This window comes from Schistosoma haematobium, chromosome 7 (genome assembly GCF_000699445.3).
Source record: "Schistosoma haematobium chromosome 7, whole genome shotgun sequence".
Taxonomy (NCBI): domain Eukaryota; kingdom Metazoa; phylum Platyhelminthes; class Trematoda; order Strigeidida; family Schistosomatidae; genus Schistosoma; species Schistosoma haematobium.
This window is the reverse complement of record NC_067202.1, coordinates 9,099,957-9,208,081: the sequence shown is the minus strand read 5'-3', so window position 1 is coordinate 9,208,081 and position 108,125 is coordinate 9,099,957. Positions and strand designations below refer to the sequence as shown.

Here is a 108,125-nt window from a genome sequence, read left to right as displayed (position 1 = left end):
ATTGGATTTAAAACAATGGCTACTGGATCTTTGCACTGAATTTAATACACTATGATGAATAGTTTGTATCTGATTGAAATCTAACCAAAACCTATCAATATTTAGTGAATAAGAGGTTAAAAAACCGATGTACATGCGAAGACTAAAAAACAGACAATCAAAGTTGTTCCATATAGTGAATTGATTGCATTTAAACAACTACATCAGTTGATCCAAGTCCAGTGATCTGAAGGTTAAGGATTCGGGTGCAAGATTAAAGGTGTCCTGTTTTATTCCCGGTTGCCTGGTTGTAGGCGAACGTTGCTGAGTAGTCTCGCTCTGAGACGAGACAACCATCTAGTGCTTCTGGGGTTTCAACGGTTGTCTAACCTAGATCAGTTGGTGATCGCGATGAAACTCAACAACCTCCTATGATGATAAAATAATGTCTGGTAATAATCATTTTAATAATGTCTATAAACATCTGAAAAATATAAATCGTAAATAAGATTGTATAATTCATTTTCAAAGATCCCTGCATCCTCGGATTGATCTTCCGGACTGAGATTGATCAACATCGTTTGACAACTATGAACCAATATTATCATTAGGTCTTATAATAAACGTAACAAAAAGTAATTAAGTCATAACATTCTGTATATTTTTCTGAATTTTAGCAGGTCAGGATTAATATTTGCGTTTACTTTTTTTAAGAAACAACTCAGAAGAATTCAGTGAGATTATAATTTATGGATGACTTTTGAGCGACGCCAAAGTGACTTTGAGAGTTTCTACCTATTCACTAGGGCTAAATGGGGGTTACAAAGCAGTTTGAAGAATAATAATTACGATTTTCAGTTGATGGTTAGGGTTAGGAATTAGATTTACGGTTTTTCATCACGAACTGTCATCAGCTAAAATGCCAAGATGCTATTTAACCGAATGGGTGAATGAATTTTGTACCAAAATCCAAGACCTGTTATCCTAAAACTGGTAGGTTCGTCCATAAATTATAGTCTCGCTGCAAATTCCATCTGTTAATATGATGTGTTTAGCAGTGCTGAGATTGAGACAAGCATTAATAAAGATATTTAATTAAGGTGACAATTTATCACAAACTCAGTCAAAAATGTAGATAAACTGATTGCATTTACTGATCGGAAAGCAACAGACTAATCATGAGATCACAAATTCCGGTGTTCGATCAATAATAAGCACCACTGAAGAAAACTGAAGCATTTTCTACTTCTAATACACCATCATTTAATGATTATTTATAATGAAATTCAACTTAAAATCAAACAATAAGGTAGTTGTAGGAAAGCAGTAATTGAAATTTCCAAATTAAAATTTATATTTATGAATAAATAAAACTAATACCTAATGAAAAAGAAGACTGAGGTATAGTGCAGTAATAATTTATGAATCAAGTGAAGGAATTATAATCAGTATTCCCATATATATATATATATATATATATATATATATATATATATATATATATAGAGAGAGAGAGAGAGAGAGAGAGAGAATTTAATGTGCCAACTTTACGCTGTGTTTCGTATAATTTATTTGTATATTATGACTGGAAAAAGTCATTTACAATAGACATATGTCCAATAAGTTTGAAAAATACAATGAAAACGGAGAATACATTAGAAACATTCTGATTCAGTAATCTAATATTTACTATGAATATATTTACCATGAATCTAATTATAAAAATTAAGTTGATATTGAGAAATTACAAAAAAAGTGTTGAACGGCGAGACTATAATTTACGGACGAACCAATCACATCGACCATAATAAGTCTTGGATTTTGGAGCGAAATTCACTCATCCATTTGGATAAGTAGAGGTTTGGCATTATAGCTGATGTCTGTTCGCGATAAAAATCCTAAATCTAATTCCTAACTTTAACCAACAACTGTTATTCGTAATTCTAAATCCTCACACAGGTTTATAACCCTCATTTGGTCCTGATTACTGTGTGAACACTCAATATCAATCGCGTCATCCAAAGGTCGTGCACAAATTATGGTCTCACCATAAGAATCAATATCGAAATGATACGTTTAAGGTAAAGACCTATTGTTCTTTTTTTAAACACAAATGGAACTTTTGAAATTTCATTATTGAAGCACTTTGCACAGGCTGCACATTATGACAATAAGGGATTAATCAATTATAGTTTTAAACATTAATGGGAAGATTTAAATAACTAATACAAAAATGAATTAAGCTGTTCATTAGTTAATTACGAGACCACTTAACTTATTCAAAATAAATGTGTATTAAAAAGAAGTGCATTGTGATGGAATTACAATTTACTTTCGATGTTAGATAACTCTGTATTCAACCATATTTTCTTATTATTTACATTGAGATGAATATATTTATATAGTTTCTGATTAAAAATATTGCGTTACAATAAAAAAGAAACCAACAGTCCACAAAAGAAAGTAATTCTTGTTTACCTCTACACAGATATATGAATTTGATAGTGTAATAAGAAGACGAAGATTATCAGAACTATGTGATATATTAGCGCACTACAATTCGAACAATCTGAACACAGTGATCGTATTTGTACAATTGACGCCACTGATGATGATGTTAGGCTGCTAAATAAAACATTAATGGAAATTGGCTATCCTCTTAAATTCATAAATAGATTGAAAGTTCATGGTACAGTGAGACCGATTAAAGCTTTGGTAAAGAAAAAGCCTGTCTATATCACCTTACCATTGTGAGGTGATTCAAATAGCCTTTTAATGAAAAAAGGCTTAAATCAGTCTAATTCAAAATCCGTCATCGGAATGTACATATAACCCAGTATTGATGCTTACAATACAACTTCAAGCCTATCTCCACTGGTTTGAATGCCAACACAGTATTCACTAAACTACTGAGTCCGAATGGTCAGCAATATATTTAAAAATCCACTTTGGAATATCTGCAATGGGATAATGCAAAACCGCATGAATAGAGATCATACAAGTTGGACAATATAGCTGCCATTCAAGCCAGACATTAGCAACGCGGAAACTGGTACATTGCTCAAGTTGTCATACCCCATCAGCACAGCGAGATAAAACTGTTAAGTCAAATACTGGAATAATAAAGGAAGTAAACGGTAAGAGAAAAAATTAGGCATCAATGATACGACTCAAGAAAGTGAAAATTAGCACAATAAGACTATTATGAGGGAGGAAAAAGAGTGAATGCACCTGTGGGATTGCGAACACTTCTAAACCACGTCATTCAAAGTCTCTAACCACTAGTTACGATAATCACTTACGCCCTACCAGGTAGTCTGTATCTATTAAAACGGTTCATTACAATTTTTAGACTGTATGAATTGATACCATGTGTTGTTTTGGACATCCTCAGCTTCTTACAGTCTAGTTATACTCCAGACGACGTTCCCTATTGAGATAGACAGTGGTCAGGCATAGATTACACATGTCTCAACCGCCTCAGTTGATACAGAGTCAATACCTCTTTAATCGATTTGTCATATTTACCTAGTACCTTATTCTTAACACAATCACCGTTTACTCGCTGGTTCAAAAGCATACGAGCAATGATTCAAAGACATTTATGATCGAATACTAGAGATTTGCGATTATCCTTTATTCTTAATGGATGTTTCACGCCCATAAAGTAGGATGGAAAGATCTGCTGTCCAGTAGGCTTTCCTTTTGTTTTGAAGACGGATATCTAACCTATGCCACGAGTGACGCAAGTTGTCGGGCGCCAATTGAGCCTTCTTAATCCCCGCTGAGATTTCGCCTGACTCCAAATCATCAGGACAAATGGGACTACCCTGATGAATGAAGTAGTTAATGCACTCAACTACTTCACTTCCTATCATTAGGCGCTGACATAGGTCAGTCCTGAAGGAAGGAGAGAACCGCATCCCAAATATACTTATATTGTCATTTAAAGTGATCAGCGTCTTCACTAAAAAGGACTAATATCATCTGCGTATTCTAAGTCAACAGGTGGATCTCCTGGTCAACCCCTGAAAAGTCAAACGATGAAAGTCTTAGGCCTAAAAGCATGTCTATAATAAACCCTGATGAACATCGCTTGATGCAATCGTTTCCGATGACAGTTAGCCATAAGCTCTGAATTGAGTAGTAGTGTTCGGGTAGGAAGCCCGAATATTTCGTTGGAACATCTATCAATGACAGCCAATTTCACAGTCTATGTTCTAGGACTTGCGAAAGGGTAAATATATTTTTATACAGCTATGTTTAGGCGTGAAACCAGCCTGGTCTTCTGGGTTTTGCTTTTCACGTGCTTTAGTTAGACGTTAAGGTATTACTGAGACTACTATTATCACAAGAGAATATTTCTCATTTCTTATAGACTATAGTGATCAGTGATCGGGACTAGTCAGGTCGGACCTCGATCATTTCCCAGATCTTACCTAAGATTTCAATTGACCTAACTGCCAAAACTGAACCATCATTCTGAAAAATCTCAGAGGTTATTCAATCACGCCCTGCTGCTCTCCCTCACTTTAGAATACTAATAGCCTTTTTAACCACACTAAGAGCTGGAGAACTAATATCAATTCGATATTCAGGTTGCTTAGAGGTGGTGTGCAACTGTTGTAACTAAATGCCAGTCGAACTACTCCCTGAAGTCTCCTGTTCACCAATCGAATCCCCTGGATTGAAGTCGAATTATTATCCCGTCGCCCCCCTGACATATTTTCACTAACCGCCGAATTTTTAACACCTGCTTTTTGATAAGTTTGAACAGTTGTCTACTGTTACCTATCGATGCTGACTTTTCCATTTCTTTAGCTTTCACTACATAGCACTACTCACAATCATTGTGTAGGCTGTTGACTAAACTACTACAAACCTGCCCCCGTTCCTCGTCGTGCTTGCAAACAGATGGGATGGGTTTCGGAGCGCCTATCAGTTCAGTAGATGACTCCCATTAGCTTAGGCGATAGTGTGTTGGCAGTTCGACTGATAGGCGCTAATTTTGAATCTTACTCTGAGCATCAATTCTGGAATCCATGTACTGTGAGCCACAATCGAAATAAACTTAATCATCTGTCCTATCAACTAGTTCCTAAAATATTTAGCACACTCTAAATAAGTAAACAGTTGTCATTTGTGCTGTTGACTTTCCAAACTCAACCTGTATGTATAATACACAAATATACTTCTTTTGCCGTTACACAAGAGGAATAACTTTACGTTCGAAATATTACAGTGGAATATTTGTATGTTGTAAAAGTACCCGGAACTCCGCATTCTAAAAATTCCTGCATACAATAGACCAGGAAAAACATAAGCATTATTTTCTTCTGAAAATCTTAAAAAACTGGCGTTTCTATAGAACACGTTATTTGAATATGGCTTTCAAAATTCAGTATCATAAATGAATGTTAGTCAGCCATAATTAACACAGATCCTGACACATATATACATAGGTTCATGTCGCCTCATAATATCAGCTTAGCAACATGAGATTATCAAGACGAATGCCATAATAATAGAACTACTAATAGTACTAATGGTAGTACAAAATATTATTCAAAGACAATATGATCCCGGAAGAAAGCATCCATCGGAAGACTGAAAATTATAGGAAAATTTTAAAACTAAAGATGTAAAGTTAGGCACCATTAAAACCAATTATGAGCCATATCGGCAACTATTGGTTACGATAATCGTGTAGACACCAAACAGGTGATTTGCACCTACAAAGAGGGCCTACGCCAAAATAAGATGATTTCGTAAACCGACACCTTATCTCGTTTTGACCGTGCCGAGCATTCTCACAACTAAATCAGTAAATATAGCGGGTTAAGATTGGCGGTGTTTTGGTAAACTTAATACACATCCCAACCACCTCAGTCTGTGCAGATTCAATATTTTTTAAAATGATTTACCATCTCTGCTTTGTACTCTGAGTTAAATTTCAGTATTGTCCCCTTGATGGTCCTAGCAAAAGTGAGCAATCTATTGAGGACATCTACAATCAAATGCTTGTAAACTACGGATATCCTCAATTTCTAAAAATCATGTTTCACAGACATAACGTAGAATGAAACGAACGACCGTGAAGTAGGCTTGTTCTTTAATTGACAGGAGGACATCTTCCCAACTCCACAAGTGACGAAAGTTGGTAAAAGCTAGCAGACCCTTAGGAACTCCTGCCGAGATTTAATAGAACACCGATACACAAAATCTGATGAGAGGTCAACAATAAGCAAGATGATTGACAAGTGCAAAGACCTCACTCCATGTGGCAAATCTAGACGTTGACTCAGACGTTTCCTGACATTTCCGTTTTACACTTAGGAAGAAAATAAAACTCATCTTAAACAGACTTGTATCGTTATTCAGTACGAACAGAATGTTGCATGCTATCGGAGTCTTCACCAAAAATAACTATATCACTTGCATATTCTAAGTCGATAAATGAGTCACTTGTTGATGAATCAATCTCTGGAAAGCCAAAGAATAAACGCTTCCTTTCCGAAAGAATATCTGTAATAAAATCAAATTGAAACGGAGAAAGTACACAATCCTGAAGAAAACCACTTGATTTTATAAATTTTGATGACAGTTGTTCGTACGCTCTGACTCAATCAGCAGTGTTCAAGTAGAGAGCACTTGACGAAAGCCTACTAAGATCTATTTTTTCTTCATCAACCATTTCAAACCTAAATGATTATTATAAATGGTTACTAGTGTAAATTTAACATAGTATCTAATGTAAAGACAATAATAATATTACACACACTTATTTTAGATGAGGTTATTATCCCGAACAGAAATTGTACCAGATAAGCTAAAACCCTGCATGTGATACATTATCGTAGTTATGACCTGATTATTTAAATTACCTGGATATAGAAATGAACTAAACTTCACCACAAATAGTCTACAAGTGTCGATTATTAGCATGTAGTAAGAATTCATTTTTACAGTGAATGAACATATAAAATAGTATGTATCAATCCCTGAAGATTAATTCCAATGATTGAAAAAAGGGCGTATTATATGGGTGATCAATTTATTGAACTATTAGTATTATTATCATAAAAAAATTAAATGGGTTGGGTTCGCATGTACAATATACCACGTCATTTGATTCTAAAACAAAATAATTACCAATATATTTGATTGTTGAGAAGGATAATACTTATTTTGTATTAGCCGGTTGTAATGATACCAAATCACTAAATTGTAATCTTAATAGCAACAATAATATCAATGGTAACAGTTCTTAAAAAGCAGCAAATTGTTCCCAGACTTTCTGAAACGATAATCTTCTGACTTTTTCATTGCGACTTCTAAATTGTAATAAAATAATGGAAATTGATGGCGGTCATTTTGTTTTTAGAACAACTGACTATATATATATATATATTCGATTGATATAGTCAGAACATTTTATAACATAGTCTTCTGTATACTTTGTGTAATAACGGAGTAAAGGTTGGGATGCATTTCTCTCGCTCTTAGACTGCGAGTTAGTACTTCAAGAATATTATGAGTGAATGCCCGATTCGACTACAAATATGTACTTATTTCGGCTCGTTGACCAGTTATGCATGAAGCTTTATATTTGGAGATATGCAAAAAACTCCCATAACTTTCCTCAAATAGTACAACCTTCGAGACGGATGAAATGTCATATACATGCAAAAAACTACATAATATATTATTTTGCTAAGTATTACGTCTTTTAAGTGTATCCTTTATATTAAAAGGCTAGTATTTGAACGAAGAATATTCTTTTCGATAAATTCTCTTCAGGTTCTACAATTATATATCTAAATTAATAATCCGAAAAATGGCCAAGGTAAAGGCAAAGTACATCGTTTAGAGCATGTGAATTTAGGATTGTAATAAACAAAATACAATAAAATTGTTAATGTTAATACGACTCATATAGAATGTTCACTTGAATCAGCTTATATGTTAAGTAAAATTTTAAGATCCATGATCAGAATAAATATGGGTCAAATAGGGTGAGAGAGAAATAATAGTGCAATTACAATTCGACCAAATAAGTAAGACGTAATACGGAGGGATGAATGCGAAGTGAATGAATTATGTATAGGGGAGATTAATGATGATGTTTAACCAATAATACGAATAATAATAATAATAATAATAATGATAATAATAATAATACAAAGATTTATGAATAAAGATAACAGGAACAATTGCAATTGACTACGAAAGGTCATAGTCAAATTAGATCATTCAATAGTTAAGATTACGATTGATTAATTGGCCTTGGTGTTGGCCAGGGAAGGAGGAGCGGTTGAATATATTTCTTCTGCACGCATAGCTCCGGTTTCTTCATCCGGATGGCTACTGTTTCAGCCGTTTGAAGGACTTTCAGTCTGACCAGTTTTGGCAAAAAATTACTTACTTTATAAGTAATTGAAAAAGATTGGTTTATACTGGCACTATGACCGGTTTGTACTAAATGGGCCAATATTGAGCTGTTCACTTTCTTCATCAAACCTTTGTTTAGCCACGCTGGAAGGTGTTCACGAGCACGAAAATGTAAATTCCTAGAACTTCGACCAATATAACTCGCTCCCTGGCCAACATCAAGGCCAATTAATCAATCGTAATCTTAACTATTGAATGATCTAATTTGACTATGACCTTTCGTAGTCAATTGCAATTGTTCCTGTTATCTTTATTCATAAATCTTTGTATTATTATTATTATCATTATTATTATTATTATTATTATTCGTATTATTGGTTAAACATCATCATTAATCTCCCCTATACATAATTCATTCACTTCGCATTCATCCCTCCGTATTACGTCTTACTTATTTGGTCGAATTGTAATTGCACTATTATTTCTCTCTCACCCTATTTGACCCATATTTATTCTGATCATGGATCTTAAAATTTTACTTAACATATAAGCTGATTCAAGTGAACATTCTATATGAGTCGTATTAACATTAACAATTTTATTGTATTTTGTTTATTACAATCCTAAATTCACATGCTCTAAACGATGTACTTTGCCTTTACCTTGGCCATTTTTCGGATTATTAATTTAGATATATAATTGTAGAACCTGAAGAGAATTTATCGAAAAGAATATTCTTCGTTCAAATACTAGTCTTTTAATATGACGGGGATCTTTAAACGGTATCCTTTATAGTTCGAACAGATGTTTTGATTATTTGCAATGATTTATAGATTCCTTTGAAGTATTTCTTTTTAATGACGATACAATCAAGTAGGTGGTGGTGTGACCAGACTTTTTTTATTTAGGTTAAGATGGTTAAGAGATTATTGTGACTGGACATCGTCAATCGAGATGTAACCTCGAAATCTGCCTCACCGATTTCGATTAGGGCCGAGTAAGTATGTTAAATGGAGATGATCGGACAGAAGTTTTAACATAATCACTGCTTTGTTGGATAATAAAATGATAGTTGAAAAACATCCATCAATAGATAAAGTGATTGAGCGTAAAACTATAACTTGCGAGCAGATTCTCATTATCTGTATCTAATCCACAAAGATAATAGTATCTTATAGCCGCAAATGTTGAATGCCGTCACCCAAAATTAGTCGTTACATAGAACCAGGAAACCCTGGACCTAAGTTTTGTGCTATTTGGCACTCGTCAGCAAGGCCGCGACTGACCTCCTGTAGATCCGGAAAGCTCAGTGGTAACGTCTCTGGGTGACACGGGATAGAACCCGTCGGGGAACATCAGTTCCCTTAAGATTATAGGTACACTTTGCAGAAATCTAGGTCCAGGGTTTCCTGTTGACTACCTCCAACCGCCATCTTATCTCAACATAGTGCACGCAATGTCGAGTTACCGAGACTTGTAGCCAAATTGTAACTTGGTCGTTAGGATCCGATCTGCACTAAGAAGGACCTTACATACACGACATTGATCATCGCCAAGTGATTAATCAATTGCAAAAAATCTTCTCATGACTTTTGAAATTACTGTTACTTCATGTTTTTCATACTTTGATTTCATAGATTCTTCTGAAAGTTATTCCTAAATGGTAAACTTTCACCATGATTTCTACTGCTACTACCATTTCTACTGCTTCGCTTTTCATCATGTCAATTTCTTTTAAATGTATGAATGTGCAGTGTATGACCTGAACCAATACATATCTCTCCCAGGTCCTAGACTACTTATTATTTGACTTTTCATTTCTTTGATGTTTCTTTAGTGCTTCATGATACTTTCTGTTTGATATCTTTAAAATGATATTCTTTATTTATATTCAATTGTCGTTTTACTGTTTAAATATTTTAAATGGAAAAATGTTGACTTCAAGTTTATTCACAAACTTGATTACAATATTTCTGCTTCCATTTCATTATTATCAATTAAGAAAAATTGGAAATTAACCTTTGAATTTTCTTCACATTAAATTACATCAAAATTTATCACTGTAATTCAACTACTAAATTACTATAATATCCACAAAACCACTCTCTGATTATAATCATCATATGTTCACTAGTGACGGTCTTGAAGAATTATTTCCTGGAGTTCTAGTGATAAGCCGTGACCAAGGGAGTACAACCAGGTCTGTTGTGAGATAATAACTCACTGAAGACAGTGGTGGATGGTGGCGCGATTTCGTGGACTGGATGAGGTTAGACATTAACACAGTTGGATGCCAGCCAGCTCAGTGGTCTAGAGGTTGAGCGTTCGCGAGATCGATAAGTCTTGAGTTCGAATCTCATGAGGCAGGATCGTGGGTGCACGCTGCTGAGGAGTCCCATACTAGGATGAAACGGCCGTCCAGTGTTTCCAGGTTCTGAATATTGGTCTAGCTTCAAATAACTCGTGAATTCAACTATTAAATTATTACTATTTTTATCCACGGAATCCCTTGCTGATTATAATGTATTTTATGTTTAAAAAATATTATTACATTAAGTTTACTGATAAAAATGATTATGTTGTTCATCTTATAAGCCTTTTGATTGTTATGTTCATTTTACCTTTTGATTAATAATTTATTTGAATAACTTTGAAGTGGTTCAGAATACATCTCATTATAATTCTCTTCATTATTCAATTCCAACGAATCAGTTCTAATTTCAAGTGGTTTAAATCTTTAGAAGGAAAATACAATAGAAATAAAGCAATTAGGTAACCATTCTTGAAATTAGAATTGAGTTAAACATTAAGCTATCCAATGAAATAACTAATTATTTATGATGAATGCCATTGAAAAGAGTATGGGTGAATATTCTAAATAAATCTTAAACTGATTCGGCTTTCAATAAGTACGTATAACAGCCGAATTTTAATTCGCATTAAACCCATATCTTACTTTCGTTAGTGTATTATTTTTGTATTAAATAGCTTGTGTGATTTTGCTAATAATAATAATTAAATAATTTGCTGACCATTTGTTCCGTACTATATGTTCATTGTGGGCTTTCCGTAGATACTTTGGTTTTGTAAACATTCATTCCAATCCAGATGTAATCTATCCTAAATTAGTAATAATAAAGGTTGCTTTAAAACGTAAAAATGTTAGTCTTATGTATCATGGCTAGGATATCACTCCTATTGAAAGGAAATTCCTTACATTTAACATTAGCAGGATAATCATTGTATTTTTGTTATAATGATTAGTTTAACCAACAATAACGCTGCACCTTACATTGGAATTATTGGTAAGGATTATAGGCGTAGCTGTATAGTGGCTAGTAGTGCAATCCACGATGCAAATTTTGCCCTATTTGGAACTCACCAGCCGAACATACCTCCATACCAGAGTTGACGTCTACTTCGGGACTCGAACCCATTTCCGTTCGCTTCAAACGCCATCGCGTTATCTACGTAGCCACTGAGTCGATATAGCCACTGGCTTATGAGACGGAGTAAACAACCCATACAAATGAATTTTTAGTGCTTTAATTTCCTCTTGTCGATATTTAGGACTGAATTCCTATCGTTCTTTACTGTTATATGGAAATCTTGGGTGGAATAATAAATTATAAGAACTTTCGTAGCACGTTTTTTACAATGGATAGATTGTGGTTGGAAAGTTAGTTCGGAACGTATGTTTAGTCTTATTTGAGAGCATTTACATTCATGTAGATGTTCATTATGGAACTCGGACCTAGTAACCTTAGTTTCACACAATAATGTGTTATTCATTGAGCATCTAATTCCAGACAATCACTTTCGATTTTAGCTGGTGTAAAATTTATGTTATTATTTGTGAGGGTTTTCAATAATCCCGTTATTCCTTGACACAATCCATCTATTGTAAGAAATACTAAAATTTCATGAAGACTGCTGTAATCAGTCAAACTAAAGTCATAAACATAAAGCAACAGATTATCGTCATATATAAGAAGTTTTAAAAAATACAGTCGTGACGTTTACACATATATTAATTTTTTTAAATGGTTCACTCACGACATAAACTGTGTACGCATATACAATGAAGTTCTTTAAATCAAATACAAACCTACTACAAAGTTATTGATACTGATATCAACTGAAAACCATTTGAAATGCTATGGCAGCTCTTAATCTCTATCCTTACATAACAGGTTTTACTACTGGAAAAACTGGGATATTCAACTCAGTATTTACAGCAAATAATATCAAAAAGTAAATGTTTCGTATCAGCCACAGTTTATTAAATAAACCCTATCTAATTTTTAACAATTTAACTATGTGAATACTGGGGATGTCAAAGAATCTACTTTGTGATAAATTTTATTTAATAAAGAATACAGAAAATCAATTATAACTTCTAATAATAAATACAATTTTTGTAATATCCCAATCAGTAGAAAAATTGTATTTTTGACGTTTCGTGACTTAATATGTGCCGCCTCTTCAAAGTAAGCAATTAGCCGAATTAAATTAAGACAAGTTTAAATAGTAAAAATACTATATATATATATATATATATATATAAAACTCTTTAAACAATGCTCAGTTTATTTCAAACCATCAAGTTCAACCTTGGCATTGATACCTATAATTATATCTTCTGTTTTGTAAAAGTTAGAGTCAAATGCGAGACTATAATTTATGGACGAACCAATCAAATATAAGATAACGAGTCACGAATTTTGGCTCGAAATTTATCCATACATTTGGCTAAATAGAGTTTTGGCAGTACAGCTGATGTTATTTCGTGATGAAAACTGAAAATGTAAATTTTAACCCTAACCATTAACTGTAAATGAGAATTCTAACTGCTTTATAACTCGCATTTTGTCCTAATCGGTAGGTGTCCACTTTCAAGGTCACTTCAGCGTCGCTCAAAGGTCGTCCATAAATTATAATTTCACCGAGTCAAAGCTTTAATCATTCACAGAGCATTATTGCTTACATTCTTTCCTATTTTAGATTAGTATTTTTTCAATGTTGATAGAAATGCTTTTGATTTATATTTTTACCAAAGCATTTTATATTACTAAGAATTATGTTGACTACAATGTATTATACTGACAAACGTCCTGCGTATCCGAATGAAAAATGATATTTTCTCGTAATTATTTATCCCTGTCTATCAAAAGAGGTGACTAGATACTGCGACGTCCTGAAGATGAACGTCAAAAAACACTTGAAGATAAAATGAATTAAATTCATAATCGCACATAAACGTGTCAGGTTGAATTACATATTACTAAGCTGTTCAATTATATAAAAGAGTAAGTATCATAGTTCAAGGATTTTCTACTTATATTTGAACACCTTACTAACATAAGGGATAACCAAAGATCCAATCGCCCATAGATAAGTCATATGCCTTAGTATTTATCATACCTTATGATATGAATAGCTAAATTACTTCAAAGTTTCACGTATCTACACTCTGATACAAAAAACTTAAACGACATGAATATTTCTCAATTATAAAATTACTACCAAATTATAACTTTATTATTTTACCTAAATATTATTGGATGTTTAATCTACAAAAGAGCTCGCTATTACGCAATCAAATTAAGATAATTCACTAATGTAATTGACAAATTTTCATAAGTGTCTTTCCACTTGAAATTGCAAAGTACAAGAAGTTTCACAGCCACAAAGTATTTTTATTCGAAATACTAACTAAAGTGTAGTTGATATCACGAGTGTTACATGCTTAGCGATACTCAAAAATGTACGGAACAGGTTTAGTATAGAATGGGGTAAATTACGACACGCGAGCTGAATTTCATTATTCACTACATTTCACATAACACACAGTCATCGATAAATGATCAGAGAAAAGGTCAGATATGAAACAACCTAAAATGTTTTGGGGAACTTCATATTTAAATTTGCAAGCTGTACTAATAACACTGACAAAATGGCACTGTTAACACGTATGATTATGATGAAGTCCATTACTCTAAGCCGAGTGCAATGATTGTGAAGCTTTCACTGCCTTTCTAAATAACTTCTTAAGTGCAAACCTCAGATTCAGCAAACTATTAAAGCAGTAATAAAAACCTTAAGTCAAGAATCATGTCAGCGGAGCAGAAAATTTTACACGCAACGATTGGTCAATAACCATCAACTAGATTCAACGTTGATAAAAAAGCTATTAGTCATACACAGAGAAATCTGAATAGCTCACTTCTATCTAAAGTTTATGCTGATGTTGTTATCGAGGTAGGAAATCAGAGTTTTATCATTTAAACCACTAAGCTAAAAGAACAGAAATTCACTAATATTATCGTTCAGAGAAACAAATCGTTTTCCGCATCACAGATTATTTGACGAGTTAACAACAGTTTCATTGTTGAGTAAATGTACCTGAATTATAAGGACTTTAATACGTATCACGTATTATCTGTGTTTACGCGGATAAATTGTGGTTCATCAGATATGTATACTATTAAACAGTGTACTAAACCTATGAATCGTATTTCGATGATGAACAAAACTGAATATCTACCGATTCACTTTACAGACCATTATTTCCACTTCTGATTAGTCATTTATTTAGTATGGAGGATTTGTGGAGATTATAGTATTACTGGAAACCTGGAAGCCCTTGACAATCGTTTCGTCCTAGTATTGGAGTTCTCAGCAGTACGCATCCAATAAAACAATTATATCTTTACCATTGACTAACCTCGAGATGTAACTCCCGGAGTTTGAGTGCGAAGCCATGGCCAGTGGAGTTGAACCGTGTTGATTGTGAAATGTGATTAACCTCAGGCAATGGAGGCAATGAAGAGTTACACAAGATCATGGATTGACTGAAGTTAGACATTAACATCATTGGATACCGGCTCAGTGTTCCAGAAATGAAGCGTTTGAGTGCGAAACCAAAGATCCTAAGCTCGACTCCCACATGCGGGATCGTGGGTGCACACTGTTGTTGAGTGTTACATTAGGACCGAACGGTCGTTCAGCGCCTCTTATTTTCAATGGTGATCGAGCTTAGTCATTTATTTGTTAACTGATCAATAATTCATACTCGTTTGGTTGATAAGATAAAGAAGCATTGACCAATTAGTTTGTTTTAATTTTGATACCTATACCTGTTAGCCCTTAACCTATTTCGTTCCTCTATGCTTGAAAAGAAGACTGTCTGATGAATATATGTGTCAGGTTCTATAATGCTTATGGATAATTGACAAACCTTTCACTACACATATTACAAAGTCTAACTACTTCGAAGTGAATGTTTTTCTTTTGAAATTTCATTAGAAATGTGTTTTTGGAGATGGTTTTTGTCAAAACGGACATTTTCTGCATAAGCACATTTTCCTATAAAATTTAGTACTTGAGTGATTTACTGAAATATGCGAAATTCAATTTAACAAAGTCTTTTTTTATCACGTAAGATTTCTTAAATAAAGGGTAACTAAGTTAAAACTTGCGTTATTTATAAACAAACAATTTGATACAGTAAACCAAATATTCAGCTATTAGTTGGTTGTTTACTGGTTGATCTACGCATTAATAATGTTATATTTGCATGGATACTTAAAATAACTTTTAAATAAGTTTATTTTATGGTTGAATGTTATGCTTATAAGTATGTTATTTTACAATTACTTTAAAATAATTTACACCTAAAACTGAAATCATCTTCAAACATGTTGGAAAACACGGGAAACTGAACTTCTATTAAATCTCATTTCAGGACAACTCTCAAATAAGTATCCACAACCATATGGGATTAAACCTTAAACCTTCAGTAATTCAATGAGAAAAATTTTTTTTTGATCATTGAACTGGGATACAACAATTCATAATATCATCTTTCACCAGCAAGTGTTAATATAAAGTCTTCATAGAAGATAATTGGTTAGTTGATATTTAATCAACAGTTAATAAATCCAAAGTACCTTTGCTTGTAGAACTTTAACCCATTATGTTGACGTAAAGAGAAATATGTTTTTTAGTTATCAAAGCTTAATGGAGATTGGTTTAACCGGTAGGCTATATATGTCACATACAATGATCTCATTCGCGGTACCGCTGAAAACCTAAGAACACAGGACAGCTATTTCATCCTAATATGGGACTCTTCAGAAGCAAACACTTACAACCTTACCAAGAATTTACATCAGAAAATGCAGGTTTCTTGGTGAAAGCTTTGACTTCAGAACGACTGGGTTGGCGTCTAACGTCACACTTCGTTTTAAGTTTCCAGGAATTCCTGAATAAAGTCTCCAGAAGTCAGGTAAAGGTCGAAAACATTAAACTCAGTCAGCATCAAATAAAAACTTCACAGAAACATTCAGAAAAGCTGAGTATTATAAATCTTAATTCGACTAGATAAATGTTTATTTTGTCTTCGATTCGAGCGTATTTTCTTTACACAAACCCATCTCACAGTAACGCTTTTGCTCTTATCGCTCGTCTTTCTTCACTATTCGAGACTCAAGCATTCGAATATTTACGTAATTTGAGAAGCATTATCACGTTTTTGAGTAGTAAACACATCACAGTCTTAACTTCGATCATTTGGTGAAATAAAGTGGCAATCATTAGATGTCAGTGGTGGAAAGTATGTTACGCCTGACATATTTGAGCACTATCACTCATGAATTCACGAAAGAACTTCAGGAATATCCAGAAGTTTATCACTAGTTAGCTGACGACTATAGTTTAATTGGAAGGGTTTGTGGAGATTTGTCTAGTTTGTATATGGTTTATGTAAGAGATTAGTGTTAGTTGAGGTAACACTGAAAACCAGGGAACACAAAGCAAAAATATATAAGCAAAGATGGATAGTGGCTAGCAGTGAAATTCAGTACACACGTTTCGTCCTATGTCGGACTCGTCAGTTGGATATACCTGCACCTCAGAACTGATGTTCACCCCGGGACTCGAACTCAGTACTGTTCGCCCCAAACGTCATCGCGTTATCCACCTAGTCCTGATAGCCACTTGCTTGTGCAATGGGATGAAATTTAAATTCACTTGGTATTGTTTGTTTGAATCTTCTCATTGATGTTTAGGATTGCAAGTGATCAGTAAATATATTTTTATAACTTATGGAACTGTAATCGGGGGATTCTCATTAGATCAAACTGTTTAAATAATATATATTTAAGCATACATACTGAATAAAGACACTTTAATTAAGAAAACAACTTTTCAGGATAATATAGTATCATTATGACTTGTTTATTTATTGTGTAATCAGTGGGTTAATAAAATTCAGCTTACGAACAGAACAGTAGAAGACTTTCTTAATATCAACAATGAATAAGAAGTGAATAAGTAATTTCCAGTTCCAATTACCAACTTACAGATTTGACCACTAATTTCCACCAACTATGATTCAAGCAGATGAAGTAAAATCATTAGTTATAACACCAATAATATATGATTCCAAGTGAACTACATGAACCTGTTCATAGTAAATGAGTACATATAAACTCTTTCATTTACATTTCAGTAGATTCAGTAAATTTCAGTATCTTTCTCATACACTACAATAAATGATTCTATCAAAATGATGTAACACTAACAACCTTTAATATAGTTTACATATAAAATTAACATTTTTCCCATTTTTTTCAGTTTTTTCTTCAAAAAAAGAGGAAAGTAGGACAAATTCGGGAAAAATCGAAAATAAAAAAAGTTGTCAAACTACAGAAATCAATATTTACTACTACTATTACTACTACTACTACTAATAATAATAATAATAATAATGATAATAATAATAATAATAATATTATTATTATTATACTAGAAACATGATCTTTTTAAATATTTTCAGTCCGGAAATGTTCTTTAGTAATAAAAATAAATCCAAAAAAAGGTGATCAAAGGAGAATGTTTCATGACATGATCAAAGACTACGCTTTGACATGCTCTATTTTTATGCACAAGAATCGATGAAATTCAATAAGGTGTGCCCGTTTCTCTCTTTTTTTTTAAGCTTTTTGACCAAAAGACACTAGTCACTTTTCGCATTTACAAAACAAAAAAATTAAAAAAAATCTTAAAGCCATTCGGTATTTTGATAGAAATTTATTTAGTTGAGAAAATTTTAAGGAATTACAAACTGGCACACATACATCATAATGAGTATGTGGCTAAATGAATATAGATATTTTTCATAGGAATAAGTAAAGTTATACAGTGAAATAAAAGATGAAGAAAGCAAAAGAACATAAAAACAGCTATTAGTGATTATTGTCATAGTCAATAAACTCATTTTTATTCAGCCTCCTAAAAATCTATTTGGTTGAAAAATGAAAAGGGGATTTAATACAAGGTATTGGTTCATGAAATTATAGACTATTAGTTTGAGTTGTGTTGAGTAATGGAAATATTCTGCTAGGCGCTCACATAGTAGTTATAATCCATGGTTGGAAACCCTTTGGAATATAGTGTACAAACGATATCAATGGTACAATTGCATTAGTTTTATGTTTTCCTCCAAACTTTATGTTAAAAATCACTTTTAAACTTTCATTCGTCGATTTCTGATTTACAGGTCTTTACCACAGTTAAAAATATTCTCACTTCCTTCCTTCACATTTTGTTGAAATGACATTTAGCAAATTGTATTAATCCATATTCGTGTTAGATTTTATGTTGACAACTCACAAACACTTAAACTAAATGAGTTTATACAATTTGAACTGCCCAGTACAAATAGGGATAGAATCAAGAGTAAAATATGGGCTAATCAGGTGAATACAAAATGATTTAGAATTTTAATTATAAGGTATTGCTTTTAAACATCATCTATAATTTAGTCACTATTAATAAATATGATTGACTATAAGTCTTAACTCCACTTAGATTACCGACTAACAAGAAACCTAAATTGAGAATCTCTTGGTGATCCTCTTCAACAACCGACGACAGTACATAATGAACTATCATATGGCATCATTTAGACTAGTAGCTGCATAGCAACTTTAGTAATAAGAAATCGTTTACAATTTAAGAATAAACAACATAATACTAGTAGTTACTGAGTATATATATATATATATATATATATATATATATATATATATATATATATATATATATATATATCCGAAGTCTACTTACTCTAAGTCAACACGAAATAGTTTAGATTGGATCCTATCCTCGTTCTCCTGCTCAATTTTAGTTCCTTTATGGATAAAAGTTAAATAAAATATTGTTATAAAAAATATTGACAACAATAAAAGTTCAATCAAGTAAGTGAAATACTTCATTAAAGTTTGTACTGTACATCAAAAATATGACCCAATACTTTATAAACATAACTTTTTGAAAGTATACCTCATAATATCCTAACCTTAAGCTAGATAGCTACACCATTCCAGTTAAGTGTATGATTGAGTGTGAATAATTAGTGAGCAAGATAAATCATTTGGTTATGCCAATTTTGACCCAACTTTACCGTACTACCTATATGCTCAAACATATCTATGAAGACCAAGATTTTCACTTCTCAAGTAGTTGCTTTAAAATCAAGTGTATCAAATACTAAGCCTTAGCTTCATTCTCTATATAAAATAATAATATACACGATTCCTAGTTTAGATACTAACATATGCTTGCTTAATAGTACTAAGCTATCATCGTAAACCAAACTAAACACAGAAAACAAAACGAAATATTTTTTAAGCAAAGATGGATAACGGCTAGCTGTGGAAAAGTAGTTGCTGAAGTAAGTAAAAAGGTGTTTAGACATGTAATTCAATAGTCGAAAACCTATTATCTATATCACTAACTAACTCCACGTTTTCATCAGCAGATCTTTCAAATAAAATAATCCATTCTAGACTGTATTATAACCAGAGGTGGATAGTTACTAGCAGTGGAATCCACAACTCGCGTTTCGTTCTACTTGAACTTGTCAGTTCTTGTGAATTAGTGACAACATCAAAGCAATTCGCACAGGATGTACGTTTGCCAAAAAACTGGTCAATTACAGTCCTAAACATTAACCAGAAGATTCAAACAACTGATACAAAAGAACTATTCTAGACTGTGTTTATAATTACTAAAGCTTTAAAAGTAATGAATTTAGTGGGAGAAATAAGACCTAATCAAGCATTGAACCCCACGAAGTCAGTTATGTTAAAAAAAATAACAAAATCATTCTGAGATAACATTCATATATGTAAACATAATTGTACATAAGTAAATCGTAGAGATAAAGTCAGCCACTCAAACATTATTCAAAGGAATGTGTTGTGAAAGATGGTCTTGTTCAACTGATATTTATCAATACGATAAATAAATCTATTCTAGAAAGACTTTTATTATAAGCAGACTATAGATCGTATTAGAGAATTTTGTGATGGTGGAAAAGATTTGTACCTCAAATGAATTTCGTCCTGTGAGCCTGATGGTTTGAACATGGAGCTTTTACATAATTTTATTTAGTAAGTTATTTTATCAGTTTACGTTGGGCTATCTACCTTCAACCTCAACTGATTTCATATGACTAGTTTAATGTTTATTCAAAAAGCAATCTATTTAATAACTAAAATAACAATTCAAAGTTGTGAAATTTAAAATAACTAACAATAACTAATGTAATCTAATCTACCAGATAAATATGTAGAACCCACCCATTTCAACTTATCTGCAATTTTGTAAACAATGCCTCTTGAATACAAATATTCCTAGATAAGAATATATTTTCTTTTAAACTATTATGTTAAATGTTGGCTTGACTTTTAAAAGTTACCGGTCAGAAGGCAATTCAAGCCTGAAGAATTTCTTTTCACTCAAGTATCGTTTTGATTGGAAACTGACGTCATATGCCGATGTCACATAGTATGAAATAGTATTCCAGACAAATGTTAAAAAGTTCTTGATTTAGGTCGTTAACTGATTGATGTTAGACCACCATTGGAAACCTGGAAGCACTGAACGGCCGTCTCGTCCCATTGTGGGACTCCTCAGCAGTCCCCATCCACGATCCCGCTCACGGGATTCGAAATCAGGGCCTTCAGTCCCGCGCGCGAACGCTTAACCTCTAGACCACTGAGTCAGCATCCCAACGGTGTTGTTGTCTAACCTCAATCAATCCACAAAATTGAGCGACCATCTTCCATTGTACTGAGGTGTATACCTGTCTCTAACCGACACGGATTAGCTCCACTGGTCACGGCTTCTCACTAGAACTCCAAGGATTCCTTCACGAAGTTAGTCACTAGTGAGCACATGGTATAAAGGAGTATAAGAGTCTTGAGAGAGGAAAAAAAATTTTTCAATGACTTTCGACGATTCTTTAGTTGATAGAAATAACTTTGAAGCTGTTTCTTGATAATATAAGATCTCAATTGAATCACCCAAGATAGCTTTAACTTAGCCGGACTTAAAGCATATTTATATCCATATTTATATCCATCAAGACTGTAAATAAATACACCAACTGTTTATAACTCATATAAATTTTATCATAATTTAACCTCTTTTTAACTACCTCGTATCCAAAGTTGATAAATGCCTTGTCTTCTATTTAATTTTTCTTTTCTTTCTTCATGATTCACATGACTGTCATTTTCACCTTCCTGAGTAGTTGATTTTGTTGAACGAGAAGTCAAACATAGTTGATGGTAGAATTCAACGTTGTCTACCCATTGTTCATTGACTTCTGGGAATAAACTAACGGTTCCTGTGTTTAGGTTTATAACATATGGGTCAGGTAAACTAATTTGAATAGAACTTTGACAAAACTGATCTAGATCACGGTCAACCACTTGGTTTGACTGATGTATTTCGATATTATGTTTAGCCGACTGTTGGTGATGTAGGCAATTTTGTTGATGATCCAGGGGATAAATGAGCAAATTCTTCGATGAGACTAAACAGACAACAATCTAAATTTTTTTAGAAAAAAAATATCACTTAACAAAAAAGTAAACGCAATCTTACTAAATAATTGGAGACAGTTAACACAAATCCATGGACTTAGGTTTCACCTATGTTAACAGTTGCCAGTTATGGTATTTTTCCTCCCCAGAAGACTGATACTTCTATGCATCAAACTAAATATACTCTCATCTAGAGTCACATAAACCATTACTCTGACTTCATCTAGATTAACAGAATGTGATCAGTGCTTATGCAAAGATAAAGATAATATTGGTTACGGATGAAGAGTCAGTCAAAATGAACACAAAAAATGCGATAAATGTGATCCACAAAATAAGTTACAGGTAAAGTGAATTTCTCATTGCAAACAAATTCTTATCCTACTTGTATGTTATAGAAAAACAAAGATAATAAATGAATACAGTTTCCTATTTGATGCCAAAATTCATTATTGAGTTTATTAAAACTGAAACAAGTGTACTGAAGAAAGAGAGACATAACAAGTCAGTGTACTACTTACTTCTACTATCCAACAGAAAAAAGACAAAAAAAAGGGAAATTGATAAAAACAATATTTCAGGCGTATGATGAATTCTGTTTAGACGTAGCCTACTATTTTTTAGACAGAAATTTTTTCTAAGAAAAAAAATGGTAAATAATGTTTTGAAAAAGAGAGAAACAAACAGAAAAGTAAGATTTTTTTTCTTTTTGGAGTCACCTAAAACAGTTATCTGACAGTATTAATAATATGTTGTATAAAATGGAAAAAAGCATATCAAATGTGACGTGAATATTGTTGTTCAGAAATATTAAGGAAGTTGAATATGAACGATAAATTCAATAACCAAAAAACAACCATCGTTGAATCTTATTTTTTCCAATCATAGAGGGGTTTTTTGAGGTTGTAGTAATTTAATAATTGAATTCGTGCGTCAATTATATGCTCACTATTGACTGTCTCCAAGAAGTATTTCCTGGAGCTCTAATGAGAAGCCGTGACCAGTGGAGTTCAACTGAGTTGGTTGTGGGATAATAACTCACTGAAGGCAATGGTGGACGGTGGAGCCATTTCGTGAATCAGTTGAAGTTAGACATTAACACCGTTGGATCCCGACTGGCTCAGTGGTCTAGGGGTTAGGAGTTCACGTGCGAGATCGGCAAGTCGTGGGTTCGAATCCTGCGGGGCGGGATCGTGGATGCGCACTGTTGAGGAGTCCCACAATAGGACGAGATGGCTGTCCAATGCTTCCAGGTTTTCTATGGTAGTCTAACTTCAATCGACTCATGAATTCAATTATTAAATAAAATTCACGTTTTAAATTATTGCAAATTATCTTTTAACTTACATTGAACTTATCATCTACGGTTAAAATGGTAATAGCTTGACAATGAAAATTCTTCTTTCCCCTAAGAATAAAGAATATTTTAATAATAACAAAAAATCAATCAATCATTGGTAATTAAATCACATAATGATTGGTCTATAATTAAGTAGTACTGATTCATTTTTTTAAAACTTTTCCAATTGTATCGATAAAAGTACAATGCAATCAATTAGATGAAATGATTTCATTTCAAAAATAGAATCAAGAGTATAATTAAATAAACCAGTTATTTTTTGTGATTTATGATATGTTGACTATTATAATTATTATAGTCTGGTTTCTTATAATATACTATTGACTAATTAACTACGAGTTCACTAAACAAGTCATTATTTCAGAGAAATCTAGTCATGAATCAATGAATTTCAACTATAAATATTGTGAACGACACTATAATTATTCTGATTAGTGTTACGTTGATGGAGATTTGTTATCGTTATTATTTAAAAACATGTTTCAAAGCAGTTTGAGAATACCTTTATCAATGAACATAAGTTATTGTTTTTCAACAAAAGACATCTTACGTTATCTTAAATACATATTAAAATATTAATACCATAACGAGAACATATCAATTCTATATTCCACTCAATACTATTTAGCTTACGAACCAAATATTCTATTAGTTGAGTTCATGAGTTGAGCTAATCTATACCACCATGGAAAACCTGGAAGAACTAGATGGCTGTTTCATCGTAGTATAGGACTCCTCAGCAGTGCGCACCCACGATCCCGCATGCAGGACTCAGATCCCTGACTTTTGGCTTCGTTCGCGAACACCTTACCTCTAGACCACTGAGATGGCCGGCATCCAACTGTATTAATGTCCAACTTCAATCAATTCTATAAGCCTTGCATAGTTAACAGTTAATGACTCAGATCGTATCGACTATTCAATCTACATTTAAAATGTGAATTCAATCCATGAAGATTATTATCTTTTCTGGTTTAAGTAAGCAATTATATGTAATAAACGACCGGTATTTCGCCAAAGTTCTTAAGGTACACAAGAAATACAGTACATGTCAAAAGTTAAGATAACTGTATCTTTTTTAAAAATATTTCAGCTTACACAATATGGGTTTTTTTCCACGTCAATTGATTTTCATCTAAATTATAAATATCAAACGTGAATTTCTTGCGTAATATCAAATCACCCTTGGTTGAGTGTTTATTCCCATTTACATAACATGCAGTAAGTAGATTGATGTATTTGGTACTTATCAACAGACCAGCATCTACCAATGATCCTAATTCGGTATAAAATAGGGGCAAGTATCCCCCTAAAAATGAAGATATATAAGCAAGTTAGTTATATACTTAACTGTTTCATTTTATAATCAGCAAATCAAATATTATGTCAGTAATATTTTGCTTGAAAGAATTTACAGATATCCGCTCAGTTGGTAAGCTGTTTTTCCCTTGAATTAGCATAATCTCAGGTATCATTGAAAACAAAATATTCGGTATGGAGTTCAACTAAGGGCTTCCAGGTTTCATTACTAGAGCTTAATCACAAGACTACTTGTAGGATTTCAGTCCTCCACAATCTTAAGCTTCAATAAATTTTCGACTTAGCCCGATGACCAATTAATATCATTCATGACAAACGTCTCACTCAAGACTAAGCAAGGCCAAATCAAAATATAATCGCGTGCTCACAATTGATCTGATAAGAGATGGTCTCTAGGCTTACAGTGCAAAGTCGTTAATGGTGGAGTTCAACGGTATGTGTTTTGAAACAGAAGATATCTTTCATCGTGTTACATGGAGAATCGATTGAAGTTGAAAATTAGATGATATATTGAGTCTTCATTACTCCAAACTAAGACGGTACAGATGTTTAGTTGTCCCTGATTTTAAACAGAACTCCAAATGATATAAAACTTTGATTGAAATCACCTTCAATGTAACATCTTGTTATTTTCCTTAACTGTGATATACAAATGTTGCAGTTTGATAATGAGAGATAATACCAACTGATTTATTACAGTACACCCTCACATGTCGAAATCAGTTGATTAGCTTTTTGAAATTGCCGCCTTTTATAAGCACTACGACTAATTACATTTTTAGAAAAAATCATGTTTTACAGGCATATTACCTAAACAATAAAGAGTAGTTTACACACTCTCACTTCAATACCTACTTTTAAAAGCTGATATTCATCATTCTTTAAATGATAAAATAATCTGTCCACTAGAATAACTTTTGGACTAGAAAAAAAGCAACGCTAAAGGACTCTCTTATTATTAGTATTTCCTGAATAAATTGAAGCGTAAGTGTAGTAGTGATGTAGCCCATACTTTTATTAATCAATCGATTGATTACTTAATTAAAAGAATATGAGTAAACTAATCCATTTGTACAGAACATACACATATATTTAGTAGTATTTCCCTCTTTAATCCCGATGACTTAATTACTAAATTATTAATATTCGTAATTCAATTAATTATTATAATGTATTACAATGAATAGATCGGAGAAACGGTTAATAAATCTTTATAAATTGCTCTTTTTATATAAGTGCGCCCAAATACAAAGCAGTATAAAGAAATGGGGAAGTGATATGAATTTTTGAAGAGATTAGGATGAGACACAACAACAATCAACCGTTATTGAATAATGCAAAAAGAAAGTTTGCAGAAGGAAAAAGGAAATTAACATTAAAGTTGATTAATAATTGATTAGTTTCAGTCTACTGAAGTGTCTGTTTGGTTGGTTGGTTTCGATGAAAAATTATTTATTTTCTTTTTCCGCATCGTCACTTTTTGCATTAAATAGAAGGTGGAAACTAAGTACAGAGTGATTATTTTTTAATCGAGTAGTAAATTGTTTTTGTAAACAGATAGGTGTTTTGTGGATAATATAGTAATTTAATGGTTGAGTTCATGAGTCATTTGAAGATAGACCACCATGGAAAACCTGGAAGCACTGGACGGCCGTTTCGTCTTATTGTGAGGCTCCTCGGCAGTGCACACTCATGATCCCACCTCGCGGGATTCGAACCCAGGACGTATCAGTCTCGCACGCGAGCGCTTAACCACTAGAACACTGAGCTAACCGGCATACAACGATGTTAATAACTAACTTCTACTAATCCACGAAATTGCTCAACCATACACCATTGTCTTCGTTGAGTTATTATCTCACAACCGACCCAGTTGAACTCAAGTTTCACATTACTAATGATCATCAGATCTTCATAAAACTCTTAAGTACTGAATGTACAGATCTAAAATAACAAGATTGAGGTTTTCTTGTTTATTCGTTAGTTTTTTTGAAAATTCAATAACCTCATCTGGAAAAGAGAAACCTAAATACACAAACTGTCTGTAATATGCATTTTGTGAGGCGATCACCTCCCCCAAATGATTTATAAAATAAGTGATAACAAAGAGATAAATATCTTAGAAAGTTTATAATGAATGCCTTATCCATTTGAAAATCTCCCAATGTACTGTGTAACACATATCTCTTAGTAAAGTCTATCGGCTATCGTGTTCACTCAATGTTAACAATGATTCACGGTTGTTCTTGAAGTGCGCCTAGTAAATTGAAATAATCCTGTTAATCCATTAATAATCGACTGGAAAAATAATTTTTAATCTAAGTTTATAGCTGTTATAGCCTGGTGGATTACAGATTCGTCAACCCCTTTGTGCAGAACGAGCCAAATGTCAGATTTTCCCGACTCGTGATATATTAAAGATATTTCACCCTTTGTTTTCTGTCCACTCAAATTGTTTCATTTGTGTTTTCATAACAAACTCGTTTTGATTCTTTTATGTATTGTTCGCTTAAAGCTTCCCATTGACGTTTTGGACTGAAACTGATCAGTCTTCTATTGGCATGTGTACATCCTGTGAGGATTGCCTCGATATTGCCTTAATCCATAAGCATTATAAGTAAAGATGGATGGTGGCTAGCAGTGGAATCCTGAACGAGCGTTTCATTTCATTTGGGACACGTCTGCTGGATTTACCTGCATCCCCGGAGTTGATGTTCACTCCATCTTTGCTCATATAAAAGTGTTATTATAATTGGTACATTAGTAATCAAAATGCATGGTTTAATAAATCACACTATGAAATACATAAGATATTTATCATTTGGTTCATTTCAATAAAAACAATGCGCTTGGTTCACTTGACACACTAGTAGGTAACATTTTATTTCTAAATAATCAAAAATATGAATGGTTCATTCAGATCATATTTTCAAATGGCAATTCAATTTTATTTTATTCAAGCCGAATTAATCTGACAAAATGATGATCATTGAATGAATTCGGTTCAAAGAGCGAAGCGTATCCTACTTAATTAATAAAAGATGGTTGATTATATAGAAAAAAACTATCGACATTCAATACCCTAAGAGAGTTATCTCAGAATTAAGGTTATCAAACAAATTAACTAGTTTTGAATTTATAAGTTTAATGAACATACAATAACTTAATTGCATATAACATAATTCCATGCGTAGTTAACCGTAAAAGTGGACAATACTAAATCAATCAACAAGGAAATGTGGAACGCATTGTATTTTGACCGATTCTGGGTAATAAAAAGCTGGTAACTCAATATTCATCTCCTTTCTTATCTATTGTCCTCATTTGTTCAAAGAAAATAAGCTTTTTCTCAATTGTTTTAAAACCATCTTTAAATTATGTCTCAATGTGCAATGAATAAACATTCGTTATGCAAATCTTTGATTATGAATAATCACAGTAGAAACTATCAATGAAAATTAATTGCATATGCATCAGTTCTATGATTTCTTTTTATAAGTGTTGGGGACGATAGATCCCCAAACTCATATTTTTAAATTTTATCTTATCGATCATCGAATCGATTAAATGTTAGATATTTTTATTGGGGTCAATTCATGAACTATCGATTAAAGGCGCAAATAGGTCAATCGATGAACTATCGATTAAATGTACAAATAGGTCAATTGATGAACTATCGATTAAATGTTCAAATAGCAGTCAATTGTTGATTAATGTTCAAAAATCTTCCATGACAATATCGATTGTAAATATTTGTATAAATACGCTTGACTTGTATGCTTGATCTGATCTGCCTGCCTGACTTGTTATCTGCTGTTGTCTGTAGAATACACTTTCTACACCTTACCCAGACTTCTTGATCGAGTTAGCAGAGTTGGGGACAACGGACCAGAATAGGCTATCGAGTCGCTGAATCATTGATCCTTCGTTCGTTCGAGTAAGACGCATCAGTAATCGCATTCAAGCAATAACGAAGCATAACAAATTGGCGACGGTGGTTTTGAATTATGGACCCTGCCAAACTTGAACTGTTACTTGAACAGCAGCTAAAATTGATGCAAATGTTAATGGAGACCAAGGTTACGCCTCCCTTACAGCCAAGCACGTCTAGTTCAACCACGGCACCATCAGTAGATGGCATCGCAAATAGCATAGCTGAATTTCATTACGATCCTGATTCTAATGTTACTTTTGAGATGTGGTTCAGGCGATATGAAGATCTATTTAAATTTGATTTCGCCAATCAAGATGATGCTTGGAAAGTGCGGCTGCTACTTCGTAAACTGGGTGCAAATGAGCTGGACAAGTATTGCAATCTGATCCTGCCGTTGAACCCACGAGACCGATCATTTGCAGACACAATTCAAACATTAAGCCAACATTTTGGCGATAACTCGTCACTGTTTAATACTCGTTATCGTTGCTTGAAGCTAACTATGAACGAAGATGATGATTTTCTTACGCATGTGGGCGTCGTCAACCGCGAATGCGAACGCTTCCGGTTAAAGTCCTTGACTGAAGATCAGTTTAAAGCCCTGATCCTTATTTGCAGTCTACAGCACCAAAAGTTCAGTGACTTACGAACAAGGCTACTAAGTCGTTTGGATCAAGAGCCAAAACTCACCCTGAGTGATATAGCTAATGAATATCAACGTCTCATTAATCTTCAACGAGACACTTCTATGGTCCAGAATGGTGGGTCTAGCCGATTTGAAGTACGAGCGGTGCAACAGACACCTCACAAAAACAAACACGTCCCCGCTTCATCCAGTCCATCTCACTCCAGCTCTAGACGACAGACTAAAGCAACTCCTCCTGCTCCTCGCTGGCAATGTGGTGCATGGCACTACGTTCGAAACTGCCCATTCAATCAACATCGATGCAAGAAGTGTAAGGTTATTGGTCATAGGGATGGTTTTTGTCTGACGAAGAAGACTCCAAGTCAATCCAGAAATACCAAAAAGACCCTTCCTAGATCCCGCACCAATTCATTGAGCTTAGTATCTTCGTGTCAAAGCTCATCACCAAGTCAGAGAAAATTTATTACTGTTAACATTAATGGGCATTCATCTAAATTACAAATAGATACAGCATCAGATGTCACTATCCTTTCTCGTAAGACTTGGATCAAAATGGGCAGCCCAAACTTGCAGCATACAACGCAAAAGCCTCGTACTGCGTGTGGTAACTACCTTCACCTGCTAGGACAAATGGAATGTACAGTCACTTTCCGTGATTTGGCATTTGTTGGGGTATGCTACATAACGCCAGCTGACCTAAATTTGCTCGGGTTAGATTGGTTCGACCACTTAAATTTAGCTGATGTCCCGTTGAATACCATATGCAACCTGGTATCACAACCCCAACTACGACAACAACCACACGACTTGGAAGCTTATACGAGGAACCTAATGACGCAGTTTTCGACTATTTTCCAACCTGGATTGGGTCGCTGCTCTGCCATGAAAGCAACACTTCGATTGAAAACTGGGGCTAAGCCTGTTTTTCGCCCAAAGAGACCTGTCCCTTATGCAACATTACAAACAGTAGATGAAGAGTTGAACCGCCTTCAACAACAAGGAGTTATCACTCCCGTTTCCTACTCTGCATGGGCAGCACCTATTGTGGTTATTAAGAAGGCCAACGGCACGATACGTATATGTGCTGACTTTTCAACAGGTCTCAATGCAGCTCTAGAACAACATCATTATCCCCTGCCTGTTCCCGCAGACCTATTTACCATGCTGAATGGGGGAAGATTTTTCGCTAAGCTGGATCTAGCTGATGCTTATTTGCAAGTGGAAGTAGATGAAGCATCAAGAGAGCTGTTAACTATCAATACTCATCGTGGTTTGTTCCAGTATAACCGTCTACCTTTCGGAGTCAAAACTGCACCATCTATTTTCCAGCAACTAATGGATACCATCCTATCAGGTATCTCGGGAGTCGCGGCTTATTTGGATGACATTTTAATTGTAGCAACGACATTAGAACAGCTACGAGAACGCACGACATTGGTACTGCAACGCATCAGTGACAACGGTTTCCGGTTACGCCTAGAGAAATGCCAGTTTTATTTGCAGTCGGTAAAATACTTGGGGTTCATTTTCGATGCCGACGGCCGCAGGCCGGATCCTGAGAATATCCGAGCTATCAAACTGATGCCAACTCCTACTAATGTCTCGTCACTACGTTCCTTCCTGGGACTTGTCAGCTGTTACTCAGCGTTCGTTCCATCGATGCATGATATTCGCGCTCCACTGAATAGCTTACTGCAGAAGAACAGCTCTTGGAACTGAACTAAACAGTGTGACACTGCCTTTTGTAAACTGAAGTCCATTATTAGTTCGGAATTGCTGTTGACACACTACGATCCAGCCATGCCGATCATCGTAGCTGCAGACGCTTCCGCCTATGGCCTAGGCGCTGTTATCTCCCATCAGTTCCCGGATGCATCGGAAAAAGCCGTTATGCATGCTGCCCGCACACTAACCCCAGCAGAAAAAAAATACAGCCAGATAGAAAAAGAAGCGCTTGCACTTGTGTTTGCTGTGCGCCGTTTCCACAAGTTCCTGTACGGTCGGAGATTCACGCTTCTCACAGATCACAAGCCTTTACTCGCAATATTCGGGTCGAAATCTGGCATTCCAGCTCATTCAGTAAATCGCCTTCAGAGATGGGCTTTAGCACTCTTGGGGTATGATTTCGAGATCCAGTACCGACGCACTCAACAATTCGGTCAGGCGGATGCCTTATCACGACTCATTAGTGACCAGTTGGCGGCTGAGGAAAACACGGTAATCGCATCTCTGCTAGCGGAAGACCACGCCGAATGTTATCTGACGACCGCAATACGAACTTTGCCGGTATCTGCAACGGACATACAAAATGCTTCTAAGAGCGACCTCATCATCAAGAGAACTATGAGCTATGTCACCAACGGTTGGCCGACTAAGAAGTTTGATGGTGATATAAAACAGCTGTATCAGCGGCGGGATTCTCTATGCATTGTGAACGACTGCTTGATGTTCGGAGAGAGAGTGGTTGTGCCAGAATCCCTTCGTGCAAAAGTGCTGAAACAGTTCCACCTTGGTCATCCGGGGGTTAGACGAATGAAATCCATAGCCAGGAGTCATGCGTATTGGCCGCTAATGGATCAACATATAACAGAATTGGTTGGGAAATGTATGCGGTGTCAGCAAGCGGCAAAAATGAACGCCAAAGTTCCACCAGTTTCATGGCCACAACCTGATCATCCTTGGTCCAGAATACACGTCGACTTTGCAGGCCCGATTAACGGAACCATGTATCTAGTTGTAGTCGACGCCCTTTCGAAATGGCCTGAAATCAACCCTATCATACCGCCAACGACAACTAAAACAATACAGATCCTCACAGAAATTTTCTCCCGAAATGGTATACCAGATGCCATTGTATCTGATAACGGTTCACAGTTTACCTCAAGCCAATTCCAGTCATTCTGTCAACGACTAGCCATAAAGCACTTACGCTCGCCACCATACCACCCGCAGTCGAATGGGCAAGCAGAAAGGTTTGTGGATACGTTCAAAAGAGCCTTGGCTAAAACAAAAGGGGAGGGGACGCCAGCAGACGCGTTGCAAAATTTCTTATACGTGTATCGAACAACACCAAATGAGACGTTGCCTGAGCGAAAGTCACCAGCAGAGATCCTAATGGGAAGAAGACTGAAAACGATCCACAGTCTGATGCATCCAAGTAATGCACCGACACCAGTACGGACAAAGTTTGAAAAGCGATCCACGTACGAAGTGGGATGTCCGGTGTTTGCCCGTGATTACAGACCGACCCATAGTCCATGGACAGAAGCGCGAGTGGTCAGAAGAATTGGTCGAGTCATGTACGAAGTTGAGGTAGGCAGCGACAGGTGGCAACGCCATCGGAATCAGTTACGCAAACGGTTAGCACCAGACTGCCCATCAACAGAATCAAGTATTCCTCTTGACATCCTGCTAGACACATTCAACTTACCGGCAAACCCACCAAAAGAAAAACCTCAACAACAAGCTGAAACACGTCACAGACGGTGGCCTATCCGAGAACGGCGAGCAACAGTCAGGATGCAGGTTGACCCCAGGAAAGCCCGCTATTAAAGGGGAGGAGTGTTGGGGACGATAGGTCCCCAAACTCATATTTTTAAATTTTATCTTATCGATCATCGAATCGATTAAATGTTAGATATTTTTATTGGGGTCAATTCATGAACTATCGATTAAAGGCGCAAATAGGTCAATTGATGAACTATCGATTAAATGTACAAATAGGTCAATTGATGAACTATCGATTAAATGTTCAAATAGCAGTCAATTGTTGATTAATGTTCAAAAATCTTCCATGACAATATCGATTGTAAATATTTGTATAAATACGCTTGACTTGTATGCTTGATCTGATCTGCCTGCCTGACTTGTTATCTGCTGTTGTCTGTAGAATACACTTTCTACACCTTACCCAGACTTCTTGATCGAGTTAGCAGAGTTGGGGACAACGGACCAGAATAGGCTGTCGAGTCGCTGAATCATTGATCCTTCGTTCGTTCGAGTAAGACGCATCAGTAATCGCATTCAAGCAATAACGAAGCATAACAATAAGTTAAATATAATTCAGTAAGTACATTCTTTTCGAATTACTGTCAAGCAAAGTTCGTATACTTTATACATCAACTTCTTAATCCACATCACATTTATACTACTGAATTCAACCTAACGGAGAAATGATCGTGTAAATATCCTTATATATGATAACAGTTATCCAGAGAATATTTATCAGCTGAAAAGAAGCTATCATATTTCAAATATATGTAATGAATTAAAAATTGATCGATACCTAAGGAAACTAGATAAGACATAGGTGTATTTAGAAACTGAATTAATGTTGAAAAATAATGATCATTTTATTGCAACTAGCTAGTCGAAAGTTTATATGAAAACTGTAGTGGCTGTGCTTCGTCGACCAATCACCCTCGTAACCGTTACCATATAATCCTCAACGCTGTTTGAAATCAGAAGGCAAAGAGAAGCAGCTACTACAGTTTTATTAGCAGATAACTCAGACCACAAAGCAGAGGCAAATGAATGAGTCAGCTAACCGAGAGTGTAGAGTGTAAATGTACATGTATATATATAGGGAAATGAATGGACCATCGAATCATTTAAGCAGTTAATAATAAAGCTAGTAGAATGAATATACGAGTAGGCGGTAAGCAATGTTCAAGCATACATATTTCATACAAGCACAACAATAATAAAGGTACAATAAGTTGTTATAGTACGGATGACTTTGTCCGCTAAATAAGTTAACAAAAGGGCTTAACTGAGTTAAATGAGAACAAACTCAATTGCACGTGAGTTGCTATAACACTACGCTACGAAACCTAGATACAGCCCCAAAATGAAACTATAGGTCAAGTACAGGATAGCTCCAGTGTTATATAGTTCTTGATAAATCTGTTCATTATATGTACACTAACAACAAACTCCAAGAGGTTAAGAGCTCGCTATACAGCTTAGAAGTCTTGAGTCTATTCCCTAATGGGGTCGTACATGAGCCCTACTAATGCAAAGGCTTTTACTAAGGTAAAACAGCCGTCATCCTAGTTTCCAGTAGTTTCTAGCTACAGTCAGCTTTGATGTACAATAAAAGATTCCTCAGTTGAGAGCAATTTCTAATAAAAACTACGAATAGTATTCAGTGAAATATTTGCCCAATAAGGATTACTATTACGTTAGTCAGTAGGCAATGATCAATAGAAAATGTGAGTTAACAACCAATAAGATTAACTAACCTGACTGTAATTGTTTAATTATAACTAATCTAGATTGAAGACCGATCACCAGATAATTATTTCTCGAATTAATTAAATCTGGCTTCTTTGACAGATTTTCTTTATCATCAATGAACGTTTCATGTGTATTGACGGGATGACTAGAATAGATAACTGAAATATAAGTTATTTCTGAACCGAAATATCGTATTTCTTCTATTACGCCTTCTTCGGCTATGTAGAGAAATAAAGTAGAGAGGAATAGGATAAGTTTAAATAATAAAAGGTTGATATCCTTAAATGCAGATATTTCTCAATTATCGATAACATGGTATTTTTTCCAAATATAGTAAGTATGCATAAATTAATTCCCCGCATTTAAACTGTTCCAGTGTCTAGATTACTAAAAATAATAAATCTGTAGTGGAAATAACTTCGAGATAATTCGATAGGCTTCATATATTAGATAAATCTAAACTTTGCGTAAATTCAGAAGGTAACACAAAGCGCCGATTACGGTTTATTATCGAATAGCACAGATCAATAGACCACAAGCACACCAAGAAAATTCGAGCGGAAAAGCTAATGCGCGCGAACGAGTGAACATAGGTGATTTAATAGGATTCAAGCACATGTATATATGGAAATGAGAATGATTCATTGCGGGATCTAAACAACTAACATTTAAGCTAGAGAGAGGAGTACGTGTGTGGGCTGTCACATGTGATCCAGCATACATGTTCATACAGACATGATAACAATATCAAGATATACAAATTGTCACAGTTCTAGTAACACTGTTTATTAAATACGTTGGTTGAAGAGCTTGACGAAATTAAACGTAAACAAAATTAAGTGTAGTAGAGGTGCACCAAGTAGGTTTATCTTACTGATCTGACAAATTGAAAAGTTAAGTATAACAGTTTAAATGAATGATGAGTGGAATTAGTTCGAGGTTTTAAACTTAATGGAATGTTTATTGCATTTGTAGTCATCCTATGGATATGACTTAGTTCACTTGTTCGGTATTCAAAATCATGTGACCAATGATGATCTGTGGTCATCATGCGAATAAAAGATATCTGTTACTTTACATCAAACTTGAATAATTATTGATTGAGACTCATTTGAATGGATTGTTTTTGACCCCCATAATTCAGTTACGTTAACGGTAAATTATAAATTGACCAACTTACGAACGTTTGTTACAATTTATTACCGGCTTAATAAAAACATAACGTTTTCAACGACCCGTAAAATGATACTAATCAAGATTATAGAAAAGAACTCGATACCAAGATACATATTAATGAATTTTGAAAATATTGATTATACACCTACTCCATTAAAGTAATCTCTAAACTGATATCTCCTGACAAGTTAACAAAGCTGGGTAGAGTAAAAGATGACTGAACACCTGAGCTTTTACTACCCTAGCCTAAACACTCTGAAAATGTGTTTAAAGCCGTTTCGATTCACCAAACTAATCTGGATTGTTTTTTTTGTGGTTTCTTTATCCATACAATCTGAAAACATAAAGATACCAAAGGGAAAGCAAACAATAAATACTTTATTTATAAAAATCTTACTTTTAGAGAATTTATCTAAAGGATAAAAGAAAAGATAACATGATCTGGACCAATAAACACAAATCGATCCAGAGTAGGCTACAAAAGAAATTAAGAAACGATTATCAGTCATGAATAAAAGTCAGTTATTTATTTTGCAATGTCTGATTGTTTACAACGAATAATCTTAAATCATAAGAAAGTCATTGGCTATTTGTTTTTCAATCAAAATTTCATGAAAACTTAGGATTATTAACTGTCGAACAGTAATATATAGGTCCTTCTAGACATGTATGAAACAATTTAAAGCTTATTTGATGATAATGAAATCATAATCATCCTAACAAACATCATTTTCAATTACCAAACCACTCTATCATGAACATTTTGCATATACTGTCTTACTAAGACTTATGTTTTACAGTAATACATTTAGAGCATAAATAAATATCCGCACTTGAAATAGTTATTTAGACTGAGAATGTCAAAAAACCCTAGTGAACATTCTGACTAATAGTGATTCCGTTACTGGTTATGGACGAAAGTTTTCTATAATTCTTTTAAAACAGTACAAACTTCCCTACAAAATCAGAAACCATCACTTTCTAGTTTGATAGAACCCAAATGTAGCAATTCTTGATCATTCAACTATGGTGAAATGGTGAAAAAGACGTTGTTTTCTTACGTAAAAACAACATTCGTACAAAAATGTACACGACTGTATCATTGTTATTCAGACTAGAAAAGTTTACGTCATTATAAATGACTATGAAATGAAATTCAAGATAAAAGTGTTTCTGTAAGATTTGTAGAGTGATTAATCATTCATAATTTACTTAAAGTGAATATATAATAAAGATACAATTTGAATGAAGTGATATTAGTTTCAATTAGTTCCTCATCAGTGGCTAAGTACTGACATAAATAATGATTCCGACTAGCCAAAAGCATCAAACACCTGAACATATTTAATGTGATTTGAGTTACTTAGATTAGTGACCACATTAAATTTTGACTAGCACTAAAAGACTAAACAAAAGTGACAATGGTCGATACTCGTCGACTAATCAAATATAAATATCTCAGTCTTAAAAGAGGTCATTCATGGTTCAGTAGTACCGAGCTAGACTGTAAAACAGGATGATGAACTGACAATTCCTTCAAGACTTTTTTCGAACAAACAACATCTCAGTTAAACATTTGAATATAAAATCAATATCAGAGAAAAGTTGCTAGTAAATCGATAAAAGAACTAAAGAATGCAAATCAGTTGATCACTAAGAGTAATTACATATGAATGTAGATGCAAAAACCGTAAGCGTAAGTTTGAACTTTCGAATCATTTAATTATTCCCAATGGCTATGTAAAAAGAATAAAATAATAATTGTGAGCATAAAATTGGGCTCATAATCTGTTGGCTACTATGAATCGTTAAGCACCAGTTTAACAATAAAAATGTAAGCGTAAGTTTGAAATTACTTAAATGTGGGCAGTAGAAAGAGGCCATTCTACGGAGTAACAAAGCCATGAAATAGAAAGAAAGAAATAATCAGTACAATATACAGTCATGCTAAACCACTCATAAATTCGACTCCGATACATTTCACAGAAAAAATGAAGCGATAATAAATTAGCTGAGGAATTAGTGTAATGCGACAAATCAAGGAAACTATAATTTTTATTATTTGTTGATAGTATTTATTTCAGTATACAACCAATATTGACTGTAATTATGTTCGCATTCATCGATATCAATAATCTCAACATACACAAGGGAGAAAACAAGATCTTAAAATACAACATAATAAGCACCATCCAAGTCACACTTAATGGAGATGCTCTGGAAGAGATGGAAAGTTTTACACACCTAGGCAGTACCATTGATGAACAAGGGATATTCGATGACGGTGTAAAGGCAAAGATTAGCCAAGCAAGGACAGCATCCTTACAAATGAACAGCATCTGCAACTCAAAACAACTATCAGTCACCACCAAAGCCAGAATTTTCAATACAAACAACAAGACAGTTTTAGTGTACGGAGCTTAAACTTAAAAGGCTACTACAACCATCATCTAAAAAGTACAGGTATTTACAAACAGTAATATACTGCAGATCCGTTAGCCACATACCATCAGCAGCAACCTGATGTGGAAAAAAAACTAGGTGAAGAGGAAAGTAGGGAGAGACAGAACGTGGATAGGGTACACATAGCAGAAATCATCATCACGAAGCAAGCCTTGACTCGGTATTCCTCAAGGCAAGAAGAAGAAAAAGACCCAAAAACACATTGACCAGGAAATTAAATGTAGACACCAAAATAATGAATATCATTTAGTAACAATTGAAAAGGAGAGTAGGAGATTCCCAGTCGGTGGCCTATGCTCAATGTGGGGTTACAGTAAGTAACATCAATAACCGATGAATAAGCTGATGTCGGTTGAATAAAAATGAATAACCTATAGATTTATTAGTACAGTATTATACCAAAGGCGAATCGGGGAATTTTCGAGAAAAATTACTCTCTCTAATGACTAGGTCTATAGGGAATATATTAAGTTTGTAAACTTACACAAATTGGTCAAAGATGAAATTTCTGATTGTTTACTATTAGAGGTTAAACTAATTGGCAGGAATTCAAAATATGGATAGCTATAATAAAGTGAGAAAAAAAGGGAAATGCATTTTCTTTGTTGTACACTTTAAAAAACTGTAACCAGTTTTATATGATTTATACAAGTTTAACTTCCTTAAAATATAATATATAGCTACATACTGAGTGTCTTAAATCTATGATTTATAATTAATTAAATGGAAAACCAAATATCATGCTTTGTCGAGTAACCGGCATAAACATGAAATTACTACAATATCCACAAAACCCATCTGATATTAATCAACATATGCTCACTAGTGACTGGCTTCAAGAGGTATATCCTGGAGTTGTAGTGAGAAGTAGTGACCAGTGGAGTTCAATCAGGTCTGTTGTGAGATAGTAACTCGCTGAAGACAATAGTGAATGTGCCGCTCAGTTTGGTGGATTAGTTGAAGTTAGACATTAACACCGTTGGATGCCGGTTCAGTGGTCTAGTGGTTAAGTACTCGCGTGTGAAAATCAGTACGTGCTGGGTTCGGATCTCGCAGGGGGCGAGGTCGTGGATGTGCACTGCTGAGGAGTCCTACAGTAGGACGAAACGGCCGTCCAGTGCTTCCAGGTTTTCCTTGGTGGTCTAGCTTCAACTGACTTATGATCTTAACCATTGAAATAAAATACAGTTTGATCTGCTTTTCAAGAACCAAATACTAGATTTGATTCAAACAGAATCCGTAAACTAATACAAAGTAGATAGCTGGATAATTGGATCAGTTGTCTTTCCAACTATGTAAATGTTAAAACCAATCCTCTTGATCTAGATTATATTTATGGCCAAGTGTATGCGGTCACGAAAATTCTATAAAAAGCTTACAACTTGTTGGGATATTAAGCACTAGAAAATTATACACAGAAATAGAAGTACTTGTACCTCTTTGTTCATAACTTGAACAAACAAGAAATGACTACACTAAAATTCGTACATCCATTATATGACGATAAAGGACATAACACTTAAAATGATATAAAGTTTTCGCAACGGAATATAAGTGGCAAATACTGACCAATAAAAAACACCCAAAAGATCTTGAGAATAATTGCGATTTAGATGTATGGTAGTATATTGCGTATATATAATCCCTTTAATTTACTTGAAAAGAAGAACAAAGGTTTGAACAGAATAAAATGACGCAGTAGCTATTCCGATCAAAACATCGAAGCTTTGAGTCCAAAAAAATATGTTCAACTGCTTCTTTTATATTGACCAGCTTTTGATCCAATTCGTCAACAATCATTTTGGTGATATAGAGGTCTAGTTTGACAAATGTATGTACAGCTTTCATCTTTATATTTTCATAGCTTGAATATATCTGAATCACTTATCTTATATGCTTGTAAACATTTGAGGAATTTAATTGGCACCCACCCCTATTTACCATATCTTACTTAATCCATATTATTCTATTCATTATGCAATTGCAGATCAAATACTTATTTTGATTTGCAATTACATTATTATTTTTCTCACCTCATGTCATATTTTCCCGCCAATAATCCTGGATTTTACAAGTTGTTATTTTGAATGACATATTTACTTTGAACTTGGCTATTCCTTTTGAAACATTAATTTAGATTTATGACAATAGAACCTGACGGTAACTTATTGAAAAAGAAAAACATTCTCCATTCACATATATATGTGTTGTTAACATGAATTTTTGTAGCAATTAAACAAGATGCTATTGGTGCTCCTAATGGTTTGTTAGGATTGTTATACAGGCTGTTATATGCTACTCATTTGACAGAACTAGACTGATATGGCCTGATGCAAGGAAGAAAAATAACACTGTTGATAAGAGTTAATTTACACACTACACACTACAACTCATAGAACTAACATCTATTTTACTTCTTCCTAATAATTTTCTCAGGTTTTTATCAACTACTCACAACTTGTAATAATTAAAAATCATAATTATAAATATTAAGTGAAAATACTCACACAAATGACTTAAGTTAGAAAATGTTTTAAGCATACCGCAGTATATTTTAGTAGTTGAGATCATAAATCAATTGAAGCTAGAACACCATGGAAGCACTTGACGTCCGCTTCGTCCTACTGTGGGACTCTTCAGTGGCAGTGCGCATCCACGATTTCGCCTCGCGAGATTCCAACCCAGGTCATATCAGTTTCGCGCGTAAATGCTTAACCACTAGACCACTGAGCTTGTCAGCATCCAACGGTGTTAATGTTTAACTTCAACTAACTGAGCATTACATCCATCATTGTCTTCAATGAGTTACTATCTCACAGCAAACCCAGTTGAACTCCACTGGTCAACCAGTATAGTTTACAAAAGATGTAAATAAATTTAAGCCAATTAATAAAAAATTATTTCAAATACATTCCACAACATTGATAGCAACAAATGATCAAAGGACTACAATTAAGTGGTCACATATACTGATTTATACTGAAAATAATTTCCTATTTCAGTCATTTGTTTGATTAGAATGTTTGTCATTTATATCAGTTTTTTTTTTCAAATTCACTTAGTAATTTTTAATTTTCAATATACTATAAGATGTCAATAACTGATCAGAACTTAATCAAATGAAATGAGAATAGTGGTATTCTCCTCAATTCTTTGCTCTTAACTTTTTCAAGACAATATTGAACAATTGGTACTGATAACTCTTCCCTGTAATAAAATGTATGATACTAAATAAAGCAGTTATTATCAGTAAGGTGCCTAGTCATTACAAATTTTCGTCAAAAACCAGACCATATATACACTTAAATGTTTATCTGTATTGCTTAATCAATTATCCTGCAATTATCAGTTCTTCTGGACAACAAATTTTAATAAAGGGAGATCTATTTCAACTAATTCTTTCTATGTAACTATAGTCAAATAACTGTCGTTAAGGTTAAGCATGAAAATTAAACCAATAATCCTAGGTATGATCGTAGTTGCGCGCTACTAAGTAGTTTAAAACTAAGCCAAAACAGTTTCCCAGTGTTTCCTTCTTTTCAAAGGTTATCAGTTCATGATTAAAACTGTGAATATTAATAATCATTTGAACTGTCAAAAACGAACACTAAAATTTCACATCAACAGCAGTTTCTGATCTTATATCAAGAATAATTTCTGATAAATATCGAATGTTTATTTAAGACTGTTGGCACACAAACCAACTATAATGATAATTATTAGTGTTATTTTATCTGTTCTTGAACATTCGTCAAGTTTTATTAGTAAAGTTTGAAGAACAAATAGTAATTCCAAAATGGTTTATCACGGTTGAATAATTGACAGACTTCGATAATAATAGTTATGACTGATGTTAAGTGAAAAAGTACCCTGTTAGAGTTGAAATAATAGTTGACCTATAATTAGAGTTAATTTCTAATTCTCTGTAATCATTCTGATAATTCAAACATAATAATTTGTATAATAATAAATAACTCCGCCTGGAGCCCCTCTGGGGCTACTGCCAGTCTCAAGCCCAGATAAAGGCGGAGAGTTGGGCATGGGGTTAGCGACACCATCCCGTAGACAACTAACTCGCTAAAAAGACGCTAACCAGGAAAAATAATCCAAGCCATTTAAACTCTGCCCTAGGAGTCAGAAGGCCTTCACTTAGAAGAGTTATGACGTCTCATGATAAAATCCGAGTTTCTTCGGAAGTTAAATGGCTGATGCCCTTTCTGACACCCACAGCAACCATTAATTGAGGTACATGGAATATTCGTACAATGTGGGGAACCGGAAGTCATAAAATATTAACTATTGAAAGTTATTTCATTGTACAATTCACTTTAGAATTTCTTATAAGTAAAAATTTTACCATTTAGGTTGTGCTTCATATAAATTTTTTACTAACTGTCTTCTAATTTCTTCATTTTGTTGAGTTTTTTTCAATGAATCATCTACTCGTTCAGTTCCATCAATAACCGAATCTTTTACATTTGTTTCAATATCTAATTCAACTTCTTGTTTTTTATTATTAGTTTTATTCTTCCTTTTTGACTTTTCATCGTTGTCTTTATTTGATAATGCATCGGTAGTTTCAACATTAGAGTTCATCTTTTCAGCTTTTTTATTATTACGTCCATTTATTGTTTGTTCTTTGTGCTGTTGTTTACGTTTAGAAGATTTTGTATTTCTAGTTTGATGTTTTATTGAACTTGGTGAGTGTGGTTGACTTCTTTCTGTTGTGGGTTCAGATATCTCTATTTTTTTGTGTATGTAATATGAAAATATGCAACAACAAATTAAAATAACTTTAAGCAACACAAAACAAAGCGGATTTTTTTAGTAAGTCTAAAATCATGAACTGATTAGTGATAGACTATCAATGGAAACCTAAAAGCACTTGACAGCCGTTTCTTCCTACTATAGCGCTCTTCAGGAGTGGGCATCCGCAACTCTGCACGTTGGAATCGAACCCAGGACCTTCGATCGCGAGCACGAACGCTTAACCTCTAGACCATTGAGCCAGTATCTAATAGTGTTTACGTCTAACTTCAAGCAATCCACGATGTCGAGTGACTATCTTCGATTGTCTTTGGTGGGTAACTGTTTAACTCAACACGGTTCAACTTCACTGGTCTCGGCTTCTCACTAGGACTCCGTGACCTACCTCTCAAAGTTAGTCACTAGTGTGAGCATAATAATTATCAGTATACAGTTGTGGAGATTTTTGAGTTTCATTGAAATCATGAACCAACCAATGTAAGCTGGTTGCGCACTATAGTGGATTGATTGAAGTTAGACGTCAACACCGTTGGATACTGGCTCAATGGTCTAGAGTTGAAGCGTTTGCGCTCGAGACCGAAGGTCCTGGGTTTGACTTCAATGTGCGAAGCTGTTGATGCACACTACTGAGGAAGCTCACTCGGACCAAACGGAGATTCAGTGCCTCCAAGTTTTCAATGGTAGTCTAACATTGATAGGTTCATTATTTCAGTGAACTAAGCATTCTACACAACCCTATACTGAAAATGAATCTAAGCTACAAAGTATTAAATCTTAACCATCATAGAATTAACTTTTCTTGTGAAAATAATGGTATTAAACATTTTAGAAACTTTGTGTTACATTCATTTTTACGACACGAAGCAAATCAAAGTTAACTCTACCTCTGCATCATTTTCTCTTTCTTTTGAACCATTTACAGTTGATCTAATTGTCTAGATTTCTCAAAATAATAAATAACCACTTCCAGAAACAATCAAATCAACACTTCTTTCTATCTTTTATCTGCCCTAGTAAACTCACGTTTTGTAGATTCAGGGCTTTCTGTGAATCCTTGGACGAATACTGAATTCTTCTCATCAAGCTGTGGTTTAGGAAGAGCTGTTAAACAGGAAGGATAATTTCGATGTCCGATGAATGTCAACTGGTTTGTTTCAATAATTGCATCGGAATACAGATGAGTACCAAGATTTGAGTAACTTAAAAGATTAGCCTTATCATTAGCTTGCTTGAGTGCTGCCGTTACTGATTTACACGCAGGACCTTCAGAAATAAGTAAATGCAAACACAAAAATAGTAGGCAAAATATTTGCTAATAATCTTAGACTACTTCAATTTATTAAGTAGTAATATATTAGCGCAATACATTTCGAACAATCTGGTCACAAATATACTTGTTAAGAGCATTTATATATAAAAATAAAAGGTCAACTAGACAGGAAACGGGGTAAGAGGAGATAAGGATAATGATAAGAGTAATAATAATAATAATGTGAACACAAAGCGAAACCTAATCACTCTGGATAATAAGTCAATATTACCAGGGTAGGTTTTGACTTATTATCCAGAGTGATTAGGTTTCGCTTTGTGTTCACATTATTATTATTATTACTCTTATCATTATCCTTATCTCCTCTTACCCCGTTTCCTGTCTAGTTGACTTTTTATTTTTATATATAAATGCTCTTAACAAGTATATTTGTGACCAGATTGTTCGAAATGTATTGCGCTAATATATCACACATAGTTCTGATAATCTTCGTCTTCTAATATCATTATCGAAATTTATCAAAGGGACTAATTGTTTTAAGTAGTAATAAATGTAATTTAGATATATATGAACGTTTGTTAGATTTTAAACCAGTAGTTCGACAGAAATTGGGCACCGAGTATATAATGAAGACATAAAATGTAGAACTCATATTCTGGTGAACCAAGCAATTGAAATACAAATATTTGTAAAGTTTTCTAAACTTTTGATAACGTACAGATGTTCTATTAATTGTTAGGTTTTTTTTAAATAAGTGAATTTATCAATTTATTCCAAACAGTTGACCATTTATTGCAAATTGTAGATTGTCCTCTATCTAGCCTTCTCTCACTAGCTAAATCTCTACCTTCTGGCCAGAATAACAAAATGTAGGATATTCTATTAATTCCAATATATGCTGACTCCTACAATCCATCCTTCCTAATATATGAAGCATTCATGCTTGCCAAGTTCCACGTTGTAATTACAAACAGTTTTTGATTGGGATCGTGAATCAACCAACGTCAGACCATCATTGAAAGTCTGGAATCATCCTATAGTCGCTTTGTCCTAGTATGGAACTCGGCAGTGCGCATCCACGATTCCGCTCGCAGGATTCAAACCCGGGGTATTCGGTCTCATGTGTAAGCGACTAACCCCTATACCACCGACAGTGCTAATGTCTAATTTCAACTAATTCACCAATTCAATTGTGCGACCAGCTATTGTCTGAGGAAGATACCTGTCTCTACCTGACATGGATTAGCTCTACTGATCACGGCTTCTCAGTGGAACTCCGAGAACTCCTTCACGAAGCTAGTCACTAATGAGCACATGGTTTCCAACGATGGTCTAATATCAATCGATTCATGATCTCAATCAAAAACTTAATAATCTCCATAACCCCTAACTGATAGAAACAGTTTTTGTTAACTGATTGCAGTATTTGAAATAACACTAATGGATAATTAAAATTATTTTCGGATTATTTAAATTTATGAAATTGAAAATTGGAATCACCAGTAGATCTGCTAAATATTTATCAATTCATTTATAACAAAATTGTTTTGAATTAATAATGGAGGAATATATTGAAATCCCACCTAGTTACTGGACGCACGATTTCATAGTATATACCATTTAAACGATCGCGAATTTGTCGATTAACCGACAACTAGTCTTCTTTTGGGCGAACTCATTTACTAAGACATTCAGTTATAATTTTAAGCTAGTTTTGTTCACTCAACACAGATATCATTCAGGAAATCATTAAAAACCAAAGTGCATTGGATAACACTTATTCATTTATTGATTGTGTAACATTTTGTTTAGGATTAGTTTTATTGTAATATTTTGTTTGTTTTATTTTAATGATACATTTCTTTATTGAATAATTAATGCAAGTGAATCAGTGTACTATTAAGAAATGAAAAAAAGTCTTCGATTTTGAATAGACAAATATATTATCATCTACCAGTAATGTTTGTCGTTCTGTTTGAGTCGAGTTATATCAACCTCAACCTTAGTCATATCATAGTATTTTGTTGTCACATTTAGATCATAGATATCACAGTACTGTCTAACATCCAACCCAGACAACTCCTAGGTTAGGTTTAATGAAGCTCCTGATATACAAACGTTAAAACCATTTTGTTTGTTTAAAAACAATTTGTTCTTACACTAAATCTACTCCATTAATATTGTTTTATTATCTACAGTAGTGTTATTCATATTGTTTTTCATGTATTTTCCTTATTGTCTCTGTTATTCACTTATCTTCTTATTTGTCTAGTCGACCTTTGATTTTTCATATTTAAATGCCTTAGAAAGTTAATGTGTGATAAGACTCTCCGAAATATATTGCACTAATATATTATATAATTTTGGTGAATTATCTTCTCATTACATAATTTGAATTTATGGAAACGCTTAAAAGTTCAAATGAGTTTTATTCAGAGTTGAATAGAATATGTTAAAAACTTGTTTATAAGAAAAGCGAAGGTGGATAGTGACTAGCAGTAGGAACCTATTTGGGATGCGTCAGCTGGATGTACTTGCATCTCAGAGCTGATGTTCACTCCGGGACTCGAACCTAGCACCGTTCGTTTCAAACGCCATCGCGTTATCCACTTAGTTACTGAGTGCTGATAGCCACCTGTTTGTGTAATAGGGTGAAGTTTTAAATTTGCTTGGTATTGCTTACTTGTATTTTCCCATTAAATTAAAAAAATTGTTGTTTAAAATAATGATAATAAAACACGATGTGATTTCAAAAACTTTCTCACTTGGCGGCATTACTGGATATTTAATTCTCCCTAATAACATAGGTGAACTAAGCTGAAATTGATTTTCATAAAATGATTTTCGTTCGATCAGATTAATGGTTATCTCCTAGAATAAAATAAATATGAGTTGTTTTTTTTCTTCTAAATTATCTAATTTATTAATAGTCGATTAATAAATAGTCTTATTCTAATACATTTTTTGACAATAAACCCTAATATGCGCCAGAACATTGACAGTTACGAAATCTCTATTGATTATATGGATCTTGATGTTAGAATAAAAGATATCTAAATTTAGTCAGTCAATCAGCTACAACGTAGGACCGAGTACATATATGTATCGATTCAAGTTGCCATACCTCATCAGCACATCAGGATGAACACCGGATTCATAGAAGTAGTTATTTCAATGGTGATTATATATGAAAGAAAAATTGCATATAAAGATTTAGTACAGAAAGAAAGAATTAGATCGTAGGAAGAAAGATATGAAGCGACTTTAATCTCATAGTTTAAAGGAAGACAGAGAGTGTATGCACCTGCACCATTGTGATCGATTCTGATCCATGTCACCCAGAGTCTCCAACCATTGGTTACGATAGTCATGCGGACTCAAATCAAGAGCAGTGCATACATTTAGTTACCCTGATAAGTTTAAACACAATATAAACAATATGATTTACAAAGTTAAATTTAATTAATCATTATTAAACATACTTTTTGTCATATCTCAATGAGTAGAAAAATTGTATTTCTGATGTTTCGCAACTCAATGTAAGTTACTTCTTCATAGTAAATAAAAAACCGAATTTTGGGTATTTATTTACTCTGAAGAAGTGGCCTGAATTAAGTTACGAAACGTCAAAAATACAATATTTCTACTCATTGGAATATGACAAAAATATATTTATTACTAACTCTCTACATAATGCTCACTTTATTTGGAACTACCAAGTCCAAACATGGCATTGGTGCCTATGAATTAATCATTCTCCTTGTTAAGTCCAAATGATAATGAATATATTATACGTATATATATATACGAACCAATCACGTATAAGATAACAGGTTTCGGATTTTCGCGCCAAATTCATTCATCCATTTGGATAAATAGAGTTTTGGCATTATAGCTGATGTCAGTTCGTGATGAAAACCCGAAATCTAATTCGTAAACTTGACTGTCAACTGTAAATTATAATTATAGTTCCTCACACAGCTTTATAACCCTCATTTGATCGTAGTTATTAAGTGGACACTCTCAAGGTCAGTCTAGTGTCGCTCCAAGGTTGTCCATAAATTAAAGTCTCACCAAACAATCTACTACTACAAATCATACACTATTCGATCGTAAAATAAATAATCATAATTCTTAATTAACAAACAATTACTCACCTCAGTTGAAGTTTCCACACTTGATGTGAATGTTCTTACATTTTGAAATTCTTGAACGACTGGTAAAATTTCTTTCATCCATGCATCTACTGGTAAACGATAAACTTCTAACCAAATTTTCGAATTAATTGAATCTGTCAAAATTTGATATACATACATGTATATATAATATTAATTAAATCTAAGTTTTATTTAATGGGTATATAATAATAATTCTTAAATGAATGAAATATTTTGTATTACAATTAATGAGTATCAGAAGGGGTTTTGTGGATATTATAGTAATTTAGTAGTTGAATTCGTGAATCACTTGAAACTATATCACTGTGGAAAACCTGGAAGCACTGGACGGCCGTTTCATTCTAGTATGGGACTCCTCAACAGTGCACATCCACGATCTCACCTCGCGGGATTCGAACCCAGAACCTATCGGTCTCGTGCGGACCCCCAACCTCTAAACCACTGAGCTGACCGACATCCAACGGTGTTAATGTCTAACTTCCAATAATTCACTAAATTGAGCGACACGTCTATCATTGTTTTCAGTGAGTTACTATCTCACAACAGACTCGGTTGAACCCCACCGGTCACGGCTCCTCACCAGACCTTCGGGAAATATCTCTTGAAGACCGTCACTAGTGAGTATATGTTGAATAATATCATGAGGGGTTTTGCGGATATTATTGTAATTTTAATAGTTGAGATCATGAGTCAATTTAAGCTAAACCACCATGGAAAACCTGCAAGCACTGAAGTAAACAATCGGATAAATGTAAAACACTTATTTGGTTAATTTTCTAAATGAAGTAATCGATTGTTATTATTATTCAAATGTTAATGACAGTGGCTTTATAGTCTCAGATAAACAAAGTAAGATCCATCTTCGTGAATTATTGGTTGAAATTTAAACTTCACGGTTAATTAGGCTTAAGCTCAAGACACAAGTGAGAGAATTTCGACCAGGATTCAAACTCAGAACGTTCAAACCGTATAAAAATTTTAAAATAACGTAATTAGTATGCACTAACTCTACTATACATATAAAACAATTAATAAATTTATGATTGATCAACAACGTATGAGATTTTTATAGTAAAATCTTTTGGACTTATTGAAATGGAAAATTTATTGGAATACATCTTTCATTGAAACTCAGAAGTAATGCTTCAGAGTTATAATGGGTAGACGGATAGAGTTTAATGTGAATATTACCACTAGAATGAAGGTACATTGCGTTGATGAACCCAAGAAAGGTACAGACGAGTATAACCGGATCTAGAACAGCAAATGTTCAAATGACCAGTCAAGTAAAAGAGCTCTAAAAAATTAACAAACATGGTTCTCTATATGGATGAACACTAAAATATTCATCAATTTTATTTCCAACATTGTGGTAAACAAGAACTCAGGTGGGGAATACCAATTTTTATTCAATGCAAAATTACACAGCGGCCTAGTAAAAAATATGAAAATCATACATTAAGTACATCATTTCCATATCTTTATTACGTTAGGCTCTACACACTCCACTATGCCTTTAATTCTGTTGTTATTTTGAGTGTTCTGCGATTTCTTTTCTGCTCTCTTCAATTCAATCTTCTGCTGCCAGACATTTCACTCCCAATTGGTGCTACATAGTACTTATATCTGTCAGCATAAGTAGCATTCACTACATCATATCATTAATGTGTATTGTTTTAGTGATTTGTTTCCATAATTTTAGTTAGAAGTTAATTTTCTAGATCAACACAATTTGAGTCATATGTTATGAATAGATTTACAACTAATATATATATATATATATATATATATATATATATATATATTACCTTCATTTAAAGAGATAAAATATTTTCCGCACGGTGAAATCTTCCCATTGAGTGCATGATATAATAAACCATCGGATGGTGAGTTATGTTGTTTTATTGGAATGAATAACCCTTCAACAAACATCACAAGACTTATTTGACCTGAATAAATGAGATTTTGAAAAATAAGCGATGAAGTTTTACAAAATCAAATAATAAAGTTGTCAATAGTTATTTACGAAAGTGAGTTAAAAGAGATAAGTGGAAATTTAATTGATTTGCTGTGACTGATGTAATTTAAATATTTTTAAAGTGATCAGTAACATTAGATGGTTGTAGTGCAATTTGAATTGTACCACTGGACACTGACCTAGTGGTTAGCCATTCTGAATTCGAACCCTGAAGTGGTCATGGATGTGCACTCACATACTAAGAGGAAACAACTGTCCAGAGTTCCATAGTATTTACTTGTACCACAACTGTGGCTAATCTGTATTAAATACACTTTATAAATTATTTAATTAACCAATAATTTCAAACACTAACCATATACAACATTTTGTATTTAACTTTAGATATTAAACAAGGTTATCTGGTTATGTGAATCAAAGTAGAAGCAATATTTAGATCCACTAGTAAATGTTTAAAAGTTGAGTAACCTAAGCCTCCCATCATCTATTCACTTTACCGTGACAATTATTACTAAAAATAAACACATGCTTTGAAGAAATCAACAATTTTTTGGATAAAACACCCCAATTGTGGACAGAATGAAACTATTCCATTAAAGTAACAATTACTTGGACTCTAATAAATACTAGTTTACATGTATGCCACATTAGGTTGATGAAATTTTTGCCGTCCTCTTATTAATGGTTCATTTTAATTGCCAAACAACAAATGCGCATCTTTGCTGAAAATGTACAATAACAGTGATGACGTCATAAATTTTGTATGTTTACTCGTACAGTCATTGTACATCACCTTTCAAAAAATAAACACATAAAGGAATAACATATATGCAAATTCTTATTTCTATCAGAATAAAATTTATTTGAAGGGTTGTACTATAAAATAACGCTGAAGTCGAAGAAAAATTATTCTCATTTAAACCCAATTCTAACTGAAAAGTTCTGTGGTCTATGTTCATTAAAGTATTCATCAAAAAAAAGAAATAAATAAAAGAGATAATTATTTCCTCCTGATTGTGTTCTCTATTTAACTTCAGCAAATTTTATGAACTACTTTCATCTCGGACCAATCCCTCTAAAAATCCATAGAACAAGAAGGTACTATTTATCTGCAGATCACAAATATAAATCCTATTCCAAACATTTTTCATTGATTACTAACTATTTGTTGGTATAACTTGGAAACAAACTTCTGCGACTTATATAACCATCATTATCTTTTGTCACCATCAAACTCTCCCTTACCGATCATCTCTGTTCACTAAAACAGATAAAGTGGATTTATGTAGATGCAATAGTGATTGTTCGTGATGTTAATGCACTCTCTCTCAGCATCTTAACTGATGGTAGTGATCAGTGTTTCGCGTTGCTTAGATCTAAACTATGTTGAATCCATGTTGGCATTTTTACTACAGATAGAAAACTCTCCTTGTAATATTGCTCTTTAGAATCATCTTTCTAACTAGAATAACATAGTTTCAATTACATTTTTGAGTTTGGAGTAGAACCAACTATCCAAAATATTACTATATAAAGGGCCAATAATATTTAGTGGATATTCAAAAAAATAGAAGAAGGATCAACTTTCAAATAAATCACAGTACTTCAATCATTAGGGAGTGATAGAAATCAAGGTATTTTGACCAGTGATATGAATAGAGAACAATTTACAGGCAACAAAGTACTTTTGAGATGGTATGTAATAATATCTTCCGGATAAGGAAATGTTTAGTCACTTGTAAGCAAGGAGGGATTTAGTAACATACGGTCATTAAACAGAAACATTTGTATAACACAATTAGTAACTATTCAGTCAAACCAATAAGTTAAAAACTTAACTAAGTTAAGGATCAAAAGTTTACCATTCAATTATAAATGTTTATCTTATCTGTAACAAAACCATTATATAATACTTATATTACCTGAGTCATTTATAATAAGCTGCAAAATAACATTTTTATCGTATTGAATTGTTTTAAATGTACGTATTACGCTGCAACTGTTAAGTCCATTCAAATACTTCCACTCCGAAATCAATTTCAAATTGTTTACATCATATACAATAATTTGATTTTCAAATATTTTAAATAAATACTGTCCAACAATTGTAAATATGTGAATATTCTCAATGTCCTATTATTAGTAACTTTGTTAAAAACAAATTTCATTTCCAACCTACTATATTCACATCCAGTTTTTGTAAACATGATTGTTGGAAATTGAATTGCTCACTTTTATATTTCTCTTTTGTTTCAATTAAATTCCATGTTTCCTCAAATATGCTCCACAATAATTTGTCTAACATTTTAAATGGCATCGGTAAATCATCGAATGTTAATTCTGGATCAGTGTTGAGTGTATCTTGAAATGATGATGAATCCATTGGTGAAATCGAATGATTGAATGATTTAACTTCGGTTTTTATTTTCTAATTAAATAGAAAAATGTTAGGTAAATGATATGCGTTTGTCAAGCTAAGTAACACTAAACTTCAAAATAAACTGGTATTAATCCATACATCAATTTATAAATATGAAATATTTATGTTGTCATATCATTTATAAATTACCATTATTTTCCGAAATAAGCTTGGTCTTTGCACTTCAGTTAGTAGTTGACTAAGTCCATATTGTTGAAAGTAATTAGATTTAACTGGCTACACCAAAGTGATCAGTGTTTAGCTAATCTATGCTTAATATTGAATTTTTAATACTAGTTTCATGGATTCGAATGTTTTTAATTCTAACTAGTCTCGTGTACCACTGAACAACTATTGTGAATCACGAGGTGGCTACTCTAAATTCTACCGATTGACCAGCTTCAGATATCCCAGTTCGACCCCAATACTGTTCCCAATCTCCAATATAACAGAACACGAACCGTAGATGAAAAATTGTTTATGGGGTCAGGAGCCGAATAATGATTTACAAACAAATGCATATTTATACAGTTAGGATTACTATAAATATTGATCAAGGGAAAGATAACACGTGAAATAATATTGACCAATGGGGAAATGACACGCGAAATAAATATTGACTAGTAGGGAAACGACCAATAGGGAAGTGACACCACTTAACGTTCAAGAGTAGCATTAAACTTAACCGGATAATTGTTTTTGGGATATTTTCCTGAATATCCCAACAACAACTTAAGTATGTACAACTCCATATTTTAGGAAGTTAAAAAAACATTCGTTTAACTTCAATCTCTCTCAGGTGGAGTACTTAAAAAACTGACCAGAGAAGCTTTTATTTCTAAAAATAACAAATTTAGAGTACATGGTAAAGTGTCAGCTTCATCTTGGCAACCCACAGTTCACATGCGCTACTTTTATCAACTTGCTTCTAGCCAGACAAGCAATTTCTCTTTTGTCTATTTTCCACTTCGAATAAATATACTGGTTACCCACGACCGATATCCTCTTTTTCTTTATGAACTTTCGACTAGATCTTCATAAAATGTCATGTGAGTTATTTTAAGCTAGACATCGATGTCCTTATTTTCTACTGGAGCCGGGTATTTAAGGCCTTTTGTTTACTTTATATAATTATTTCTTACAACTATGTTGTGCCTTTTGACATTGAGTCGCTATAAATTGCTTTATATTCACAATTCGAATTATTTATTTAGGTTGGTATTATTTTTTTAAGAGATATAGAACGCTATCGGGAAAACGTAACAAAGCAGGAAGCCCATGTTCTTTTTCATCATTTATCTGCAATTTTACGAAATGCATTGAAAGACGATCTAATTTTATCCTTATGGTGTTGTCTTTTAGGACAATGAATTCCATAAACACCCTTCATATTTTCCGTGACTCTATTTCCCAGAAAATGTATAAAAACTTACTGTGGCACATGTTAAACGGAGTGCTAAATTTATCTGTATGATAAGATGAAGCTATACAGACACCCATCTGATATTTCAGTTTAATATAATACATTCCATTTATTCACTCAGTTTAGTTGTATGTTTGATTAATGAAATGTACTTTCTTCTTCAGTTAAATCGTCTAATGTTCTTTCTCGATTTCAGCCACTACATTACTCAAATGCTGGTGACTTGATGTATAGGTCGCAGAAACCGTCAATACAATTCTTCTATCTAAATTTTGTTGAAAGCAGTGTTTGAAGCTGAAAGCATGTATTGGAAAAATGTAAACTTCAGTATGATGTACTGAATACAAACTTATTTTCAGCATTAATCTTCAGAAGTAATACACTAAGGTACCAAACTTTCGAATTAATTCATTGTTGTGGATTGCAAATCATAGCAAGTGTTCTTTGAAATATGTCGGTTAGCGTATCCACTTAAATCTTTTATACCAATAAAAACGATTAGACATAAAGTCAGTAGAGACTCAAGTCATGACATTGTATTAGTTTTAGTCTACCAAAACCTTGAGTGTAGGTCATGCGAATCACACTTTGATGAACGTCTAGCTTCGTTTGATAGGTACACGATTCACATTTGAAGTGACTTTATGGTACCTTGTACTGATTAAAAATATCTCCAAGTGTGATCATCGACGAACTAATTTTCTCAAGTCAACCATTTCCTTAGTCCTTACTCAGAACATAGTTTTTAAAACATCGGCGCGTATTTTAACACTTCGAATCAGTTCTTGGTCCATTTTACAGCATCAGTCAAACATGCTATCCTCCACACGTCCAGAAAGTAACCATACAGTCGTCATTTTTAGATTTTCCTCCTTATTGGTCTGCCGAAGTGACAGGCCGACCTTTTTAAAGATTTAGGAATCTGCTCTAAAACTCCAGACGGAGCTTGAAGGCTCAGATTGCAAGGTCTACTCTTTATTGTCTGAAAGTAAAGTATTATTACGTGGAATCTGCCGTGCCACTTTATAGCAGGAGCAGGGAATAACTAAGAATTGCAAGCTATTCAATCTTATATCAACACTGCTCAGCTGAGCTGAGATATAAGTAATACTTATAAATGTGGCACCAACTTCATGTACATAGAACACCCAGGTGGCATTACCGGTAAAATAATTAAAGCATTTCAGCAATTAATCATAAATTTGAGATTAAATCAAATTAAGCTTTGAACACGTCCATCTACCAAATTTTGGTTGCAGATAAATGTTTGTAGTGCCTTTAGCATCAGATAAACATTTCGTAAGTATTAGCTGCATTGTGCATAACCAGCACATTCCACTGATGTCCTCACGGTTTTTTCTTGAATTTTCACTCTAGTCCATCCATGACTGCTGGAGTTCTTTTTAGGCAGACGCAAACATTTCAATATTTTCAGCCGCAATCTATACAAGTGCTAATTCCACAGCCTTAGAACAGTACGGGAGTAACGAATAACTCCTAAAAAGATAAAAATGCTACGAAACATTCTCATTATTATAGCACTGATGAGATTCAAGAATGAAGACAATACGCCGGTTGCAACATCCTATCTGAAAGATAGTTTTGTCCTCCCAGAAAGATTTTAGAATAGTCCTAAATATGTGTTTATCTGATATGCTTAGAACATCACATGATAAATGACTATGAAATTCATATCTTTACACTGTATCACCACAAATTTAAAAACAATACAGTCATGATATACGAGACATTGATAAATGACGTCTAATTTGATATAACCTCTCTTAGTCTTCCAATAAGTTTGTGGCAAAAAACATAATACAGAGGGTAAGCTCACAATGCAAGAACGATCAATAATATTATGCAGTGTATGTGCTAGGGGAAACTAAAGTATAGAGATGAACCAATCTGATTTCAGATACAGCCTCTTGAATTCGTGAACGAAATTCATTCATCTATATGGCTAAGCAGGGTTATTGCGTTATAGCCTACATCACTCAGTAATGGAAACTTGGTACAAGTAAAATATATCAATCAGATTTCGGTCTAACATTCATTTCCGAAATGAAGCTGATATCAGTTCGTAACTAACACTCTAATAATTCGTATATAGATATTTATTATTTGCGTTGAACCTGTGTACCAATCAAAGTTGTATTATCTTCTCATCGTAATTCGTCTCATATACAAAAATTGTTTTCTATGTCGTCCAAGCTTTTTATTTCCATCGACAACCCTAACCCTAATTTCTTGAGAAGTTTTGCAAAAATCTTTCAACAATTGTTGATTGCAGTTCCATTTCGGAATTTAAGTGACGAGGATAGTGCTCCTTATTAATCACCGAGGGACGGTTAACTTGTACGCTTTTATTGTTCCCGTTTTCCATATTGTTATGAGTTTCTGTTGGAAAAACACTTTTTGAACATACATCCACATTCTCAATTGGATCTAAGGAGTTGAAATAAATTAGACGTAGCAGATAAAATATTATATGAATTAGTCTTTCTTTTGAAATAAGACAAATTCCTAATAAATATATAAATAGTTAAAAACCCACGCATAAACTAAACCTATTCTGTTTTTTATACTGCGATTAAACATAATCATTTCTGTCGGATACAATGTTGATATTAGACTGATACCTAGATGTAAATAGTTTTGGAAACTTTAAGTGTAATTCATTTAAATGAATATTTTTTCTCATACAAATCACTATTTAAATAATGCTGACTGCAGTGAAAATTTATTTGGCTTGTGGAATTAATGGAAAACCTTAGCAGACTATTCAGAGTTAACTTCGGATAAAAATATGCGAACCGGGCGTAAGCTAAATTTAAAACAATTAGTCCATTTGATAAATTTCGATAATGCAATAAGAAGACGTAGTTTATCAGAATTATGTGATATATTTGCTCAATACAGATTGTTCGAAATGTATTGAGCAAATATATCACATAATTCTGATAAACTACGTCTTCTTATTGCATAATTGTAAGCTAAATTGCTTGACATTTAGACTGTAGGTAAACCAATTAGTTTAAATGTATCGGATAAATAGACAATTTTGCGTCCAATTATGGGTAAAAAAAGACTCTTTGTTGTTCACTCAAGCGAAAGTTAGGGTATTGATTTTGAGACATTTCCCACAGGAGCTAAGAAAAACTCAACAACTGGATGCATTTTTGCCTAAGTTCACATCAACCCTACTTGTGAAGCATCCACAGTATTTCTCCAAAGGTCATCTTTACTTCCCCTATTTTGCTTTTTATTCTGACTCAACCCTAACTCTTAATCTTGATCCCTACAGCTAATTCTTAACCTTTATTTGATCCAAGCAAGTGGTCGAGAATTCACAACTTGCTTAAAGTCACTCAATGTTGTTCCTTATAACACAAGCTGCCAATTTTGGGGAAAATTTGACCCATTTTGGGGAAATTCGGGGAAAGCCACTATAGTAAATTTTGAGGAAATTTGGGGGAAATGAGACTCGAACCCCAAAATTTCCCCAAAGCTGGCAGCTCGGGAAGGAACTAGAGTTAATTAACTCTAGTTCTACCCTTTTAATCTAATATCAGAAGAGATTATACATAACCTATATATGTTGTCCTTCTCCAATCTCCCTATTTTGGGGAACATTTGGTCCGGCTTAGGGAAAGTTTCAGAAGTAGCACAAAAATCGCAAATTTTTCCTATGTCTGGGGAAAATCCCCAAAATGTTTGGGGAAATTCTGAGTTTTCCATAAAATTTCCACAGAATTCTATAACACTTTGGGTTTTTTCTCCATAGTTTTGGGAAAACTGTCATATTTGAGGAAAACCTCGAATTTTCCACAAGATAGTGAGATTGAAATCTTATGAGTCTGCAGACCAACTCGAATACGATAACAGAAGGTACCTACGTGGACGTTTACCTTCCGTGCTTGAAACCACAATTAGGGTTTTCATCACGAACCGGTGTCGACTACACTAAAATATTATAGGGTCAAGTTCTCAATTTCACTATATATATATATATATATATATATATATATATATATATATATATATATATATATATATATAGTTTCACTATAGTGAGACTATTATCTTGGATGATAACAAAAGTCAGTAGACTTCAGTTCACTTAATACTAAATAAGCACCGAAAAGTAAAAAATGACTTCTTATGGTGTTCATGTGACTGAAAATTTGTTATTTGGAAAGCCGCCTCACCATCTCCATTTAATGCGAAATTCATGCTGTATACATTGGTTACCATAATGTACAATGACCTAATTATTTGGATAAGAAAAACAAACCGATACACGATGTCGATTTGTACACAATACTGAAATTCGTTTTTATTCCTTCCTCTGGTTACTTGCAATGTTTTCGTCACTTCGTTACTTTCACTTCAAGAACCAATAATTCAACCATGTGTATCCAAAATGTCTTATTGTTGAGGAAGTAATAGTAATGTAATTTGTCCTAGCTGTCACTTCAGATTCGGCGACTTTTTCTTAATACAAGAGGGTACTGATTAATTTATCAGATTCTCAAACTTAGTGGTTCTTTACTTGTCATGTAGAGAATGGGTTAAAAAGATTACGCCTTCAAAGTTAATTCTCAGGAAGTAAACAAACACACAGAAGCTCCGTTGCATATTACTTAACTCATATTTGACGTTTTAAGGGTCGTGAATTTATAGTTTGCTTTTATGCATCGAGAATCTTTATTAGTCTAACTCTCTTCTTCCTCTACTGTAATTTAGTTTCTCTTTCTGAATATCTGTAATAAACTTCTTTGGATCTTGAATCCGTAGTCCTTTTTAATCAAGTACTCAGTTGTGAACGTGATATTGCAATAAGATCCAAATATCATTCACCCTCGTACCAAACGCAAATCCTATGTAATGTTCAGTAGATTAAAATCACCTCTGCCGATCTTAAACGTATAAGGTTTGTGCAGAACAATGAAAAATATGTTTTCTGACAATTTATGAAAGTTAGTATCTGCATGAAGTGATCGGTATGTACATTACAATAGTAGATAATTTTGCAATCTACAATCTACGGTAACCCAAGTGGAGTCATCTATAGCTTCAGTACACTTGTGGAGATATGCCTGATAAGCTTGATTTGTGAATAGTTTTTGATGTTATTTGTATTTATTCTGTCAATTTTTTATTATATGTACATTCATCATTAAATGATTGTACGTGTTGTTTAAGTGTATGACCTTAGAAACACTTTCTTCCATCCTATTACATTCACAGCATGACACACTCTGTTAACTGCTAACATATACACTGCTATGCACATACCTCTTGTTCTCCATTCACTCGTGATTGTGTTAACTGAACTCTAAATCAAATACTGCCTCTATTTATAGACTATAATCGCAATATATCATATTCTACATTTGGTTATACCACTGAGAGGAAATCAAACTTACTGGAATCTACAATCATCTATGATTGTGGATTTTGGTACCAGACTCAATTAGAACACGCACAAACCTGCTGAATTAAGTAACGTCTCTAATTTTTGTTGTGTTTATAACATTTTAACTGATATATTAACATTACTATTTATACTTAATAACTCTGTTATCATTTTTGAGTTCATATATTGTTTGGTCCACCACACACTCATTCCTTAATTCACACTCAGGAATGTTCGGATGGACATAAGTAATTGTACCGCCTCCTATTGTATGGCGTCCGTTGGATCGAGAGATGTAGTTTTCTACTTTATGAAGTGTTCAGACACTGCTTGGATTCACAAGGACTAAAAGGATTTAAGATGAGTAAGTCTTTTGAAGAGAGGGCAAATATTGAATGAACGAATAAGAAATTGAGGAGTATCATAAAGGAGCAGGTTAGAATATAGATCATAAGCAGTAGTTCCGTGAATACCTGCGGTATTTACTAAGGTACGTATTGCGTTATGAGGGGGATTAGACTCAAAAATTCTTTATCATTTGTGATATGTTTATCGTTGCTTTCAGAGAAGCTGGTGGAAGCGCAAATGAAGTGTCCTGATTGTTATTGACCTTAACATCTGATAGCGACATGGTTTACATCTTTTATGCTGGGCCAAGAAGACTACCAGTTTTATGTATGCGACTAAGTAACCATTTGTAATTTCAGTCACTTTTTATACCTGATGTATGTGCAACATGTTTCAGGCGTCCATGTCCAAGGTTTGTGGTTGGTTTTAGCTCCCTTGTAATTTGAGGAGAATAGAGTGTTGTAGTTGCATTGGACAATAACCACACAATCTTCAAAACTGAATACGTGATTGCTCGGAAAATAGATATTCAATATTTAACGCGGAGAAATACCTAACGATGGAGAAGGCGCGAACAATGAGTTGAATGAATTGGAGTTGATCGAATATCATGGCTCGGCCATGCAGATGTGGTCCCTACTGAATGTTACCTTATATCCTTTATTCCGATTAAATATACTGTTCTATCTTTAGCCTAAGCTTGTTCTACATCATGTATTGGTGATTGTTACGATACGATGAGTTGATGTAGACGATGATGTGACTTCCACGTAAGATCTTATGGATTAGGCAGTTATATCATGACAAATCTACAATTATAGGATTAGGTCTATTATTAGCGCAGTACTAATATCATAGTGGACCATAATTCTACAAAGGGATTAAAGCCGTCGAATTTCGTTACCTTACTTTTCAGCTGTGTTTACCGTCAACCTAACGCATCAATAGATGAAATAGCAGTATTATTGGGGATATCCATACTAGCATCATCCCTTCCACTCACAGGCAAGCTTATTTGTGGTGACTTCAACATGCCCGAAAATTCTTGGTTCCTAATCAAGGCGCCGAAACGTTATGAATCATTTGTTGAATGTCCAGAGCTTGGACAATGGACTCAGTTTGCCAATAGCCCTACCAGACATCAAAATATCTCGGACTTAGTCATTACCTGTGGCCTCACCACAATACTGTGTATATTGGAGGAAAGTTTACAGGTAGTGACCATAACATTGTCATATGCAGCCTTAATATAAAAACCACAACCGGTAGACGTAAAACCGTAACACCTCGTAGAAACTATCACAAGGTTGATTGGAATAACTTCCAAAATTACCTAAGAAACACTGATTGAGGAACTTTCTTTACTCCAAACAATACCGACACACTAACCGTTATATTTTATCTCAATATCAGAAGTATCATCAACGAAATCTCACCTCTAGAATACCGTAGACCTACATTCTCTAAAGATCTCTATATACCGGTCGGTACAAGAAGACTTCTTCGAAAACATTGTACTCGATTCCATAACTTTAATGACTTTTCCGCTTTAGTAACGATGTCAGAAATATTTGTCCGAACAGAGGAAATAAGTTCACAAAAAGTAGTCAAACTTAATAATAACTCCTCTGCACTCACCATACTCCTTTAAAATAAAATTAAACATTCTAAATCGAGAGGGAGCATATTTATTAAAGACAAACAAGTATACGAAGATCCAAAACTTGTTACGGAATTGTTTAGTGAACACTTTTGTTTCTCACTAACTAACGAAAAACCACTTAATGATCCAGAACCAATCCCAGTACCTCTCTGTGAAATTACTAGTGTAGACTTCAATGTACAAAATATCTCCAAGGCATTTAGTATATTGAAACACTCCTACACTGATGGACCAGATGGTATTCCATCTAGCATGCTAAAACGTGGAGGTGATGACATGTGTGTTTTGCTTCTCAAACTATTTGCGACATCACTCTCTCCAGCGTGTTACCCTACTGCCTGGAAAACTACACATATCATTCCCAAAATTAAAACAGGACCTGAAGCGAACGTTGAAAATTACCGGCCCATAAACATAACTTCAATGGTATCCAGAGTGATGGAAAAAGTAGTTAAGGCAGCTGTATTCCAACATCTACTTACTAATAGTCTCATCTCGACTTCCCAGCATGGATTTCTTAGATCCAGATCATGTGATACATGCCTAGTAGACTACTTCAATGATATAACTCTGAAAAGAGACGACGGACTCCTTGTATCAGTCCTATTCTTAGACTTTAACATGGCCTTTGATGAGATCCCACACCAAAGGCTTCTCGTCAAGCTAATGTTCTTCGGAATAAACAACCCACTTTACTCATGGTTTGCTTCGTTTATAACAGAACGTAAACAGGTGGTAAGGTACAATGACTTTGTCTGATCACCTAGGCCTATATCTAGTGGAGTCATCCAGGGAAGTTTATTAAGTCCACTCTCGTTTCTTATGTATACAAACAATATATATGTAACATTAAAAAATTTGAGAAACCATACTTATATGCTGATGATCTCAAAATAGTATACAGCTATAAACCCAAGACTCTACATGAAAGTGTATCCTTGATCCAAAATGACCTCAATAACTTAACTATCTGGAGTGAAAAATGGCAATTATCATTTAACCTCAACAAGTGCGGGATCATGCACTTTGGAAAGCATCCCTATAAACCGCGACTTCACTTAAATAAATGTAGAGTCCAAACACTCGAATCAGTACACGATTTTGGAATTAATTACACAGGAAACCTGAACTTTGAAGAACATGCCTCCTCTATTATTTCTAAATCTAGACGGCTAATTGGTTTTATAATGAAAAACTTTTTCACAACAGAGGGTAAAATTACTCTCTACAAAATATGTGTACGACCCTCCCTTGAATACTGCTCTTTTGTCTTCTCTAATATGAATATCACAGACAAGATAAGAGTAGAAGATGTTCAAAGACGTTTCACACGTCAACTACTAGGATGTAACTCGAATCTCGATTACACATACAGATGTAGGCACCTCGCCTTAGAAACTTTATGGCACCGTAGGCTAAACAACAATTTAATATTCCTTTACTAAGCGATATATGGACTCTCATTTTTGACCTCCTGCTCGACTATGATCCACGACCCGGCCTAAAGACCAAGAAACAACGCATATACAGTACTTACCATAAAACACCAAAAACAAATGCGTTGTAAGTTTTTTACAGTACGATATAGTTTATTGTGGAACAGGTTGCCAATACCTATCCGTAACTGTGACACTTGTACCAGATTCAAAAGGCTAATAACCCTGTTTCTAGACTCTAAAGAGCTTCAACTTTTCCTTGAACCCTCGCCCACCAATAAGGCACTTTATTATGAACCGCCTAATATCTAGGCGGAACAAGAATTTAACAAGCCCCATTGTTATTAATTTGAATATAACTGAATTACAGAACATATGGTTTATCCTTTCCTATTATTCATTGTTTATTAATCATGGCCTTATGCTCCTAACCCTCGCTTTCATTTTCCAAATCTCTACTGCTTAAATATACATTATTCTTCCTAAGTGTCATGTCCTTTTTTTCTATTGCAAGTAGACAGATAACTCACAAACCTTATGGATGTTGATCTACTTAGGCTGGTCATACGAAGCTCAAAATGTCCTAAAGTCTTGTGAGTTGCGCAGTTTTTTATTTTTCTTACCCTGAAAACTTTACAATTTTATACTCTTTCATATCCTTTGATTTGCTATTAGTCCTTACCATCTTTAAGCCACATATATTCTAACCTGTTTTTTAACTTTCACCATTAGTTATCTTCATAGCAGTGTGATATACTAAATGAATATCTTACCCATAATACAAATGTTTTAACTATCTGATTTGCTTGTAACATGGAACTAGTAGAGACAGTGTATTCCAACTTTGGGCCTTGATTAAAGCAGTATTCATACTTACCACAAATGTAAGAGATCTAATATCACAAAAGGAGGGAGGGTGGCGTTACTGACCAGCAAACATGATGGTGGGGAGATAACTTCAACCCACCCATGTCTGTAGGGTAAAACATTTTGTTTAATTAAGACTCCTTATGATCTAGTGGAATGTCACGAACTAATGGTGTTGATGCTGATTTATTATGCGAAATACCTGATTAAACCGTGTTTAGAACTTTGAATTGGTTTCACTTCTTACCCAATAATCCTATTACAAGCAAACTAGACAATTCGCTAGAAACGAAGCCGACTCAAGACCCTATAAAATCTAAAAGAGGGCTTCAGTAGCTTCGACAAAAGAAGGAGACAGCCATTTGTGTATCATAATACTGTTTTAAGCACTATATTTTGTAACTACACATAATCCCATGCTTTTAGCTCTTTTCTGAACCATCTCCATTTGTCAGTTGTTTATCCACTAATACCTTGTTCACACTTATTTTTTTTAACCTATTGTAATGTTCTTGCTTAATAAATACCTTAATAAAAGAGAATTGGACTGAGCAGTCATACCTTAACTATTCCTTCATGAACATTGTCTGCTCCTCTTCTCATCCTTTCTTTTTGCACCCTTTTTCAGCCCCCCTTGAGTTATGCCGCTGAAAACAGATATGGAACGGGTGACTTCATCCTTCACCATCATTAACGCCTCAGATATTCCAAAGGGATATAAGGTTGCGATTTCTAGAAGCTCCCACCTTCAATGGATTTATTCTCGACTATCAATTACACGTCGCAGCGCAACTTACATAAAGCGCATCAACTGTGATACTGACTAAAACTATCTACATTCATATCATATAAAATATCAGCCCATCTGAGTAGTTTACTACAATGGAAGTTGTACCACATGTAACAATTTGGTCTTGCCTGTAAACTGGAATGCCTCATGTAACAAACTGTTACTTGAGAATAAATTATTATTATTAAACCACTCACCTTAGTCAAAGACTCTTCGTTCCTTTGTGACTTACCTCTACTAATGTGGTGTTCCCAATTTCAATAGACCGTTTAAATACTTAATATAAAAACGAATACAGTACTCATGCGTCAGAATTAAAAGATTTGGAAGGGATCGGGTAAGATGTTACTTGAGACTGCCACAATTTCGGCACCATTTTTTAAAAATATTTTCACCGTTAGCAATCAAACGGTAAGTAAAAATTGTTTTAATTTGTCGTTTTAAGCTTAAGTCAAGACTGCAAATATCCCTGTTTGAATAATCGATTGAGTTCATCTGACCGTCTTGTGGAGAATTCTGATTATCATCTGTCGATTCTGTAACTTATACGAATATTCGTCAAGATTAGAAAGAACAGTTGGACAGAAACTGAGCGCCGAGTATAATGATTTCCGTAATTGTTTTGTCAGGTAAACAGTCTAAAAATAAGTACAATGGTTTGTTATCCAGATAAACCGGGTTTAGCCTACTGTGTCGGTGTATTCCTGCCTTATTACTTTCAAATGAAGTGCTTTCACTTTGTTAACCCTATCCAGGCGTGTTTACAAGTGTTTAGATCCTTGAGTTTATATGTATCCCGTGACTATTTACGGGTATTAACTGATTTAGGTTACGAAATTCGGTATCTTAGTTGTTCAGCTTAACGTACTTGGTCAACTTCGCTATTTTCAACACATCGATAATTGAGCGTGCCTCATATATAGACGGGATCCTCAGTGGCTATCCGGCAGACGGATAATACCCAGTTGTAGTATTCAGTTGAATCCGGCCCCAGCGTTTTAATCTTACTTAGTGCTGGCTTACTAGGTTTAGCGAACACAGGGGCGCCTTCGGTTTTGATTAGATGGCTTACCTTTAGCTTATATTTGGAAGAATTGGGTTGAATTTTGTCAGGTTTAAAAATGCCGCAAGTGCATCCTGGAACTTGGCGACTATTGTTAGTGGAGTTTTTGTCTAATTTAGAGAAGCAGTGTGACTTGCGTCATCTTTTGTGTAACCTGAAGCTCCTTTAAGTGTCGAACGTTGCTTCTCGGTATCCACCAGAAATCCATATCTTCCTATAAAGTCCATTTATTGTATTGCCAGATCTAAATAGGCTGAGATGAACAGCCAGGGGAATCGTGCTCTTAACCCCAAGTTTAGTGTTATCGTTTTCTATCCAAACGTCACGATTTTAGTTTGGTTGGCAGCTTGAAGTGCAACTGGGGAACTTTTCCAGCTAAGCCCAGTTTTATTCACACGAATGATACTAAGGGTAGCACCGATATTTACCAAAACGTTCAAGCATGAATTTCTGTCTCGATTGTAAAACCATTTACGCACCCCTTCCCAGTCGCTGTGACCTGCATATTCTCGTGAGTCTGTTCAGGTCAAGCAAATGGTTGACTTTATCTGCCTAATTAGGCTTAGAACTTCCAGCGGAACTAACAGAGCAGTGCAGATCGTCTGGACGTTTGTAACTTGCTCTTGTTCAGATGATTCGTTCCCATTTTTGTGACAGTCTCTGTGACACTTTTAAAAATCGAATTGAGTCCTGCTATCACTGGTTCTTTTAACGAATTTCCTTTTTGTTAGATTTATCGAACGTGATACACTTAGAGGACCTCTCTCCATTACGTTTTCTACAATACAAGCTAAGTGAGGTGAGGTTCCCGTGTTTTAAGCATCCAAACATCGTTGAATATAGCTTGGGAGAGTTTATACTTATCTATGTTTTAAGACTGCTCCACACACAGTTATCACCTACTAAGACTTGAAGCTGACCTGATAACTGTGGTGGTGGTCTATTCCTAAATGTATCTTCTCGCAAAAGCCTTTGAATCCATTGACCGTTTGATACAGATAGACTGTTCATTATATCACGTCTTAAAATCGTTGCGACTTTGAAGAACTGAAAATTAGGCCACAGACTTCTTTGGAGACTAAAGAAGAGAGGATGAAGCATAAATTTTGATGAGTCTGTAACCACATTTACCTAATAAACCTCTCCATATATTTTGGATATAAAGTATATTAATTTTGGACTATATTAATCTTCTTTAACGCTGAGTACTGTCACACTCCAATTTTAACTAATGCCGGAATTTAATTTATATATGTACCACAAACACCACTCATTTTCATAATTTGATATAGAATACCGACATATCGAGGCTGTTTTATTTATCTAAGCAATATCTTTCCGTGTTATCTCTAGATTAAAATCTGTCTGACATGCACATTTTTATACTATTTTACATCTAACAATATGCTTACATATTATATCTCTACTGAGATCTATCAGCTGTTTTACCCTCTTTCATTTGTCATCTTCATTAATGCTCGCGATACTTTTACACTTGATTGAAACACTGGTCTTGGTTTCCGAACTACATTGAGCCCTCCACCTTCTTTTGCACCTACGTTTCTAATTTTACACTTTCTTCAATCCATCTGCCAATAATCACTTTTTAATCATACCTCGGAACGTTTCGAAAGCCCCTAACTCCAAGCATCCAGCTAAATGTAGGAAAAAGGAACAATAAAACAGTACAATCAACTATTCGTGCCACGCTATTCATCAAGAAACAGGCAAGCTTATGCCAATCCTCGCCATTTCAGACGTGTTAGATGCTCTCTCAGTAAATAGTGATAACAATGGGTACTGTCATCATATGGATGGCATGGAAAAATTGCAAGATAACATGGACATTCGTAATCACGGTCGCAAGCGCGTTGTGTTCCTAAAGATGATGAAATGAAGTCTGATTCGAAGAGAACCTGTAGTGGCATTGGATCATAACCACACAATCCTCAAAGCTGAACACGAGACTATTCGGAAAATAGATATTCAGTATTTAACGCGGAGAAATGTCTAACGATGGAAAAGACGAGAACAATGAATTGAATTAATTGGAGTTGAATGAATGGCATGGCTCGGCCTTGGAGGCGTGGTCCCTGTTGAATGTTACCTTATATCTTTTATTCCGATTAAATATATTGTTCTATCTCTAGCCTAAGCTTGTTCTACATCATGTATTGGCTACTTTTGTCTCCAAACTTCTGTTCCATCTACTGTATCACAGCATACTGATGATATTTAGTTAAGATTACAGTGACCGAAATTTCAGTATTTGGTCTGAACACGCAGCTGATGAGCCAAAATTTATTTGATGAAGATGAACTACATTCTTTCGTATGGCGCATGAAGCATTTTTGAAGGACTCGTTTTGGATTCTATAACAACACAAACTGTGTGCTCGGTGTAAACAAATTATATCGTAAGTACAAAGTGCCTTATATTAACAATCCCGGGACTGAAAGTATTTATAGCTCAAAACAATTAGGAATAACAATATATCTGTAGTGTCATTGGGCCTTAATATGAGGCAGTGAGAGAAATAGACATTCACCATCTAACACGGAGAAAAACGTAACGATGAAGAAGGCGGGAAGAATAAATTGAATTCATTGGAGTTGATCGTGTGGCATAGCTCGGCTATGCATGCGTGGTCCCTGGTGAATGTTACCTTATATCTTTTATTCATATCAAATATATTGTTTTATCTCTAGCCTAAGCTTGCTCTCCATCATGTATTGCTAATTGTTACGATGTAATGAATTGGTGTAGACGATGATGTGACTTCCACGTAAGATCTTATGGATTAGGCAGTTATATCATGACAAATCTACAATTATAGGATTAGGTCTATTATTAGCGCAGTACTAATATCATAGTAGACCATAAACCTTCAACTTTACAAGTATGCTAAAAATGCTAAACACTCTAGAATCCTTTAAAATTCAGAACCCAGAAGAAATTGACACTAGTGTAAATGAATTCCATGCTTCTAAAAATGTTGGTTTAAATATCAACACAAAGAGTTGTGTAGAATTATGGTTTATTTCGTTATTAGTAATGCCATAATAATGGACCTAATCCTCGAATTGTAGATTTGTAATGGTGTCATTACCTAATCTACAAGATTGCACTTGAAAGTCCCATCTTTGTCTACACTGACTCACCTTATCGTGATCGTTAGAAGTATGGTAAATAATACTTCAGAAGAACACATTTGAACGGTATATATTTAATATGAGTAAATACGAGTTATACAGAATGACCACGTCTACAAGGCTGAGCCATGCCACCCGACTGAGTGACTTTTCTTGCATCCACCATTGTTGACCTTCTCTTAGTGCAACATAATGAAAGTGAATCTTCTCAGTAATCCTATGTTTTACACCGAAGATCATTTGGTTAGGAACCGATAGCACTACGGTTGTGTTGATAATCAATCAGGCAATACAGTTCGAATTCGTGTCTGTGCAACACCCAGTCGTAGTAACTGTGCAATGTCAGTCAGTAACAACATAGAACTTCGTACGTACCTACATCAGCTCGAGTTGCCACACCACCTTAGCACAGAGATGCAGTTGTCGATTCAAATCCCGTAGTGGTAGAGGTAAGAGTAAGAGTATAAGCAGTAATCGGGAAGATTAAGTTTTGAAGATGTTATTTAAAGAGTATGATCCAGTGAAATAAATTTGAGAAGAGAAAAAAAAGAGACAAGGAGGAATCGGGAGATCGGAATTCGGGAGAACACAAAGAGTGTATGCACCTGCGCCATTGTAAACGATTTTGAGCCATGTCATTCAGGGTCTCTAACCATCGGTTGCTATCATCTCGTGGTCCCCAACCAGGTAGTCTACACCTACCAACATGACTCAGTCCACTTGTCAGTGACTTCATAGACTTGTGCCATGTTTTGATCTGGCTGCCCCTAGCTTTCTTCCAACCTACTCCTATACCACTGAACATAGCACGTCGAGGCAGTCGGTCGTTGAGCATACGTAACGCGTGCCCCAGACATGTTACGTACTTTCCGCGTACTCGAATCGTTTGCCTTAGCGGTGTGAGGTGAAAAAGGACGTGAGAAGAGTTAGTCGGGGAGATAAGAGTGGTATTAGGAGGTGTGCGAAGGATTTGGATGTGATTAACTTGGTCTCGTGTGCTGTTACGTATATGAGGGCTGGTGTCACTTCCCGGCTGCCCACACCGTGAAAGGGCATTTGTTGAGGAACCTGAAAAGGAATCCGATTTGATGTCGGCCTCAACAACCTGGGAGCGTGACCGCAGAGCCCAGGGGACAACTGCTTGAAGCCCATCGCACACAGCCTTTTTGTAGGAGGTTTTTGACGTGCTGGCTCCGTTCTTCAAAGGGCCTTACCGCCGGAGACGGAAATCCGTGAGGTAAGGTGAGGTGTGACATTTTTAGGGTTGACTTTTCTAACCCCTTCCTTTCTTGTGAGAAGGCAGCATCGCTGTAGATGCTGGTTGTCCGAGGAGAACACCTTACTGTTGTCACACCCCTCTACTGTCAGCAGTACGACTTCACCCTCAGACCTTGAGTTGCTGCTTTTAGTCTTATCGTTCTCCAATCGACCTGCCTGGCATGGTAGAACCTACAGCAACATATGCTCCAGCCAGTATAGCTCGGTTGGGTCATCACGATAGGCAAGCCCGACCACCCCGTCAAGGTAGCAGCTACGGTCGGGAACTGCGCAATAACTAACAGGCGAAATAGTTGCAATAATTACATGATCAGTCATGCAGTAGATATCGATATATTAGGACATTGCAAACCACCGGAAGTATACTTAGTGACACTGTAGAATTATGGTCCACTATGATATTAGTACTGCGCTAATAATAGACCTAATCCTATAATTGTAGATTTGTCATGATATAACTGCCTAATCCATAAGATCTTACGTGGAAGTCACATCATCGTCTACATCAACTCATCGTATCGTAACAATCACCAATACATGATGTAGAACAAGCTTAGGCTAAAGATAGAACAGTATATTTAATCGGAATAAAGGATATAAGGTAACATTCAGTAGGGACCACACCTGCATGGCCGAGCCATGATATTCGATCAACTCCAATTCATTCAACTCATTGTTCGCGCCTTCTCCATCGTTAGGTATTTCTCCGCGTTAAATATTGAATATCTATTTTCTGAGTTGTCTCATATTCGGCTTTGAGGATTGTGTGGTTATTGTCCAATGCCACTACACTACTCTCCCACCAGAATCAACGTGGTATTGGTTCGATACCAAGTTGGATGGGATTGTCGCACGCCGGAGGTTACCAAGAATAAGTAGAACCCTCCGGATATTGATAAGCTGAAAGATAAATCAAAAAGAAGGCGGCAGCACCTGGTCGAGAAATACATGTAATAATTTTAAAATATCTGTCTTCAAGCTTAACACGCTTGAAATGAGAATTCGGGTGAAGATTATTTGAGCTATAAAAAATGGGATCACAATAACAATAATAAAAAGATGAGTGTTGATAGCCGTTGGTTAATAACGTATAGGTAGTAAGTATTTTGTGTTTAGAAATATTAAAAGTAATCATTATTGTAGAAATGTTAATATTGGTATTAGTTTTGGTTTAAATTATAAAATCAAATAACGTTAATGCTAGTAAGTTGTCCATGAGTTGATTTTCGATTGCATTTGTATTAGTAGACTAACTGAAGGAACAAAAATATTACCATGTAGAAGAGTTCCAACTAGTGTTCCAGTTAGTTTGACACAGTTTATTTAGTTACGAGGAGATTTTCTCAACCTCATTTTTACTTGACCGTAATAGAATTTAGTAATACTACTAATACACATGAAGGGTTATCAAAACAAAATTTAAATACGTGAGTGATAATTATATGAATTTTGAACAGATAACTAAGAGCGATTCGTTAAACACGATTGCATTCGTAAGAGACACGCTCTAGACTCAATGTTCTGATCTGCAGCAGACTATTTATTTATATTTATACTTGCCGGCTGATTGGGCATACAAGTTAGTTGCAAGTACGCGGTTTATCATAAAGCGGAATACGGCTTAATTGAGATATAATGGTTATAAGTTATTGAAATCAGTTAAGCATATGTGTCATATTCCTAGGTAATGTGGTGCTGCAAGATGTATTTGACTAAATAATTTTTACAAGATGATTAAATAGTGAGTGATGCTCATGTGATTATCAGGGAGAACATAAGTTGTGAGCAAGGGGAGTACACTCCCAACTCATGTCTATGATAATGGCTTGAACCTTAGTCAGTGTTGGGGTAAATTCGACATTGATGTTTTCAGTTTGCAGGAGATTTGCTCGACTGCTTATACTGATTATTTGCATGCATGATTGTGTCGCTAAACCATCAATAAGACTGGCAAGGTTTTGAGATATTTACTGAATGAGCAACTGATAGAGAAACATACTGTAATCATCTGTGATGGATGAAGATACCAAGAAAACAACACTATTTAATGGTAATTATAAGTCAATTTGTTGACCGATTTCGTTAATAGTTTCATTAATTTTATCAGTCATATTACGTGATTGTCAAGTTATGACAATGCTTTATGACGATATCCTGAAACTATTATGTTTAACTAGTTATAGTGTTGAATGAGGATTAGTCAGTGGAAAAATAGGTATTGTTGCTTTGCTTTAGATGATTTGAAGTTATCAGAAATTTATAACGTTAAAGAATCCGAGACGCCTAATTTAATTATAAATTTCAATTCAGAAATATTCGTTTAGTGTTAATTCTAGTAGGCTACGGAGTTTTGATTTTAAACGTTTATTTAACCAACAGCTACCTGGGGATTTAGTTATTTTAATAGTGCAGTTGATAGTACCCAAATTTTCAATCTTATTATCTAAACTATGTTCGCATTTTAGGCTAATAATATGATAAAACAACCCATAAACCCAAATACGATTAGCAACAACGACTATGATGGGTTTATTGATAAATGTTAAAGGCGATTCAGATGGTTTCTAAATTTAGAAGACATGAAGATATAGTGTAACGTATGTACGGGCCAGGTTAACAAGCAGGTTGTTGACGTATATGACAATTTAAAAATAATGAACATGACCAGATAAATAAATTCAAAGTTAAGAATGCTTGTGAAACTTCAGGCAGGAATATGACGCGTTATAAACATTCCATAAGAAGTTACTGCATTTAGCCTAGGGACACTTACAAATATATGGCAAAAGCAACTGGAAAACATATACATGTTAAGTACAAAAAATCATTAGGTAAAATAGTTGAACTTGCCTGGGTTATTTTTGAAAATTAGATTATTCAGTAGACGACATATATAACACCATTCGTGAGGAGTAGTAATGATCCAAAAGCATCCAGAATAAAACATGCAGTATGGCAATCACTTCCAGGGTGCCTGATGCCGTTGACATTCACAATGAATCCTTCAGTTTGTTTAGTTCTGGGATATCACATAGTAGTGAGTTTAGGCTAGAGTGAGTGTAAATAAGGCATCCTCCTCCTCGTCCTTTCAGTCTATCGCTTCTATATAAGAAATAGTTAACAAGAGATATACGTAGGTCGGAAATATTACTGTTAGTCCATGCTTCAGATATCACTATAAGTCACCACGTGGTCGGAAGAAAGAGGATATGTAATTGTAGACATAATCATCTGAATGCGAGACTTCTGAGGTAGCTGCCTAGATATTGGGAAAAGTGTCTCCCATCGAATGCGTAGAGATATGTCTATGATGCTTGGCTAATTGACTTGAGCTAGAATACTTGCCAGAAGTGGTAGTTTCAATAAAGAGATCGATTACCTCTAAACAATTTGCTCGGGGAACTTGCTTGCAGAGAAAAATAGGGGCAACACAACCATGATTTCAGTCAATCTTGGCCATATTCCATGTGGACGCCGATGACTGCCCGTCTTTGTAGCTTGCTATGCTTAGCAGCGTCTGGTCATCTTTCCTTACTATAGGTGAAATCTAGGACACATTCTACTTCGTAAATGCATAACTATTGTTTTTTTTCGTTCACAAGGCTTTCATCTATTGAGCCAACAAGCGACAGCTCTTAAGATTTCAATTCGAAACTAAACCACTCTATTTCGCACATCCGTCATGGTAATGACGTGGAGTAAATTCTACTTGTTTCGTGGCACGTCCAAAACTAAATTCGAGTTTGAATTATTCAATAGTCTCTCAAGGTTCCTAGAATCCGGCTTAGCTTACTGAGCGCCACGATAAGAAAATTCTTTCTTCTAGAACTCCTACTTCCCTAAAACAAGCGTATTCATCCACCCATCAACTTCCCTGGAGTAACTGTGACAGAATGCCTGAAATACCCACATTGGACAACATTTAACAACAAGAACCGTGAGGCGGCTACAGAAAGTGAACTTAAATATATCGGTCAGTTTGAGCAAGCTCATCTGAAAGATATTGGATATTGTACCTATATCTGAAACATATTTCAATGCCATCCTCCTGGCGGGAAAGGGTTCGACCAGCTAGTTCCGTGAGTCCTCACAAAGTTTCTGTATGATTTTTCGTGTTTAGCTTTTTCGTTTCTAAGTTTTCGGGTTGTTATAATATCGTGTTAGTGGATATGATTCAACTAATAATGCACTAATGTTATACACTGCATGGGTATACTGTATACATTACTATTTGTTGATTTTGGTTTGAGTCATATCATGTGATTTGAAGCAATATTGGTGGAGATGGAAGTTAACAAGTTATCAACAAAATTTCCTTGCGAATTCGTCAATAATTTCCGTTGGCTTTCAATCCCTCAATTTGTTTCCAAAGGGCACACAATTTGGTTCGTTATACATTTCTATTAATAAGCATCCCAAACAACCAAAAAGGGGAAATAAAAGGGTAAATGCTTTAGAAGAGAAAGAGGAAAACGCATCAGAATGTCGCCTTTTTCGCCGCTTTGTTGATGAACTGCCGACTTTTCGCCTAAATATCCGCCAAATTGTCTACTTTTCGCCTAAATTTCCGTGGAATTGCCTACTTATACGCTTAATTGTCTACTTTTCGCCTAAATACACACAGAACTCCATACTTTCGATCCATTGACATAACCCCAAAGGTCTCCTATGTTTGCCTTTATTTTCAACAACAGACCAAAATAAAACTGCAATGCACTGGAAAACCGGTATATTTAAAAAAACTTATTTAAAAGGAAAAGCGTATTATTGTACAACATTAGAGCAGAAGCTTCAGCATTGATTGTTTTGCATTTCCATTGCAATTGCTAATTCATTGTTATTTGAAATTATCTGCAAAAGAAGGAATAGGTGATGTATTATTTATAAGGAATGTGCATTTAATCAAAAGTTCACTGACACAAACACACATTCTCAACACTTCTATAGTTTCCCATGTAAGTAATAAAGTAAGCTCTTTTACAAAAAATTGTTTATTAAACATGAGGTAGAACATAAAGAAAATTGCACAGACTATTCCCTTCAACCATGTTCGTTCGGCTACTGAGAATTGAGGCAGTCGTCCCGTAAATTCTGAAGTGAAAAAAAAACAAAAAAAGTCACAACGATATCTCAATGACATGCTTTGGCACAGCCATTTACTTGAAGCTGAACTTACGGTTATGTTCGTTAATACTGTTGACTGTAACTATAGAGCCGTAGGGAATTTATCACTTTAAATTAGTACATACCTGGTCTTGTTTCCTTCTATTACGCTTTATCATTTTGTCTCGGATATCGTGAAAGTAACCTTGTGTCGCGATGTCGTACAGCTCAGCAAGGTCTTTTTCGTTGACAGCGAATGACAGAAAGCGATTTGTTAAGGCACCCGAAGTTCAAATAATAAATATGAGTTGCTTCGTACGCAGCCGTAAAACCGGCATTTCTGAAGTGCTCGTTTTGAGGAGGTGCCAAGTAACGTGAATTTACTGGCAACCTCAGGTGTCAAGAGGTGCGACAGAACATACCGCATTGATGTTTTCGGATCGTCACTTGATAACCTCGTAACCATTGCCATCTGTAATAGGAACAAATTATCAAATTAATGTTGATGACTTACAAATAGGTCCCTGGTTTCTTTCTGCTGCAAACCAGTGTCCAGCATCTGCAGTTCCTCTTCAGATGATAAAGGGAACTGCTGACTCGAGATTCCGCAGTCGAATTGATGCGGTTGTTCTCGTTCATTGGACTTATATAGTAATTGCTTCACGTTAATACTCAAATTAGTAATAGCGGCGGATATGTTCTGCATCAATTTGTACAACCTATCAAAGCTCAGCGATGTATTTGACATTATATACATCATAAAGTCGTTCATCAGCTCTGCGATTTACGAACTTCTGAGAGCACAAGTTCACTTCAGTGCATCCTATAATTAATATTTTCACGTATGAACTTAATGTACATACCACTATTATCTGAAAGCCTCTGATTGATGTTGCTAGTGGATGGTGTAACAGTAGAAGTACTGTCATTACAACTGATTTCTCTCTTTACTTCTATCAATTTAATAAACAACACTGTTGAACTCAGTTACCTTTTATGGTGCTTTCATTAGCAAACTCACTAAACGAAATAAAGTCATATTTTTTCATGAAAGCGGCTCGCATTTTATTCTACCTTCTATTATAAGTGGTTCTGTGACAGCCAAAGGTACGTGAAAAGTTCACAGTGGCCTTACGTCTACGAACATTCTCACTGACTTCAATGAAACTCATATTGGACTAACAAGGTAATAAGTTATAATGAACATGAAAATCGGAGAGCACGTCACTCACCTGCATCACGTAAGCTTTTTGTGATGGCTCCTAAGCATGTCGAAACACTTTAGCTAAACAAAAAATGAAGTCAGTGCATATGCGTCTCACCCGAATGTCTGGCGCATTATTTTGTACCTTGTTTTTATGACAATAGCTTTGTTTTTTTATTAGGCGGTGCCTTAATTTGTCGACGTTTACGAAAACGTTAGTTCGGGATGCGGTATATTCAAACACTATGTTACGTATAATTGTCGACAAATTTCCTCAAAATACACGCCGTAAGAGGGAAAAATCGATATTTCCCCTAAATAACCGCCGTGAAAGCGAAAAAGCGACATTTCCCCTTTATTTACGCTTTCGTCCGCTTTATTTCTCCTTTATTGGTTGTTTGGGATATAGTGTAACACCTCAGAAATGTGGTAAGGTGTCCTGTAGCTACTTTCCTTATGTAGAAGTGCGATCTTATCTAGGTACCGTGTCTTTAGGTGCTGTAGGTCTCGAATTGTTCACATCTGGCGACTAGATCACAAGAAGATGTTCTGTTAGCACGTCTAGTTTCTCGTAGAGGTTATACATTGTCCTAGAAGTGTTAAACTATCATCATAAACAAGCTACAGTCCAGAAGTGTGTGGGGGAAATTTTTGTTCAGTATTGAAGTGTACTTCACCATCGTTCTCAGGTCCTACAACTGTATGCGACACATCTACTTCAACATACTGACTTTGTTTCGACAGCCTTCCAGGAGTTTTTGAGCATAATATATAATCTCATCCTGAGATTCGTGCTATCACTGAGTTAGAAAATTGTTCAGCATAAGATGAATGTTGATATATAGCAGTGTTTTCAGAATGCCTTGCATTTCCAGCGGGGTAAGATTTACATACAACCACCGAACTAGCAGGATTTGATATGCCCTACACACTGGCTTAGTAAGTCCATTGAACCTATCTAATAGTTTCAATTACATCTTCACTTCAATGGCTTGTTTTATTGTATGATCGATTACTCTTACTGTGGATATCTCTTTCGAGATTGTTTTCATCGACAGATGGGTTTCAAACTTTAGCGTATCGTTAGCATTCACTTGAGATAGTGGTTCCTAATTCCAACATAGTTTGTTAAATGGGCTCACTCAAGTCTTGGGTGCGCATTATATCATTATTACAGTATTCCATCCAACGGCTAACGGACTTGTGGAGAGGTTCCAATGACAACTAAAAAGCGTTGGTAACTCAGCCTGAGATATCCTATTGAAATGAATACAACCTACTGCTTTTACTCAGGACTCGTTCAGCCGTTAAAAGGTTTGAATTGTACACCTGCGCAACTTCTTTATGGTTCTAGTTTAACTTGTTGCCCCTATACGAGTTAGATGTGCTGGCATCACGTCTTTCTGATGCACAATTAAAAACCTGTAATAACACAGGAAGCTTATACCAAAGAACGGATCAGTAAGCACTGTTGCACTTACGGCCTTTTTGTTCGGGGAAACACGTTCGTAGCACTGTCCATTTACTTACTCCTGTTACTCCTAATGGAGCATAGGCCGCCGACCAGCATTCTCCAACCCACTCTGTCCTTGGCCTTCTTTTCTAGTTCCATCTAATTCTTGTTCATTTTTCTCATGTCTATTTCCATTTCCCGACGTAATGTGTTATTTGGTCTTCCTCTCCTCCTTTGGCCTTGAGAATTCCATGTGAGGGTTTGTCTTGTGACGCAGTTGGGTGCTTTCCTCAATGTGTCCTACCCACTTCCAGCGCTTCTTCCTGATTTCTTCCTCCGCTGGGATCTGGTTTGTTTTTTCCCACAGTTGGTTGTTGCTAATAGTGTCCGGCCAACGGATCCGAAGTATTTTGCGTAGACAACTGTTAATAAACACTTGTATCTTCTGGATGATGGATTTCGTAGTTCTCCAGGTTTCCGCCCCATACAGTAGAACTGTCTTGACATTTGTATTGAAAATCATGACCTTGGTGTTGGTTGACAGTTGCTTTGAGTTCCAGATGTTCCTCAGTTGTAAATATGCTGCTCTCGCTTTGCTGATCCACGCCTTCACATCTGCATCAGATCCACCATGTTCATCAATGATGCTGCCCAGATATGTAGAGGTTTTTACATCTTCCAAATCTTCTCCGTCAATTGTGACTGGATTAGTGCATTCTGTGTTGTATCGGAGAATCCTGCTTTTCCCTTTGTGTATATTAACACCTACTGCTGCTGAGGCTGCTGCTACACTGGTCGTCTTCTCCTGCATTTGTTGTTGCGTTTGGGACAGAAGGGCCAGATCATCTGCGAAGTCTAGATCGTCCAACTGCATCTTAGATGTCCATTGTATCCCGTGTTTCTTTTCAGGTGTTGACGTCTTCATGATCCAGTCAATCACCAGGAGAAAGAGAAAGGGTGAGAGTAAGCAACCTTGCCTGACACCAGTCTTTACTTCAAACGACTTTGTCAACTGTCCTCCATGCACGATTTTGCAGTGTAATCCATCATAGGAATTCTGTATGATATTGACTATCTTCTGAGGCACACCGTAGTGTCGAAGAAGTTTCCATAGTGTTGTTCTGACCACGCTATCAAATGCTTTCTCGTAGTCAATGAAGTTGATGTAGAGTGATGAATTCCATCCAATTGATTGTTCCACAATGATCCGTAGAGTTGTGATTTGGTCTGTACACGATCTATCCTTACGGAATCCTGCCTGTTGGTCACGAAGTTGGGCGTCTACGCAGTCCTTCATTCTGTTTAACAATACCCTGTTGAAGACTTTTCCCGGTATTGAGAGAAGAGTGATGCCTCTGTAGTTATCACAGTTGCTGAGATCGCCTTTCTTCGGTATTTTGATCAGAAGTCCTTCTTTCCAGTCTGTTGGTACTTGTTCCTCATCCCAAATCTTATTGAAGAGAATGTGAAGTATCCTTGCAGTTACCGCTACGTCTGCTTTCAGTGCCTCTGCTGGAATGTTGTCTGGTCCTGCTGCTTTGCCACTCTTGATTTGCCTGATGGCCATGCTTATCTCTTCAATTGTTGGTGGGCCAACATCGATTGGGAGATCTGTGGGTGCTGCTTCGATGTTGGGTGGGTTCAGTGGGGCTGGTCGGTTCAAGAGTTCTTTGAAGTGTTCTACCCATCTGTTTCGTTGCTCTTCAATGTTGGTGATTACCTTGCCTTCCTTGCTTTTCACTGGTCGTTCTGGTTTGCGTCGATTTCCAGAGAGTTTCCTTGTTATGTCATACAGTTGTCTCATGTTCCCTTCTCTTGCAGCCTTTTCCGCCGTCGTTGCTAAATCTTCCACATATTTACGTTTGTCGGTTCCGATGCTCCTCTTCACTTGTTTGTTTACTTCTGTGTATTCAGCTTGTGCCTTGGCTTTCTCTGCTCTTGTTCGGCTGGTATTGATTGCTGCCTTCTTGTTCCTCCTTTCTTGAATCTTCCCCAGTGTATCAACAGTGATCCATTCCTTGTGATGGTGCTTCTTGTGACCCAGGACCTCATGACATGTTGAAGTGATTGCCTCTTTGATGCCCTTCCAGTTGCTCTCCACAGTAGTTCCTTCTCCATTGAGTAGATCATGAAAGGCCTGGAACTTATTGCTGAGGTCTATCTTGAATTTGTTGAGTTTGTTAGTATCCTGAAGAAAGGCCGTATTGAACTTTTTTGATATTATCCGCCCCATTGTCCAGTGCTTCTTGAGTTTCAATTTCATCTTGGCGACCAGCAAGTGATGATCTGATGCTATATCAGCTCCTCTCTTGGTCCTCACTTCCTCCATCGTCCTCCTGAACGTTTTGTTGATGTAGATATGGTCGATTTGGTTTTGCGTGGTGTGATCCGGTGAAGTCCATGTTGTGTGTACGTTTATGTGGGAATATGGTACCACCTATGACCAGTTTATTGAAGACACATAGGTTTGCAAATCTCACCATTTTCGTTCCTTTCTCCCAGTCCGTGTCGTCCCATGATGTCTTCATATCCAGTGTTGTCCGTTCCAACCTTGGCATTGAAATCTCCCATCAGAATGGTCAGGTCCTTTGTTGGGCACTTCTCGACTATTGACTGCAGCCTATTGTAGAATTGATCTTTAGCGTCTTCATTGTAATCGTTGGTAGGCGCATAGCATTGGATGATGTTCATTGAAATACCCCCTTTCTTTGTTTTGAAGGAGGCTTTGATGATCCTTGGTCCATGAGATGCCCATCCTATAAGTGCATTTTGTGCTTGTTTGGACAGCATCAATGCAACTCCTTGTGTATGTGGGGCATTTTCTTGTTCATGGCCGGAGTATAACAGAAGCTGTCCTGAAGTTAGTCGTTGTTGTCCAACTTGCGTCCAATGTGTTTCACTGATCCCAAGCACCTCTAGGTTGTATCTCCTCATTTCTGCAGCAATTTGGAAGGCCCTCCCGGTGTCCCACATTGTACGAACATTCCATGTACCTAAATAAATGGTCGCTCTGGTTGTCAGAAGGGGCATCGGCCTCGTCCTCGTCCTCTCAATTTCGTAAATAACACTCCCGCCACGAGAAGGTAGTGAGTAGGACTTCCCTGGCAGAGGCTATATACGCGTGGCCATGTGAGAGCATTTCGAGAGGGAGAGCGGACTCTCCCTACTCTTGGCCGTACCACGGTATTTGGGGACGTGTGTGGGTCAAAGTTGCTTGAAAAACAAAGAATATGATCAGTTAACGGAAAATGTGAACCAATAGTGAAATCGAACACCTACAGGGAGGTAAAATATCGATGTGGATTACTGTGAATAGTTTTCAGCTAAACCACACAAGATCTCCAATCGATAGTCACAATTATCGCGTGGATCCCATGCAGAGCCTGCATCTACCAACACTTCTCAGTCCAATAATCACTGCTTAACACCACATTTTGACTTGTCCACCCTTCGTTTTTTCATCCTACCCTGCTGCAGACAGCATTAAGCGTCAAGCTAAGTGCCAGGAGAGAATACGTAACATGTATCCCTGTCATCTCAGTAAATGTAGATTAGTGACTTCATCAACCGCCTTGCTATCATCACCTAGTGTCTTGCTTAAATGCCGTGGTACGGCCGAGTCAGTCAGTCAGTAACAACGTAGAACTTCGTACGTACGTACATCAGTTCGAGTTGCCACACCACCTTAGCACAGAGATACAGTTGTCGACTCAAATCCCGTAGTGGTAGAGGTGGCAAGAGTATAAGCAGTAATCGGGAAGATTAGGGTTTGGAGGTGTTATTTAAAGAGTATAATCCAGTGAAATAAATTTGGAAAGAGGAAAAAAGGGACATGAAGAATTCAGAAGATTAGAATTTGGGAGAACATAAAGAGTGGATGCACCTGCGCCATTGCAAACGATTCTGAGCCATGTCATTCAACTGTGTTACTTACTCGATGGTCCCATGATATACGAGCAATGTTTCGAAGACACCTATGATCGAATACTAGTAACCTACGAATATCCTCTACTCTTACCGGCCATGTTTCACTGCCATAAAGTAGGACGGGACGAACTGCAGCGCAGTAAACACATCTTTTGGTTGATAGACGGATATCTCGCCTACGCCATAAATGACGCAAGTTAGCAAAAGCTAGTCGAGCCTTCTGTATCCGTGCTGAGATTTCGTCACACACCAGACCACAAGGGCTGATGAGACTTCCAAGATAAGTGAAGCGGTACGGCCGAGAGTGGGGAGAGTCTGCTCTCCCTCTCGAAATGCTCTCACATGGCCACGCGTATACAGCCACGATCAGAGAATTCCTACCCAATGCCTTCTCGCGGTGGTTTATTTATTATTTATTTATTTGAACACATAAATATTGGTACAAGAGGGCGCCAATATATATGCGCCACACAAAATAATGAGAATTCAAAGAGAAGGAAAAAGAAAAAGAGGTAAGGAGCGTAAAAAAGAGAACAATAACGAAGAGATTGGAGTAAAGTAGTGTATTAATAATAATAGTAATAATGGGGGAACGGAAAGGTACAATCAGAAGAAATCTTTCAGTTAAGGGAGACACAACCACTTTTTATGAAGAAAGTAAGAGAAGGTTACAGCAGGATCGCCGCTGGCTTCTATTCTGAGCCATATCTGATAACGTCTCTAGCCACTGTGTAGCAGGGAGTCGTGAAGGACCAACACAAGCCAGTCCTTTGCGGCTTTCTTTCATGCCACGACACCATGTCATATACTGACCACCTCTCCGCTTTTTCCAATCAGTCCCAGAGTCGGCAAATAATGCACGACGTGGAATTCTCTGGGACGACATTCGTAGAACATATCCAAGCCGCCGAAGTCGGTGTTTCAAGATGGTGACACCGATTGCCTTATCATCTCTGTGCCCGAACACACGATGCCGAGCCTCTGCATTACTAACATGGTGTTGCCACTGGATGTCAGCAATCCTTCAGAGACAACGATGATCGAACACAGAGTCTTCTAACGTCCTCAACTCGGAGAGGCCAGGTTTCGCAAGCATAGAGCAAAACTGCTCTCACCATTGATTTGGTTTGGGATCCGGTTAAAGCGCCGGACATTCGCGGCGGGGGTGTTATTTACGAAGTTGGGAGGGCGAAAAGCGAATGTCCGGCGCTTTAACTGGGTTGGTGGATATGGAGGATCCACCCAGGGGATTTGGTAGACCCTAACTCCAAACGAATAGTGCATATGGGCTCCGGTGTCCTGAGGGAGCAAATGGCGTATGAACCAATCGTTGGTCACCGACTACCATGGGACTGCATCTTCTAACGTTGCTCCACTACCTTGTGGATTAGATTTTTGTGTCAAATGCTCGGAGTGTGACTCCCTAAGAATACTACCTGCTTCGACCTGGGCATCTGGGCAGTATCACAGCCCATACACAAATCAAGTGACTTGTGTGGTGGATATTTATTCGGTGCCCTTTGTCCCAATATTTATGTTTTCAAGTAAATAATTAAACCCAATTTCAATATTACTCTGTTGTTCCACCATCCACCACCAATGCTACGAACATATCTATTGTCAAACAATAATCAACCTATGTCCTGTACCTTTAAAGGGTTGCTATCGCAAAGTTAAACAGTGAATTGCTATAGAATGTATCGGGGAATTTTAATTATATATATATATATATATATATATATATATATATATATATATATATATATATATATATATATATATATATATATATATATATATATATATATATATATATATAAATCTTTCTGCATAATTATTGTCTCACCATTCTTAATTTCTGTTTATTTATTTTAAATCTCCTTAGCTTCTTATAGTTTGAAAATGAGCACTCCTAATCTACCAAATAGTACTATCAGATCTGGTTTACCTTTTGAGTTATGTCGTTCTGACTACTCCCTCCCGATACCGGTCATATCACAAGCATCATCCTTAGTTTCCGTTCCTAGAAATGTATTTAATGCTTATCCATCAACTGCACAATCCAGAGGCAGTAATGTCCTACAGAAACCTACCGGTAAAATAAATCTAGTTTACTAAAATTGCTTTTCTAGTCAGTAATTCAACGTCAAATTTCCCTTTAGTCACTACAAGTAACATTGCTCAGTCAAATGCCAACGCTTTCGCAAATTACCCAGCATTTAACAGTATTTTTCAAACACTTTTACGTGGAACAAATCCATCTCAAGTTACCATTGCTCCCCCGAATGTCTCAGGTTATGTTAATACAGTGGCAGGACCGAATGGGAATCTGTTCACTGGTTTTCGACCTACGCAACTATCTTATCAGCCGAATATTCGCATCACTGCGCCTGGAATTATTTCGTCTGGATCCACGCATGGCACAGTAAACTCAGTTGCATTGAGGTCAACAAACTGTACCACACGTAACAATGTCAATTCCACATCGACATGTACAACCACGGCCACTACAACTTGTAATTCACTGACTACCAGTCGTACAGCCAATCCATCCGTGGAATCATTATTTGTGTCGAGTAATTTTGTTTCAGTTTCTGACTCAATCAATCGCACGCGAAAACTGGGTGCTGCGGCTTTTGTTCGATGGGCAGAAGGTTTGTAATGTTCGATTTCTTTTCTAGGATATTTTTCACTCTAAGTTATCATCGAATTTCATTTAAGCCCTCTCTTGTAGACAAAATACCTGATAATTCTACTGTGCTTACTGCAAGTTCAGAATCAGCTCAGCTATTCGCTTACTGACGTTTGATAAAATCACTAATTTTCTGCGGTCGTAGATCACGAATTCATTTTATACCTTGCACGTGTATTAAAATTCAGTACCGAAAAATTTGTTTCTTTTGCATGTATGTGGTCTTTCTTACCGTAATATCAGATTTTCACGTGTAAGACTCCGTCGTTGAAGGTATATGTCATGGAAGGATTTCGAGTATTTTATAATAGCGAGTGGCATTTAGCTTGTTAAAGTAAAGGAATCTAATTCTGATCGACAGAGGAGACTCATTGATGCGGTGTAAGCGAGTAATAACTGTTTACAAGTTCAAATTATTGCCGTAAGTCACTAAATAAAGTCACACTAAAAAAACAAGTCAACTATCCACCAGAATAAGTTTTCTTTTAACAAAATATTATGTTTATGTACAATACATTAATTACAAAATAAACATAATTAAATTTCCTAGGCGATTGGGAGATAAGAAATTTATAGATCAGTCACTCGCCAACAAATTCGAACTTGACTTAAGCGTATTTCTTAGGCTTCATATCGACACAATTGCTGAATAAAATAGTGTGACTTAATTTCTTTTTTATTTATTTAAACCAACTCTCTTTGATGTGAATTTATTATTTTCCTTAATGCGTTTGTTGTTAGTTAGAATCATTACCATAGACGTTCATGGTATTACTTTACTTCGAGTTTTTGCTAAGTTCTGGTTCCATCTTGTATGTACTTGACAGAAACTAGAAATAGCAGTAGTGAATGGTGATCACATTAAATTTATTATACAATACTTGCTAATGTTTGAAATGTATATCGAATTCATGGAACATTGTTTTGTTTTCACGTAACTGTCTGATTTATGCTTATCATTTTAGTTGTATGACTAAATCATATAGTAACATTTGCTTTCCTTTGTATTTAGCGTGTACACGGTCGTTCAGAAAGGAGCGGATTTCTGTTTGGCCTCGATGCAAAGCCGATTCAGATGCATTGCATGAAATGAACTGGATCATTTCTCCACCTGGTCTTTTAGGCATTTATTCTGAATCTCCTTTTTTGCGACCTGTAGTACTACTGCGCCGTGTTCAGTTTACTGCTCCTGGAAATGTCAATCCAAATATACCGGATACTGATAATATGGTCCGTTCTCTGCGTGAAATAGCTGATGCTAAAGTAACAAAGTATCCAGGTTTCGCTCCACAATTTCCACCTTCCGCAGCTTCTGTAGGTTTCACAACAGACTACATGACCTATGTATTTACCTTAGAATTGGAGCGTCAAGTTGTCAAGCTACTACGTCCTAAGTAAGTTCATATGTACTGATATAGTAAAAGCGCCAACAAATAAGGTTGAAACTCACTGAATTGTTAGACTAATCAGATAAATTCTTGCATAATGATGAATTAGATGTTAGATGCAGGTCTTCATGACACTGTGTAGTGAAATCTTAACGTAAAAACTGATAGCTGTGCATTCGATCTTTAAAAAAACTCCCGTAACTTTAAGTTGGAGATTAATTTTAATCTACAATTAAGCAGTGGAAATCTAAAAAAAGCGTGTAGACAAGCTGTTCTTCAAAAGGTGATGGTAAATACATTTTACAAGGGGGAAAAATTGAACATTATGTATTTCACAACCGTATCGAATTTTAAAAACGAAAGCATCGAAGTTACAGACAAGATACTTATTTTCATCAATCGCCACAGCATATATTGACTGATACGTCTATTTGAATATTTTGTTCTGGCCTGTCTTGATGAGTTTGGTTTCTGCAGTGTGCATAAAAAGTATGTTTTTTTAAACTTATTTTCTTAGATTCATAACCAAATTTTGTCCCAATAATCATTTGTATAATGCATAAAAAATCTATATAGTAAAACCGTCCACTTGAACAAATCCCATACAACTAAAACCATTTCAGAAGAAGTGGCTTACACTGAAAAACGAAACTTCGGAAAATTTAAAGACCTGATTTTTCTACTCATTTCAGTATTACAGATATATTATTTTTATTAATAAAAATCTACCCAATGCTCAATTTATGTGGAATTATCGAGTCAGACCTTGGTAATGACACCCACCAATCTGAATCCGATGCTTACTTAGATACTCATACCTTGTAAAAACTCTTCAAATGTGTGGGAACTATTTAAAGAGCTTACAGGTGGGAGATATATTGATGAAGATAACCAGCTGAATGTTTATGACTTAAATAAGTCTTTTGTACGTCAGTTATCTGATGTCATGCTCCCTGTATCCACAAGTTTAAAGAATAGTTGTGTTTCGATATTCATTGAAACTGATGTCTGATAGTGTTTCCAGTCAATCAACTCGTTCTAATATTTGGGACCTGACGAAATCCCAAACCTCCTTTTTAAGAAGTGTGCTGGCACTCTATGTCATCCATTCATGGGCATCTTTAACAAATCCTTCTCAACTAATTTCATACTGAAAAGGTGGAGGAAAGTATATGGTGATAGGAATGTGAAAATTACACCCATAGCAATAACTTCTTTTTTCAAAACAATGGGAAAACTACTACTACTCCCACTTCAACCTGCATTTAAAGAGCATATTGATCCATATCAGTTTGCTTACAAATGCAAAAGAAGTATCTTCGATGCTGCTATTATTTTGCACCATAACACGTTTACTGTCATTAAAACCTACAACTTGATAACCATCTGGATGCGTTCTTACCTTTCTGGAAAAGAGCAGTACACCGTCCTCGGAAGAAAGTGTTCTACGTCTCCGCTTACTCATGAAGGCGTGCCACAATGAGCTGTTCTGTCTCCTTTTTTTCCTAAATGATCTGCCATCTTCGACAGGAAATACTTCTGTTCAATGTATGGACGATCTCATTGCATATACACCGATATCTACCTATTTATGACCCCTTGAAATGAATGAGCTTTTGTCTCTCATTGAACGATCGTTGGTTGTTAATAGCTTCACACGTAATCTTTCTGAATCGCAAACTTCCCTCAAATGCCCTGGTACGGCCGATAGTGGGGAGAGTCTGCTCTCCCTCTCTAAATGCTCACACATGGCCACGCGTATACAGCCACGATCAGGGAAGTCTTACCCAATGCCTTCTCGCGGTGGGGGTGTTATTTACGAAGTTGGGAGGGCGAAAAGCGAATGTCCGGCGCTTTAACTGGGTTGGTGGATATGGAGGATCCACCCAGGGGATTTGGTAGACCCTAACTCCAAACGAATAGTGCATATGGGCTCCGGTGTCCTGAGGGAGCAAATGGCGTATGAACCAATCGTTGGTCACCGACTACCATGGGACTGCATCTTCTAACGTTGCTCCACTACCTTGTGGATTAGATTTTTGTGTCAAATGCTCGGAGTGTGACTCCCTAAGAATACTACCTGCTTCGACCTGGGCATCTGGGCAGTATCACAGCCCATACACAAATCAAGTGACTTGTGTGGTGGATATTTATTTGGTGCCTTCTTGTACGAATGTTTGTGTTTAAATAAATAAATAAAGTGGCAAACTTCTAATTTTAGACTGAGATATAAATAGTCCTTAAACACCTTGTAGGATTCCCATAAAGTTTATACTACTGGCGATTCCGTAATAAACAGTATCAAAACTTATTTGTTTTTGTGGAAGTTTTGCCTTTGATCTCTTTCCGTCTTCTCATGTTTTAGTGATATTGAGTTTTCCGTTTAATTTATTATATAAAGAGGCTACATTCTTTCTTCATTAATTTTACGATTTGTAAGTTCTTGTATATTACCTGTCATTCTTTGCCGGGTTTTTGAAAAAAAGATTTTGCTGTTCTGCAGAATGATGAAGGCAGTTAGCAGGGTATGTGGTGAATGTTTTGAGGTCATTAATAATATGGTACTTTATCTAACGAATATACTTTGAATAGTAGGTTGTTAGAGCTGACCTATTTGTATTTCTAAATGTGTCTAATTATAAGCTGTACAGGTTCTTATTGCACTTGAAACATTCCATTTAATTCCAGGTAGTTCACTAACTTAGTGTATGTATGTTATCGTTTTTTGTTTTTTAAAAGGAACTCGTTAAAATATTGTGTGCTGAGAATTCCATATCGTACTAAACATATATTGAATAAAGCCAGTCTCGCCATAACAATAAGTCCATAAACTTGTTTTCTTGTCATCTCCATACATCTTAGCCGATAGTGCTTTGCAATAGTTTTGATTTTCGTTTCTTGAAATCCATTGCATTTGACCCACTGCCTCATTATCATACTATTCAGGTTCTTTAGAAAAAGTGCTGAAATGAAGGAATTCCTTTTTAATACATTACCTAAGTGTGCGCGTTGACATGCTAAGAAGAATTTGTGGTATACGTTATTTGTCATAATAATTGTTTTACGAAGTCATATTATTTAGGTAGTAACGGGTGCCACATGGTCCAAACAAAGAACATGTAATTTCATGGGATTATATTTCTAATGGCCATCTGAAACTTAAACTATATGGGGGGGGACCGATTTTCCATGCAAGCACTGATATAAAACACAGTAGTTTTTATCGTTTATTTGCAAAATAATATTACGTTAACCTAAACACGAGTTCTCATTTTTCTAGTTATTTTCGTAGATTGGTCTGTGTACTAAAATATTGATTCGTGTTTTCGCAAGTATGTCTGTCGCACTAAATTATGTATTCAAAGTTTAGATAGACAGACATGAATTAAATTAAACAAGTGATCCACTAATTCAGACTGCAGGTCTCACTGTGAGCGTGTCAGTACACAAGTTAATCTATCGATTTTTAACTTCCATCCTGATTGGTCGCCTTTGTAGGTCACTTGTGATCGAAATTAGACAGGTCGGCCCGAGGACAGTCTGTCTAAATTAATTCTTTTTCAAACAGAGGTTTTTCATTTAAGCTAGTTCTGGAGAGACTAGTTCTTGGCATCCACGCCAGTTTCTTATTTAGCTATAAGTTTCATCAGGTTGTGAACTTTCATCATCCTTCGATGTTTGGACATTTCAATTTTGATGTTTTTTTAATAACTCTGCGGGCATACTGTATTTTAATTACAGTTCTGTATTGGTTGAACTTTCTGAGGTTAGATATACTCTTCATACAACTGTAAAAGTAATGTTTGTTGAGTATTCTGCAAATTTCCCTCAATGCTTCCATGGTTTTTCTGAGTAGTTCTTTCATCAGTTCAGATAATAAATGTCTGTAGGTGACTGTCTCTTTCACTTATGCATTGTTTGTGCTTTTAATGTTACCTAATTTTTTTTTGGGGGGGGGCGTATCTGCTGTTTTTCTTTTCATATTAATGTTTTTACTCATAGATCTATCATGCACGTCAGTGGTTTGTTTTTGTTTTCGACTATTCCCACTAGTCGTCTGTTTACTTTTGTCTTCTGTTTTTAACTACTTATAAGTAACTCGTTACAATCAACAAAGTTTTGTGGTCGGGTAAAATTTTTTGATATTCGAATGCATGGTATTTTCGAACTCTACCAGGATGTTATTACTTTTATTCATTCGTATACTATGATGACTCTCGAATACTCGGAACTAAAGCTAAGAAACGGGTTACCGTGCTTACTTTGATCACCGAGTAGTAACCAATGACGGGTTAGTTCGTAGAACTACTACTCAATGATTAACCGTTGTACATATTTCATTCTTACGAGAGGTCAGTCTCAGCTTGGACATATCGTTAGCGTATTATCATGCTATGAAAGTGGCTGATCTTGGTCCGAAACCCACTTGGGGTACTGGATACTCTGATTCCAGATACGACTAACTGACGAGTCTCAAACTATGTCCAGGTTCTGATAACTATCTCCAACTACATTATGTCAGTTACCATCTTATTTTGCGAATTTGTAAATCACTCCTTCCGTCATTTTGTACTTCCAGAAGTTAAGTCAGTCATACACAAATTAGGCTCTGACATATGTCCGTTGGCTGACGTCACATCATATCATCACAGTATGATGAAAGTATAAAAACAAATTCTCGAGTGATAGTAGAATAATAGTAGTAATAGTATAAGTGGTATTAGAACACATCATGTATATAGAAAATAGCATTAGAGAAGAAAGAATGAATTGAAGGGATAAAGTAATTATAGGATAATTCAGAACTGGATATCTAGGGGAAGATGCTGAATACGTGCATCTGCACCAATGAGAAATATCCTAAGCCATGTCACTCAACGTTTCCAACTATCGGTACGATAGTCGTGACACCAATTAGGTGAGCTTCATCTGACAACACGGTTCAGTATAACAGTCAGTGAACTTTACACATTGATGTCACAGCTTGATTTGGTAGAGCTTATAGACTTCCTACACCGTACATCAAGCTTTGGTGAATGGGCATACGTAATGCATGCCGAAATTTGAGTGTTGTTGTATTCGGTCTCACTCGTTAGGTTTTTCTCATTTTTACCTCGATGTTCACTGTCATAAACTGTTTTGGTGGACTTTTCTGATTTTCCTCCGTGAGGAAATGCCACATTTCACATAAATTTTTACAAAATTGCTTTCTAGTCAAGTTGGTCGTTCAGTCGATTAATTAGTAATCGAACTTGTTGTTCTACATTTCTTTATTAATTAAAATTCCAAACTTCTTATAGTCTATTGAGGTACATAGTTACAATTTCCTTCCGTATTTATTTTTTAAAGGACTGGTGATCATTCTGAATGGAGAGTAGTACTAAGGCTAGGTTGGGCGACGACGGATTTCTATGTTCCAAGCAATGTATCCTCCAATGCTGCGTCACATCGAGCCCTTGTCTTGGAGTCATTACCTCGTTGCCTTTCTATTCGTGTCTCCGGTCGACCCGTACCCTTACCTGACCCCATTTTTCATGGTGGTCAGGCTCAACGTCTTGGAAAGCGCCTTCGTTTATCAATTGATATAACAGACAAAGTATGTGCATCTTTTTAATCTGATTATATTATTTTTAGCTCCATCGGTTTTTTGGCAAAACGTTTATTCAATACTGTCATAACCCGTGGCCTTGTGCCCTACTAGTGTATAATGTAATGATACCGCCAATTAGAGAACAGTGATTTATCGACAGGCCCAATGACACATAAAACTAGTACGAATAGTCTAGAATCTGTCGGTCCTGCTTCCTGTTAAGTCCAGAACACCAATATCAGTCTCCACGATATGAATTATGTATTTCAAACATACTGGGTTTATACACACCAGTCAAACATACCACATCATACCACAAAATAGAAAATAACATTTGTACAAGATCTAGCCATAAGTGTCTGTGGTCGTAAGAGATTGTAAATAATAGACTGGGCATAACTCAAGAACGGTAAACGGTATACTAATAGTCTATGAGTGAAAATAAAGCTGGTAATAGGAGGAACATGAATATGCATAGTTTAGCTACTTAATAATTATTGAGTAAAAATAGTATAGTATTAGTCCAGAAATAAATTCCAACAGTTATCATTCATTATTCTCATCGGAATATAACAAATACATTATAACCAGTGAACCTTTTTATTTACATCGTTATTTAAAGACTAGGAGTTTTAAACATAACTTAATGGGAGGACAAACGTTATAGTAATGATCTAACACATTCCACCAAATCGCCTAATTAGGTTTATTCTAAGCTTGTACAAAAACCTCAGTAGTTTTCTTTATATTCTTAGATATGCCGTGGAATCTGTTTACTTTTTTACTATCTCAAAACTTGACTGGAAATAAGAAATATCTCAGGATATATTAGAGAATGGTATTGCAATTAATGGCAATCAATGTTCTCTACTCACTCAGTGTGAAAGTTAATAAACAGTTATTTAGTTACCGCATAACGGAAATGAATCGTTTTTAAGGTGGCCATGTTACTACGGTTTAATTATGCTTTAACCTCAGTTGCAGGTCCGAACCCCGACACACCTAATTCGGTTTGAGCAATAGGATAGTATCATTAACCCTCACACTTATAGTGTTGCTCATACTCGAGCACCTGGTAAACGAGTTAATCTAGTTTAACTTCAACACATCTCTTGTTTTGACAGCTTATTCATATGAAATATAACCTATCAATATTCTTGTTTCGTATATGTAACAATGTTCGATCAAATAAATTAACAAATATCCACAAGCCGTCTAAGTAAAAAATGATATGTTCAATATTGACTAACTTCATAACAAATTCCCGAAGTTCACTTAACAAATCGTGACTGCCGGGGTTAAGGCATGTCTCTAGTTAGATAGATATCATTAGTGCAACTAACTAATGCTTGCACAATATCGTTGATTAACAGAAGCTATAAATATAAACTCTTGAATTTCTAATTGAGTGTTATCAAGATAACGCACTCACCTTAAAGTTTCAAAGTCGTAGATTCAATCTGTGTTAGAAATACAAGGGGACGCTGCTAGGAAATCGAAATCTAAGATGAAACAACTGTCTAGCATATCCCGGTTTTCAACGTTTCTTCAATTCAAGCAATCAGTCGTAAGTAAATTAGATTATGGTACATATATACATTGGTCAATTTCGGAATCTGTAGCCAATATATTCACTTCAAACAAATCAATAATATTGAAAATATTAAACGTGAATACTGAATAGTAGGAGTAACGTTACACATAAAGGGAAACAAATAAGTGCCATCACATGGATTTTATATATGAAAGGATTTTTACACACAAATAAGCAAATACATACAAGAAAAATCTTACAGCTATTTGTCAAGGTATGGGCCCATGTAATACATATCCAAACCACCTCAGACGATGAAAATTCATTACTTTACAAACCGATTTTCAACCTTTACCCAGTGCTTGATCTTGTTTTTTAATTGGTTTCATTTGATTCGTGACGAAAATGATCTCCAGACTGAACTATTCTTCACAAACCACCGAAGTAAAAATTACATGATGGAAACACTGTAGACATGAAGTGTCATCCATAATGGTTTCCAACTTAACTTAGGCAATTTTCAACAAGTTTGGTAAACACATTCACTAAATTTTTGTTTTCAACTTGATTTCACCGAAGCCTTGTTCATTTCATCGAATTTAGTTAATTTCTAGACAAATTGAAGTAAACATTCCAATGAATCTATTGTAGATATCCAACTATGTAGTGTTGCATTATCTATCTCACAAATATTTTAATGATTAGTGACTTTTTACCGTTTACTTATCACGTTAATAAATTTCCCGATAGGGGATGAACAAACGGAGTATATTTACGTATTTGTGTTACTTGTTCTACATAGATTTCACGAGTTACAACTTGAACAATAATTTTTTTAATCAGGTACTCATGAAGTGTGGTTCTGCAGTTAGAAACAGAGTTGTCGATATTGAATTAACCTGGTTGCATGCACCGTTGGAAGATCAATCTGTAGGACTCTTAAACTTGGTTGCTGATGGACTGGTTTCTCCATTGTTATGTCATCTAATTGGGTTGCCTCTAGTTCAAGTTACACTTGATCGAGCTTATTCAGTTTCCGATCTTCGAAATACCTTTAATTTGGAAAATCCAGAGGCCTACAAAAATTTCATCAATGGACCACTCTTAGATCCTATCGAATTTCCATCATTAACAGTAAATGCAGATGGTTCAGGAACTTTAGAAGATCACGGGGTTTTCGGGGCTTATGACAATTGTTTGCCACCGGCATTCTCACTTCCTGCTGATAATACAAAAGTAATGATTTTTATCTCAACTAGTTTGCTAGTTGTCAGTCTTTTTTACAGTTCCGATGCATAACGTTATGAAAACGATCTTGACATTTAATTTATCTTAGTGTCCAAATGTATTTTGATGCTTTTGAAGTGAAAGCAGCAACAGGCAACAAAAAATATATTCGGGTTGATATAGTCAGATAATTGTTATTTATATCAATAATCAGTAACTAGTAAGCTTCTAATTAATCAGAAGTGATAGTTTTCAACCTTAAATTGTTCAATACAACGCCTATTGTGATTTCTAGTAAAATTTAGTGATGGAAATAGTTGATCTTCTGACTTATTAACAACAGGAATGATCCAAATAACTGCTATTCGACGAGGTGAACCCTAGTTTATCAAAGTTGTAAAATCAAATCCCACTAATTCTAACCTAAAAGACTAGTTCCTTATACTGCCAAAACTGTAATTCCGAAGGCTAATTCTGTGTTTTAATTTAGGTTTTTTCACGTTTTATTTTAAAGACTCCATTAACCAACAATGAACATCAAACAAATAGTGACTTGATATATACTACCTTGAAATAAGTCAGTTTGATAGTCTCATCATATTTCTTTTTTAAACGTTGTACCTAACCTTTAACAGGGTTTGCATTTGTACTCCATCTGAGCAACATGTTAAAGACACCGATAATCAAGTACTATCAACGTCCATATATTGTTTAACATCATCGTTTACTTCTTACAAATGAATGGTAGAGAAGTCTAATATTAATCAATCTTATTATGTAAACGAGTGTTTTTGTACCACACTTAAGTGAATAATTATTGTAAGATGTTATGTTCTATGAGTTTGGTTTGTGTCAGTAAAATAACTTGTCAGAAAAAAGTGGTCATTCATTTGAAGGAAACAGCTGGTTTGATTTTGTAATCTTGAATTATTTTTAAGCTAGATTTTTAAGTACAAAATGATTAATTCCAAGCACTTTTGCATTTCATACTAATCTTCTGTGGTTTGTGAAAGACATCTGTTGATATTATTTATTTCTACAACTCTTAGATCAAAAGTAATCATTAATAAACAACTTATTTCTTATTCTGCCGTTATTTTTCAACTCTAGCATGAACTGAAATCTCGGCTTCAAAAATCGTCTGACGATAGTGATTTATGTTTTGAAGATGGTGACGTTGAGCTTGCTGACTACATCCCTGTGTGCTTATTGTGTCCACTAACTCGAACAAGAATCGATGTAAGTTCCTCCCCCTTTACACTGACATTGTTATTACTTTCCTGTGATTAGTTTGCCTTTCTAAATTTGTTATTTAGCACTTTATTATCAGTATTTGTGTGGTTTAATAATCGTCTACTACTGAACTCTGCCCGTAGTTTTTACACAAATGTAGTATCGTACCTAGATTTGATTTTTCTTCAGTGTCATTCGGTTTCACATACCATAACCCCTCCCCTTTAACGTACTAATACAAAAAGGCAATGCTGTGCCATTTTTTAAGATGGAATATGTGAGTCAAGTGTAGGTATTCCAACAGCGTTGTTATTGCCTGCATTTAAGAGTATCGTTAAATAAAATCTTAAGCTGTGTTTGCTGTGTATACTACAATTATAATGTAATTCATTTGAGCCAAACACTTCATGTGATTCTTTGGAGCTGACCACATTGTTTTAACAACTAAGTTATCACTCCCGATAGTTAGATTATACAATTCTAATAACTTTTCATTAAGGTGTTTTTATAAAACAGTATTCGAAACTAAAATTTTTTGTATGCCAACGTAAAAAGCGTAATCCATACAACAGTTAATCGTCTAATATAATAATCATGTCAACTATCACTTTAAATTATTTAAACATAAATAAAAGAATGTTATTTGTTAAAATTATTTGATCTTTCCATATTTTTATTGTAGCTTCCTGTACGATCGTTCAACTGTTCACATCTTCAGTGTTTTGATTTACACTCATATTTAACAATCAATATGCGAAGACCTCGTTGGTCTTGCCCTATTTGTAGTATCTCTGCACCATTTCGTGACTTAAGAGTAGATGAGTAAGTGGACTTTTTTAGTGTTGTTATGTCTATCGTTTAATAGGTGTAAGAAATCTATAAGTTTGAACAAACCAAGCTGTGACATCAATGCGTAAAGTCCATTAACTGTTATACTGAACCGTGTTGTCAGATGAAGCTCACCTAATTGGTGTCACGACTATGTGTCATTGGGCCTGTCGATAAATCACTGTTCTCTAATTGGCGGTATCATTACATTATACACTAGTAGGGCACAAGGCCACGGGTTATGACAGTATTGAATAAACGTTTTGCCAAAAAACCGATGGAGCTAAAAATAATATAATCAGATTAAAAAGATGCACATACTTTGTCTGTTATATCAATTGATAAACGAAGGCGCTTTCCAAGACGTTGAGCCTGACCACCATGAAAAATGGGGTCAGGTAAGGGTACGGGTCGACCGGAGACACGAATAGAAAGGCAACGAGGTAATGACTCCAAGACAAGGGCTCGATGTGACGCAGCATTGGAGGATACATTGCTTGGAACATAGAAATCCGTCGTCGCCCAACCTAGCCTTAGTACTACTCTCCATTCAGAATGATCACCAGTCCTTTAAAAAATAAATACGGAAGGAAATTGTAACTATGTACCTCAATAGACTATAAGAAGTTTGGAATTTTAATTAATAAAGAAATGTAGAACAACAAGTTCGATTACTAATTAATCGACTGAACGACCAACTTGACTAGAAAGCAATTTTGTAAAAATTTATGTGAAATGTGGCATTTCCTCACGGAGGAAAATCAGAAAAGTCCACCAAAACAGTTTATGACAGTGAACATCGAGGTAAAAATGAGAAAAACCTAACGAGTGAGACCGAATACAACAACACTCAAATTTCGGCATGCATTACGTATGCCCATTCACCAAAGCTTGATGTACGGTGTAGGAAGTCTATAAGCTCTACCAAATCAAGCTGTGACATCAATGTGTAAAGTTCACTAACTGTTATACTGAACCGTGTTGTCAGATGAAGCTCACCTAATTGGTGTCACGACTATCGTACCGATAGTTGGAAACGTTGAGTGACATGGCTTAGGATATTTCTCATTGGTGCAGATGCACGTATTCAGCATCTTCCCCTAGATATCCAGTTCTGAATTATCCTATAATTACTTTATCCCTTCAATTCATTCTTTCTTCTCTAATGCTATTTTCTATATACATGATGTGTTCTAATACCACTTATACTATTACTACTATTATTCTACTATCACTCGAGAATTTGTTTTTATACTTTCATCATACCGTGTTGATGTGGTGTGACAACTTGCTCTTATGGATATATGTGACAGGTTCTACGTTGCTTACGACTGATTGATGGATTTTAATAACATTTTCATTTTTCACTATTCATGTATCGTTAATCTTATATCCCTTGAAGCACTAATTGCCTAATATTTACTCTTATAAACAGTAAATTGAAGTGTACAGATTATTGATGTAAAAAGTAATTTTTTTGTAATTTCATTTTCTTTTCCACACCAGATTTTTTATGAGTATTTTGAAAAATCCTCGTAGTGTTGACGTTGAATTTGTTCAGTTGGATGCAAATGGTGATTGGTATTTAAATAATCCTAATGACGTTAGTCCAAATAGTTCTTTCATCACGGAATCTAATCAATTTAAAGTTGAACAGAAAAATGTCGAAAATGTAAAGGCTCCTATTACATTGAAAAATCTTGAAGCACCTAGTGAAGGAGACAAAGTGACTACTGATAAATTGAATGAATCCGAAACAAACACTGTTGATAAAAACAATACATATATGGAAACGACAGAACAAGTAAATAAAGATAATCACAACAATACTAATAGTAATAATGACAATTGTCAGCCAGAACCTGAGGTAATTATCTTAAGTGATGATGATGATGATATTAATAATAATGATACAAAGGAGACGGAGACATATGTCCAAAATGGCAGTAATGATAAAAGTGTCAATCAGTGTCCACAAAATGTTGATAAGCTTAAAACCACTTGTAATAACGGTCAAAATGATGATATAAATAATGGTTTTCCATGTTTAAAAGAAAAAAGTACTATGTAAGTCAACACTTTCCTATGTTCCACTGGTGTTTACACCTTTTCAGTTGTTTCACTTGCATTATGTAATGTGTACTTACTTACTTACACCTGTTACTCCTCGTGAAGGAGCATAGGTCGCTCACCAGCATTCTCCATCCAACCCTGTCCTGGGCAATCCTTTCCAGCTCCTTCCAGTTGTAATTCATCCTTTTCATATCTGCTTCTATTATCCGACGTAATGTGTTCTTTGGCCTTCCTCTTTTCCGCTTCCCTTCAGGATTCCAAGTTAGAGCTTGCCTCGTGATGCAGTTTGACGATTTGCGTAATGTATGTCCTATCCATTTCCATCGTCTTTTCCTAATTTCCTCTTCAGCTGGAAGTTGGTTTGTTCTCTCCCACAGAAGGCTATTGCTGATGGTATCCGGCCAATGGATGTTGAGTATCTTGCGTAGACAGCTATTTATAAATACTTGTACTTTCTTGATTGTGGTTGTTGTAGTTCTCCAAGTTTCAGCTCCATACAGTAGAATTGCCTTGACGTTCGTATTGAAGATTCTCACTTTGATATTGGTTGAAAGTTGTTTTGAGTTCCATATGTTCTTCAATTGTAGGAATGCGGCCCTTGCTTTGCCAATCCTCGCCTTTACGTCTGCATCTGAACCTCCATGTCTATCGACGATGCTTCCCAGATATGTGAAGGATTCTACATCTTCCAGAGTTTCGCCATCAAGGGTGATTGGATTGCTGTTCTCCGCTTTGAATTTGAGGACCTTGGTTTTCCCTTTGTGTATGCTGAGGCCTACTGATGCAGAGACTGCTGCTACATTGGCTGTCTTTATCTGAATCTGTCCACGTGTACGTGATAGGAGGGCTAGGTCATCTGCGAAGTCCAGATCGTCTAATTGGTTCTGAGCTGTCCATTGTATTCCGTGTTTTCCTTCAGATGTCGAGGTCTTCATAATCCAGTCGACCACCAGAAGAAAGAGGAAGGGAGAGAGTAAACAGCCTTGTCTGACTCCGGTCCTTACTTGGAATGCATCTGTCAGCTGTCCTCCATGCACTACTTTGCACTGTAGTCCGTCGTATGAGTTCCGGATAATATTGACAATCTTCTCAGGAACTCCGTAGTGTCGAAGAAGTTTCCATAATGTCCTCCTATCTACACTGTCGAATGCCTTTTCATAATCAATGAAGTTGATGTATAGTGACGAGTTCCACTCAACTGATTGTTCGACGATGATCCGTAGTGTTGCAATTTGGTCTGTGCACGACCGATCCTTTCGGAATCCAGCTTGTTGATCTCGAAGTTGGGCATCTACTGCATCCTTCATCCGGTTCAGCAACACCCTGTTGAAGACTTTCCCTGGTATTGACAGTAGTGTAATGCCTCTGTAGTTTTCACATTTGCTCAGATCTCCTTTCTTTGGAATCTTGATGAGGTGTCCTTCTTTCCAGTCCATTGGCACTTGTTCCTCCTCTCAAATCTTTTTGAATAGAGGGTAAAGCATGCTTGTGGTTACTTCGACGTCTGATTTCAGTGCTTCAGCTGGTATGTTGTCGGGTCCTGCTGCTTTCCCGTTCTTGATTTGTCTGACGGCCATTCTAATTTCCGTCGTTGGTGGGTTGACATCTATAGGAAGATCTGTGTGTGCTGCTTCGATGTCCGCTGGATTCATTGGAGCCGGCCTATTCAGGAGTTCCTCGAAGTATTCTACCCATCTGTTTCGCTGTTGTTGAATTTCAGTGATTGGCTTGCCTTCTTTGTCTTTGACCGGCCTCTCTGGTTTACTGTATTTCCCTGATAGTTTCTTCGTTGTATCGTAGAGCTGTTTCACATTTCCTTCTCTAGCAGCTTTTTCTGCCGTCGTTGCTAGTTCTTCCACGTATTTCTTCCTGTCGGCTCTAATGCTCCTCTTCACTTGCTTGTTTGCTTCTATGTATTCAGCTTGTGCTTGGACTTTCTCTGCTCGTGTTCGGCTGTTGTTAATTGCTGTCTTCTTGTTCTTCCTTTCTTTGATCTTGTCCAGTGTTTCTATAGAGATCCATTCCTTATGATGGTGTTTCTTTAGGCCCAGAACCTCTTGACACGTTGAAGTCAATGTTTCTTTGATGCCTTTCCAGTTGTCCTCCATAGTAGTTTCTTCTTCCTTCAGTAGATCTTGAAAGGCTTGGAATCTGTTGTTGAGAGCTATCTTGAATTCATTGAGTTTGTCAGTATCTCGAAGGAAGGCTGTATTGAACCTTTGTATTGCTGTTTGTCCACTTGTCCAGTTCTTTTTAGCTTCAGTTTTAAATTGGCTACAACTAGGTGGTGATCTGAAGCTACGTCAGCTCCTCTCCTGGTTCTCACATCTTCCATTGTCCTTCGGAATTTTTTTGATGCAAATATGGTCTATTTGGTTCTCTGTAGTGTGGTCCGGTGAGATCCATGTAGCCTTGTGTATACGTTTGTGTGGAAATATTGTGCCTCCTATGACTAATTTGTTGAATGCACACAAATTTGCAAATCTTTCTCCATTTTCGTTCCTCTCTCCCAGTCCATGTCGTCCCATAATATCTTCATATCCAGTGTTGTCTATTCCGACCTTGGCATTTAGATCTCCCATCAGAATGGTGAGGTCCTTTCTTGAGCATTTCTCTATGATTGACTGCAGCTGCTCGTAGAATTGATCTTTAATGTCGTCGTTGCTATCATTGGTGGGTGCATTACATTGGATAATATTCATTAAGATCCCCTCCTTTGTTTTGAATGATGCTTTGATGATTCTGGATCCGTGGGATTCCCATCCTACAAGTGCATTTCGTGCTACTTTGGACAGCATAAGAGCAACTCCCTGTGTGTGTGGAGCATTTTCCTCTTCGTGACCGGAGTATAGCAGCATCTCTCCCGTAGCTAGCCTTTTCTGTCCAGCTTGGGTCCAATGGGTTTCGCTGATTCCCAGTACTGCCAAGTTGTATCTCCTCATTTCCGTTGCTATTTGGCTGGTCTTCCCGGTTTCCCACATTGTTCTAACGTTCCATGTACCTATAAAAATTTTTGCTCTGGTTGTTAGAAGGGGCATCGGCAAACTCGTGGCTTCCGAAGGAATTCGGCTTTCACCATGAAGCGTCATAATTCTTCTAAATGAAGACCTTCTAACTCTCAGGGCAGAGTTAAAATGGTTTGAATTATTTTTTCTGGTAAGCGTTTTTTTTAGCGAGTTAGTTTTCTACGGGATGGGGACGCTAACCCCATGCCCAACCCTCCTCCTTTACCCGGGCTTGGGACCGGCAGTAACTCTAGAAGAGCTACAGGCGGAGTTATTATGTAATGTGTACTTATCTATAAACTGTTGAATAAGTTATGCAATAGATTTTATACTGTAGTGATTGCATATTAAGGCAACAGACATTTAAATAACAGAAAATGCTAACATTTCGAGAAACAAGTCCGCATCATATAAGCATACATTTTTGGGAGTTAGAAAGTCATTTTTGTATTATTATTATTATCATTATTAATTATTGTTAGAGGAGGGTATATTGGGCTGACGAGTCCCAAGCGGGAAGAAACACTAATCCTTGATGCTACTGCTAGTCCCAATACATCTGTTTTATATATCCTGTCTATAAAAATATCACTACTATGATAACTTCTTGTCGGAATTATCAGTGGATATAATATATTTAATAACTTCAAATGTAACTAGTTACTTTTAAACCAGTTTTTACGTATATCTAAATCACTTCCATTTTCGATTCTTCATAGCTCAAGTAATACGCAGTCTACACGAACTTTCACGCTTGAAATCGATCTGACAAATGATGATTCAGATTCTTCTTCACTTTGTGAACCAAATAACAGAATATTGGAGACCCCTTTTACTACTGATCATACTGTTCCGACAAATGACATTCAGCAGTCGGATCTTTCATCTGACTTTATTCGCACAAGAGATGAAATTCGATTTGGTAATAAAGGTCCGTTAGTAGTGATTAGCCCGTTACAGTCTATAAGTATTCCCAATTCTTTGTCTGGCTCAACTGAAGAAAATGATTTAAATTCCCATTTAGATGAATTTAACGCTATACGTAATGAATTGATTATGGATCCTAAACAGATCTCACGTGCAGACAGTAATTGGCCTCCAGAACTTGTGCAAACTATGTTGAGAACCTCTAATAGTTCCGTTAACAATATCAATCAGTATGATATCATTGGTTCTAAATCTGCTTTCTATCAACGACTGTTGGAAGTAACTGCTCATCGAGTGAATCAAACAATGCTTAAGAAAAATTCACATATCCCCTTAAGAGATAACGAAAGATTGTTATATAACAAGGCATTATCTCTTGCTTTTGATGGTGGTGGGTCTAAGAGGAAAGGAAACTCAACTAAACCTAATAATAACAAGGTTAATAGTAGACCAAAAACATCTAAAAAGGTACTAACATCCGATTCTGAAGGTGAGTTTTCATGTTGTGATAATAAATTGTTCAGCCGTGTTTTTATTAATGTAGGGGGTTGTATCGGCAACATCGATCAAACTGTTCTACCGTTTATGGCCTGTGACGACTGATCCACCTAGCAAGGTAGAATTCCGCAAGGAACTCCAACTCTTGAAGCGCTACATATCACCAGACACAGACGACTTACCTCTAGTCCTTTCTAAAGATGGTGGTGACTTCCTGGTTAAGGAACTGACTGAGTTGTTTACAAAGGTCTGGCAATTAGAGAGTGTTCCAACATCACAAAATGAGTCGATAGTTGTTCCTATCTTTAAAAAGGGTTCACACCGTTTCTGCAAAAACTATTGGGGAATGAGTCTACTCCCGATTGAGTCCAAACTATTGGCTTCCGTCATACTTCGTAGATTGTTCGAAACCCGAGAAAGATTGACTCGCGAGGAGCGGGCTGGGTTTCGTTCTGGTCGAGGATGTATTGATCATATGTCCACCCTCCGCCAAATGTTAGAACACCGCCATACTTATCAAAGGCCAACAATCGTAGTGTTTCTTGACATCAGGGCTGCCTTCGATTCGTTGGATAGGACTGTTCTCTGGGATTGTCTATTGAAGAAGGGTGTGCCTGAGAAGTTTATTAACATCCTAAAAGCCCTATATACAAACACCTCAGGCAGAGTGAGGGCATACAACCATCTCTTTCCATCGTTCCATTCGAGCAGTGGGGTTAGGCAGGGTTGCCCAATCTCACCATTCCTCTTCAACTTTGTTATCGATGACATTCTGGAAACAGCTCTGATGGGTGTAGGGAATTGTGGCGCATATATATCTGGTGCCGCCTTGTACCAATTATTGTCACTATCTTGCAACATCGAGTTCAATAGCTTGGACATGAACTACTGTTATAACGCTCAAGTTTTCTCTGTCTTTACGAATGAGACGTTAATTTACCTTCGACGAATATCTGCACTAGATTCCCTCCCAGTGTCTACTCTACAGGACTTTAACACAACTCACCTCAGAAACAGGTGGTTAGCCTGACTAGAACGTAAATATATTTCACACCAAAGACCGACACAATTCAACACAATCGGTCATTAATAATAATAAGGACAGGAGAATATATAACTCATGCAACACCTGTCAGACTATCTACTAGTCTGACTAAGCAAACAACTAATCATTATCATTCTTGCCCACACATCACCTACGAATGTTGTCCCAGAGAGTTCGACGTCTTAAATTGTTTGCCGACGCTGGGACTGGTTGGAAAAAGCCGAGGGATGGTCAGTGTATGATAAGGTGTCGTGGTATGAAATAAAGTTGTACAAGACTGGCTTCTGCTAATCCTTCATGACTCCCTGGTCGGAGTTCTAGAGATGGTACGACCCAGTGACTAGAGACGTTATCAAATATGGCTCAGAATAAAAGCCGTTGGCGATCCTTCTGTAACTCTATTTTACTTTCTTCGTAAATGTGACTTTTTTAACTGAAGGAATTCTTTCTGGTTGTATTTTTCCTAACTGAACTGTTTCTCCCATTATTATTATTATTATTATTATTATTATTATTATTATTATTATTATTATTATTATTGTTATTGTTATTATTACTATACGCATTTCACATTCTCTATCTCTTCACAACCTCATTGTGATTGTATGGTGCATATGTATTTGGTGCCCCTTTGTACCAATATTTATGTGTTCAAATAAATAATAAAGGGGAGTTGTAAAATTTTTAAAATTTTATGATTTACCTCACAGACTGGCCTCAGTCAGACAACCATTAAAGATCGAAAAGCACTAGACAGTCGTATGAGACTCCGCGGCGGAAGTGTAAGTCTGCGGCCTCGTCGGCAAGGATGTATGCCGCTGTTAATGGTCTAAAGCTTAAGGGCTTTCTAAGAAACTTAGCCACAATCTCTAACGTTGTTGTGCACGCGTGCTTCCAGTGGCGAGTCCCATAATGGGCTGAGGCAGCTGTCCAGTCCTTACTGGTTCACAGTAGTTGATCAACTTCAGTCAGTTTTTGTTGTCAACTAATAAAACGGTTTTGCCCATTATTTAATTTTTCTTAATTTCTTGACAGCATTTGACTCAAATAAGTCTGTGATCTCATTTTAATGTTTTAATGCTTCATTTTGCGTTTCTTTTGTTTTTCTAATCGTCAGTTTTACTAACTGAAACTTGGACTTTGTTTTGCCAGGCTAACTGTTCTTTCAGTTAGTCGGGTTAATTTACACCCTGGTCACAACTTTTAATATTATGTTTAGATAGTCAGATTTATTTTCTTATATATATCATGTTCAACTTCATCATAACTCTGATGTATTGTTGGTAACTAAATTATAATCATTTATTTCGTGGATTCTTCTACTATTTAAATAAGTAGTATTTATTTGTTTACAGTCTGATCGTTTTATTATTTTAATTGAATTCCTATTATTTCATCTTAAACGGCTGAAAATGAATGAAAGATTTTATTTGTTTGCAAATATTTTATTTATTAATCTTCAGGTCTATTTTGTATTTCTGTCATTGTTTTATAGATGAATTCCCAGATAAACCTTGTTCAATAGCAAGTTCTTCCACAATCACTGGTCGTCGCAATGCTCATATAATCAAACAACAACAAGCTGCTGCATTAGCACGCCTAATACAAGAACGATCTACTCGTATCAGAAGTACATCTGAAGCATCCAATGAACAAAATCAACAAGGAATTGAAAATCTCCCTTCAACAAGCAGTAGTAGTAAAAACGTTAAATCTAAGAAAAATACTGTCAGTACTCAATCCAATAAAAAACGTCCTATTCGTAAGCGACCTCGTCGACGCCGACCTTCAAATATATCTGATGATAGTAACTCTTCTAGTCAATCTTTATATACTTCAGAAATGTCTTGTGTTTCCACTTCAGAACCATCAAATGACTCCTCTTTTGTTAATTCATCACAATGTACTGATGAAGATGATGACTTGTCAATCGACTCATTCTCATCAGATGATCGTTGGTCTCCTTCACATGTTAGCTTCAACAGGAAGCAAAAAACTAAACGCAAACCGAAAGTACGTCGGTGAAATTTTCGTCTTTTATTCAAATCTCGACATTTTTTCCTTCTAAAGATTGTAAACCAGTTTTATTATCAGCATTTTTATTTGTTCTATCAAATTTGTACAGTATAATTGGTTATTTTTTTCACACATACACACACACACACACTTTATCTACCTTCATATACATGTATATTAACTCAAGATCATTTTCAATTACAATTCGAGTTTTTGTGGATTCCCTTTCATTTCGAGATACTGTTATATTTTTCTTGAAGTGTAATAAATATAAAAAATCTTTTTACAGCTTTAAAAACTAACAGTTTATCATCAATCTTGAGAAAATTCATTATAAGTAACTGTCTGTAAATTCGTCAGTCCATTAAAGCAACACAATACCTCGCGTAAATATTCATGTTGCTCAGGTAGCTACACTACATCAACAGAAGGATAAAAATTTGAAAAGTTCCATACCAGAAGAGTTATAGTAAAGATAGTGTCTATTATTGTGACTTATGATACTTTATTGAGATTATAGCAGTTTTATTGCTTTGCTACCAAATAGACTTTGTTGACAATCACGAATTGCTTGAACATAGGCAGGATTTAAACTGTTTTGTTCTCTCAAATATTTATCAGTTTACGTCTCAGTCGGTCCCTAATATTGTAGAAAAGTTGTGGCATCAGATCAGCAAGGAACCGATAATGTTTGCTTCAACATATATTTAGTTGATACTAGTTATTTACAAAGATTTTAATATATCACATTAATAAATGCAAGTTCATGATGTTGATTTTCTCAGAAAATGTTAAGCGTGATTGTTCTTAGTTTTTAAGGTTAACTCTATGTATTCTCCTCAACTTCATTAAGAATTCCCAAGAATATGTCAAACGCTATCCTACTTGTTGAAATTATGTATGTGAATCCGAAACATTTCTTGTATGTTTGGGAATCACTTCATGAGCAATGCTGAAGATAGACTCAGTGTAAGGGGTTAGTGTGGCGATTTAGTTGATAAAATAGTGGATCTATTAGGTTCGTTAACCTTGAGGATACTACTGATTCGACTTATTTGGAACGGAACGAAGGCTCAGGATTCAGAGACTCAATAGACTATTCTGGTCTGTTGTCTTCGACTCAGCTAACTCGATCAAGAAGTCTTGGTAAGGCGTAGAAAGTGTATTCTACAAGCAACAGCAGATACCAAGCCAGGTCAAGCAGATCAGATCAAGCATACAAGTCAAGCGTATTTATACAAATATATATCGATTTTGTCATAGGTAATTTTTAAGCAATAATCAATGAGTCATCAATGGTCTGCTATTTAAAAATTTAATCGATAAGTTCAACTGACTGCCATTCAAATATTTAAACATTTAATCGATATGATAAAATTACAAAATATGAGTTTGGGGGATATATCGGCCCCAACAGGATCCTCATCTACTACAGAGATTTGGACATGTATTACACATAAACATTGGTACAAAGGGCACAGAATACGTATGCGCCACACAAGTCACTTGATTTGTGTGTGGGCTATGATACTGCCCGGGTGCCCAAACCGAAGTAGATGGTTTCCTTAGGGGGTTCACCCCGAGCATTTGACATAAAAATCTAATTCACAAGGTGGTGGATCAACGTTAGAAGATGCAGTCCCATTGCAGCCGTTGACCAATAAATGATTCATATGCCATTGCCTCCAAACGCGCAGGTACGGCCGAGAGTGGGGAGAGTCCGCTCTCCCTCGAAATGCTCTCACATGGCCACGCGTATATAGCCTCTGCCAGTGAAGTCCTACTCATTGCCTTCTCGTGGCGGGGGTATTGTTTACGAAATTGAGAGGGCGGAAAGCGAATGTCTGGCGCTTTAACTGGGTTGACGAACACGGAGAGTCCACCTAGGGGAGTCGGAAAATCCTGATTCCAAACCAATGG

General features: G+C 35.6%; 2 protein-coding genes across 2 annotated transcripts; one reads left to right on the top strand and one right to left on the bottom strand.

Moving 5' to 3' along the window:
* Positions 1–7,022: 7,022 nt before the first annotated feature.
* Positions 7,023–58,816, bottom strand: WDR93 (WD repeat domain 93). Its single transcript, XM_051217931.1, has 17 exons — positions 58,655–58,816; positions 52,781–53,029; positions 52,524–52,734; positions 50,432–50,572; positions 48,603–48,736; positions 47,211–47,316; positions 44,199–44,438; positions 42,766–43,150; positions 38,893–38,972; positions 36,343–36,420; positions 34,775–34,987; positions 24,730–24,940; positions 23,619–23,679; positions 21,881–22,277; positions 19,504–19,567; positions 10,992–11,105; positions 7,023–7,313 (listed from the first exon to the last, which is right to left on the bottom strand). Exons 1-17 carry the CDS (start codon positions 58,661–58,663, stop codon positions 7,247–7,249), a joined length of 2,760 nt encoding a protein of 919 aa, XP_051064367.1. The 5' UTR covers positions 58,664–58,816; the 3' UTR covers positions 7,023–7,246.
* Positions 58,817–74,336: 15,520 nt separating this feature from the next.
* Positions 74,337–107,897, top strand: MS3_00009557 (uncharacterized protein). The gene is made up of 11 exons (XM_051217930.1): positions 74,337–74,541; positions 84,035–84,244; positions 84,282–84,803; positions 85,854–86,235; positions 91,579–91,825; positions 94,197–94,589; positions 95,691–95,819; positions 96,496–96,635; positions 98,148–98,708; positions 102,439–103,136; positions 105,685–107,897. Exons 2-11 carry the CDS (start codon positions 84,052–84,054, stop codon positions 106,212–106,214), a joined length of 3,795 nt encoding a protein of 1,264 aa, XP_051064366.1. The 5' UTR covers positions 74,337–74,541; positions 84,035–84,051; the 3' UTR covers positions 106,215–107,897.
* The last annotated feature ends 228 nt before the right edge of the window (positions 107,898–108,125 follow it).

Bases quoted from the DNA above. Each gene is read 5' to 3' on its own strand.
- WDR93 (XM_051217931.1), bottom strand. The intron at 48,737-50,431 runs GTAATATATATA...AAATTTTGACAG, and splicing joins TTTTATCTCTTTAAATGAAG to ATTCAATTAATTCGAAAATT. The intron at 43,151-44,198 runs GTGAGTTTACTA...ACAAAAAAATAG, and splicing joins AAGCCCTGAATCTACAAAAC to AGATATCTGAACCCACAACA.
- MS3_00009557 (XM_051217930.1), top strand. From the start codon at position 84,052: ATGAGCACTCCTAATCTACCAAATAGTACTATCAGATCTGGTTTACCT. The intron at 84,804-85,853 runs GTTTGTAATGTT...CTTTGTATTTAG, and splicing joins TTTTGTTCGATGGGCAGAAG to CGTGTACACGGTCGTTCAGA. The intron at 86,236-91,578 runs GTAAGTTCATAT...TATTTTTTAAAG, and splicing joins GTCAAGCTACTACGTCCTAA to GACTGGTGATCATTCTGAAT.